The sequence below is a fragment of the Armigeres subalbatus genome, chromosome 3 (genome assembly GCF_024139115.2).
Source record: "Armigeres subalbatus isolate Guangzhou_Male chromosome 3, GZ_Asu_2, whole genome shotgun sequence".
NCBI classification, from domain to species: domain Eukaryota; kingdom Metazoa; phylum Arthropoda; class Insecta; order Diptera; family Culicidae; genus Armigeres; species Armigeres subalbatus.
Genome location: NC_085141.1, coordinates 427,701,232 through 427,845,410, shown reverse-complemented (window position 1 = coordinate 427,845,410; position 144,179 = coordinate 427,701,232). Strand labels below are relative to the sequence as shown.

Sequence of the window (144,179 nt, the reverse complement as noted above, 5' to 3'; positions counted from 1 at the left end):
CACGACTTATCTCACTTGCAATCAAAAATCAAAAGAGGCGACTCTACGTGCATTCGTAAACATTTGCAATCCTTTTCTCTCCGTATTTTTATTTTAGATTTTCACCCTAACCGATCGGATAAGCAACTCTTTATAGGGGACGATTTTATAATGTCTCGGATATTTTAATTTTTTATCTTTTTTTATACGATTACGATCGGTTAATTATAGTGATAAGTTTTACAGCAAGAAAATCCTTTACTTCGAAGAGAGTAAAAATAAAAAAAAAATGCATATATAACAAGAACTATAACAAGTTGACAAACAAAAGCAACTGGTGAGTTGTACCATCCATTGGGTTGAAGCATCGTTATATAAGTGTAAAGTTCTCGATGAAAAAGTAATAAATATTTTTTGTGATAGAAACTTCCTTGAAAGATACACGGCTCTGCGTCCTTGCACGGTTTTATTCCACATTGCACTAATAATCCACTAACTGAACAGCTTAACGGCCGAATATCCGAATGCCCTGGAGTAAGTGCGGACCAGCCCGCCGCCAATCGACGACTGCGGTGAGCTGGCCGCGCAAAGGTGGGTTTAAATGAAACTTAGATGTTACAGGTGACAAATCTAGAACAAAAAGACATCCGATATAATGCCGACCGCCGGATCCCCGCTCATGAACGCACATACCGAAGAGGAATCACTTCAATGCCGAGACACTGTTTTGCGTGTGCACTCGTTGTTGTTGTGTTTCGTTCGCTCAAACCTGTGGCTCACACATAGCTCGACTATGGAGAAATAATGAAAACGGATTGAATTACACCCGACCCAAAGGTGGTTTTGCCCCTCCGACATCACTCGCCGTCATCCTCTTCACCCTGTGTCAATCGAATCAGGAAACCCTTCATGGATTCAAAACTGTGCGAAAAGCGTAAGCAAATGTCATAACGTAGTAGGCCACTGATGCCAGGAAAAACGATAGGGTTTCCAGCAGATTACGTCCCTCGCCATCAACCCAGCTCCGGATCTGCTTCTAGCCCTTCCCGACGCGACGTACTTCCATCGGCCAACACTCTGAAGCAAACGCGCGCACGGTTCGGTGACTTAGTGACTTGATTTGGTGGTCGGATACCCGCTGCAGCACCACCATGACGGTGATACAGATTCACAACTTGTAATGGAATCCGGTTTTGCGATGCCAAACCGATCAAATTTTGCAAGAGACAGCGCCGTGTTGTGGCATCGTAAAACATCTCGTAAGCAAGGTATCCACGACACACGTGATAATGGGAATGGATTACCCATCACCTGCGGGAGGCATCCAATTGTGAATTTTGAACAAAACAGTTTCAATGTCCATTACAACGACTCTCAATAAATTCATGTACCGAACTGGCTAAACAAAAACTAGAAATTCTTTTATCATGATAATCAATCTACTTTCCTTGCTGAAATGTTATGGCTGTTGCAACCTTTGAAATTAAGTTTCTTCGGTATTGAAATAAAACATTAGAATTCGATGAAGTTGAAGGAGCGAGGGTGGCAGGATAAGTAACCATGCGCCTCCATGATCTCTATTATAGCAATTTGTTTACATATTCAAATTATTATGTGCCTTGGATGCTTGCTCGGAAGTTCTTACAGCGTAAAAGGTCATCTCTGATATATTCATTACCCATTTGCATTTTGGGGTATATTGCTCGATAAAACAGAACGTATTTCTTATTGCATAATAACATTACTAGTGTATTTATAAACATCGATAGATTATTGTTAATGGGGCCCTCCTTAGCCCGCGCTGCTACAAAGAAAGACCATGCTGAGGGTGGTTGGGTTCGATTCCCGGCGCCGGTCTAGGAAATTTTCGGTTTGGAAATTGTCTCAACTACCCTGGGCATAAAAGTATCATCGTGTTATGATATGATGATATACGAATGCAAAAATGGCAACTGGCTTAGAAACCTCGCAGTTAATAACTGTGGAAGTGCTTAATGAACACCAAGCTGCGAGGTGGCCCAGTGGGGGATGTAATGCCAATAAGAAGAAGAAGAAATGATTGTTAATAATAAAATAAAATATTTTCAATTGACAACAATGATATCAAATTTAAAATCCTATTAAAGTAGACATTCCACATGCATGCCATCATACTACAAAGCGAGTGAAAACAAATCCCAAAATTCAATCAAGGATAGGTACCAACATTATGATCGAAGCGTGAAAACAAATGGAGATCATTCAGTGTTCGAATCTTGATCCTTAAACAAGCTTTGTGATGTTCGACTTCATACATCAATTTTCTGCGGATTCAGCATCATCGCAGCCAACCAGGTTGGATTCTAAGGCAACAGTTAGCCAACGACATCAGCTAGACTCAAGACGGTCAATCCCTACATTGAGGCAAATTTCCACAAGGAATCGGTAAGAATTTAAAAAATGTTGCCTTATTTAATTTTCATTTAAAAAAAAACAAAGTGCGGCAGACTGTGTTCGAACTATGGACATCATGTACACTTAGACTGGCCCAGGAAACAAAAAGTTGTCGAATTCCACGGGGCACCCCCCAGGATTGTGTCTTTTGGTGAGAAAATCAATCTCTCAAAATTTCAGCTCAATCGCTTGTTGCATAAGCTGGCGCATTTGATTTGAAGTTTGTATGGGGATTTCAGTCAAAATATATAGGAAAATACACTTCCGACACTCATTCGATCTGGAAATTGGTTCTGATTGCTCGATTGAGCCCAGAATTGCAAAAAGGGCAGTTGGTATGTAACAGAACAATTTCACAGAACATTGCACGATGATTAAATGAACTTTTATATAGTTTTCAGCTGAAATTTTGAGAGATTGATTTTCTCACCAAAAGACACAATCCTGGGGGAATTCAACATTTTTTCTCCCCATGCTAAGCTGGGCCAGTCTAGTACACATCCATCGAAGCTTGAGGACTTGGTAAGTTGACTACGTATATGAAGCACTTTTGGTGGGATAATCAGTCGACGATCCTTAAGGCGCCAATTATGAGTTTCGATAGTCCAGTTCGCAGAGTACAATTCACACCATTTTGGTTACTGCAACTCATATATTAGGGGAAAAGGCTCCAAAACGCTCCATAAGCTCACTACTACAGTCGAGCGGAAAAGAGAATATAGTTTGTAGATTGCAAACTAGTGTTTTATTTTTGAAATCCTTACCCAGAATGCTATTACAAATCAAGAAAAGACAAAAACAACAAAAGCATGAATATTACTGCTACTGACCACGCCCATCTTCGCCGTAAGTAGGAAGAGGGTGGAACCAAGAATCCAGTAACTGCGACAGTCTCATAAGTCCCACGGAGTTGGATATTGAGGATGGTTTTCGTTGGATAAGCCAGCAGCTAGCAATGTGATCAATGGTGTTACTTAATATGATACCATGGTCGTGTTGATAATTACAACATTTTGTTGTGTAATATGATCTCGAAGTTTTCTGTATAACAGCAAAATTATAAAATGATCTAATTGAATCCTGGACAATGCACTATTTGGACTTACAAAGCTAATAAATGTTCGGTAGGACCATTTGGCCGGGGTTCTGCCAAATCACACCAAGCATCAGCAAAAAAATACCAATTTTTCTGCCCGAACTTCCGGATAGCCAGATCTAATTGATCACAAATAGTATCGGATATCACTCAGCCTCATAACTGTGGATATTCTTCAACAAATTGTCGTATAAATTGATATAAAGTGATTTCCGTTTTTTTGCAAACAAAATACAAGTCAGTCAAAAAGCCGCTTGGTGTGGTTTGCCTGAACCCCGACCATTTGTTTGAAAAATATAAAATAATATAAATAAATAAAGAAATTTAAAAAAATACGATTTATCTATTATTAAACTATGGTCTCATAACAAGTTTAAATGCAATTTTTGATATTTTGGACTTGACCTGGAATTCTGAGGAAAATTTTTAAAATCCAATAAAATCATGGTCTTTTATTAGAAATCCTGAAATTCTAATAAACTTTAATTTCTAATGGCAGACTTTAATATTAAAGTTAATAAAAATGGGTGACCAAATAATCTAGAGTGAAAAAAATCTTTTAAATCTGATTTGTTTGTTTTTTATTTTAGATTAAAAACCGACTAATTCATTCACCTCCACAATAGTTTTTTGGCTATTCTTAATTGATAAAATAAACAAAATCATGTTTATAAAAATGAGATATTTCTAAAATAATTTCAACCACAAAGTTTTGAAAACACCATGATCCTTTTTCAAGGCGATTTAATTCTCGAGCGTTTTTCATACAAATCTTACCGGAGTCAGGGGCACTAAATTATAGTAAAAATGAACACACTCGCTAGCAAAAATGAGCAGCGTCGTGTCATTTTGTTTTTCTTCTTGAAGAAGCCATAAATCAAGCATTTTTTCTATCACGACTTCCTGCATATGAACCGCAACTCATTTTCGCAAAGCCTGTTTTTACGCACGGTCAAAACGCCATCAACTTGGGCTTGGGCCAGAATTACTTCTGACATAACTTGCTCTACAATTTCTTTTTCGTGGCTTTTCCTGAAGGGTTGCAGGGCGGATTTAGGGTCTGTCTCATTTGGAGAATTAAACTTAAAAGTTGTGCACTATCTTTGTCACCGCTCACCAACAGACGTGGTTCTAGTTTCAATACTCCTCAATTCGGTACTCTATACTCGAGGTCAACCTTTCGCAACAAACTCCATTCGTGAAGTAAAAGATCATAGTCGATATTAATCGGATACAACCTCAAGATTTCACAACTGAGTTCAGTGCGACATTTCTCTTGTTTCGGACAGCAGAACGATGGCGCGATCGGCCGAAATATTGTGTTCTGCATTGCGTGCCCTGTTGGCCGGTAGTTAGTTTGTTCTACTTTTCGCGCCCGATTCATGGCTAGGTAAAATCACTGTGTATAAATTGGCACGGTCGTGTCGCTTATCAGAGTGAATCCAGATCCAACGATGCCTACCAATTAACTGATAATCATTCCTGTGGTTTTTGTGGAGACGCAGAGGTAAACTCGGTCTTCAAATAGCAAAAACCACCTACTAATATTCCTTCCTTCTTCCTAACTGACTACAAGGACGTGGCCGGCGCCGTTATTGATCATTTGAATTTTAGAGTCACTGAAACTTGCACACTGAGAATGCTTGAACAATCCCAGTCAATCATTCAGTTGATTCTTTGTGCAATTTTACTGATTCTGGTCAATCACGAAGTAGCAACCATAGATATGTGTAGTCAGTCAAAGCTAAGCTAAGCTAAGCTAAGCTAACAACCTCAAGATTTCACAACTCACGAACCTCACAACATACTTGGAACTTTTTTGGTGCATATTTGAGGCATTCCACGGGGGCATGTCAGTCGATCCTGAGCGACCATTTCGAAAATATTTGAAACTCTGCACAGTTTTTCAATTTCATCTAAATCGTCATTTTTCGATATCAAATCTTCATATTGAGTCACGACTAACTTTTCAAAAGGGTGTATGTGAAAATGGTTCAAAAATATTTAAAAAGCTGCACAGCAAAAACGGAATGTTCGATTGTTATGATTTTTTCAGCAAAGTTAGACAACTAAATGGTGATTCTTAAGAAAATGTGCACAGTAAAAAAAATTTTTTGCCTTTAAAAATATCATTTTGTCACAAAAACTCAAATATCTCAAAACCCTATCTTTTTCGAACGTAATTTTTTAGGGAAAACGGTCCATTATATTAGCTATCTACCATAAAAATTTGGTGATGGTAAACTAATAAACAAAAAGTTATGACATTTCAAACATTTCACAATTTTCACATTTAGTAAAAAATTTTTTCTGTGTAAGTTATTTCGAGAATTGCAGTTTGATGCAGATTTTATTGTTAAGGCACGTGATTTAAACAAGTTGTTTTCATGATATTTTGATTTAATTATTCATAGCATCTATAAGAAACTTAGACACGATCCAGTGTTGTGATCAAAAGTATTGATAGTGTCATAATTTTCATTGCACGTGACTGGCGAAAAATTCTTTTAATAGTGTTGAAACCTGTTGATAATAACGTTGATAGAAACATATCAGAAATGTTATTTTTAAGACAAAAGCTGCAAAATCAAAGATTTATATACACGTGTACGTCTATAGTTTACCTGCAAAAAATATACCTCTTAGAGAATAGACTTTATGATCGGGAGGAAACGGGTATCTTCAACAACAACAAATGCATGATAGGTACATACCATGACAATGTTTCACGAAAAGCAAAAAAATTACTACTACTAAGGTTGTTAAAGATCTTATAGTAATTTTTTCTTCAGTCAAGCAAATGACACCAAACTAGTCAGTAAAAACTTAAAAGTGATTTTGTTTATTGAAATATTACGAACAACATGAGTAGCCGCTTTCTCAACTGTTGTAGGCCGTTTGATGGAAAAAGTGTTCAAAAGAGTTACGAAATCTCACCGAAAGCACCATAGATAAACTGAAAGCGACTGGTTATGCTCCAATGTCCACATTGAATACAAATTTACGCATTTGCACGTCCTGCCGTCTAAACGTTGACAAAAGAGCAATCTGTATATCATCGGTTGAGCAGAGCGCAGGAAGTTCGAAAACGACAGCAACTGAGGAATTGCCAGATGTATCGACAACAACTGAGGAATTACCAGAAGTATTAAGTGCTGAGAGCCTTGCCACCGTACCATCAGCGAAATCTGTTTCAACAAATTAATCGGAAGATGAGTGTATCCAAAAGGTCAACATCGAACGCTTTAACGAGGGCATAGCTGGGATAAAAGTGACTCCGATTAAATGGAGTAAGATGGACTACGTTTATTACCCGGAGAAAAATACCGTGAAATAAACGAAGCTGTACGAAGAATCCTCTTCAAATTAGGACCTGATGATGTGGAAAATACAGACTACGATGAGGTAATTATAAATATGAAGGAAAGGTTCTCGAATGCAGCCACGACAAGGAAAGAAAAATTATTGATTTTGTCGATGCTGCCAAGTTCGTGGTCTATTCAGGATGCCATTGATGAGTTCAAAACCAATAGAAATACAGTAAAAGAGGCAAAACAATTGAAGAATAACTGTCTTTCAACCAAAAATACTAGGTCTAGTACTGCATTAACAGATGAGACAAAAGAAATAGTAGTTCAATATTTTGAATATGATGAAGTAAGTCGAGCTATGCCTGGTCAAAAGATTATGTATCAGTAAAAAGATGGAAAGCGTCAAGCAATCCAAAAACGATTAATGATGACGACTTTGAAAGAAGCGTACACACGCTTCAAGGAAATTCACGATAATATTAAAATAGGTTTTTCCTCATTTGCAAGCCTTCGGCCAAGGCAATGTAAGCTTCTTTCCAATTCAGGAACACATAATGTGTGTGTGTGCACAACCCATGAGAATATTAATCTTATTTTACATAGTTTGAAAAGAATCAATTTAACAAAGGATATTAAAATGTTAACTGGTAGTCTTTTGTGTGAAAATACAACATCAAATTGCTATCTACGATCTTGTTCGGATTGTCCAGATTCTTCATCATTGGAAAATACTTTATTCGCTGAGTTTGAAGAAAAATATATTGATCAGTTATCATTTGAGCAATGGGTGACCACGGATAGGTGTGACATAGAAACTATTGTAAAACCTGTAGATGAGTTTGTGTCATATTTTTGCTTGAAATTAGAAAGTTTAATCCTCACGATTTCATTAAAACAGAACAATCCAGCTTTTTAAAAATACGAAAAATACATTACAAAATGGTGAATTTTTAGTCATTTGTGATTTTCTGAAAATTACAGCTTTGTATTGCAAGATGAAGTGCAGTCCCATCACTGGAACGTACAACAAGCTACAATTCATCCATTCGTTATTTATTTTAATGGAAGTACGCAAATTGAACACTTAAGTTTTATTATAATTTCCGAAGATTTAAGACACGATTCAGTATCCGTAAACTTGTTCATTGAAAAAATGATTAACTTTTTACGCGTTGATAAGCATAAAGAAGTCAAAAAGATACATTTCATGTCTGATGGAGCAGCGTCGCAGTACAAAAATCGTAAGAATTTTTCGAGCCTATGTCAATTTAAATCAATGTACGGAATTGATGCAGAATGGCATTTTTTTACTACATCACATGGCAAAGGTCCTTGTGATGCTATTGGAGGAACAATAAAGCGCATGGCCACAAGAGCAAGTTTAGCCAAAGAACGTGAGCATCCAATTAAAACTGCGAAAGAACTTTTTGATTGGGCAAATCGTAGAAAAGAAAAAGATTTAACCAAATTATCATTTTGTTTTACTACTACTGAAGAGTACGAAATAAAGGCTTCAGAGCTCAGCAAGCAATTTAATAACGCGAAAACGATCCAAGGAACCCAAAAATTTCACTGTTTCATTCCATTGTCGGAAAATAAAATTAAAGCAAAACTATACTCAAACTGTGCTGATAATAATTCAAAAGTGTTAATATATTTTTAAAAATTTGAATAAAAATAAATAAAAATAAGTATTAATAAACTGTTTTCATGATATCATAACCCATACCAAAATTCAAACCCAAAACTCTTAGAGTTTCTATAACAACATTGTGTAACTGCCACATTTAATTTAATACTTAGGATAATATTAATTCATTTTTATTTATTTATACATATAATATTTATACATATAATATACATAATATCGATGAATACATAAATATGGAATATCATACAAACAACTTGTTTAACTCACGCAAGGCCCTTAACAATAAAATCAGCATCAAACTGCGATTCTTGAAAAAAAATACACGGAATTTTTTTTTGTTTACTATGTGTGAAAATTGTGAAATGTTTGAAATGTCATAACTTTTTTGTTTATTAGTTTACCATCACCAAATTTTTATGGTAGATAGCTAATATAATGGACTGTTTTCCCTAAAAATTACGTTCGAAAAAGATAGGGTTTTGAGATATTTGAGTTTTTGTGACAAAATGATATTTTTAAAGGCAAAAAATTTTTTTTTACTGTGCACATTTTCTTAAGAATCACCATTTTGTTGTCTAACTTTGCTGAAAAAATCATAACAATCGAACATTCCGTTTTTGCTGTGCAGCTTTTTAAATATTTTTGAACCATTTTCACATACACCCTTTTGAAAAGTTAGTCGTGACTCAATATGAAGATTTGATATCGAAAAATGACGATTTAGATGAAATTGAAAAACTGTGCAAAGTTTCAACTCAATAGAAAATCATGAATTAAAAATTTTCTTAAATTTTGATGCTGTTGCTTGGAATCGCTCATTTCCCAAATTTTATATATTGCTACCAGATTCACATTTGAGTTGGTTGATAACAACATAGATACAAATGATTTTTAAAAGGCACTGCTAAAAATAGTGACTTTAGTGACCATTTTCCGAAAAATAGTGACTTTAGTGACTCTTGGATGCAAATAGTGACTTTTTAGTGACTAGACTCAAAATAGTGACCAAGTCACTAAAAAGTGACTCGCTACCAGGCCTGTATATAAGTCATATTATTTTTTTAATAACTTGGTAAAACGTGTTGCTTGGGATGTTACAATCAGGGTTCTTATATCAGGGTTCACTCACTTTGACAGTAGATGGGAGAGACTGGCGCGGGGGGGAAAAATTAATTTTCAGTGCAAAACATAAACAAACTCGGTGGCTGCCCCATATAAAAATCCAAGATGGCTGAATCATGTAATTGGCATACTGCTACACCTGTTTGTATTCACCTTGGTTACAATGTTGAAATCCATATTGTGTGGCCCAATTCGTCGCTACAGAAGGTGAGTATTCAACAGTTAATTCTATGTAGATCCACCATATTTTCAAACAGCAATGAGCATCGGTTGTCATTAGTCGAGTATACCTACTAAACATGGTTGCTGGATGGCTACAGCATCGATACATCCATGCCTGGTGTATTGTCCCTAACAGTACACTTGCCATACACGAGCTATTGTGACCCTTGTACGACCAAATTCAATCATATATGAGTTGCTGCAAGTAAATCGGTCTACATTGTGCAACGTAGAGCTCCAGGACAAAAACTATTACCATTACTGCCCTGCGATAGATTCCAAAGGGCCCAGAAGCGCATGCGACCGTGTGATGATAGTGCCGTTTCTCTGCTCGCCAGATTTCTTAATCGCACCTTCGAAGACAATGTTGAACAATAATATCGAAAGTGTGGTATTGAAGTGTTTTGTTGGGAGCTCCATACACACTCTGACAAGTTGTACAACTTTGGCTCCCCCGCAGGAAACTTGGCTCAGCCTGAGTAAACTCGGACCGCTTATGGGCAAGTTGTACTGTCTAACAGCCGTACAACGATTCGATTTTACTCCGACCAAACCAAATATCAAAGTTGCACAACGTGTCGGAGCGTGTATGAAACCCTCAACAAAACACTTCGATACCACGCTTTCGATATTATTGTTCAACATTGTCCTTGAGAGTGCGATTAGGAGATCTGACCATTCATTGTCTCAAATCGCTATACTACGCGTGATGTTGGTAATGTTGGTAATGAAACCAAACATGCACTACAACATGATGCATAAATTATGGCCAATTGAAGTTTGTTGAAGCATAATTTGGCAAAATAATTTAAAGGACTACAGCAGCGCCACTAGCGTTCTAGTACTTATGCTTCTACTATCGAAAGCAAAAAATTTACATGGAGACCCCCGCTTGAATATTAATATAATACCACAGATTCTTTATGTGTGATATAGCTTAATCTCGCGTGCGTAATAAAAATTCAAAGCGCAAAACCCAGAGTCGTATTATACATTCAGTACAAATCTATATAATCAACGCTGTAAAACTAACAGAACTTCTTACTTTCGGCAGTTGAAATATTTTTTTTCCGGTAACCGTTCTGCATGACTGTCGCATAATATCAGAAAAGACCTTTTCAATATTCGCACTGCGGTAGGTGTGGACGTTCATGATGTGGAAGAAGAGAGAATTATCAGAAATACCTTTTTGAAATTTCTAGATTTCACCAAAAATCTTTCGAAAATAACTCCAAGAATTTCCTCGGATATTTTTCCAGAACTAATCAAAATTCTAGTATTTTTTCTTTCGAACAAGTTTGGCAGATATAATTACTTATAAGTTGTAAATCATAAGACGAGTACTGTCCCATTCAATTCCACCACTTTATTGTACCTTCTACAAATACGTATTTCGACTGAACCTGCGCCGCCGCGCCACGTTGCCGTCAAAAATGAATCGGCGCGCCGCCGTCTGGAAGTTGACCACGTCGCCCAATATTCCCTACCACGTCGATGGCATTTTGATGTTAAGTCTAGATATATCTAGCTCTTGTTGAAAATACATATTTTTAGTCAAGTTCATATGACAATTATCTTTTTAAGAATTATGTAGCATTTATTGTCATCCGAATATATAAAAACAAAATGGTCTATGTCCTTATCCGCAAAACTTGAAAACGGATAGATGGATTTTCTTCATTCCTGCTGCAGATAGGTTCGTTACATTCTCCGACGTGTTTATATGATATTTTTTAGAATTCTTTTGGGAACTCTTCTAGGAATTCCTCCGTGATCGGGTGGTGGCCGATCAACGAGAGAAAGTGCGGGTTGAAGATGAAAGGCCGGTTCTTCAACTGCAGCATAATCGACGTTCATAGCACACACTCCGGAAGCACTGATGATGATAAGGAAGCATTCTACGCGCAGCTGGAACGTGAGTACGACATTTTGTTAAGAAAATTATTTTGACCTTTTTAGTGGAATGTCTTCACTTGTCATAAGACAAGTTTTTACCTTCCCATTTAATTCCACCACTTATTGTACCTTGACAGATACGTATTTTGACCTCAGCAGTAAGGTCGTCTTCAGTATCTCGTACTTGACTCGACAAGTCGACGAGACACTGAGGACGACCTTACTGTTGAGGTCGAAATACGTATCTGTCAAGGTACAATAAGTGGTGGAATTAAATGGGAAGGTACAAACTCGTCTAAGCATCATAAGACATTTGAACGCTCAGATTGGCCAAGAGGAGGAGCTTAGATCGACTATTGGAAAGTTCAGCGCTCATCGGCTGATGAACGAAAACGGCCTACGACTAACTGATTTCGCCACCTCCAAAAACATGGCAATACGCAGCACCTACTTCTAACACAGGCTTCCGTATCGGTCGGTACACGTGGAGAACACCACTGCAGACAAAATCATAAATTGACCATGTTCTGATTGATGGGCGGTACTTCTCCGACATTATCGACGTCAGGACATATCGCGGCGCTAACATCGACTCTGACCACTATCTGTTGATGGTTAAACTGCGCCCAAAACTATCCGTCATCAACAATGTTCGGTACCGACGGCCGCCACTGTACGACCTACATCGACTGAAGCCACCTGATATCGTCACTGCATACGGGCAGCATCTGGATGCAGCTTTGCCGGAAGAGGGTGAGCGCGATAGGTCCTCTCTTGAGCACTGCTGGAATACAGTTAAAGCAGCCATTAACGACACAGCGAAGAACAACGTCGGGTATGTGAAACGAAGTCAACGGAACGATTGGTTCGACGAGGAGTGCAGACAAATTCTGGTGGAGAAGGACGCAGCGCGGGCGGTTTGGTGAACTTGGAACGTTATAGACGGAATCGGATAGCAGACCCGCCTTTTTCAAGGAGAAGGCCGCCTGGAAGAAGGGGAGTGCGAGGAGATGGAACAGCTAAGCCGTTCTCAAGAAATACGCAAGTTCTATCAGAAGCTCAACGCATCCCGAGGAACATTTGAATGGCGCTGAGAGTACAGGCAGTGAAATTCAGGGCAGCGGAGAAGATGACTACGACAGTTCAGCGGACGATGGAAGCCAACCAGCCCCCACCTTGAGGGAAGTTAAAAATGCCATTCAACAGCTAAAGCCCAATAAAGCAGCTAGTAAGTATGGTATCGGAGCTGAGATCATCAAGATGGGCCTGCTAAAGCTGGCCACTCAAAAAATCATGTTGCTGCAGAAAACAAATAGCTTCCATGTTATCATTAGGTGCTCGACAGACCAAAAAGCGATAAATAAACCTGCCTTTGGAGAATTTGATGTCATGCTCACCAAATTATTTTATTTATTACGTGACACAGAGAATACACTGTTTGAACACCCACCCAAGCCAATTGAGCTAAATGTGGCCATGTAACTATTGTTCTAATGCTGGTTTTCCCATTTGAGTTGCATAATGTTCATTAAAGCACCCATGTCATTGGTATGGAAAAGTAGGCCGTTTTATCACTCAAATGCTAACTGTAAACCAGGTATTATGATCAGAAATTGCAAAATATTTTTTTATGAAGTTAAACTGTAAACAAATAATCAATCAAAAGCCTGAATGCGTCCATTTTTAAAAGAACTATTCAAATTACACATATTAAAAAATCTGAAAAAAACACGGTACCTTCGAAATATTGAGAATGTAGCTAAAACTATTTAGGGTATGAAAAGCCTGTGGTAGATAGAAGTGGGTTACGCCGGAAGCTAACTGGAAGACTTGATACTTTGAATTTCCTTGATTAAAGCAGAATTGAACATAAGTTATGAATAGTATTAATCGAATGATTTAAGATAAACGCAATTGAAAAACGCTCATTTCTATGAACATTGAAGTTACTACCCCTTCTCTTTATGGACTATTTCTGTTCCAAAAAAGAGTGACTTGAGACAATTCTTAATCTGTTTTTGTCGATGACATTTGACTTCAATAGCTACGAATTCACATACATTTTTTAATGTTCATGTAAAAAAAACTGACAGCAGAATAGAACTGCTATCGACTACGCGGCTTTTTCTACTCAGATCTCTCTTTGAACGTGCTCGAAAAGTAAGTTAGTTCTTAGGGGTCATTCAAAAATGATGTCACAGCTTTTGGGGGGAGAGGGGGTCTAAGAATTTGTGACAGTACATGTACAGGGTGTCTGCAAATTATCCGTACAGATTTTGATAGTTTGCTTCTACAAATCAAAAACAGAAAATAATGGACTGAATCGGTAGCTATATAGGCATAACAACTCAGCAGGCTGTAACAGATGTATATTCTGAGAACACTGAACGTCATTTCATGTATAAAAAAAATCTTTGTGAATGCTTTTCTCCGGTTTTCCGAACAAAAAGGAATTTTCAGAAAAATATGTAAAGCTCTTTTAGTGGAATGTATTCAACCGTCTAAGGGGCCATCCACAAAGTACGTCACGCTCATAGGGGGGAGGGGGGTTACGAGCAGCGTGACCACTCATACAAAAATTTTAGAGGTTTAATACAAAAAGTGTGACGAAGGGGGGAGGGGGGGTCGAAAACCGCCGATTTTTGCGTGACGTACTTTATGGATCTTCCCTAAGACGAATTAAGTACTCTCCATTTAATTCCACCAGTTAATTTTCGTTATCTTTGCAGATACGTATTTCGACCACAACCGACTCGAAGTCGAGTCAAGTACGAGACACTGAAGACGACCACACAGTTATGGTCGAAATACGTATCTGCAAAGATAACGAAAATTAACTGGTGGAATTAAATGGAGAGTACTTAATTCGTCTTAGACGGTTGAAAAAGGAATTGCCTTCCTACTCACCCAATTTGGATTGAATTTATCATTCAGTATGGTCCATCTTGAAATCAACAGCCATCAAAACACCGAACATATTATCGAGACATTTGAAATCTTGTCACAATCGTCAAAAATGTGTGAAAAGTATCTATATAGAAACTGTACTAGGTATACAAAAAAGCCAAACAGAGGGGGAGGGGGTCTAGAAATCTCGAAAAGTAGTGGAAGTCATATTTGAATCGTCCTTTAGTACCTAATATTCTGGCTAATTTTTTTATGGTCAATTTAATACAAAACAATGGGGAGAAACTTAATGAAAACATGAAACAGGATTCGCCGTCCTATACAACTTGTTGTGAGTAAACAAGTTAAGACCAAGTGTCCCAAAACCAAGTGATTTTTTAAGTGCATTTTACGAATAAAAAATAAGTTCTTGGGCTTCTTTTAAAAAAGTTTTTATTTTGTAAAAATATATATTGGCTAAAACTTTCGAGCCCAGAGTCCGATCAACCCAATTTTCAATGGGAAACAATCGGACAGGATTCCCCGCCGAACACAATTTGTTGCCCACAAATCGGTTGATGAAAACTGATTGAAAAGTTGTCCTGACTTTCCACGCCTTTTGACGTAAACTACGTCTAAGGGGAAGACTCTGATACAGGGTGTAAAACGGAAATTTCCAAATTCGAGACCGTCACGAAATTAGGATAGATTTCAAACGCTAATAGCTCATTTATCTTTCAATGGATTTTCGAGATTTTATTATCAATCGAATCGGTAACTCTCCAGCAATTTTTTAAGCCCATTGGAACTATTGATTATCAACGTAAAAATATTGAAAATTCCAAATCTTTAAAAACCCAGTAAAATTCCACAGTTTCGTTACGACCGCCGTCTGCAGTTGGTTCTTGCGCTCTACTTTTGTGCGGTGATTCGCACAAAAAGTACAACAATAGAACCAGAGCAGTGACCGCGGTCGGAGCAAAAAAGTAGTGTTTATGAAAAAGTGCTACAGATGCTGGACATGTTCATGTAAGCAAGAGGTGAATATTAAAATTGATTATCAACTTTAAACAAGGTTACACTCTAACTTTTTTGACGGATATTGAGTAAAATTTCTGTGGAATTGAAAGAGAAAGCAATGCAATTTTACTCAGTTACTGAGTAGGTGAATGTTAGCGTGTATCCTACTATTTAGGCAGCATCTCTTTAAAATAGCACTTCAAAAACATTTAATCGCCATTTAATAGGAAATTAACTATGAGATGCATTGATCACTCTAAGTCGAATAATAATCGGAGAAAGGCATCATCACCACTGCGGAATAATAAATTTGGGGTTTGTCATATTTGGGGTTTGTCATTTGGGGTAAATTGTCATATCCAACCATTTTCATATAGTTACGCCAATTTTGTTCGAAACATAAATGAATTGGTGTGCGATCGAACATGATTTGCGGAAAAACTACACATTACACGCGGCAAAACGTTTAACAAAACAAACCTCGCTACCTCCCGACTCCATATATCCAACATCCCAATGGTTGAAATTTGACTAAGCACGCACGCGCGGTTCGAAGTTTGTATGAGAATTACTATGAAAACAGTAAATTTTTCGGAAAACCGTTTTGCAACGTTGGTCATTAATATCTAAAAATATATGAGTACGTCGGCAACATAGGAAACTTAGCAAGTGAATAAATCGTCTTTATTGCAAAACAATTCGCTGCTTGCAAGAAAAATTATTAGGGAAATAGTAAATCGTAAAATAGCACGTAAGAAAATAACATATCAATTTTCTTTTCATTGTCTTTATAACTTTGCTTACCAAAATCCGATCGGATTGCAACAACAATCGTCTTACAGATTTAGAAATATTCTACGAAATCTTCAGGTTGATTATATTTAGGGGGCAATCCTCCAGTGCCGGACACATAAGCCATTTAACAAAAAAAACTTTAACTATCCGGATTATGTTTCCTTTTATACCATACTAGCAGAACGTACCCTGCGTTGCTCGGGTTTTTACGTTTAACGTTCGAAATGTCATTTTCTGCATTGATTGCGACGCCGCACTCTAGATCATTTTTCGATCGATCGCATTAGGTTTTCTCCAAAATCGCTATTGTATTTTGACAATTTTCCCAACTTTTCCTTTAAAATTTACTAACCTTTTGCATATAGAAACACAGCTGATCCCAATACGAATCGATTGGTGAGGAAATCTCGCAAATCGGTCATCCTCTTCGTGAGTTATAATGCCTCAAAGGAAGAATAGATAGAAGAAAGAAACACAAAATATGACCATTGACCATTGATGATTCACACAAACTTTGAATTTGATCATTTGAACACGTTTTTCGACGATGAATTTTGATGATTTAGAAAAATGTCTTCTAGTACCGGACGCTATTGCATCATGTTCAAATGTGACTAAGTTCCTGTCACATGAATAAAGACATCATTCAGAATAGTAATATTATTCACGTGCTTTAAGTTGTAAATATTAAAAATTGTTTGTGGAGCTTATTTGACTCTTCAGCTAAATTTTTTAAATCCTAATCCAAACTCCCACATTTTTTAAAGTCCTCTTCAATTTTTGTTTCTGCTAATTTCTGTGGCTTTCTCAGCAAGAAGAACCAATTGAATTGAAGTAAATGTAGCAAAACAGGTGTGAAGAATTTTTATTCAACTTAAAATTTTGTACAAAGTTTATCACATGAAGATCTGATTTTCCTTGCCGGAACCTCGGAGGACCTTGGACGGACCTTTGCAAGTACATACTGCCCATGATCGCATAAATGTAACATTTGCATTTTGGTAGATTTTCTAAATCGTTTGTCAATCCTCCCCACAAACTCAATCATTTTCAATGAATTATTGGCAGTGGCTGATTTTCTACTCGCCGCAGCCACATCCAGGCGCTATAGTATATGCACAAAATAGCCAGCAAGAGTTAACCGCCAGAAATTTGTATGGCGAAAGACATCTAACGCTGGTTTTCTCAAAATTAGGAACTTTTCATGAAAAACTATTTGGTACTGGTTATGAGGTATGGTGTCCGCTACTACGCCTACCAAATATTTTTTCGATTAAAGTGCTTAGTTTTGAGAAATCGAACCTTAGATGCCTTTCGCCATACTGATTTCAGAAAGTTAACTCCTAGTGTGCCGCTGTAAGCACGCTCTTTTACTAAGTGAACAAAAATGCGAGTGTTACAAATATGCGATCATGGGCAGTGTAGTGTCGTTTTAAGAAGTGTCCGGTATTGGGAGGTGTCCGGCGCTGAGAGATTTCTCCCTAAATAGTTAATGATCCGCCTCATGAAACGATCTCTCACATACGGGGCGATTTCTATAGTAATTTCCATACAAACTTCCAACTGCTCGTACTCAGTTAAATTATAACCAATTCAGTTGAAAATTTAGGAGGTTCACCAAAACAGCAAATGTTATCGTTCAAGCATAGGGGTGCGCAAAAATCAAAATTTCAATCACTCTAGGCTCTAACCAAAATAATTATCTTATGATCTGTTTTACGTAGTTTACGTCGGGCGGTCGTATCTTGTATATAACCCTTCTGATTTTTTGCTTAAAAATGTATTTTGACCATAGTTTCTGATCCCGTCTGCCCAGTCATCAATAGAAAACAATGGGACGGGATTCCCTGTCGAACGCTACTTTTGCGAAACAATCGGTAAAGGATAAGTGCCAAAAAAGTGAGCTAGATTTTTTCACTCGTCTCCGTCAAAAGTTAAAGTATTTTGACCTTAACTTCTGAGCCCATAGTCCGATCCGGCCAATTTTCAATAGGAAACAATGGAACAGGATTCTGCGTCGAATGCATTTTCGGTTAAGGGTAAGTGCCTGAAAATGGGCTAGACTTTTCCACTCGTTGTTGTCTAAAAAAAGTATTTTGACCATAACTTCTGAGCACATAGTCCGATCCGGCCAATTTTCAATAGGAAACAATGGAACAGGATTCTGCGTCGAATGCATTTTCGGTTAAGGTTAAGTGCCTGAAAAATGGGCTAGACTTTTCCACTCGTTGTTGTCTGAAAAAAGTATTTTGACCATAACTTTCGAGCCCATAGTCCGTTCCAGCCAATTATCAATAGAAAATAATGGGACAGGATTCTGCGTCAAATGCAACTTGTTGCGAGTAAATCGGTTAAGGGTAAAGTACCTGAAAAGTGGACTAGACTTCTCACTCATATACACACACATACACACACACACACACACACACACATACACAGACATTGGGGGCAGCAGGGACTTTGTCCAAGGGCTTGACGACCCCTCCCCATGGCCACTGCGAGTTAGACTGGGACCATCGTCCCTAACCCCTAATCTCAAGGCGTCAAGCGACGCACGGGTCGGGGAGGGGATGCATGGCCAGAGGGGTGAAATAATAAGCTAGGCCTTTAACGGAGCCTGTGGGGTACCTGGGCACCCTCCACAGTAATTGTCCCTTACCGCGTCATGCTGGGCTCTGGCGTGGTGGACCTCTTTTCCCGAACAACTCGTGGGACCAGAATGGAAAACCAAGTCAATTCTTCAATTAGTGGTAGTAGTGTAGGCGACAACCCCTTCGCAAGAGGTGGGTTGTTCAAGTCTTCGCCTAGGAGGCCAGAGGCAATAGTCGGCAGCTCAGTGCGCAGCGCCAGCGTGGGTCACCCAACCTTCCTCTCGGCTAGAAAAACGCCGGTAGGGGTTATTGACGGCCCATGGCTTGTGGAGGCGATGAACCGCAAACGCGATGGGCTTTCGGCCTTCGAGGTGGCGACGGAACAGCTGGACGCCATCATCGACTTTGCGTCATCGAAGCATAATATCAGCAAGGACCTCAAGAGGAGCTTGCAGAAACTTCGAAAGTCGATGCTGGACGCCAAGCTGGAGAGGGCGGTCGGGACGGCCAAGTGTAAACCCGTGAAATCGGTGGAGTCGAGGTCTACCCAGAATGAGGCCCAAGGATTCGCGGACTCGGGCAAGGTCGAATCGACCGAAGGCGTGCCAGCGAAGACGGTGGTGCCAAAGTCTACCCAGACTGAGGATCAAGTATTTGCGGGTACGTCGGGGGTGACTGCTCCAACGGAGCAGACACAAAAACGGGGGGGGACTGTCTCCAGGGGATGAGCTCCCTGGGGGCCGCTCCAAAACGCGGAGGGTTACTACCCCGAACAAGGGTAGTGGAGCTGGGAAGCTGAACCCTGGACAGGTACCTCCAAAACCGGGGGAGGAAGGACCTGGAAAGGTCCGTCCACTCAGGAAAGACGGTGGTAAGGGGTTACAGCAGGCTGAAAGTTCTCAGCCGCACCAGACCAGGGAAATAGAGGGGGATGACGCCTCCTGGACCTTGGTCAAGAACAAGAGGAAACCGAAGACGTCAAGGGCCGAAAAGAAGGCCCAGGCGAATGAGGGTAGCAAGAAGTCTAGGGTAGGCGCCAATCGCTCCAGGGGCGATGCCCTAGTCATCACGGCGGACGAAGCTAAGTACTCGGATGTTCTGAAGGCGATGAGGAGTGACGTCAAGCTCGGTGAACTCGGCGCCGACGTACGTCGAATAAGACGTACCCGGATGGGCGAGATGATACTCGAGCTGAAGCGGGACGTCTCGCAAAATGGCGCCGCCTACAAGAAGTTGGCGGAGGAGGTCCTAGGCGAGACGGTCAAGGTGAGGACACTCACGACGGAGGTGAATCTAAGGGTTAAAGACCTGGACGAGATCACTGAAGTCGAAGAGCTCGTCACGGCACTGCGGCGACAGTGTGAAGTGGAGACGCCCACCGCAGCCGTTCGGCTACGGAAAGGTCCGGCAGGGACGCAGGTAGCATTGGTTCGGCTATCTGCAGCGGACGCCTCCAAGGTAGTCAAGTTAGGGAGCGTCAAGGTGGGATGGTCGGTATGCCCTGTGCGCATATACGAGCAACCCGAAGTTTGCTTCAAGTGCCTGGAACCGGGGCACAAGCAATGGGACTGCAAAGGCCCTGAAAGAAGCAATCTCTGCCGACGCTGCGGATTGGAGGGACATAAGGCACAATGCTGCACGAACCCTCCCAATTGTTTGATTTGTTCCAGCAATGCTGTGAACAGCAAGCACCCCATGGGGGGTTCGATGTGCCCGGCGTTTAAGCGTGCTGCAAAATCAAAGTGCAGGTAACGCAGCTGGCTTGCTCGGCCTCGCCCGAGTGTTTGGTGTGCGCAGGTTTAGAGGAAACGGCGGAACACGTGTTGTTCGTGTGCTCACGTTTTCGCGCAATGCGTGACCACATGCTTGCCACATGTGGTCTGGAGACTACCCCGGACAACCTAGTTCGGAGGATGTGTAAAGATGAAGTTGGCTGGAACGCTGTTTTATCGGCTATCGCCCAAATCGTCTCGGAGCTACACAGAAGGTGGCGCGTGAACTCAAGGATGGCTAGTTCAGGCGCAATTAAGAGGTGGTCCAAGGGATCGGAGTCGGCTTCATGGGTCATACCGGTGGTCATGCTCTGTGGTCGAACTCGATCCTTTTATCGAACAAGTGGCCGCGCGAAGAACAACATGGTATCGTCGCTTTCGCGGCGTCGGTCAACCGGGCGGGTTCCGAGCCCGAGGACGGAAAAGGGTCCTCGTCAAGGCTGGGGCAGGCGTAGGCCTCACGTCGGCAAGTCCCTCTGTGTGCTGGCAAATAGGCCCTATCACAGAAAGGTCAATTTGGGGTGCACGCGGCATCATCATTCTTGATACCAGTCGTGCAGAGGGAAGCAGGCGCGAAGTCGACCCTTCCCACCTTCCGACGACATAGGGCGTGGTAAGGCCACCTGGAAAGCCGGCAACGCGCTGGCACGATACCATGGTGTTCTTCTAAAAAGCGAGTTACGATGTTCGGTGCTGCAAGGACACGCAGCTAACCTCGAGGGTGCGTTGTGCACTGGCCCCCCTTTGAAGCATTACTTTCTGGTTGTACCGAAGGGACTATGGGCTTGGCGGCAATGGAAACGGTTTAGCGGGTCGGGGATGTAGTCCTGCCTCCCTCGGTGATCCCTAACCCCGCACTTCCTGGTCAACCCAGGATGTCTGTTGAGCAGATTCCCCCTCCATTGTTTAGGAAGAAAAAAAAACATACACAGACATCACCTCAATTCGTCGAGCTGAGTCGATCGGTATATAACACTATGGGTCTCCGAGCCTCCTATAAACAGTTTGTTTTTTGGAGCGAACATATAGCCTTTACGTATACTTTGTATACGAGAAAGGCAAAAAAACACTATAACGGTGCTAAGACTTTAAAGTTTTATTGAACCCTGAACACTGACACCGAAGACGACCTTACTGTTGAGGTCAAAATACGTATCTGTCGAGGTACAATCAAGTGGTGGAATTAAATGGGATGGTACAAACTCGTCTTCATTATTTAAAATGGCATTATTTAAACCAACTACGACTACGATGAATTTATTTGATGTCCAAAAAGGTCGAAATTTTTGAAAAACCCAGTAAATGATTGTAGAATTTCGATAGACTAGTAAATTTCGTGGTTTTTAAGGCTTACTAAAACTTTAATATCTCAGCCCCGTTATATTATTTTTCAATCTGTTCTTTTTAAAACATCCGTTAAGAAATATACTTTTTGAATAATATTTGATGAATCAAGAAAATAAATTCTACGAATACGAGGCGATTTTCTGCGAAAATCATAGAAAAATTGATTTTTTATGATTTTTAAATGGTTTTAGATGTTTTATAATTGCATAATGCCAACCAAATTACCATGTAGAATACTCATTATTATCCACAGATAATTCAAAAAATATTTAATGATTGAAAAAGTGATTGAAATGTGCCAAATATAGCCAAAATGTGGCAATAAGTGCGAAAAACTGCATTTTTTTTTTAACTGCTTTAACGGAACCTCTAAACTATTTTTTTTAGAATTTGCGGTTATTCTACAGAAATGCTCCAGATGCGAAAATCATCCATTTATGGCTTGAGCATCATGACTTTTCAAACATAGTGTTTTATGAGACCCCTACTGCACAAACTGATAGTCAGATCCTGGGAAACTGAACCGGAAGTGGAAAAAAGGGGTGATATGTCCTATTTACAAGAAAGGCGACAAGCTAGAGTGTGAGAACTTTCGTACGATCACCACATTTATTCAAGTCTATCTAAAGAACCTCCCGAAAGGCCTTTATACATTTCTGAAGAAATTCATTTAGTAAAACAATGTAAAAGGGAGCGGGACCATTTGGGCAGCACCCCCTATACCCGTCCGCAACGTTAATAACTCGACCGCGTTCCAACCAAATGGCTTGATTGTTTGTACATCACTAGATATCGACAGATACTAACCATATACTAAAAAATAAGTAATTCGGTTGTAATGCGCTCGAGTAATGAACGTTGCTGACGGGAATAGGAGGTGCTGCCCAAATGGTTCTCTACCCTATTCCTTTCAAAATTCCTGCAGGAATTATTCCGGAAAATTTGTTAAACGAATTCTCCCGGAAAATGATTGAAGAATGGAATAGAAACTTCTAGAGGATTCTCAAAGTAACTCCTAAAAGAATTTGCCAATCATATTTCCCAAAGATTCCTAAAGGAATATCGGAATAGTTTTAAAAGAGATTCCCGAAAGAATGCTCAAATGAAATTCCGAAGGAATTTCTAAATGAATCTTCAAATATCTAAAGAGATTTCTTTAGAAGATATGCTTAAAAAAATTGCCGGAATGATCGAAAGACTTCTTGGAGATCTGGAGAAATTCCTGATAGAAATTTCGAAGGTATTCTAAGAATTTCTTCCAAGAGTTTCCGAGAGAGAAAGTACTAGCAATATTCCTAAATATCCAGCTTTACTCCACCAGTGATTATAAAAATTGGCGCAAAATCAGCTTTTTTTTCAAGACAATTTTGGCGTATATAAGTAAATTTCAGTAAATTGTTCGATTTGGTGGGTCACGTGCCCCATGTCTTCTATATTAAAAATCAGGTCCTGAACTCATTACATCCGAAACACAGTTATTAATTGCTCGTAAGTGATCAGCTTTTTGTTTTGCAATGTTCTTCCCACCTGGGGCATAATTTGGTATTTCATGGTTTCACAGCTTTCAATATCGGTAATAACAGCCATCAGATAACTTGGAAATGTTTAAATCCACTCTTGTTTATTATATTTCGTGTTACTTTGCTATGTGGTGTAAGTACTTGATTGCACATTATTACTATGTAATAGAATTTGATACCGCTATCCTCCGATATGCTTTCCCATCCGTTTATATTTTGCAGATATTATTTAGGCTGACATTTATAAATTCTGTAAATGTCCCGATGTGTATGCCACACCCTTCTTCACACATTTCCTGTAGATCATTTTCAACGAAATCGACGTTGTTGTTCCCTGCTGTTGGCTCTAAAGCTATTAGATGATGAATGTGTCGCACCTTACAGCACTCCACTGTCACGTCACCGGTACCCTTTCATCCAACCGAATCGAACCTTATGAAGCAAACAGGCTCCAGCCCAACACCTCTCATCATCACAGCTTGCAAACTTTTGCAAACGAAGGTCATACTATCCCCTCTGGTGCAGTTGCAAAGCTCCGCACGTGCACGCTCGCCTAACTGGCCTGCATACGTTCTCTATGTGAACATATCTAGCCCTACCTAGCCCAATCATTCGCCGCTGAATAGTACCGCCCTTCCCCGAGGACACTGCCCTAACCGCAGAGCACATCATCGAGATTGACATGCCCAATTTCGGCTCGTACGGTGGAGTTGGATTCGTCCTTCAATTTTTAAAGCCATGTTCAAGAACCAATACCAATCTGTTGCATACATGCAGGATGCACATTGTGTACGCGTGGATTGCATCAGGCGGCCGTTTACTCTTCTCAACGCGTTCCTGAACGGGATCTGCTGACGGAACTATGGGAGAGTAAAGGAATTTTGTTTAATGGTTCCAGGGAGGCGAAACAGGCGCCCGCGATGCGCATGTGCCATACTGGTTGCATATCTTCATTCCAACACAGCCCATAAGCAATCCAGAGCAGCTGGAGCTCTTTGAACGGGGCAGCATCAGAGGCAGAAGAACTCTGTGAGATCCCGGAGAGTGTGATGTTTTGTACAATTTAGCATTGCTAGGCTGCTGGGTGTTGTTATAATTTTCCGGTTTGCTGTTTAGTCCCCGATGCTCGTGCATCGAAAACACAAAGTGTCCTCAACGTTGTGAACAGAAATGTGACGGGTGATATGCTTTTGTAACGTGTAGGTAGCGAAGATTTAGGCTGAAATACGTTTGATGAAAAGTGTGCATTGTGGGTGGAATAGGGATGGGATGCTTTTTCACTGTGATCGACGAGGCCAGGGGATGCTGCGCGTGTTACAGAAGATGCGAACGGAGCCCAAAGAGAACGATGGTCACTCGCTGAGTGTCGAATGATTTACGCAATCACATAATGGTCAGTTTGACCGTTGAAAGTGAGGCGATTTCACCGTTATCTTTTCGTTGCATTTGAATTGACATCGAATTAAAAAATAAACTTATACGCAATAAAATCGATTCTAACATCGATATACAACCCCTGATGTTTTGAAGATGTAATTTCTTAACGCTGTCTATTCCCTCGTCGTTGTCAAAATTCATTCAAGACTTACACAATCACAAGATTCAACACTTATGCAAAGCTCCGTTGCTTCTTTGCTAGTGTTAAGTGCAACACATGTCCAATTTTCAGCACCCCCGTAGTGTTGGTTAGACCAACACATCGACAATCGATTTTAATTCATTATTTCATTCGTTCAGAATATCAAACAGAGGCCTTGCGTTACTTGGTGGAGTCGCTTCGAACGCTACGGTTGTGTGCTGGTCCCGTTCTGATGTCGCTCCTCGGTCGTCGTTTTCTGTACCGTTCGCAGTAGTCAGTGTTTCGTGCCTCCGCTGTATACACGATTGCTCCGCTGGTAATCTGCCCAATATCGCACAATCGTCGTGCACAGTAACAGATAGTGTTTCGATAGGAAAGTCGGTGTGATTTGTTTTAGAAAACAATAACAAATTAATTTGTGCAAAGTGCATCGTCTAGGTGTGTCTAAATAATACAAAAAGTAATCGAAGACGCCGCGATTTAAGTGACCGTAATAAGTGATTTTATAGTTGACATGAAGTGAATCCGTTTGTGACCGTGAAAGCATCTGATTTACAGCATTGCAGTAGGCGGTGTGGTGCGTTGATTACCATAGTGATTGTTGTTTTTTTGGGTGTTGCTCGTGCAAGAAGGCTTAACGATCCAAGATGCCTGATCACGATATCGAGATAATAACAAGCGAGCAGTTGCACAGCGAACTGCGGAAATCGCACAAAAATTTTATCATTCTCGACTGTCGCAGTTCAAATGAGTTTACCGAGAGCCATATCCGTACGGCGGTAAACTTTAGCATTCCGAGCATCATGCTTCGACGGTTTGCCGCTGGCAAAATAGACATCACCTCAACGATCAAGTGCCGCGATTTGAAAGAAAGGATACTGTCCTGCTACAAGGAGAGTACCTTCGTGTTGTACAACAATAGCAACGATGTGGTGATCAACGATCCTGGCTACAATAATCAAACGACGAATGACACTACAATCAACGTGTTGCACAGAAAACTTAAGCAAGATGGCTGCCGTGTGGTGTGTCTTGAAGGTTAATATATACAACTGTTTAACTCTTTACTATCGCCCAGCTTCCGCCCATTTCACCCAACTAACGTTACCCTGTCCCACCAGCTGTATCCATTTAAAGCAATTTCCTTATTGATGCGATCCAGATCTTAGTCATCGCCATTCATCGTTAATTGATTTAAAAGGAAATATCATCGGTGCTGTGCTATGCACTCTCTGTTCTGCTGTTGTGTAGAAAATAATTATTATTCCTAATATGTTATACTTTCGCGTCGGTGGTGTTGGTGCATGGAAGTCGCGGTGCCAGATTTATTCCAGTTAGATCCCGCGGTGGATCGAACTGGAAGGAATGCTGTTATCGCTTTTCTAATTGTATTTGCACATTATTTGCGATTATGTTCTTATTTTTATGTCTCGTAAACTATGTGTAATTAATGACTGCAGACTAATATTAACGACACACCTGTGGTAGGGGGAATGACGTCTTTGGCAGGTTTTGTTCTATTATTGGCAGGGTTTTTTTATGACTGACTATGCTCAATTTTGGCCTAAACATTCTTTGCATATCAAAGAATATTGTGGCCAAATTTCATAAAATTTGGTGGACAAAAACCCCCCTGACAATAATAGAACAAAATCTGCCAAAGCCGTCTTTCCCCCTACTTCTACCAAGGTACAAGAGGACAAGAAAATTATTCCAAGACTATCTTTGATAAAGACAATAATTGGTATGGTACTCATTTCAAAATTCTTGTACCATGGTACTTATACCACCACTCAGTGTGTCATTAGTATAAAGTGTGATACATGTACTATAATCCATTCTGCTCGACGAGTGTTTACACAATTTTGAGTTAGCTTGTATTCGACGGAGCCTTTTTCGTGCTATTTAAAAATTGAAGAACGGTCATTGCAGTTATTGTAGTTATGGCCAAATCACTGTTTTTCTCAAGGGTCCATTTTTTATAAATTCAGTTTATGTATATAAATAGATGAAAACATTTAAAAATTGGAACCTATTTTCCCAAATCATAACCCCAAGACCTAATCTAATAAGGTATTTACCTGCAGGATCACGTAAAACTGAATAAAATTACAATTACAAAAAATATATTAAAAATAAAAAAAGAAAGGCAGCTAAAAGTATTGAAAATTCATCGTAATGTGAAAACGCAGTTATTTCCAACCAACAAAATAACATACAATATTCAATCAAACTGGAATAAAACACAAGGTATTTAAGTTTAAAGTGACAGTTAATTTGATTGCGTTTATCTGTATGCTCCAAATCTGTGCATGAAAATACATTTAAAATTATAAAATATTTTTACATATACGTGATACCTTTGCACTTCTAGGATCTTCACATACTCAGCCTTACAGGTTCTATGAAATTCAAATTCAAAAATTCAAATTCTTCTAGAACTATCGTTCGGGATTAATTTGATTACTTATCAGACCAAATTCAGAACACCAATGTCTCAAAATGTGCGATGGATGACGATTTCTTTATTTTGAATGAAACTTACGCAATTATGCTTTTGATTAGTCTGTCAAAAGTAGCCTAAGCGCATGTTGTCTACAATTGATACAAATTATGCCCATTGCATATAACCCAGGAACAACCGCCCTACCATATAAAAATTTAATGAACATTGCTTATTTAGTTTTGAAAATTCCAACAGTGAAATGAATCCCGCAATGCATTTCATCGTGGTTCCATATGCTTGAAAGAAGAAGTTTATTTTTGTGTGAAAAAAAAAGTTTGACCTTGTTGTCTTGAACCCGATTAGGTTCGATGGCGAATCCGACAGTCGATTGTTTCACTCCGAAGTTATAATTTTTCTGACCTGGCGAGATCCGATAACGATTCCCGTCATCGATTAAGCCTCTTCAAACATGGGATTTTCTTGATCTGATCCTCATGATTTTAGGATGGAGCTTCGGATGTATAAATCAATACATATTAGATTTGAACACTTTTTTTTATCTCGGCCTGAAAAAAATGACTCAAACTCACATACCTTCTTACAATCAAATCCGAAGAAAAAACTTGAATTATTTAAAATCCGAAGTGTTCACAGAACACGAATTAAACAGCCAATCAATAGAAAGCGGTGGTCCCTGTTTAACGTTCGGGTCATTGTCGTGAAGCTGCGTTGGTAAGCGAATCCGTTCATGCGCAATGTTGTATAGCAACTGGCTGAACGCTCCGCCCTCCTATTTTTTGGTTTGTTTTATTCTCCAACCCCTGTACCCTAGTACTGGGTCATGAGTTCTATCCCTACAGAAGAATGATGGTTGCCTTGCAAACATTCCAGACTGGTGCGACTGAACACTTTTTTTATTCCGGCCTGAAAAAAAAATACTCAAACTCACATACCTTTTTCCAATCAATTCCGGGGAAAAAACTCGAATTATTTAAAATCCGAAGTGTTCACGGAACACGAATCAAACAGCCAATCAATAGAATGCGGCGGATCCTGTTTACCGTTCGGGTCATTGTCGTGAAGCTGCGTTGGTAAGCGGATCCGTTCATGCGCAATGTTGTATAGCAACTGGCTGAACGCTCCGCCCTCCTATTTTTTGGTTTGTTTTATTCTCCTACCCCAGTACCCTAGTACTGGGTCATGAGTTCGATCCCTACAGAAGAATAATGGTTGCCTTGCAACCGTTCCTGACTGGTGCTCGAGATATATTTAGAACCAGCGATAATGCCGGTATTCGGACCACCACAGTGGTGCTATTTGATCGACTATTCTCGACTTTTTCTATCAAGAGACAGTCGAACGGTTGCTGGTGTACTATTCCGATTACAATCCTAATCACTTTACTTATAAATTTTAACCTGTGATTGCTATGAATAAATAAACTAATAGAACAACTCATTTTTCAAAAAAGATTCTCGGAATTCAAAATGTAGCTCGCTTAGACCATAACCATGTCGACATACTAAACATTTCTGAGCAAGCTTTTGCTATCGCAAACACGGGTCATGGCGCGGCTTCGTCTAAACTTTTTTTTTTGTTGTTAACGCCCGTGACGGAGTAAACCTTCACCGTCGGCTGCAATCCGGCTCATGGGTACGCAATTGGCGACGTATTTCACGCGCCGTGCTTTCCTTTTTGTACGTTTCACTGACAGAACAGAAATAAATTGAAGTAAGCCTAAAACAAATTGATTTTTTTTAGAAAAGTGCGTGATGTATCTTGATTTCCTTTGGTTTTGATTTATTTCCAAAGAGACTCGATATTAAAGGGACCACCCATGTAAAAACGAGAAGTGAAATATAAAATCCTTGGAAAGTTATTCGAATGGACAATCAGAGTAACCCAGAGAATATGTTTCAACATGGCACAATTTTCTTCCACGAGTCGATATCGAGTCAAATAACATCGACTTATGGAAGGGTCAAGTCCGGATCGCAATAACCGATCAAGTCAATTCTCAATAGACCCATCCCAAATGCAACTTGTTGTGCGTAAATCGGATAATGCTGGATACCCTGGAGGGTACGTCCACCCAGGAACGGCTTGGATAGTTATGTGGTGATCACTGTACCAAGACAGGCAAAATAACAGCGATTTCAAACTGCTAATGTGCTGTTCGGCAAGAGTAAACAGTTCTATTGATTCGTGGCATATTTTCAGAGATTCATACAAGAGCGCGCTAAATCTCTTCACGCATAGCTCTAGCAAGCTCATACTTCGCCCAAATTGAATCTTTTTCGAACTATATTTCACCAATTTTTCGCCAATTGGATTCTATATGGATGCATTTGAAAATAGTTCAGATGATAGAAGAGGTAAAATACTCAGTAATGGTAGCTTATGTTAGGCCAGAACGTCTTCGACATCAACAGTCGAAACCGAAGAAAAACAATGCATTCAATCCGACGCTCTTCCAGCGCGTCTTTGACATCAAAAGTCGAAACTGATAAAAACAATGCAATCAATCCGACGCTCTTGCAGAGCGTCTTTAACATCAACAGTCGAGGCCGATTAAAATGATGCTATCAATCCAAAACTCTTCCAAAGCGCTGTCGAATCCGAAGAAAAAATACATTTTATACGACGCTTTCTCAGATCGTCTTTCAACATGGAAGCCGAAACCGAAAGACATAATTCACAATTAATCCTCACTTACCTTTGAATGTCAAACCAGGCTACTTACATTGAGATAGCAAAATAATTATTTTGAACCAGGAGAAACCTGCCAGGATCACCAAATGTGGAGCGCGCTTTCGCCGAGCATGCTAGTTGGTTCGGTTGCTCGCGTGCTGTGTGTGACGTCCATCCTTTTTGGTTGCTTGATGAAGAAGTGGCTAACTCATGGCCTGTTATTAACCAATGAAAGTCGGCCGCAGATCCGTTAGACATGCAATATATTACACCCTCACAGCTTATAATCGCAAAAAAAAATCACAAAAAGCATTGAGAAAATAAGAAAATTATCTCAAGTCAAGCCAGACCAGATGAAAAATTAGCAACAAATAAGAGAAATTTAGCAGTGCAAGATGTTGGTCTTGCTACGACGTTTCACTAGAAAGCTTTGAATAGTTTTCTAATCTTACTTCGATGTGATGGAGACCACACACAGGGGATCTCTCCTTCTGCCAAAATCCGATTCCTGGCGCCTGGTTTTATCAAACCTTCCCGGATGGAAGGCGAAAAAGTTTGTCCATTCCATTACCAAAAAACAATATCTCCACTCGGGACGTCACTAAATACCAGCCCATCTCGCTGACCTCTTGCATGTCCAATGTCATCGAGTGGGTGATGAACCGCCGGCTACGTGACAAACTAAAAGCAGTAGCCCGATTCGAAATCTGGCAGCACGCATTCCGCCCAGGATCCTTTCGCAAATCTAAGAGATGTTTCCCAGGGCGCGCAAAACGAGAACAAACTTGCAGAACTGTTATTCCTTTTTTATCTTCAAGGCCTTCAAAAGAATATGGACCCCTTCATCCTTACCTTTGTCCGGAATTTCCACTCTTTCCAAGGGGACTTTTCCGTAGGTGTAGTCCAGGGTTCCGTTCTGACAGTGACGCTATTCCTCGTTGCCATGAACGGTGTATTCCGTTCGGTACCCCGAAACATCCATATTTCCGTCAAAGCTGACGATATCCTGCTGGTTATCGTTGGAAATACTTCAGCTCGTACGCTGATAAAAACACAATCCACAAAACACAAATATTTCACACGTTCGAGCCGTTTCTGTGTCGCTGCTCTCCACACTAACCGAATCTGCCTGTGCCGAGGTAGGCATCTTGCCATTTATCCATCGTGTACTGGCGGAAATCTGCCGCAAAGCCGGCAATACTTATAGAAGATGATCCTGATTCTGCACACGATGGTCGGTATCGGACTGAGACCAAAATGACCGTTTCGGAGTCTCCCGGTCAACTGTTTCATATTCTCGGCAAAAGGAGCTGCGTCTCATCGTCGTCAACTACCCGTCAAGGAAACCCTTCATCTTCCTATCCGATTGAGCCAGCGTTATTTCCGCACTAAAGATTAAAATGCCCAAACGCCTTTGGATCCAAACCATCCTTGCCAACATGCTCCCGAACACGACACTTGCTTGGATCCCGTGACACTGGGAAGTATCTGGCAACGTCACGGCGGACCTTATTGACGGAGTCGGTTACCAGGGCTTGCATTCGCGTCATCCTTCCCTTTGGTGGACGTGAAGCCTTCAACTCGGCTCCGAAATGGACACACGCGGTTCTCGCACAATTTTGGCGGGAGCCCCTTTTGAACACTGTGTGACGATTGCGGGGTCCACAATACTGTGGAATAGGCACACGTAGTCGATGCCCGAAATTCCAGGTTCCCAGGGATACAGTGCGTCAGGGATGCACTTACCGACTATGCAACCGGCATTATCGCCTTCATCTGTTTTCGCGAAAATGGGAGTCTGTACCGTAAAATGAGAACGACATAAAACTAAACGTAATTTCACAAACAAGACCGATACAAAACCTTGGGGCGACGCTTTACAAAAAACATGGATAGGAGAATGTAGTATTGGATTGACGAAAGCTATGATAAAACCATAGATGTACACGTACAGTCAATCGTAAAATTGGACATACATTTTGGATTAATTAAATGTTATAACATTTTCTAAGGCAATAAAAATTTCGCAAGGTTTTTTTAACGTATTTCAATAATTTTCATTCTGTAATCATAGAGGGGACAAAAGATAAGAAAAAAATTTCCGATGTATACCGTGGAGGTATTCTGCGCATTTAAGAAAATTTCGAAATAAAATCGTTGTTATCGAGAAACCATAATGATTTATGAATACATTTATGTAGTAGTTGTGTAACTATAATCTACAGAAGACTATGAGTCATGAAAATTTTGATTAAATTGGTTAAGAACATATATTATTAACCGATTTGTAAATTGCCATATGGTTCCTAAATCTGCGCACATATTTTGAAATGTTCCATATTCTGCGCACAATGTTCCTAATTCTGCGCACAATAATAACAACTCAGTTTGGGTAATTTTTTGTCTCATGAAATGGTTTTCAACATTTATACAAATATTTCATTACTTTTGCACTTTTTTAGTATAATGTATGTTTCCTAAAGTCTATCTGACTACAACGTTTTACGGTTCTTGTACGCTAAGTATACGAAAAAACGTCCACGTAAATACGGGCGAATTAGACCCAAACCTAATCGACTCAGCTGCAATGAATTGAGATGATGCCTGTGTGTGTATATGTGTGTATGATGTATGTATCTTATTCATTTTTCAAGTCCATTATCCGATTGCTCGCCATCGCCATAAGTTGCTTTTGACGATCCATTTTCCGTTAGACAACTTTCCAGATCGGTTATTGTGTCCATGTCAATGGTCAAGTCACTGTTTTGCCTTGTTTACTAAAGTTCGACATTGATGAAATGGCAATTTTTTATTTCGTCAAATCGGATATTTATATGGAATGGAAATAAATGTAATCCGACTTATAAGGCCAGTCCATAAGTACATAAATGCTAATATTGCCCAAAGTACTATTTTCTCAAATGTCAGAATACCAGTTAGCAAATCTCCGAGTGGGGAATTATGTCGATTTTTCAGGGAAAATTATTCGTGCTAGTCGTGTGATACACATTTTTAGATTAGATACCTCGAAGTTTAAAAAAGGCTCAGTGGAGCTGTGGTAAGGCCAAGTAGCAGATATCCCTTGTTTCTTTCCGGATAATCTATTTTCGCATTTTTTTGTTCTTCTGGTTTTATTCCAGCATTTTTAAATATGTTTCCTTGCCAAAACAGTTGCTACGTCCAATTTGGGTTGACAAGCCAGGCTTATTGTTCCTATCCATTCCGCGCGCACAATTAGGAACAGAAAGAAAATTTTGTGCCATATTCTGCGCAACATAAATTGCTTTCTATAAGATAGAGACAAACTGATAGTCAGAATCTGGGAAACCGAACAGCTACCGGAGGAGTGGAAGGAAGGGGTTATATGCCCCATCTACAAGAAAGGCGACAAACTGGAGTGTGAGAACTTTCGAGCGATCACCATCCTTAATGCCGCCTACAAAGTGATATCCCAGATCATCTTCCGTCGTCTGTCACCATTAGTGAACGAGTTCGTGGGAAGTTATCAAGCCGGCTTCGTTGACGGCCGCTCGACAACGGACCAGATCTTTACTGTACGGCAAATCCTTCAAAAATGCCGTGAATACCAGGTCCCAACGCACCATCTGTTCGTTGATTTCAAGGCGGCATACGACAGTATAGACCGCGTAGAGCTATGGAAAATTATGGACGAGAACAGCTTCCCTGGGAAGCTTACCAGACTGATCAAAGCAACGGTGGATGGTGTGCAAAACTGTGTGAAGATTTCGGGCGAACACTCCAGTTCGTTCGAATCGCGCCGGGGACTAAGACAAGGTGATGGACTTTCGTGCCTGTTGTTCAACATTGCGCTAGAAGGTGTCATGCGGAGAGCCGGGTGTAACAGCCGGGGTACGATTTTCAACAGATCCAGTCAATTTATTTGCTTCGCGGATGACATGGACATTGTCGGCCGAACATTTGCAAAGGTGGCAGAACTGTACACCCGCCTGAAACGTGAAGCAACAAAAGTTGGACTGGTGGTGAATGCGTCAAAGACAAAGTACATGCTTGTGGGCGGAACCGAGCGCGACAGGGCCCGCCTGGGAAGCAGTGTTACGATAGACGGGGATACCTTCGAGGTGGTCGAGGAATTCGTCTACCTCGGATCCTTGCTAACGGCTGACAACAACGTTAGTCGTGAAATACGAAGGCGCATCATCTGTGGAAGTCGGGCCTACTACGGGCTCCAGAAGAAACTGCGGTCGAAAAGATTCGCCACCGCACCAAATGTGTCATGTACAAGACGTTAATAAGACCGGTAGTCCTCTACGGACATGAAACATGGACAATGCTCGAGGAGGACTTGCAAGCACTCGGAGTATTCGAGAGACGGGTGCTTAGGACCATCTTTGGCGGTGTGCAAGAAGACGGTGTGTGGCGGCGAAGAATGAACCATGAGCTCGCCCAACTCTACGGCGAACCCAGTATCCAGAAGGTGGCTAAAGCCGGAAGGGTACGATGGGCAGGACATGTTGCAAGAATGCCGGACAGCAACCCTGCAAAGATGGTGTTCGCTTCCGATCCGGCAGGTACGAGACGGCGTGGAGCGCAGCGAGCGAGATGGGCAGACCAGGTGCAGAACGACTTGGCGAGCGTGGGGCGTATCCGAGGATGGAGAGATGCGGCCTCGAACCGTGCATTGTGGCGTCAAATTGTTGATTCAGTGTTATCTGTTTAGATGTTAACTAAATAAATGAAAATGAAATGAAGATAGAGATTACACTCTGAAAGCCGATTTTCATCCTATTGAAGCAACAAATAATTTGCTTTTGCACTTCGCTTTAAAATAAAAATGAGTCCAATTTTTTTTGCTCAAATTTGAGAAAAAAATGTTTACGTGCGTTTTAGCGTTGCTGCTAATGGAGGTCATTTTTCGACATTTTTCGATTTTACCGATTTTGTTTTTCTTCATATTCCCGTTATCAATGGTAATTTATTGCTTTATTATCTGCCCATGACAACAATAAATTCCCAACTTTTTGATGACATGTAAGTAAATATAATAATAACAGTAAAGAAAATTTAAAAAAATGTTTTAGTGTCAAAATGCGCAGAATTAGGAGCCGCGCAGAATAAGGCACGCTCACGGTATTTTTAAAAAAAATATCTAATACTGTTCGAGTTTTCATCAAAAGGACCCACAAATGAAAGGTAAGAACATTGCTTTGTGAAAAAAATAATGCATGTTATGAAAACTCGACCGGTAGCTAAGACAAATTGAAATAAATATGGAGGGAAAACGGTTAATGCTGAGGATGATGTAAATAATTTTAATGAAGTTTATTTACATTTATTATTAAACCTCATTAATAAAGATAATAATAATAATAATAATAATAAATGTAAATAAACATCATTAAAATGAAGTAAAATTTTATATAGAATTGGTCTTTCGGGTCGAATTAAAAAAAACTAAAATTCAATTAGTAGAGCACAACCAAAATTTTGAAAAGTAAGGTAGTAAAGTTGTTTGGAAACCAATTACTACGGGGAAGAATATGGATTAATAATCAACATTTTCAACAAAAGCGATTGATATGCTCCCGATGTGTTAAAGCACATTTATGTTTACCAACTAGACGAAAACCATGCAGTTGTACTCTTTATTGTAACAGGTGATGTAAATTTTATGCAACTTCTAAGGAAAAGTTTCTATTTTGAGCTAGTTTTGATGTAGGTCATTGTGTTCTACGTGATTCCATATATGTTAGTTAGTTTGGTATTTTGTATCCACTCAGACTTTTAGAATGTGTCTGCAAGTGAGTGGATTAAATACCATCATTATCTACTATACTTCTGAAGTTATAATCAATCTTCAGAACTAATTTTCGATTAAGCTCAACTACATTTTATTTAGAGCATTCTCAATATCTCACATTTTCTCAGCATATTTACAATTATTTTTATTAGCTACCGGCAGGATTTTCACAATTTCTTCATATGTCCAACTCGTTTCTGATTATTTAACATATGTAAGACAGTATTGCGAAGATAGTTACATTATATGCCCTTTTTTAGCAATAATATTCAAATACATAAAAATCGGAGAAACTTTTGAAACTACCCTTATTGATTGTAGAATGGAAAACACGATTGAAATACTTTTTAAAAAAACCTCGAAAAAAGTTGGTTGCCTTTGAGTCTGCCTGTGCTCAAATTTATGATTGACTGTAGATAATCTAATGTATTATTAAACTTATATAAAACTTTAACTTAATTTGAATTGTTACTTGGGATGAGCTGTTAAAAAAAACAAAAAAAAACTATTGCAACGGAAATATTTGAAAAAGATAAAAAAAAAACCAGCCCAACTCCCCAAGTAGTGTTACTCCCCTTGTCGTGTGTATCCAAGACAACAAACTTATATGGTATTGAATGGTTTGATGTACCATTGGCTTCATAATTTTTAAGCGCAGCGGCTGATTGTTACCAAATTCAATAGTGATCCAGACATTTGCTCAGTTCGTCAAGCTTAATCGATTGGTATATAACACCATGAGTTTCTCGATACAATTTTGTTGTACGAGAAAAGCAAAAAAAAACATTTTTGGAGTGAAATGATAGCTTATTGGTATAGCTATGTTGTACGAGAAAGACAAAAATTAAATGATTTCTGAAAGCTCCCTAAGGGGAACGATAGAGTCTTTGTTCGAACTTAATAAAACAAACATCTCTTTTTAATAGTCGACATTTAGTTATAAATTTACAAAAACAATTAAAGGGAATTTGTTATTTAGCCGTTTTAAGTTTTATTTATTATCTCAAAAAGACATCATCTAATTCAAACACATTTTTATATCTTGGCAAGAACGTGTACACTGTACTTTAACTTCAACTGTAAGGGGTCTTCAATATCTCGTACTTGGCTCGACATTTTCCGTCAAACAACAACTAAAATTATATTTTCAGTTACAGGTCTGCTTATCAAATATTAATATAGTAATTACTTTATGCTACATGTCCATTGTTTTCTCTAAACTTTGAGGTCCATTTCTAAGTCAATTTTCGCCACCAACTGGCATCACTACCGAATCTTGTACTACCACTCACACGCAGAGTTATATCAATGAGATTTCCATTCCCATACACATCGCCTCCTATGATCGCTCAACTGTCAGATTCATTATAAAACTTGTCCAGCTCTGGGCATGAGAAGATTCCACCAGCGAGTGTTGGTACACATGGCGCATACACCTACACGCATTCGCCCATTTGTCGCACAGGTTGTTCACAGTATCGTTCTGCTGTCCATACCGATCTGCCTACATACGTCTCTCGAATGCCGATTCCGAACCCGATCCAGCAGCGGCTATAAAAGCGCGCCTGCGCATTGTTTATATACCTACATCCGATTATTATGTCCTCAATGCACGTCGCCCTCCCCCCTACGACACACCTTCCTTGGTCCTTGCTTGCGCGCGCGTGTATTCCCAATTCAACTATCGTCTCCCATCCTGCTCCAACCGAAGCCAAACATCCTCCACCCAAGCCCCCCGTGCTTCGCCCACAGGCGTGATTTCATTCAGTTTTATCAACCCAACCTACGCGAAACCCCAAATGAGATGTATTTATATTGTAGACGAGCGTAGTTTTTTTTTCCTTCGCTCATGTTCACTAACGCTTGAGTGTTCTGGATATTTACCCTTTCCCAAGTAACCTGTCAAGCGAAAGGGAGACATAAGAGGGAAAACTCCCGTCATCTAAATTGTTTATCAGAGCTTTCCAAACAATTACGTGGGAGTGCTGCAGTCCTGCCAGATCCCGCACCCATAACAGCCAGGTGCCAATATAGTAAAACTGCCCTACCTACATAAATATATTGGTACATGGGTGCTGTATAACGAACGGCATACTCCCCCTCAAACATCCAGGCACACTACGATGACGGTGGGGGATTCATTCAGCTTTTTCCCGATGCGATCGATGCCGATGCGAGACACAGCAGGCGACGCGACGACAACGGCACGGAGTCCCAGTTGGCCTTGACAACGCCACACGGGAAGACAGGTTTCTTGAATTGCTCGTGCAGAAAACCGCAAAATTATTTCGCGAAGAATGGAGCTACTTTTCGGATAATTTTTCCCAGTAGGCACAAACAGTATATGTATCGAGGATGGAAAATTGACGGTTGCCCACCGTACACAAGCCTTTTGTGGCAAGCCCACGCACCCGGCAGAAGCTGTAGTGTGGGCGTCCTCATATTGAATGACACATGACGGACGTACCTTTCAGTTTACTGGAATGGCACGTTGAAAATGATGTATTGTTAGATTCCACGAAGATAAAAAATGGATACTTGCACCAAACTTCGCACGGTCTGTCGTTAAAAAAATGAAGAATCACGCTTAGGGAGAAGCCGCAATATTATTAACTATGAGAATAAGATAAACGCACGACGCGTCGCCGTCGCGTGGAATTTCGAACAAAATTGACTACGATTGAATTTAATATTTCTATCAATGGTAGCAATTTGTAGTTTTGACTCCTAAATTTTTATTTCGTTATTTTCTGATAAATAGGAAGGATCACACCTAAAATCAAAATCAAATTAATTCATCATTTATTAACACGAAATTATGGGTATTTCAAGTCTTGTCAAGAAGAACTTGAGATAAATTTAACAGAACTCTCGTTCTGATGATGTGTTCAAATTATGTTCACTACACTTTCAATGAAATCCAATTGAATTATTGTCGACGGCAATGACGACCGGAATGATGATGCCGTCATGCTGTAGCGTGTATCCATCTTTCATTTCTGTTCATGGGCGGTGGCCCCACTTATACGGTGTCAGTGGGACCATTTCCTTCTCGTGTTGACTCGCGCTTCCTACACTACTCAAGACTCGAAGGAGCCAGTGGCGGCGGATACACACTTCCCATATCCACCAGTACCTACACGTCTTCTTCCGTCCGTCCGTTGAATTTTGAATAATCTGTTTTCGTCTGACACGTTATTTTGTGTCCATCGTCGCCATCAACGGTGACGCCACGTTGGAACAGTCAATCTCTCTGGAATCGATTTTTCTGTGCAGCTATATTCGCGTATTACAAGCCAGTAAATTGAACAAATATGTAACACAGACATAAAATTGTGAAACGATTGAAAATCTATCTATCGAGTAATACATAATTTTATTGTTGATGCTGTTATGAATGATTCCCAACTTGTTCATGTTTTTATAGAATTGTTTGTCATAGTTTGTCACTCAATTATGAATTATTCGGTAGAAACTAACTGTAGGTTTTGTAACATAATTGATTCGTAAATATAGACCTCTGTAGATTTGTCTGTATTTCGTTTTGAGTATACTCCGCCAAATTGGAATGTTTATGAATGAGCTTGACTCGTTGGATTGACCGGCGGCGGCAGATAGCTGATTGAGTCAAAGTGGTGGTTAAAACAAGTAACGACAACATGCAACTGTAATATTAGCGGGCAAAGCAAGTGTGGAGACAAACAAGTTGGGTCAAGTCCTGATGAATAATTCAACTAGGTGTCACGGTTCTCTTCCTCTCTAACAAATAAGAAAAGAATGTGTGTGAAACAACCATAAATATTTTTTCTCGAAGTGTTCGTAAAATCTACAATTTGTTGCTTTGTTGTAAAGGTTCATAAACAAACCCTCTAACAAGAAGTATTTCTAGAAGTTTTGAAACAAAGGTAATACTAAAATGCAAACTGTCTTCTTCCTTGCTTTCCAATCACATTAGCTTTCTTTAGTGAACATCTAGCCTTTCGGAACTGCTTTGTTTACGAGTCAGACAAAAATCTCACCATCCTAAATGAATGAGTGGCGTGGAGTGACGAATGAATGAGCGGATATCGTTCTCCGTACCATTCTTGCTCCCCTTTTACCCCCATTTTACAACCACCCCGTTAGCTACTGCTGCGACTGTAGCTTATTTAGCACTTGAGTTAGTTGAGTTTGTAGTTTGAATCTGCATTCCCCCATCCGTGCTTCCTCCGCCCACGCCACACCACTAACGCTATATCGATGTGGCACTTCATTGCATTTGTTCAGCGGTGGCGATGCACGGATGCACCTACACACCAACTTTTATATTACTCAGGTGAGCTGCAGCAGAGTGCCGCTTACTACGATTGCCACTTTTGCATCACACCATCGTTGACGAGAACCGCAGCATGCCTTGCTTGTTGTTGGAAACGCTACTTGTGTGGTGTTTTGATTGCGAGTGTTTGATATACCGTGGGACTGGTCGTAACTTCACTTCACAATTCAAACACTTACAATATGGGGTGACAGCATCGGGCGCTTTTATGAATGAACGGAGGTGAATGGTAAACATAATCAATGAATTGTTGGGCGACCGTCAAAGTAGTAGGCAGCCATCATCGCCGTACAAAACAATCAACGGCATGCCGATACAGTATTATCGGCGACGTGCAAAAAGTGTCGGCGATGGCTGATTGTAAAGCTGGTGAGATCGGTGCTGGGAATATTGTTGTTGCTAAAATAGATAGTCCCTGTACTGCCCATAAAGGAATAATTGTCCCATATAAACATACTAGCAGTTGAGAAAAAGACGAGTTAAACTTTTCATGTTATTTGGCGATTCATGCATTTTCAATGTGTTATCAGAGTCAGACGATATTCAGATCCCCTTTCACTTGGTAACACTTGCTACTAATGAGCGCAATGTATTTCAAGAGAGAACTATGACAGAATGTGGTTATAAGTTCAAGCAACTAATGAAAGGCCTGTTATGCTTTTATTTTTCGGTCAGATGGCTCACCGTTTCCAACTGCGCACTAGGGTAAATCACTACTTGGGCCTATGGACCCGATTCCCGGCTCACTGCACAGAAAACTAAGGATTTACACTTTTTGGAAGCCGTAGGTTTATGGTTGATAATTTTAAAAAAGTCTCCCATTTATATCGTACAATACTCAATATTTTTCAACCATTTATTTCACTCCTAATTGGTCCAATTATAGAAAATAAAAATGTGCATTCCGAACAATCACTCTCCGTTGCTACACCACTGAGCCGGAGTGAATCTTTCCACTTTTACAAAACGATATTTTCATGTAAACACCTACCTGAAAATCGTCACAGTTCTCGATACAATCATTGCTGGAAGCAGTTTATCACCACACAATAATTCTAAGCTCACGCACTTTAATCTTTTCTATTTGTTTGTTTCACTAGAACTAATATAAACATATTAGAATACATTTAAAAATGTATCCTCAAACCCAACAAAAATTCACCTCGGCCTAAGAACTTCTAGCCGCACCGTGCTGCCAGAAGGCCAGGAGTCTTTTTTTAATATGAACAAAATCCTTCAACGTTCATAGGAAAACTATCTAATTAGTTGACCGTATCATGTTATTTGTAATTCTCTCGATTTCAAAAAGTGACAAAAATATAGTTTTTAAGCGTTTGGAAGTAATTTGGATGAGTGAATATATCTTTTCAACCAAATAAAAATTATTATAAATAATACCATCTGGCATCATGTCGGCGTTGAACGTGCTTATTTTTGTTTACGTCGCATTTTCTACCGTCCCGAGAGAGAATGAGAGTAAGGTGTTGAAAGATTGAGCGAAATTTTGCTTGGGCCGGGAACCGGTTTGGAGGTGGGCCGGAAATGAAATCGCTATGACTGAAATTAGTGCTGGACATCGTTCGTTAATTTAAATCAAATAAAAGCTTTTTCAAACGATGTTCACCAAGAAAAGCTATTTTTAAGCAGAAGTGAACCCCATTGCAGTATTGTACGGCACACGAAATTTAGGAAAAGTTGCTTCCTGTCATAAATATCAATTAAATAATGCAGTCGCATGCATGTTAGGCCGGGAATGGGGTAAGAAACCCTACTTGAAACTTGGATAATTAGAATTATTCTCAATCTCTAATCATAATCCTCATTGTTGCACACAGAAAAAAATAATGAAAACTAATCAGCGCGTAAAAAATACAGACGCGGAAAATTAAACTATTCTGAGCATACATAAATCTTTTCCTTTACTTTTCCCCTAAATGTATGCAATTTGTATAGCATTATGCCACTTAATCGAATAATTATCATTATTTAATCAGACTAAGGCCGAAGTGGCCTGTGCGGTATATAAGAGTCTTCTCCATTCGGCTCGGTCCATGGCTACACTTCGCCAACCACGCAGTCTACGGAGGGTCCGCAAGTCATCTTCCACCTGATCGATCCACCTTGCCCGCTGCGCACCTCGCCTTCTTGTGCCCGTCGGATCGTTGTCGAGAACCATTTTCACCGGGTTATTGTCCGACATTCTGGCTACGTGCCCGGCCCATCGCAGTCGTCCGATTTTTGCGGTGTGAACGATGGATGGTTCTCCCAACAGCTGATGCAATTCGTGGTTCATTCGCCTCCTCCACGTACCGTCCACCATCTGCACCCCACCATAGATGGTACGCAGCACTTTCCTTTCGAAAACTCCAAGTGCGCGTTGGTCCTCCACGAGCATCGTCCAGGTCTCGTGTCCGTAGAGAACTACCGGTCTAATTAGCGTTTTGTAGATTGTCAGTTTGGTACGGCGGCGAACTCTTTTCGATCTGAGCGTCTTGCGGAGTCCAAAGTACGTACGATTTCCAGCCACTATGCGTCTCCGAATTTCTCTGCTGGTGTCATTTTCGGCAGTCACCAGTGAGCCCAAGTACACAAATTCTTCTACCACCTCGATTTCGTCACCACCGATGCAAACTCGCGGTGGGTGGCTCACATTGTCTTCTCTTGAACCTCTTCCTATCATGTACTTCGTCTTCGACGTGTTGATGACTAGTCCGATCCGCTTAGCTTCCCTCTTCAGTCTGATGTAGGCTTCCTCCATCTTCTCAAAGTTACGTGCCATAATATCTATGTCGTCGGCGAAACCAAATAGCTGGACGGACTTATTGAAAATTGTACCACTCGTGTTAATCCCTGCTCTTCGTATTACCCTTCCAAAGCGATGTTGAATAGCAAACACGAAAGACCATCACCTTGCCGTAACCCTCTGCGGGTTTCGAAGGGACTCGAGAATGCCCCTGAAACTCGAACTACGCACATCACCCGATCCATCGTCGCTTTGATCAACCGTGTCAGTTTATCTGGAAAACCGTGTTCGTGCATTAGCTGCCATAGCTGGTCCCGATCGATTGTATCATATGCGGCTTTGAAGTCGATGAATAGATGATGTGTGGGCACGTTGTATTCGCGGCATTTCTGCAGTACTTGGCGAATGGCACCTGGTCCGTGGTGGAGCGTTCGCCCATAAAACCCGCCTGGTACTGCCCCACGAACTCCCTTGCAGTTGGTGCTAGTCGACGGCATAAAATTTGGGAGAGTACCTTGTAGGCGGCGTTCAGCAATGTGATTGCGCGGTAGTTGCTACAATCCAGCTTATCGCCCTTTTTGTAGATGGGACACACGACACCTTCCATCCACTCCTGCGGCAAAACTTCCTCCTCCCAAATCTTGGTAATGACCCAGTGCAGCGCTCTAGCCAGTGCCTCACCACCGTGTTTAAATAGCTCTCCTGGTAGTTGGTCAACCCCAGGGGCTTTGTTGTTCTTCAGCCGGCCAATCTCCTCCTGGATTTCCTGGAGATCCGGAGCCGGTAGAATTATGTCCTGCGCGCGTTCTCCCAGGTCCATCACCATACCGCCATCTTCGTCTGCCACATCGCCATTCAGGTGTTCTTCGTAGTGCTGCCGCCACCTTTGTATCACCTCACGCTCGTTCGTAAGAAGGTTCCCGTTTATGTCCTTACACATATCAGGCTGTGGCACGTGGCCCTTACGTGAACGGTTTAACTTCTCATAGAACTTTCGTGTGTTATTAGCGCGGTACAGTTGCTCCGTTTCTTCACGGTCTCGATCTTCCTGCTGGCGCTTTTTCCTCCGGAAAATCGAGTTTTGTCTGTTCCGCGCCTGTTTATATCGTGCCTCGTTCGCCCTCGTGCGGTGTTGCAGCAATCTCGCCCATGCTGCATTCTTCTCTTCCACTAACTGCTCACATTCGCCGTCATACCAGTCGTTTCTCTGATCCGGGGGCACCGTGACAAGTGCAGCGGTTGCGGTGCTACCAATGGCGGATCCAATATCTCTCCAGCCATCTTCAAGAGACGCTGCGCCTAGCTGCTCTTCCGTTGGAAGTGCCACTTCCAGCTGCTGCGCGTATTCTTGGGCTAGTCTACCATCTTGTAGCCGCCCAATGTTAAGCCGCGGCGTCCGACTTCGACGTGTGTTGTACACCGTCGAGAGTTTTGAGCGCAGGCATACTGCAACGAGGTAGTGGTCGGATTCAATATTCGCACTGCGGTAAGTGCGGACGTTCGTGATGTCGGAGAAGAATTTACCGTCGATTAGAACGTGGTCGATTTGGTTTTCCGTTTCTTGGTTAGGTGATCTCCATGTGGCCTTGTGGATATTTTTGCGAGGAAAGAAGGTGCTTCGGACTACCATTCCGCGGAAGGCTGCGAAGTTTATGCATCGTTGGCCGTTGTCATTCGATACGGTGTGCAGACTATCCGGTCCGATGACCGGTCTATACATTTCCTCCCTTCCTACCTGTGCGTTCATGTCACCGATGACGATTTTGACGTCCCGCAGTGGGCATCCATCGTATGTCTGCTCCAGCTGTGCGTAGAACGCTTCTTTCTCGTCGTCGGGTCTCCCTTCGTGTGGGCAGTGCACGTTGATGATGCTATAGTTGAAGAAACGGCCTTTAATCCTCAGCTTGCACATCCTTGCGTTGATTGGCTGCCACCCAATCACGCGTTGGCGCATCTTACCCAGCACTATGAAGCCGGTTCCCAGCTCGTTGGTGGTGCCACAGCTTTGGTAGAAGGTAGCCGCTCGATGCCCGCTTTTCCACACTTTCTGTCCTGTCCAGCAAATCTCCTGCAGCGCCACGACGTCGAAGTTGCGGGGATGTAATTCATCGTAGATCATCCTGTCGCAACCTGCGAAACCTAGCGACTTGCAATTCCATGTTCCAAGCTTCCAATCGTGATCCTGTATTCGTCGCCTAGGTCTTTGCCGATTATATCGAGTCGCATTATCTCTTATATTGTTCGTAATGATTGGTTTTCTAGGCGGCTTATTGGGCCAGCGCAAACCTCCTGTCTCGTCGGAGGGCCGTCGTGTCAGGGCTGTTTAGCGTCCCACCTAACACCAGGACTTGGGCTTGTGCGCTTTGAGCGGCACACGGTCGCTTTGGTGGGGCCTACTTGCGGATACATGCAGCTTTTTATAGAGGTTTAACAGGGCCCACTGTCAAACCCCACCACATCCTAGGCAAGCCCCACAACTCGCAGATGGCCTGGGGAGGGATCGTCAAGCCCTTGGACATAGTCCCTGCTGCCCGCAATCGAATAAATAGTGGCAAAATGCAATACAAATTGCATACATTCAAGCGAAAATATCGTTTAAAAATACGCTCTTTTTGGCATTCCCTTTATGTGCATTACTTTCGTGTAAATTTAAACAACTTTTTCTATCTGTGCAGCCACCGATCCCATTCATACTAAGAAGGATTTCATGAGTTGGTTATACACACCAAAAAATCCTCAATTTTATAAGGGACGCAATCCTTTAAGCTGACGTAATCAACCGAGATGCATATCCAATCATAACACATAATATTGTGTCATGTTTGCTTCAGACACCCAAAACAATATATTTGCAGTATCATTCTGTCATCAAATACCGAATGCTATCCATTAAACGCTTCTCATTACCAAATGGCTTAAATTTACAGTAAGAATGACTGAAATCCAAAGCGCCCCGAAATAAACAAAGTGACCCATGAATACAAGATTCTTTACGCACCAGCTGAACACTGTTTTCGTTTCTCCTTTTTCACCTTCAGCGCAGTTGCCAGGAATAAGCAGCGTATGAGCTGATGCTTCCCCATATTCGTGAAATTGTAGAACATCACAGAAAAAAATAATGAAAACTAATCAGCGCGTAAAAAATACAGACGCGGAAAATTAAACTATTCTGAGCATACATGAATCTTTTCCTTTACTTTTCCCCTAAATGTATGCAATTTGTATAGCATTATGCCACTTAATCGAATAAATAGTGGCATAATGCAATACAAATTGCATACATTCAAGCGAAAATATCGTTTAAAAATACGCTCTTTTTGGCATTCCCTTTATGTGCATTACTTTCGTGTAAATTTAAACAACTTTTTCTATCTGTGATGTTAAGCTTCGATCTCCCTTCTGCCAAGCAGCAGGAATGGTAGAGTGGTATCGAACGGGACTCCCACTTATAAGATCTGTTGTTAGATTGGCATGCTGGGCCTTACCATTTTTGCTACATACACTAGTTTTTTTGGCCGTGTAAAATTTAGGATACACATTTTCAGAGCCTTGTAAAAATTAATTTGATCGCAATAATGTGTCTTTTGGTTCGCTTGCATATGTCGGTCTTGAATGACATAATGTTACAGGACTTTTTAGTGTGCATATAATCTTTGGGACATTCATTTTTGAATTCATTTTGTAAATGGCCATGGTTCCGGAGATATTAATGTGAGCTATGCGATAACCTCCGAAATGGCTATTTCCTGATTGAGCCAGAAACACGACTTCTAACGTGTCAAACTTTTATGATTTTGCAGAAAAAGGTTATTTCAAGGTGTTTTAAGGGTATTTGGCCCATCTTATCACATTCCGGGACATCTTGAAGTGCTCCCAAAATAGGCTTCAGCTAAAAAACTAGCTAAAACAAGTTCAAAGGATTGTATTCTGATCAAACTGGTTGCATTCCAGAATACCCTAGAATGATAGTTTTTAGGCAGAAGTAGTATGAAGTATATGATTGAAGCGGGCTTGGTAGTCATATGGCTACTGCTTCTGCCTCATACGCAGGAGGTCGTGGGTTAAATCCCAGGTCCGTTCCATTCTCCTACTTTGTATCTTTCTCTTTATTTCTCATGTTCTAACAATCGCTAGAACTGGAAATGGACTTCCATACCGTTTCCATTACTATTCCTATACCTGCTAACAGTAATCTGCTAGAATCGGAAATGAACTTATATAGCTCGTTTCCTACATCCAATTAAAAATTCCATCAGTTACCTTCTCCTATCTATCACATTGGCAGCTCGTTAACCAAGACGGACCTCTGCCTCTCCAACCTAACCCATAAATTCCAACAAATTCCGCATGAACTCGTGGCAAGTGCAGAGGTATATTCGGCTTGCAGTGGGCGAGTGATTGCATCATCATTTCCTCCCCCTTCCCTACATTGACTTGCATTCTGACGTGGCAGGCGCCAGTATGACCTAACAAATGAGATCACCAGTACTTGTACATTGAAGATGTGTGCTAGTCCCAAGCAAACATCTGTTGGTTCCCTGTGCAAGAACAGCTGATCTGGTCATAATGGAGTAGCAACTGCGAGCAGTCAATCAAGCTCAAGCTCAAGCTCAAGAAGTAGTATGAAGTATATGATCACATTAGGAGACATTCCGGAATGATTCCTGCAGTAAACCAGCACTCTGTAGCGACCTTGAACTTGTTTGATAGACTCCTGAAGCTCAAGACGTCGTAAGCCTGATTTCCCGGGGTGTTCCGATCATATGGCCTCAGATCAGAACACATTTCTATAAACTTGCTTTGCAAAATCACAAAGTTTGATATATCCCAAGCCAGTTTTCAAATAAAATCAGAATGCAGCAACTTCTCCCAGAATGTGACTACATGGTCCAAATATCCTTAGAAGACATTTGTCACGGAACATCAAGCGTGAAGGTTAAGTTGAGTTTGACACGTTGGAAATCGTTTTGCCTGCTAGATCAGGAAGTGGTCATATTCCGGGGCCGGAATTTATCCCACCCTCTCATCAATATTTCCGGAACAATGACCAGATTTCAAACGATGTCCCAAAAACTATATGATCGATTGTTCCGTCGACAATTCCGATTGAGTTGTCGATTGGCGGCTTGCATGCCGCGAAAATCGAACACCGAAACTGAATCGCTAATGTTTAGACGCTTCAGTTTAGGCCAGGGCTACCCAACGTACGATTCACTGGCTTCACTTTTTGTGGCCCACGGCGTTTAAGAAAAAATACTTTATAACCGGCCCGAAAGCTTTTCTATCTGACTCGAGAAGCTCCTTCTTATTATTTATTGATAAATACTGTAGGTTATATTACTGATTAAAAAATCAAATCTGAGCAAGCACGGAATCAAATAATGCAGCATGCAGCACGGGCCAGTTTTGATGTTAATGAGATTTTGACAATGAAACCTTTCCAGGACGGAAAACTTGTTAGGAGATGCATATCGGCTGTTGGTGATATCGTGTGCTGTAAAGAAAAAGCCTCCTTCCGTAGTTTTAGTTTCTTGTAAAGCACGGCAAAGAGTTAAGGTTTGAATTCACGAAAAGGAGAAACGGAGATGTTATTGAAAACTGAATAATCTGATTGCCGATGAGTTATGAATTTTCTTCCAATTTCAAGCCTTCACGCTGGGCCTGGCCGTTTCAATATTTGTGTCATATCTATAATATGCTACAAATATTGATATTGAGAAGAAAATTTTCGAAAACACAACCGACATTTCCAGGATGCTTTTCAATACCGGCTGTGTATGTGCTAAGAAAAGACGAACGCGGCGAAGAGTTAAAGTTCTCACAGAAGATTTGAAAACTACGTAACGTGAAAAAGTCACCTGCTTCTGATTCTACCTGGTCGCAATCAATGAAAATACTTAATGTAAAAAAGGTACATGTAGCACATGTCTTCATAAAAGGAATTTAAGATCATCTTCAAATAACCCCAATCGACCTGGGAAAACTATTAAGACCTGTATGAAGGAGCTTGAACTCTTTGTTGAGAACTTGAGGCCTAACAACTGATGGGGCTCCGGCAATGACGGGAAAGAACACTTGCGTTGTGACACTTGAAAATTACAGCAATTTGTTTATTTGTTAATCAATTGTTAATCAGCCACAAAAGTTTATTAGTGGTACTTGTCCGCACGTTGCATTTTTCACCAAAAAAGATCAATATTCGTGCTGTAGCGTCGCACGTTATTAAGAAAATCAACTTTACCCACGCAAGGAAACTCAACCATCACTAATTCCAAATTATGTTGACGGAAATGGAAGCAGAATACGGAGATTTGTTGTGATAGTTCGTTGGCTAAATCATGGTACCTTGCTACTTTTTACTAGATAAAACAAAACCATTGCCCAAGCTGCATGATCCTGAATGGATGAGTAGCCTGGCCTTTATAGTACATATCACCAAACATCTCAATGACTTGAACATTAAGCTATTGAAACAAAATTGAAACAATTTGGCACAATGAATTGTCGAAAACTGATACATTTTTCTCATCCGGTAGGAAACAGTTCCTGCATGTATGCTGGTAAACTCGAAGCCTTTCGACAGTAGTTTCAAGCCTAGTCGCACAGTTCCTCAACACCGTTTACTGATGTAAATAATGTACCGTCAACTGGGGGGAAGATGATCATTTTTAAGACAAAACATGCAATAACAATGTGTGTTTACATTTTAAATCGAAACAAATATTTTCAAAACATGTACTGCTATACGTTGCAATAATCAACAACTTTAGTTTTCTGAAATACGTTCGCAATTATTAAAATAAATTAAATTATCACACATTTTTTGAATAATCTGGTTTGGGGTGAAGTTGATCAAGACAGCTCTACTAAAACCATTATGACCTAGTAATCAAAATACACTAGGTTATTTGTATGAATGTTGAATTTACTACGTAAAGAAGTCTAAGAAGTCAATATTTGAAACGAAAATAGCGTCATTTATGACTATTTCTCTCTTTTTTCCACAAAATACATTTTCATGATTATAATCGAAAAACTCGGATTTCTACCTAGCGGTAACATTACTTGAACGGAGAATATTGTTGACTACCGTTTCATAAAAAAAATTTGCACTTTTGACTGACACATCAAATGATCATCTTCACCTCAATGATCATCTTCCCCCCAGTTGACGGTACCTGAAATGTTTTAAATGGAGATAATTGACTTCAAATGCAACAACGAGCTCAAATCTAAATTTCAAAAAGACAAGTGTCTCTCTTGTAAGATATTTTATCTTTTCAGAAGTACATATCTGTGTGAACAACTCTAATTAAGAATGAAAGCAGTAAAAAGTAATTGGTGATCTTCATTACCTGCTTGAGAAATTCGATCACCGATAGTGAAATCAATATGCGTCGAGTATTGGAAAGAAGTAAACAATTCCATGTCCTGTTGCGGAGAAAAAGAAAATAAGCACGCACAATAAAATGTTCAAACGTAATAATATCGTAAAATAGTTTTTCTTTGAAAAAAAATTAAAACTAAAATACCATTATGAAAAAAAAGTATTTTACTTTGGTTATTTTGAAAATGTATAAAAAACCCAGATTAATCCACCTAGCGGCGATGATGCCTTTCTCGTGCATCGTAAAATGTACTGAAAAAATCACATAGGAAAGGTCAAAAAAGCACTTTAGGGGGATAGATCGCATATTTTCTACCATTTTTCATGTTTTTGCATTAATTACTATGCATTCCCACCATTCCTGAAAAAAAAAAATTTTTTCGATTTTGAATTTTTTTTTCCAAGGGGGGACCCTTGGGAAAAAACAATGATTTTTCAATAATTCCGAAATGCAATGTCCGATCAGGCCAATTTTCAATAGCAAACAATGGGACCGCATTCCCCGTCGAATGCGACTTGTTGCGAGTAAATCGGGTAATGCTAAGTTCCAAAAAGTATGTCTACAAAATTTGTACACATACACACATACACACACACACATACATACATACACACAAACAGACATCACCTCAATTCGTCGAGCTGAGTCGATTGGTATACAACACTATGGGTCTCCGAGCCTTCTATCAAAAGTTTGGTTTTGGAGTGAAATTATAGCCTTTACGTATACTTAGTATACGAGAAAGGCAAAAATATGTACCGAATATTTCCTGGCCCGCTAGCAAGTGGTCTATCTGAAAATTGACCCGTGGCTTGAAAAGGTTGGGCAGGCTTGGTTTAGGCGTTTGATTTTCGCGGCCCTTAAGCATCATTTTGAAAATTTAGTTTTCCAGGGGGGTCAGGCACGTAAGTGTGAAAGTTAAATATTTGCTAAATACCCGCTAAAATTTAGTAAAGATTCTTCTGAACTTTGACTCTGCTCCACAAAGAAATTGTAAGCATTGTTTATTTTCCCATATATTCCTTTTAAATTTGTTGCAAACAACGCTCATGCTAATGGAAATCTTGTGAAATGAAACCATTTTTTGGATTGCATTAAATAAAGTATTTCTAAAGAATAATGTAACTCACATTTTCCTCAAATCCGCCAATTTTAATGTTTATTTATATTGGACAGCACAAGTACGATATTTTTCCACGATTTTCCACTATTAAAAAAAATCTCCGTGAATACTTTCAGCAATTCATTCGAAAGTTTCTCTTCTAGCTATTTTTAACAGAATAGTTTCGAATTTTATTTTATTAACCCCATCCGATATTCTATCGGCAGGAATTTAGTGGGAGATTACTTCAGGGATTCTTTCGGATATCCCTCTTGAATTCCATCAGAAATTGCTTCAGCAATTAATTCCCAAATTTCTCTTTAAATCCCTTCAAATATTCATATCCGAGGAAATTCCTGAAAAAGATCCAAAGGAATAGGTAATTGGAGGAAATTTGGAAGAAATTACTGGAGGAATTTCCGAAAGAATGTAATTTCCGAAGAAAATGGAATCTTCGAAGGAAAACACTTTGCGAAGGGAATGCTGTAGGAATTTCCGAAGGAATTCCAGAAATAAAAGAAGACTCCTTAATAAAATTTCAAAAAGAATTTCGGAAGCAATTTCTAAAAGAAATTTTGAAAGAATTTCCAAAGAAATTGTTGAGGTTTTTATCGAAGGAATTTCTAAAGAAATTTCCGGAAGATTTCGTTGGAACTATCTACAGTTTCCCTAAAAAAAATGAAAACAAAATCTGAATCATCTCTGAATCAATTTCCGAAGGAATTTAAGAATAGATTCCTGGCGGAGTTTTAGAATTTATTTATTTATTTATTTATTATTTTTATACATCAACAGGCTTGTTGCTGCCCCAATGATGTTATGGATAGACATCTTGAAGGAATATAAAAATATTCTAGAATTTCTGAATGAAATTCCGTAAGAAATCTTGGATGTATTTTCTGAAAAAAAAATCCTTACAGTTTGCACGGAAAAATGTCTGGGTGATTTTCCGTTGGAATTTCTCGATGAATTTCTGACATAACACCTTGATGAATTTTGCAAGAAATTTCAGGAGGATTTTCTAACGGATTTTCTAATTTAATTTTAACTAAATTTCTAAGACATTCCTGGAATATTAAAAAGGATATCTGAAGTAGATCTGTGCGCCGATTAAAATTTTATAGGCGGCGGCGTGATAGATCATTTTCAACCAGCGGCGGTGGCGTGGGTCGGCGTGGGCTAATTTTATGCATAAAAATCTGCGGATTTCTTTGGAAGCTTCCAGGAGTTCCCTCGTAAGTTCCTCCAGGAACTCCTCCGGAAGTTCCTCCAGCAATTCCTCCGGAAGTTCTTCCAAAAATTTCTTCGGAAGTTCCTTCAGGAATTCCTAAGGAAGTTCTTTCATAAATACCATCAGCAACATCTCCGGAAGTTTCTTCAGCAATTCCTCCGGTAGTTTCTCCAGGAATTCGTCCGGGTATTCCTCCAGAATTTCTCCAGGAATTCCTCCGGAAGTTCCTACAGCAATTCCAACGGAATTTCCTCCAAGAATTCTCCGCAAATACTCAGAAAATTTCTCAAGTAGCTCCTCCAAGATTTGCTCTGATAGTTGCTTCAAGAATTTCTCCAAAAGTTTGAGGGCTGTTCATATACCACGTGGACAGGTTTTGGTCAGTTTCAGATATCCCCTCCCACAGCGATGTTCCTCCAGGAAATCTTCCGGAGGTTCCTCCAGGGATTCTTCCGGAGGTTCCTCCAGGAATTCTTCCGGAGGTTCCTCCAGAATTTTTTCCGGAGGTTCCAGGAATTCTTCCGGGAGTACCTCCAGAAATTCCTCCGAAAGTTCCTCCAGGAATATTCTTTTTTCCTTAAATTCATTTTCTATTTGGCATAAGCTTTAATTAAATTTAAGCTTTAATCATATTCGAACATAGGTTACACAGGGCTTACAGAAATCGTAGAGAAAATATTTATTTTTTAGATCATACATCGTTCTTCAGAACATGTATTCTGGAGTAAAATATTAATTTAATGCATATAAAAAAATGTTCATTTTCAACCCCCAGTTTATTGTTTCAAACATCCGAAAATTTTATTGTATTTGGCTCGTTTCTCTAACTTTTTTCTTACACATTTAGCAAATAATAAAGAACAAATCAGAAATTCTTATAGGGATTTTTTGCAATCCTCCTAGACCTGCAGGTGTAATATGTTCCTGTACAGCTATTTAAAGCATATTTAAACTAATAAGTCTTTACCTAAAATTCAAATTGTTCTCTGAATTTCAAATATTGCAATTTTTCCTTGGCAAGAAAGGCACCTCATGAAGCTTTCGCCAAGGGCGCTGGGAGTACACGCTACGGCTCTGATCCTGAATAAATTGCTAAGAATGATCTGGAAAAATTTCATTATTGATTCGTGAGACAATTTACGAAGGATTTCCTACATGAATTGCGTTGAAAACTCTTTCTATATTAATAAAAAAAATCTGAAAAAAATGAAATTCTTGAAGATGTTTCTTAAGTCAAAAAAATAAAATTCTTGAAGATGTTTCTTAAGCCATTCCTGGAAGAGCTTCTGACAGCATTTGTGGACAAATTTTAAAACGGACACCCCAGAAGAATTTCTGATGAAATCACTGGAGGAATTCTGGAAAAAAATTCTGTACGAATATAACTTTTTAAGAGTAAATCGAATAATATGAAAAACCATGAAATGTATTTAACTTTTTTGCACACACAGATGAAAACTCGGAACTTGTTTCTGGGTGCTAAAAAGGCGTTCCCTTAGAGAGATGATCATGCCCTGATTCTAGTTCACTAATTCCCTATCAGTCCAAGTGGAATCTACCTGCGATAGGGGGGAACAATCCAATATACACCCCTCAGGCTTTTTCGACGTTTTCACCAACATAAACAAAAGTACCGAACCATTTCAACGTGCAGATGTAAAATTGACAAAACAAGCTACATTCACAATGATCTCCTATGCAAAACAAGAAGATGTTTGTATTTAAAATATGTTTTAAAAATGGGCCTGGTAAAAATTCCGAATGGTGGTGTAAAATGACTTCATTTCATGTGAAATAATGGTGAACGCATGGTTGTTTGTTTTGTCTTAACGGATTGAACGAAAATCTTACGAGTGCGGTGAAAGAATCGCAAATCGTTAAATTTAAGGGAAAATGAAGGGATTATGCTAATTTTTTTTCACTGGTTGATGTCGCTCCCTTTCCGTCTCGGTCTCACGGCTAACCACTCCTAATACAGCCACCCGATTGGGTCAACTAGGAAGTTCGTATTTTCAGACACGGAAGGAAACTTCATTGCAAAAAAGGGTTTGATGAGGTCTTTAGCAAATGGAATGAGAGTTAGGGAGGAGAGTGCGACTATGTTAGCTAAGATCTTCAACTGGATCTGCTGAAGCTTCGTAAATTCGTACTTACTACAAAGTGGAAGCAACAAGAGCTAATGAACGAGCTGGAGGATAGTGAAAGTCAGAGAAGATCTCCCAAACAGAGGGTCTCTCATTTCACAGTTACGACAATGACTTTTGTATGACGTTAGAATACGCACTCAGCGCAGGAGCTGAGCCGATCAGAGCCCAAAACGCGCGATAACAGGATGCAGAGACAAGCAGCGTGACAAAAGGGCAGCCCCAACCTCCGGAGACAGTTCAAGCGTGACCAAGACGGTAATCAGTCAGAAGGTCCTTGACAAGCAAACAATTGCCCTGAGAAGCAATACACAGCACTCCCTCGGCCAGAGAGAAAAATCCATGATAAAGGAGAAGCCCTGTTGGTTAAAACGGTTAAATTCGACCTCCAGCGAGAAGTTAGCTGCTGTTCATAAGGACATCCACGATGGAATCCACAATAGCTGTCCCAATAGCTCGTTTAGCCATCAATTTGAGCAAAAACGAACAAATGATTTCTTCTAGGATCTTGGTTTCCTTTGTTAAAATGTGTGTACTACTGTAAAATAAAATTGATAAAATGATTACCCTATCAATTGCCATTTGTTTTTTTACATCAGTATTTTCACAAACTTTTATCTCAATCCCGAATCCTATTCTTCGTATGGCGTAGTGCTTCGAAGGCGTTGATTAGTAGCAGTAAGATGCAAGGATTGCAACGCGTCATTTTCCACTCAAAATATAAAATTGTTGATCTAAAAAGCTATTTAGATATTTCTTTGAGCTTATGTCATTTGACTTATCAAAAAGCAAAATCCATTGTTGCGAAATTAAATCCTAACTAAATCTCCGGTCAATTTACAACTTGAACCAATCCAAAATTTAAAAGCTTACTATCGCTTCCCACAACTTCCTTCGCTGAAAACAGCATAGATCCATTTATTGTCAGTGCTGCTATTGATCCAACAAGGCAACCATGTGACCGAACATGTTCGTCCGGTCATTCCAAACGATCACCTACGCGGCGGCGTCAACTCTTCTGGCAGGTCAGGTTGCTGGTATAGTGTTCTGCTGTCTGGGCTGACCGATCGCTCGCGCGTGGGCCCACTAACTTGAGCAGTTGCTTGTAGCCCACGATCCGGCCCCTGCCTGCCTGCGAAAGCAACGACACGAGGCGAATTAGCACAAACCCAAGTTGGTTGCACCATTTCCTCTCCGGTTGTTTTACTATCATAAAATGACAACGCCATCGCGCACCGTCATCGCTGTAATAGGTTTGCCCATCCGGTCCAATCGAGTGCGATCGCACGGGCAGCCAACGGTGCAAAGAAGAGTGTTGCCGCAGAAACGGGGACTGATAAGGTTCCCTATCAACCATCCATCAACCCCTGCGCTGCTTGCGTGTATAGTCAAAGATTAGATAGAAAGCTACTTCCGGTCAACGGGCACACGATTCAAATTGTGCTTTCGATGATGATCGCTTATTAACGGATTCCTTTTTTACGATACCGTTAAACTGCCAGTTGCATTTGATAAGAAATTGTTTGTTTTGTAATCTTCTCGTAGATAACAACACACGAAGTGGCACGTATATACATCGTTGAGCTTTTAGTAGACCAAATGTTTTGCACAGTTTCAAACATGTAGTTTTCTTGAATTCGATTAAGTAAACCTCAGAACGTATAACAGTTCAACCGAAGAAAAGTTCTTAAAACGATACAAAAAGTATACATCTTTTCGTTTGAATCATGATTTCACTATATGACGCTATCGATTTCTACAGAATCTTGTATAACGTTGTATCATTCGCGTCTGGTCAGTTTGTATACGTCTGTTTCGACGGAGTAAACATTAGCAAATAACACTTTTTCAAGTTTACAATCGCCGACGGCAACTGTGAAATACAAAAACAACAAATAAACAGAACCTTACTGGGAACGGCCCTCCTCAATACCCTGGCTTTGAAATTATTCGCCAGTCGGCTTCCATCGCATGACCTAATACTAAGCAATCAATCGATGATTCCCACATTGCTTCCTGGCCAAATTTTCACAAGTTCACATCATGCCCCTCGGGCACATTCATAATGCTCCTCAGCACCGAAGGGCATTCCACGAATCCAGGCTCAGAAAGAGAACGATCAAAGCAAGCCGAGACCTATCTGTGGAATCGAGCTGACGACGCCCTGGCGAACTTTTTCGCAGCAGAACGAAAGTCGAAATCAGCGCAAATGAAATCGCTCGTTTAACGAGGAGCAAGAGCAAGGCCGAAAACAGAATGAACGCCCACCGCCGCGCCAACGGAATAAAGCCTGGTCAAAATTTGTGTTCGCTTGCCGTTCGAGCTGGAAAACACCAAAATCCATGAATGAAACCCGACACATTTGTGTATAAATATACATACGTATGGTCGTATGGCTTTTGGTTTATAGCTCGTTGTCTGTATGATTCCCACATAAAATTCCATACATATACGGATGAAACATTGCGAAGGAAGTTTGTGATGGAGCAGAGCACCGTCATCGTCACCAGCCATGCCCGTAATCGCCGTCGTCGCGTCGGCAGCAGTCACTGCACTGCTGCTTTGGCGGTAGCCCAACAGTAAAGTGCTTGGTTAGTGTGGGAAAGCGATAAAAGTGGTTACCTCAGCAGCAGCAGCAGCAGCACACTACTGAATGGGCTGCCTGGGTGAACGGGTTTTTAGGTGCGTCGATTCTAGATGCCATTCATTCATCGGCACGGAGTAGGCTATGTTTTGTTCATTGAGGCATTGTAGTATGGAAAGGGGGTTTATCTGCACTTTCTATTCAGGGGCTTGTGCCATAATGAAATTTCTAAGGACTTGTAGCTTGTAACTAAATGAATCTTAAATTGGAGTTCAGGGCAGGCGCTCCGGCATTGAAAGCATGTCCATTCGATTTTACTTGTCATTTACACTTTATAGGAATTTCTTTTTAACTATATTAGATTAACGGAATCGCTGGATAAAAAAAGCTGTTTAAATAACAATTCCTCGAACAGTAATTATGTAGATTGGCCCAAGACCAGACGCCAGCCTAATATTTTTTTTAATTGTTCTGATTTGCTCGGAATTTAACTGATAAGGTTTTCCAAATGTGTCGTTCAATTTCGTTGTTTATTTTGATTTTTACTATCGAGCTGATAACAGAAAACAGATAACGAATCAAAAAGCATATTAGCGAGCTGGATTCGCTATTAGTTTGCCTGCGATTTCCATATCACTATCCAAGCAATTGCTGGGTGGACGATAAACAAGTTGTGCAAAATCCTCCAAACCAAGGAAGAAGTTTTCAATCGTACCGGTTGTGTTCTTCCTGTGGTGTTCGTGAGTATGTCAGATCCAAGGCCGAATACATTATGTGTTGTTTGAGTTTTAAAACACCGAAAGGAATAGCGCTGACTGTACTCGTAGCAGTACAAAAGTACAATCCTCCAGTAGGCTGGGTTTGTCTTTGGGTTCCGAAGTCTGCAAGAGTAGATTGGCCAAACGTGTACACCCAAAAACATTTCTTACAATTATTGTATAAAACCTTAGCATATACAATTCTGCAAGGTTTTAAAGTTAAGAAATTTGATCATTTTATACTGATACTGTATTAAAATAATACAAAGTTAAAAGATTTCATTACAATAGTTGTATTAAAATCTTCCGAAATATCATATGCCAATGTTATATACAGTTTAAGTAAGGTTCTTATGCAGAACTTTATTAAAATCTGCCATCCACTGATTGAGTGTATGATTTGGAGATGCTATTTAGCCGACTAATCCGGTTGTCGATATTCCAAATGTTGTTTTTTTGTTGGTTGCAATTGCAAGCCCTCCTAAACTGCTTATATTGGTTTGTCCGAATAGTTGTTCTGACCGTAAACCGTAGCTCTAAACGGTTCACCAAACACTTGGTTGAGATATCGCATTCTATCCGAATGTGGTTAAAGTGCAGATAAACCTAACCTTTTAACATATGGTGGCACTCCGATAAATCCTTCGGCTACATCAGCCTGATTGACCTGATAGTCCTCAATTTGCAGTTTTTAAACGGACTTATTCTTATACTCCTGCGGTGGTCATTTGGAGATTTGCCATCACCTTGTCATTCCAGCACGATCGGCCTAGTATAGACATGATTTTTAGTGGTTCCACTCTACTTCGAAGTACAATTCAGGAATCTTCTCATCCAGTCAACGAACAATCTTAAGATCCCTTGTAGAGGGATTTAAAGGAACTTCAGAAAATAACTTATAAAACCTTCACGTACTAACGTACTAACAACCAGTTTTACTCATCGTTTACTTAACATTTAGGGACCAACACAAAATGTCGGCCCCTGGGCCTCCTTCTGGCTTCATCCGACCGTGTGTCCAACAAGCAATAGTGTCGGGAACGTTCCACAGTTACTCGGAAATCTTATTGCCACTTCTTGATGTTATCTGAAACCCATCTAGGACGTTTGAAACATTATGATTCCGAAAAATATTTGCGGTACATGTACCCCTGGGGGTACCTCGAACAAAAATGCGTAATGGCGGATTTGTAATAGGGGAAACGTTCCGATCTCCATCTCACTGTACATATATCCATCTCATCGCTAAACAAAGAAATACGGCACCAAATTCGTCGCTTCTTTTTGTCAACATGCGTGCTCACTGCTGAAAAAAATCACAAAAATAATAAATAAACCAAATTCCTTTCCATTGCTTTGTTTTTTTATGGGATGGAAATAGGAGCTATGAGATGAAGTGGCGAACCGTTCCCCTACATTCCAATGAAAACTTATTAAAAAAAAAAATCTTATTCCAAATTTTGTATTATGCATAATATGCATGGCGGTCAGTAGTTCAAAGACTTTTGAATCCTGTCTACCCCAAGCAGAGCAGTGTATGAAGGGCTGTGGGACAAAAGATCATAAGGACAAAACGTCGAATGAACAAATTTTAAAAATTTTCAATGCAATCTATCTGATCGAGATAAAATATTGAATAATATGGTTTCGAACTAAAATAAAAAATCTAAAGGTTCTGAAGCGTCCAGTTGAGGGACATGAATCCTTTTTTTTTTCGAAAAACTCAGTAGCTTCGTGGCAAGAAGCTTGGAAGCCTCCTTCCGAAGCAAGCCGTAGCCTCCTTTCAAGAAGCTCGAAAGGCTTCTGCCGATAAGCTCAGAAACCTCCTGCTCCAAGTGGCTTGGAAGCCTCCTTCCAAGAGGCTCGGAAGCCTCCTTCCAAGAGGCTCGGAAGCCTCCTTCCAAGAGGCTCGGAAGCCTCCTTCCAAGAGGCTCGGAAGCCTCCTTCCAAGAGGCTCGGAAGCCTCCTTCCAAGCGGCTCGGAAGCCTCCTTCCAAGAGGCTCGGAAGTCTTCTTCCAAGAGGCTCGGAAGCCTCCTTCCAAGAGGCTCGGAAGCCTCCTTCCAAGAGGCTCAGAGCCTCCTTCCAAGAGGCTCAGGCCTCCTTCCAAGAGGCTCAGAAGCCTCCTTCCAAGAGGCTCAGAAGCCTCCTTCCAAGAGGCTCAGCCTCCTTCCAAGAGGCTGGAAGCCTCCTTCCAAGAGGCTCAAGCCTCCTTCCAAGAGGCTCAAGCCTCCTTCCAAGAGGTTCAGAAGCCTCCTTCCAAGAGGCCTGGAAGCCTCCTTCCAAGAGGCTCAGAAGCCTCCTTCCAAGAGGCTCGAAGCCTCCTTCCAAGAGGCTCAGCCTCCTTCCAAGAGGCTCAGAAGCCTCCTTCCAAGAGGCTCAGGCCTCCTTCCAAGAGGCTCAAGCCTCCTTCCAAGAGGCCTGGAAGCCTCCTTCCAAGAGGCTCAAGCCTCCTTCCAAGAGGCTCAGAAGCCTCCTTCCAAGAGGCTCAGGCCTCCTTCCCAGAGGCTCAAGCCTCCTCCCAAGAGGCTCAGCCTCCTTCCAAGAGGCCTCAAGTCTCCTTCCAAGAGGCTCAGAGTCTTCTTCAAGAGGCCTCAAGCCTCCTTCCAAGAGGCTCAGCCTCCTCCCAAGAGGCTCGGAAGCCTCCTTCCAAGAGGCTCAGTCTCCTTCCAAGAGGCTCAGAGTCTCCTTCCAAGAGGCTCAGAGTCTTCTTCCAAGAGGCTCAGAAGCCTCCTTCCAAGAGGCTCAGGAAGCCTCTTTCCAAGAGGCTCAGAAGCCTCCTTCCAAGAGGCTCAGAAGCCTCCTTCCAAGAGGCCTCAGAGCCTCCTTCCAAGAGGCTCAGAAGCCTCCTTCCAAGAGGCTCAGAAGTCTCCTTCCAAGAGGCTCAGAGTCTCCTTCCAAGAGGCCTGGAAGTCTCCTTCCAAGAGGCTCGGAAGTCTCCTTCCAAGAGGCTCAGAAGTCTCCTTCCAAGAGGCTCGGAAGTCTCCTTCCAAGAGGCTCAGAAGCCTCCTTCCAAGAGGCTCAGGCCTCCTTCCAAGAGGCTCAGAAGCCTCCTTCCAAGAGGCTCAGAACCCTCCTTCCAAGAGCCTCGGAACCCTCCTTCCAAGAGCCCCGGAAGCCCCCTTTCAAGAGGCTCAGAGCCTCCTTCCAAGAGGCTCGAAGCCTCCTTCCAAGAGGCTCCGGAAGCCTCCTTCCAAGAGGCCTCGGAAGCCTCCTTCCAAGAGGCTCAGAAGCCTCCTTCCAAGAGGCTCAGCCTCCTTCCAAGAGGCTCAGGCCTCCTTCCAAGAGGCTCGGAAGCCTCCTTCCAAGAGGCTCGGAAGCCTCCTTCCAAGAGGCTCGGAGCTCTCCTTCCAAGAGGCTCGGAGCTCTCCTTCCAAGAGGCTCGGAGCTCTCCTTCCAAGAGGCTCGGAGCTCTCCTTCCAAGAGGCTCAGCTCTCCTTCCAAGAGGCTCAGAAGCCTCCTTCCAAGAGACTCAGAGTCCTCCTTCCAAGAGGCTCAGAGTCCTCCTTCCAAGAGGCTCGGAGTCCTCCTTCCAAGAGGCTCGGAAGCCTCCTTCCAAGAGGCTTGGAAGCCTCCTTCCAAGAGGCTCGGAAGCCTCCTTTTAAGAGGCTTGGAAGCCTCCTTTCAAGAGGCTCAGAACCCTCGTTTCAAGAGGCTCGGAAGCCTCCCTTCAGGAGGCTCGGAAGTTTCCTTTCAAATGGCTCGGAAGCCTTCTTTCGAGATGCTCGGAAGCCACAATGATCCATCGGAGATTAGGAAACTCCCTATCAAGGGGCTTGTAAGTCCTAATCCTAGTTTCAGGAGGCTTGGAAGCTTCTTTTCTAGAGGTTCGGAAACCTACAAAAGTCTCGTGGAAAGCTTGATGTATAAAACCAATATGAATTAGAAAGTTTCATGGAATAATGAAAACTTCAGGCAATTTTTAGTTTTGTGTTTTGTTTTTAATATATCTTATTTTCATTTACAGCGAAAATAAAATAGGGGGTACCTCAATGAAAGCATAAGTTTGAAGGGGTTCCTCTCAAGAAAAAGGTTGAGAACCGCTGGTCTAAGGTAACCTTTGGTGCATCTGGGGAAAAAATCTTTTAAATGTGACCAGTGATTTCTTTCGGGACTCATCTCGGAAATTCCATCAGGAATAATTTAGAAAATTACGTTAATAATTCCTAAGGATGCGTCTTGAGTGATTCCTTTGGAAAACCATCCGAAAACCCCTTTGAAAGTTGATCCAGAAATTTCTTTAAAGTTCTTCCAGGAACTACCTTGAAATCTCTAATTATTTTGTATTTTTTTTAATACATTCCTGAAGAATTTTCCGAGGGAGCTCTCAAAAGAGTTTACAAAGCAATTCCTAATTGATTTCCCGAATTAATTCGGAGATTGGAAATTCCGGAAAATTCTTCGTAAAAGTTCCGAAATATTTTCCATGGCAATTTACATGAATTTCTTTGGAAACAATTTCCATTGAAATCGAAAAAAAATCCTCATTCATTCAAAATTTCCCGCAAAAAAAATCTGATGAAATTTCCAGCGACTTTCCCGTTACAACTACTCAGAATCTCCAGCGGATATTCCGAAAAATTTTCAGTGTAAATTTCACAAAGCACTCAACAAAAACTCAACAGGAACTTTTCGAGAATTTTCCACACAACAATTTAGAACAATTTCTCATAAAAATTCTGAAAAGTTTCTCATGTAAATTCCGAATAATTTTCCGCTGAAATTTTGAATAATTTTCCTTGGGCATTACAAAATGCTTCAAAGAAGTTCCTGTGGAAAATTCAAAAATAATTTCCAATAATGAATATTTTGGAAAAAAAAAACTTCCTGGAAAGAATTTCCTGGAAAAGATGTCTTGAAAATATCCCGAAAAAGTGAAAAAAAACTCTTCGAGAACGTTAAACGCGTTTAAACATTAAACGAAAACATCGCCGACCAAAATTCTGACAAACGCCGCCGCCGCCAAATTTCGAAGACAATTTTCCAATTTACAACATGCAAGGTAATGTCTTCACGAAAGTTGTAGCAAAAGTTCTCATGAAAAACTTCCTAGTTCGTTTCATTACTTTTGAAGATTTATTGCTTTTTGACGTAGAATTACGTCCTTCGGTAAGATAGGGGGGTCATTCCAAAGTTTCGAATTTAAGACCGTCACGGAAAGAGGTCAGGAAGTAAAAGCCAATAACTCAGCCGTTTTTCAACGGATTCCGGAGATCTTAGTATGAATCGATCAGTAAACTCTCTAAGATTCTATTAAACTATTGTAAACAATTGATTAAACGCATTTAATTATTGAAAAATTCAATTTCGCCAGCCAATTTTGAAATTCCACTTTAACAGTAAATTGCCTACATTTCGGCTAATAGCCATCCGGCATAAAATGTTGATGATCAAATTTCGCATCCAGTATCGCACTATACGTAATTCTACGTTCAAATTACAGTCGTATCTTTTATGTCAACATGCTTTGAACATGTTCAACGTAAAAGCATTAAGCATATGTACAAGCATATGGAGACGCATGGTGCGCTGATTCATTAACTCTTTGTGATGGGAGATTGATTTTGCTTTGCATAGTAGGAAATGTTTTTTGATGAAACATATCTTACATTCGCTTACAACTCTATAGTTCAGGAATTAATTTAAAGTTCATTACTTTTACTTTGTTATGCGTATGCGATTAACTGCAACAATTTGCCCGTTGTCAAGTTGCAGTTAAATCAAATATGATTAAAAAATCCAATAAAACTATTATTACTTTTTTATTTTTCAAGTTTTTAAGTCGCAATAGCCATCAAACGGCGTATTTTAATATTATCTGAAACCAATTTTTAAGGGGATATCAACATAAACGTGCATCGCAGTGGTTCATCAGAACAAAAAAAAACATTCATCATAAATGTGGGGTTTGAGTAAAATGCCTTCAGCGTGTTATAATAGATTCACACATCAGCGTGTCAATCGGCGAGCAGCAAGCCATGATTTTGCCTCTTCCAGTCAGACCTCCGCGGCGTGCACACGCATCCACGGAGAGTCGCCGTCATAACTTCGTTTCGGCCATTTAGGGCCACACATTTTGGCGATCCTGCCAGTCTATTTTTTGGATCCTGTCGCTGATTTCATGAGGTGAGTTAAATTAAAGTGGTTAAGTTGTAATAAGTGATATATTTCAGTTTGCAAAATCCCGGAGACGAGCCAGCCTCGGGCTGAAAGTCTCCTTAATAAAGACACAAAAAAAAAAGTTTGCAAAAGCACAAGACGCGTCTCGAAGACCGTCGGAAAATGTTTTGTGGTTTGCTAAATCACAAGACGCGTCTCGAAGACCGTCGGAAAATGTATTGTGGTTTGCTAAATCACAAGACGCGTCTGAAAGACCGCTGGAAAACTGGTTTGTGGTTTGCTAAATCACAAGACGCGTCTCGAAGACCGTCGGAAAATGGTTTGTGGTTTGCTAAATCCGTCAGAAATTGGTGGTGGCGCGTCTGAAAGACCGCTGGAAAAATGGTTTGTTATTAGGGCCACACAATAAATAACTCCATTGAGTCGGAGCATAAACGCCACATAATTTAGGGCCACACAATAAATAACTCCATTGTAAACGTAATTTGGAATTCGATACATTGTTGGCATCTTCGCGTGCACTGAAAACAACCCTCAGCTTATCGAGGGAAACTTTTTTAATTTCTTTAACGGATTTGTATAATTTATAGACTTCAGCTGAAATCAATAAAACAGTATTAGATTTTTCCTTTTTACTGAGATATACCACAAATGGAGCAGAAAAGGTTGAAGAATATGTTTAAACTCTGAAAGATTTGGTCAAATTTCAGATGGATGATGTACTTCCATCCCCAGAAACAGTTTCTCCCCCATCAGTCTCTATCACTGAGAATTGAGAAACAAAATAAACTACTTTAACGTAGAATAAAAATAAAGTAGAGAAATAAAATTAAAATGAATAATTAAAATGGTACACCCAACCGGCGGTTGTTAGATTTTCTAACAATTCTGTATAAGAATCTACCTAAACCTGTATAAGTGCTGGGCGTGGGCATATGCGAAATTGTTATATTCTTATATAAAAATTGTAAGAAAAGCATACAAAATTAAACCGTCTAAGACGAATTGTCGAAGTCGAGTCGAGTCAAGTACAAGACACTGAAGACGACCACACAGTTGTGGTCGAAATACGTATCTGCAAAGATAACGAAAATTAACTGGTGGAATTAAATGGACAGTACTTAATTCGTCTTAGACGGTTTAATACATTCCACTAAACGAGCTTAATATATTTTTCATACAAAATTGTTAGATTCTTATACAATATTTGTATAAGAATCTAACAATTTCGCATATGCCCGGCACTTATACAGGTTTTGGTAGATTCTTATACAGAATTGTTAGAAAATCTAACAATCGCCGGTTGGGTGTATAACCTGGAACGTAAACTTCCTACAAGTTGTTGCTTTAACAAATACGCTGCAACGCCAGAACAGCTGCTATCGCATCCACATAATGAACTTTAATTCGCAATTCGAGTACAAAATCTGCGAAAGGAAAGAGATTGTTTTCGCAATAGAACCGTCTAACCTGGTCAAGGCCTACTTACCAAGCATAAAAAAAAGTCACCTTTGTTGAGGGAAACAACGTTCTTCATGGAAATTAATGTAATTTGAGGAATATAATCAAACTTTTAAATCTTCATCTTACAAGCATATTTACATGTTAAGCTTCTTTTTCTATTGCTTACGATGTGATGAATTTGATGGCTTAGACATGAAAAAAACCTAAAAATAACTCTATGTTGCCTAAAATATTATATTTTTTGTGATTTACAACCCTTCGCTCTGCACTTCAAGGTTTGAAACATTATGCTAGTAAAATATTATCAAATTTATAATTACCCAGATAAATTTGTTGATTCACATCAGAAACCTTATGCCAAATTTTACTTAAAATGCTTCAATAACTTTGTCGTTTATGTTATACAATCTAAACATGGCACTTCGCATTTTAAAAGACGCCAAACTCAATCAATCTTCAGATCTCAAGTCATCGAAGCTCATATTCCTATCTCTTGCTTGCTGCGATACAGTAAAGCTATAATTATAGAGTTGGCCATTGCTTGCAATTGGCTTTGGATGCTGGACATTTGCACCTTAGGCTACTTGCATGTACAAAAAGACTAAAACTCAAGAGTTCCATCGAAAGAACACCATACGTAGGGTGACCAAATTATATCCTTATTAAAGTGAAAAATAAAAAAGCTGATGTCGTCCTTTTCACCAAATCATGTTCCTTCTTGTAGCCTTGTAAGAAAAAATGTATAATATTCATAGTTTTCTATTGCTCTCTATTGTCAAAACAATAGTAAACCAATTTGACATAAATCAAAAAGAAAGGTCAAGTTGCCATTTCGACAGTTTATCACTCCGTCGGACTCTGGTTATAGTGTTGCTAGTTTCCACGACATTTCTGAATGATATTGATCTGCAATGGGCTTTGAGAATTAAGATAAAAAGTTAAATCCGCTGTTTGTCTGAAGTAATAGGTTAAATATTATTTGAAGCAGAATACTTTGTTGCCGATGCAGGAATACGTTTCACAAGTTTGAAAAATGATCACGAAAAAATGATATAGATAGACTTTTATAGTAGCATTCATTTTTGAACCGATTTTTATTTTTTTTCCTACCAATCAATTAAAGTTTTTCGTAAGAATCATTTTTTATCTATCATTGATTTGGAAGGCTCATTTGCCGTGAAGCGTTACGAAGCCGAAGGCATGTTTTTTAATACAATTTTTCATGATTCTTATACAATAATGCTAGTTTTGGGGAACCGAAAGACCCGCGGTTTGGTCGAGGTTGTAACAATTAAATGCGTCCAATCATTTGAAGGTGCGAAGGCGTCGAATGTTCTAATAGATTTGGCCACAAATTTAATAGTAGCTTTGTATTCTTCTACATTTCGTACAGCCAATCAAAGGGCTGTCCCTTGAAAAAAAAATCATAAAAATATATTATTTAATATATGTATTAACTAAATTTCATTGAAGAAATTATTTCTCCCTTTTGTGACAAGATTTCATCCATATCATACAATAGCCGAGAAACTGTCCCCTCATATGGTCACCCTAGTTATACCTACCTACCATGCAAGATGTTGTTCCACCTTTCCATCTCATTAGTTATTCCACTTCTTGCAATGATTCGGTACTGTTGGCTTTCCAATGAAATGCTGAAAATAAACAACCTGAAATGGCGCTATAGTGATAGCCGATAGAACCTAGCGACCAGATTCGGAGAAGATCCGAAAGCTTCATTTATGGAGCCATAGCAGCTCAACGTTTCTGCTTGCAAAAAAAAAACATTATATCGCTTGGAGTACTTTGATTGGAAGTATGGAAAACCTACATCATGCTAAATCTATATAAATTTACCTCAACTGATTGGCTGAAATCATTAACCTTCCATACGAAGTTGTTTAATTGCAGCGAAAACTATTAAATGTATTAATTTGTGAAATTTTTCATTTCGAATTTGAATCACATACTAAAATTATTAATATTTAAATATCACAAAGTCGCAGTTTGCCCTCGGAATGAGCCAACCTAGAACTTGAAACATAGTAGGCCGTTATGCGGCGTAGCCGCGTGGGCGTTGTTAACCTTGCCAACAACTTCGATTATCGACCCACTCTAAAAGTTCGATGATGATGTGCTATACTGTGCTATATTTTGCACGTGCCCGTGGTTGCTAAACCACGTGGATAAATGGTCGATTCGGTGAAAATGTCCGGATTAAAATGCACAATGCATTGAAAAATATATTTTGCCTACATTTACAGCATTGAGTTCGGTGCCTGTAAATAAAAAGCGCGCAGTGATGTGTGTTGGATTATTTAACGGAAATTCCATTCAACGCTCACACGTCTCCGATTCCTGGCTACAGTTACAATGGCACCCGCTAAATGATTAAGTGGAAATCGAGAACTCACCTACATGATGCGCGCACCATGACGAGCGGGGTGCGTGATTCAAGCCGAAATTTCAATCAACTTCCGTCGTTCCAGGGAACGAAGAAAGCCGGTTTTGCGGAGCAGTTTTGTTTACTCGCCGGAAAAAGCATGACGCAATCATTGAGCTGAACATGCGGGGGGAAAAGCGGGCGTAACCAGTCAACCTGTCAAGTTTGTGTAATTGACCGAATTATAATCTTTTCTTTATTAAGTTTTCAAACGTTTTATTTATGTAAATGTAATGTAAATAAATTAATGTAAGACGAATATTGGCAAATAAAAATCAAAATCTTGACCAAATTTTATTAATTAAGATTTATGGTTCAGGCTAAGGTAGGCAGTACATGTAGGCGCATGATGCTGATAGTCCGAGGGATGGATTTCCTAGGATTTGTGAAAATAGCGATAAAACCATGGAACAATGTTTCTGAGTAAATTGGATGCGACACATGCGCATTCTTCTATAACAGCGCTTGACAATAACTGTTACTACCTGTTGGGTCTTCATTTATTTATAGCATTAATTATTGTGTTTTGGCAGACACTGGCCGTTGGCAATCAAATCTTTTTATTTTCTTGAACAAAGTTGTTCCTATGCTGCACTTTGGGAACGTGCTTCTTGGAATGGCTTTTATTTGAATAATATCTAGCTCTAGAGCTGCTATGTTTGAAAGCGCATTATAAACAAGGTTTCAACTCTTCGACGAAATCAGGCGAATCTTTTTCGTCAGGTTTTGGTGGGAAATGTACTATTTCACTCATTTAACTCTTCTCTTCAGATGAAATGGATGGAACAAAAATCCAAGCCTACTAGATGGATTTTTTAGATTTTCTTTTGTTTTTGTTTTTTATGAGCAATTACAAAAAATGTATAGCAACCACGGGATTCGAAATAACTCTTGTTTTCACAATCTTATATATAAAAATGAAATGGTCTGTGTTCGTATCCGCATAACTCGAAAAGGGCTCGATGGATTTTTTTCATTTCTTCAGCAGAAACATTCGTTATCGTTTCCGACGGGTTTATAAGATATTTCCTTATGCGAAAATCACGGGTAAGATGGAGTAAATCGTGAAAAACTAAAATTAAGAATCGTATGGAAATTTCGCATGGCCAGTTCACAACGCGCATTTTCGCCTACTATGCAGGACAACGTCTGCCGGGTTGACTAGTTCTGTATAAAAACCTACAAAAGTCGAGTCAAGTACGAGACACTGAAGACGACCACACAGTGGTGGTCGAAATACGTATCTGCAAAGATAACGAAAATTAATTTGGTGGAATTAAATAAAGAGTACTTAATTCGTCTTAGACGGTTGAATACATTCCACTAAAAGAGCTTTATATATTTTTCTACAAAAGTCTGTATAAAAGCTTGGCAAATACAACACTGCCAGATTCTCATACAAATAGTCCAAGTTTCTAAACTAAATTGTAAGAAAATCCGACATACTTTGTACATATAATTATCCCATGTACATAGCAATCCCAGCGAACAGTACAGTACAATTGCAGCAGTACAATTGTTTAAAAAAAAAAGTTCTGATAGAACAAATGTCCATCAAAATTACAACAAATAAACCCTAAACATAATTCTTCCTCAAACAACCACTCAAAGCTCAGCGAACCCTATCGAAACGAATGACGGCAAACAACTTCCCACACACAGTTGCTGAAGCTCATCCGTCTGCCCGCCTGCCAAACCGTTTTCGCCGAAACCCATGACGCAAAAGTATAAAACAACCAACGCCACCGCTGCTACTGCAGCGATTCGGATCGGACAGAACCGAATTCCGGTGAAAAGATTCTGCAATGACGTCACATTCTATGTCGCTCCAGTTACCCGCCGCCTGACGTTCGTATTGATGCGAAGGTGCTGCTTCGTCAGAATAATGATCGCTGTAATCGATATCAAGACAAACCTATCCAACCGAGTCAAATGCGAACTCAGCAGAGACAATAGTCCCTGACGGGGGCAGTCTTCCGGTGGGTTGCTTCATTTCGAATGGATGCGTCCCGAACAGACTATTCATATACTACGCGGAAATTGAAAGCATACGATAAATGAAGCATAATTGTATGAATAATTTTCGTAGGAAATACTGCAATGTTTGTTTCATGTGTATTAAACCCTTCAAAACAATTGGTTACGTTTACGTACCGACGATTTCCAGTAGGTATTAAAATTTCCACGAAGCAGCCCATCCCCAATTTTTATTTTACTATCATTTTTCTCCTTCGTCGATTTAATTATGCTTGTATGACTGGGAAAACTCACTGTGTGCAAAACTTCTCTATATAAAAATGAGTTTAAATTTCCTTTGAGTCAATATAATTCACGAACGGATGGATCGATTTGCAAGTTTTCGTCGCTAATCGATTCGTCTTGGTGTCAACTGTGTTTATATGCATGGAAAGGTAGAACATTTTGCTGAAAAAGCTGAACAAATGTAAAAAATATTACGTTTTCTTTCATGAGTTCTGATAAAAACCATCAAGCTTGAACTAAAATCGATCTAGAGGGCGACAGGTCGAACATCCAAACTACCCGAGCAAGATCGAAAAGGATCGTCTAGTTGATAATAACTAAACTGCCTATGATCGCATAGCAGTCCCATCTTTGCTGGATTTCCTATTCATATGGGACAAATATGCGATTGTGGACAGTAAACTTGATTTAATTATAGGGCGAGTGGTATACTGATTGAATCGTCTGATTTAGTAACTTTATATATTCTGAAACCTCGTCTAAAATTCATGTTCTGATAACAAAAAAAAAACACCGGAACATAGTTAGTTGTGTGTTAATTATTTTTCGTTTATTTAAGACTGAACCAATAAAATTGTCCACAGCTGAATTTCACAGCCTTTTTAGAACTTGTTGAAAAAAAATTGTGATAAAATTTTGATGATGTTGAATTGTTATTGAATCTCTGAAAATTTGCTTTTTTAATAGGCATTGGTACTCACTTTTTCAATAAAAAAAGTGATTTTATTTATGACACTTATGAGAAATAAAACTTTCGTAATGGTTCTCATGTGAAGATGTCTATCTGGTATGGTATCGAGCACAATAGTATAATACTACTATAAAATGACAAGTCGAGTCAAGTACGAGACGCTGAAGACGACCTCACAGTTGAGGTCGACATACGTATCTGCAAAGATAACAAAACGTAGTGGAATTAAATAGAAAGTACTAAACTCGTCTCAGACGGTTGAACAAATGACAGTTACTAAAATTAGAGTACCTGCTTTCTGTCAAAAGATACGTGGGAGTGCCCATAACCGCAACCAATTTCCCTGAATATGGACCGAAAAGTTTTCCATGACGAGATGGGGTACTTGATTCTTCCGAGCCTCTTTGAAGACGACTTTCGAGCTACCACGCCTTTTAGCCTGATGAAAGTAGGCTCGCAAGCCTCTTGAAAGTGGGCTCGCAAGACTTTTGAAAGTAGGATTCCAAGCCTCTTGAAAAAATAATTCCGAGCCCCTTGAAAGGAGGCTTCAGTTCAGGGCCTCTTGGAAGGAGGCTTCCGAGCCGCTTGGAAGGAGGCTTCCGAGCCTCTTGAAAGGAGGCTTCCGAGCCTCTTGAAAGGAGGCTTCCGAGCCTCTTGAAAGGAGGCTTCCGAGCCTCTTGAAAGGAGGCTTCCGAGCCTCTTGAAAGGAGGCTTCCGAGCCTCTTGAAAGGAGGCTTCCGAGCCTCTAGAAAGAAGGCTTGAGCCTCTGAAAGGAGGCTTCCTGAGCCTCTTGAAAGGAGGCTTCTGAGCCTCTTGAAGGAGGCTTCCAGAGCCTCTTGAAAGGAGGCTTCCTGAGCCTCTTGAAAGGAGGCTTCCGAGCCTCTTGAAAGGAGGCTTCCGAGCCTCTTGAAAGGAGGCTTCCTGAGCCTCTTGAAAGGAGGCTTCTGAGCCTCTTGAAAGGAGGCTCTGAGCCTCTTGAAAGGAGGCTTCCAGCCTCTTGAAGGAGGCTTCCTGAGCCTCTTGAAAGGAGGCCTGAGCCTCTTGAAAGGAGGCTTCTGAGCCTCTTGAAAGGAGGCTTCTGAGCCTCTTGAAAGGAGGCTTCTGAGCCTCTTGAAAGGAGGCTTCTGAGCCTCTTGAAAGGAGGCTTCTGAGCCTCTTGAAGGAGGCTTGAGCCTCTTGAAAGGAGGCTTCTGAGCCTCTTGAAAGGAGGCCTGAGCCTCTTGAAAGGAGGCTTCCTGAGCCTCTTGAAAGGAGGCTTCTGAGCCTCTTGAAAGGAGGCTTGAGCCTCTTGAAAGGAGGCTTCTGAGCCTCTTGAAAGGAGGCTTCTGAGCCTCTTGAAAGGAGGCTTCCTGAGCCTCTTGAAAGGAGGCTTCTGAGCCTCTTGAAAGGAGGCTCTGAGCCTCTGAAAGGAGGCTTCTGAGCCTCTTGAAAGAAGGCTTCTGAGCCTCTTGAAAGGAGGCTTCTGAGCCTCTTGAAAGGAGGCCTGAGCCTCTTTAAAGGAGGCTCTGAGCCTCTTGAAAGGAGGCTTCCGAGCCTCTTGAAAGGAGGCTTCTGAGCCTCTTGAAAGGAGGCTCTGAGCCTCTTGAAAGGAGGCTTCCTGAGCCTCTTGAAAGGAGGCTTCCTGAGCCTCTTGAAAGGAGGCTTCTGAGCCTCTTGAAAGGAGGCTTCTGAGCCTCTTGAAAGGAGGCTTCCTGAGCCTCTGAAAGGAGGCCTGAGCCTCTTGAAAGGAGGCTTCCGAGCCTCTTGAAAGGAGGCTTCCTGAGCCTCTTGAAAGGAGGCTTCTGAGCCTCTTGAAGGAGGCTTCCGAGCCTCTTGAAAGGAGGCTTGAGCCTCTTGAAAGGAGGCTGGAGCCTCTTGAAAGGAGGCTTCTGAGCCTCTTGAAAGGAGGCTTCCCAGCCTCTTGAAAGGAGGCTTCTGAGCCTCTTGAAAGGAGGCTCTGAGCCTCTTGAAAGGAGGCTTCCTGAGCCTCTTGAAAGGAGGCTTCTGAGCTCTTGAAAGGAGGCTTCCGAGCCTCTTGAAAGGAGGCTCTGAGCCTCTTGAAAGGAGGCTTGAGCCTCTTGAAAGGAGGCTTCTGAGCCTCTTGAAAGGAGGCTTCCGAGCCTCTTGAAAGGAGGCTGAGCCTCTTGAAAGGAGGCTTCCAGGCCTCTTGAAAGGAGGCTTCTGAGCCTCTTGAAAGGAGGCTTCTGAGCCTCTTGAAAGGAGGCTTCTGAGCCTCTTGAAAGGAGGCCTGAGCCTCTTGAAAGGAGGCTTCTGAGCCTCTTGAAAGGAGGCTTCTGAGCCTCTTGAAAGGAGGCTTCTGAGCCTCTTGAAAGGAGGCTTGAGCCTCTTGAAAGGAGGCTTCCGAGCCTCTTGAAAGGAGGCTTCTGAGCCTCTTGAAAGGAGGCTTCTGAGCCTCTTGAAAGGAGGCTCTGAGCCTCTTGAAAGGAGGCTTCCTGAGCCTCTTGAAAGGAGGCTTGAGGCCTCTTGAAAGGAGGCTTCTGAGCCTCTTGAAAGGAGGCTTCTGAGCCTCTTGAAAGGAGGCTTCTGAGCCTCTTGAAAGGAGGCTTCTGAGCCTCTTGAAAGGAGGCTTCTGAGATCTTGAAAGGAGGCTTGAGCCTCTTGAAAGGAGGCTTCTGAGCCTCTTGAAAGGAGGCTCTGAGCCTCTTGAAAGGAGGCTGGAGCCTCTTGAAAGGAGGCTTCTGAGCTCTTGAAAGGAGGCTTGAGCCTCTTGAAAGGAGGCTCTGAGCCTCTTGAAAGGAGGCTTCTGAGCCTCTTGAAAGGAGGCTCTGAGCCTCTTGAAAGGAGGCTTCCTGAGCCTCTTGAAGGAGGCTCTGAGCCTCTTGAAAGGAGGCTTCCTGAGCCTCTTGAAAGGAGGCTTGAGCCTCTTGAAAGGAGGCTTCCGAGCCTCTTGAAAGGAGGCTTCTGAGCCTCTTGAAAGGAGGCTTCCAGAGCCTCTTGAAAGGAGGCTTCTGAGCCTCTTGAAAGGAGGCTCTGAGCCTCTTGAAAGGAGGCCTGAGCCTCTTGAAAGGAGGCTTCTGAGCCTCTTGAAAGGAGGCTTGAGCCTCTTGAAAGGAGGCTTCTGAGCCTCTTGAAAGGAGGCTTCCAGGCCTCTTGAAAGGAGGCTTCCGAGCCTCTTGAAAGGAGGCTTGAGCCTCTTGAAAGGAGGCTTCTGAGCCTCTTGAAAGGAGGCTTCCAGGCCTCTTGAAAGGAGGCTTCTGAGCCTCTTGAAGGAGGCTTGAGCCTCTTGAAAGGAGGCTTCTGAGCCTCTTGAAAGGAGGCTTGAGCCTCTTGAAAGGAGGCTTCTGAGCCTCTTGAAAGGAGGCTTCTGAGCCTCTTGAAAGGAGGCTTCTGAGCCTCTTGAAAGGAGGCTTGAGCCTCTTGAAAGGAGGCCTGAGCCTCTTGAAAGGAGGCTTCCGAGCCTCTTGAAAGGAGGCTTCTGAGCCTCTTGAAAGGAGGCTTCTGAGCCTCTTGAAAGGAGGCTTCCTGAGCCTCTTGAAAGGAGGCTTCTGAGCCTCTTGAAAGGAGGCCTGAGCCTCTTGAAAGGAGGCTTCTGAGCCTCTTGAAAGGAGGCTTGAGCCTCTTGAAGGAGGCTTCTGAGCCTCTTGAAAGGAGGCTTCCTGAGCCTCTTGAAAGGAGGCCTGAGCCTCTTGAAAGGAGGCTTCCTGAGCCTCTTGAAAGGAGGCTTCTGAGCCTCTTGAAAGGAGGCTTCTGAGCCTCTTGAAAGGAGGCTTCCTGAGCCTCTTGAAAGGAGGCTTCTGAGCCTCTTGAAAGGAGGCTTCTGAGCCTCTTGAAAGGAGGCTTCCGAGCCTCTTGAAAGGAGGCTTCTGAGCCTCTTGAAAGGAGGCTTCTGAGCCTCTTGAAAGGAGGCTTGAGCCTCTTGAAAGGAGGCTTCCGAGCCTCTTGAAAGGAGGCTTCTGAGCCTCTTGAAAGGAGGCTTCCGAGCCTCTTGAAAGGAGGCTTCCAGAGCCTCTTGAAAGGAGGCTTCTGAGCCTCTTGAAAGGAGGCTTCCTGAGCCTCTTGAAAGGAGGCTCTGAGCCTCTTGAAAGGAGGCTTCGAGCCTCTTGAAAGGAGGCTCTGAGCCTCTTGAAAGGAGGCTTCTGAGCCTCTTGAAAGGAGGCTTCTGAGCCTCTTGAAAGGAGGCTCTGAGCCTCTTGAAAGGAGGCTTCTGAGCCTCTTGAAGGAGGCTTCCGAGCCTCTTGAAAGGAGGCTTCTGAGCCTCTTGAAAGGAGGCTTCCTGAGCCTCTTGAAAGGAGGCTTCCAGGCCTCTTGAAAGGAAGCTCTGAGCCTCTTGAAAGGAAGCTTCCTGAGCCTCTTGAAAGGAGGCCTGAGCTTCTTGAAAGGAGGCTTCTGAGCCTCTTGAAAGGAGGCTTCGAGCCTCTTGAAAGGAGGCTTCTGAGCCTCTTAAAAGGAGGCTTCTGAGCCTCTTGAAAGGAGGCTTCCTGAGCCTCTTGAAAGGAGGCTCTGAGCCTCTTGAAAGGAGGCTTCTGAGCCTCTTGAAAGGAGGCTTCTGAGCCTCTTGAAAGGAGGCTTCCTGAGCCTCTTGAAAGGAGGCTTCGAGCCTCTTGAAAGAGGTTTCTGAGCCTTTGAAAGGAGGCTTCCGAGCCTCTTGAAAGGAGGCTTCCGAGCCTCTTGAAAGGAGGCTTCTGAGCCTCTTGAACGGAGGCTTCTGAGCCTCTTGAAAGGAGGCTTCCGAGCCTCTTGAAAGGAGGCTTCCGAGCCTCTTGAAAGGAGGCTTCCGAGCCTCTTGAAAGGAGGCTTCCGAGCCTCTTGAAAGGAGGCTTCCGAGCCTCTTGAAAGGAAGCTTCTGAGCCTCTTGAAAGGAAGCTTCTGAGCCTCTTGAAAGGAGGCTTCCGAGCCTCTTGAAAGGAGGCTTCCGAGCCTCTTGAAAGGAGGCTTCCGAGCCTCTTGAAAGGAGGCTCTGAGCCTCTTAAAGGAGGCTTCTGAGCCTCTTGAAAGGAGGCTTCTGAGCCTCTTGAAAGGAGGCTTCTGAGCCTCTTGAAAGGAGGCTTCTGAGCCTCTTGAAAGGAGGCTTCTGAGCCTCTTGAAAGGAGGCTTCTGAGCCTCTTGAAAGGAGGCTCTGAGCCTCTTGAAAAGAGGTTTGAGCCTTTGAAAGGAGGCTTCTGAGCCTCTTGAAAGGAGGCTTCTGAGCCTCTTGAAAGGAGGCTTCTGAGCCTCTTGAACGGAGGCTTCTGAGCCTCGTGAAAGGAGGCTTCTGAGCCTCTTGAAAGAAGGCTTCTGAGCCTCTTGAAAGGAGGCTTCTGAGCCTCTTGAAAGGAGGCTTCTGAGCCTCTTGAAAGGAGGCTTCTGAGCCTCTTGAAAGGAGGCTTCTGAGCCTCTTGAAAGGAGGCTTCTGAGCCTCTTGAAAGGAGGCTTCTGAGCCTCTTGAAAGGAGGCTTCTGAGCCTCTTGAAAGGAGGCTTCTGAGCCTCTTGAAAGGAGGCTTCTGAGCCTCTTGAAAGAAGGCTTCTGAGCCTCTTGAAAGGAGGCTTCCGAGCCTCTTGAAAGGAGGCTTCCGAGCCTCTTGAAAGGAGGCTTCCGAGCCTCTTGAAAGGAGGCTTCCGAGCCTCTTGAAAGCTGGCTTCCAAGCCTCTTGAAAGCTGGCTTCCAAGCCTCTTGAAAGCTGGCTTCCAAGCCTCTTGAAAGCTGGCTTCCAAGCCTCTTGAAAGCTGGCTTCCAAGCCTCTCGAAAGCTGGCTTCCAAGCCTCTTGAAAGCTGGCTTCCAAGCCTCTTGAAAGCTGGCTTCCAAGCCTCTTGAAAGCTGGCTTCCGAGCCTATTGAAAGCTGGCTTCCAAGCCTCTTGAAAGCTGGCTTCCAAGCCTCTTGAAAGCTGGCTTCCAAGCCTCTTGAAAGCTGGCTTCCAAGCCTCTTGAAAGCTGGCTTCCAAGCCTCTTGAAAGCTGGCTTCCAAGCCTCTTGAAAGCTGGCTTCCAAGCCTCTTGAAAGGAAGCTTCCCAGAGGCTTGGAAGGAGACTTCCGAGCCTCTTGAAAGGCCTTCTTTGTTCATTCCAGCATACGTAATTTATTTGTCATCCAAGAAACATGGGAGCCATCGTGGATAATTTTCTTCAGGACAAGCATATTTATAAACATAAACCAAGACGTGCAAGAAAGTTTATGCAGCGAGATTGGCATTTCCAAATTAGATAACACAGCTTTTATACTACGATGGTCTGCCTTCCGAAAATCATATGAAACTGCCGTTGATGCGATGGAGAGAGAATTCAAGAGAGCCATTGCTTCCAGCAATCTTGTACACCAGATGTACGTCCACCGGAACCAAATGGCTAAATCTTTACACCCGGCTTCGAATATATCTGCCTGGTGTGAAATCTGGAAATAACAATCAAATCTGTCTTTCGGAGCACATTTTGGAAATTGTCTTCAAAACATGTGAAGAATACAGCTATCCAAGAGGTAATAGAAACACTTGCTGATATACAATTCTGCTTTCTGTGTGCTCCTGGACGACGTAGCCAAATGAATCACCGTACCGAACAACCTGTTTTATCCGCAAAAAAACTGGCATCGGAAGCCAATATTTGAAAAGCGTCCGTGAGCTTCCCGAAATGAACACTGAAGCATATTTTGTCGTCATGACCATGGCATACGAGAAACAAATCAGGCTCAGCACGCATGTAAACAATGAACATTCAGTTTGACCCTTGTCATAAGACGAGTTTGTACAATCCCATTGAATTCCACCACTTAATTGTATCTTGACAGATACGTATTCCGACCTCAACAGTAAGGCCGTCTTCAGTGTCTCGTACACACTTAGCTCATTTTACAGTATTCGGTAAATTTTACCGAAATCTCAACCGCTGAACTGTTCGGTAAATTAATTTACAGATTTTTTGTAGTTTTTTCCATTGCTCAACTGTCAAAATCACCGAAAATCAGTAAAATAATTTACCGAACAATTCAGCGGTTGAGATTTCGGTAAAATTTTACCGAAGTCGGCGATTTATTTTAAGTGTGTACTTGACTCGACTTCTCGAAGACGAGACGCTGAAGGCGGCCTTACTGTTGAGGTTGAAATACGTATCTGTCAAGATACAATTAAGTGGTGGAATTCAATGAGATTGTACAAACTCGTCTACTGTGGACTTGACGTACAATGCAGGCATCTCATCTCAGCCCACTGCGATTGAATTTCAAATGTGTGCACATTTGCTTTGTTAAGATTGCTCACACTTTACATGCCTACTGCGATTGAGTTTCAAATATTCATTTTTTTAATTGAAACTATGTCATTTAAGTTATTTTGTTGATTCATGAATACATTGCTTCAACTCTGTTAAATTACAAATATATAACAATGTTACACAGGAAAACAAATAACAATGTTTCAGGATTACTTTATTCTCCACACGGGATATCTGTATGACTACACTAGTCAATGCATTTTTATACAAAGAAAACTATAAACCGTTTTTCTTCAGGTTACTTCTGAATGTGTGTAATTTGTGTGTATTCGGTCATTGAGAATATGACCGCTCAGTTGCGTGAATTGACCAAGAAAATTTATAACAATCGACAAATTTATGGATTTATTTGAAATTTTTAAAAAATATAGTCAAATTTTAAAATTAGCATAACTTTTGATATATTTCGGGTTATAACATGAGTCTTTATCAGGTGAAACTTGGTACCATTCTCCTTGTTGTGCCATCAAAATGTCCAAAACGACAAACTTTGAGATGTGCCAGTATTGCATGGAACGACTCTGATAGTTTTTGTTTTCTATTTGGGCTGACAAAATATAAGAAAAATCATTTTTTGGGTGAAAAGTGAGGTTACTCGACGCCACTGGCTATTTGCAAGGCTGGGGTGAAATGCATCTTCAAAACGTTAAGCACTAATTCACAGATTTCAATCAATTTGTCCCGGAAGTCGAAAACTATTAATAAATTGAACACCTCATTCAAATTCTTCCATTCGAAGATAATCCCTTTTTGATCAAAATAATCCTCTCCATAAAATGTTGTTTTTAATTCATAAAATCACATGCATTTGTATATTACCGTTCATCAAAAAGAAAATGATATGAAAGAGTATATGGAGCTTGGAGAATAGCCATTTGATATACAACTGCTCCAGAAACACCATTTCACATTACAGTATCTTCGATATAATATATATATTATGTTTCTTGATTGGCAAAATTTGAATATTCAGCAAGAATATCCTGTTAAAATTCCAGTGAATTTGTCGTGGAAGTTCCGAAGCATTTCCCTCCGAAGTTCTGAAGTTCTGGAGGCTTTCCGACGGTAATTCCGATAGATTCATTCCAACGAATGTTTTGTTAGAGTACTTTCATTACGGATTATTTTATCTAAGATCTGTTGAGATCTCTAAGAAGACAAGAGCAAATTTTGGGAATACGGGTTCTAATTTTATAGACCAACTTACCTCGCGATGAATGAAAGAAGCAGTATTTGTGTGTTTGCAGTTTGGCAAAGACTATGATCGAAATCAAATTTTCAATAGGAGCAGAAATCCACACCAATAATGTTAAAAAGAGACAAGCATAATCAAGTGGGTTATGAGCGCCCCCGGAACCGATTGTACAATTCAACCTATGACGCCATCCCGCGTGGTGTCTCTCTGCTTTACGGGAAAAAGAAGTCGCGTGTGCTTGTGAAAGTTCTACAACTCCCCTGATGAATGGGCGCAGCTGTCAGCCATTGTACCCGGTCTGCCTGTCAGTAGCGCAGCCATGTGGGCGGTGGGTGGCAAAAAGGTTGGCTCCCAAAGAAAAAAAAACAGAACTGCTCTACACGGGTGGTTGCTGATTTGCGTTTGCCCGCGCCAGTGCCAAAAAGCGCCGGCAACGGCAATCGAAGATGGGGCACAACCGATAAAGGGTCAGGGAGCGGCTCTCCAGCACACCTTGGACTCCCCATGCGGAGGCCTTCGGACGGCTCCCGGAGGTGAGCAAAGTAGAATCAACATACATCACGTGTAGGCGAACACATAATCGGCGTGGGCGACAGAACGTCTATGTAGACGAAGGTAGACCAGCGGGAGAGACACGTTCCCGGTCATATACTAAGTTTATGTTTCACGCAGTCTCACTTCTGAGTCCTTTGGCGTAAAAAAATGCCCTTGTATACCTTTTTTCACCCTCAGAAAGTTAGAAAGGCGTCTGTGTTGTCAAATAGCCATGTTTTTGGCAGGACTTTCGAGTGTATGTATGCGGCAGACTGACAGGGAGTTTTTCGGAAAAAGTGTTCGTGGAAATCCATTTGTTATTGTACACACCCACGCGAGTCCGACGCAGGCAGGCGAACCAAACAGTCCTTGGTGGCTCACGACTGGTAACTTTATTCGAGCCAGCCAATTCGCCCGCCCGTTTCAGGTCTATTCTTGCATTCAGTGTAACCGATAAGTACACAAACCGAGAGCACGTTCTAAATGTAGTTGGGTGCGTGGGTGGGTACGGTCGCTGTTGGTATGCAAGGCTCAACAAAGATAGGCAGTGCGCCCACGTTCATTTTCTGCGGCAAAGCTAAAAACAGCAATTCAAACCCCCAAACCGAATCCATTTTCGAGAATAATGATTAGCGTCCTCAGAAAGTCTATGGGGATAAAACTTTTTGAATTTTCGCTTTTTTTAGATATTCCGATCTACAGAAATCGGATGAAATTTATTAATAGATCAAGGGCACTTGTAATTAAAGGGAGTTAGTTAATAAATTATTCTGATGAATAAATCGCTTGCGACAGTTTGCGTGTATGGTGCGATTTTTTCCCTTCGAAAGACAACGGTGGCAATAATAAGTGTTTTGAGGATCGTGTGTTAGTGTTACACGTCGTTTCGGTTGCCCAAAGCGCGATCCTCCACAGTTTGCATATATCACCGGGTATACTTGGTTTGCAGTAGTCTTCGGGCAAGTAAGTAGCGTGTGAGTTTGAGTAGTCGCCGCGAAATAGAAAAGATATCTATTTGTTATTCGGTGTAATACTTTGGGTTTCTGTTTTTGTATTAGCATGAATATGACGTCGTTCAGAAGAAATAATTTGTCGCTTATCAAGGCGAGTTCCAATATATTTCCTTCCCAACTAATATACTATTTCTCTTCAGTACGCTCATGGAGATGCAGAAGATTCTCGGTCTCTGTAACAGTGAGTTTCAAAGCATTTTTTTCAAATTTGTTTAGTGGAAGTAGCTTTCTAGTCCCAGAACCAGACACTCAAATTCTCAAATCTCATCCATGATTCAAATCAAGAGCGAGTCTAACCCCAACTGACTCATGGCCTAGAGAATCGTTCATGATTCGAGTCGCGATTTGCATCCTTGAGGGATTTCTACGTTTTCTTCTTTGAGGGTTTCGTCGAATTTACTTTCTTAGCTTAAAATAATGGATAATAAATCCATACGTAAACATAAAATACGCTTCAATTGGAAAATAAATTGGTTCTTTTCAGGACCACCAGTGTTGGTAAAATCACTCATAAATCGCAATCAACGAGCGCTCCCGTGCGATCGAAATCGTTAGTGTTTTTTTTCCAAAGTGAAACCGCTTGTCACTATGGCAAATTCTTAGCGTTTACTGAAATTTCCCCACAAGATTCTTGCTTTGGATTTGTTGCTATGAGAGATTCACTCGATGAATTGCTAAATACCAGGGTTTGCATAAATCGCTCTCAATAGACAAAACCCAAAACCTCTTCAAATCATAACAAGCAATGAAAACAATTTAATAACACTCACCAAAACAAGGAATGATAACACTCACCATAGAAGTGGGGCTACAGGCTTCATTTTCTCTATGCATAAAAAGACCCGTGTTTCGGGCGAGCGCGTCATTTTGCTTTCGAGCATTTACGGAGAGCGGAAACGACGCTCCGTCGGTAGCGGTGAGCGTGCTTCGGAGGCGATCGTCGGGTGAAGAGCCTCTTTAAGAGAATCTTTCGAGCCTCTTGAAATAAAGCATACGAGCCTTTTCAAAAAGTCCTCCGAGCCTCTTGAAAGGCGGCTTTTGAGCTTAAGTTTGAGCTAAAGTAGGTTTCTGAGCATCTTGAAAGGACATCTCTGAGCCGCTTGAAAGAAGACTTCCGATCCTCTTAAAAAAGGCTTCCGAACCTCTTGAAAGGAATCCTCCTAGCCTCTTGCAGTGAAGCAACTAAACTTTTCGAAAAAAAAGCCTTCGTGCCACTCAAATTGAGGCTTCCATACTTTCAGACTCTACATTTTATTTCAGGAGCATATTCCTAACACATTATTCAACATTGTGTTTCGAATAGGTAGATTACATTGAAGATTTTTAAAATTTGTTCATTAGAGTTTTATCCTTTTGCGTTTTTCATACACTGGAACCTCTGGATTCCTGGAACTTATGGTTTCCGGCAACCTCTATTTTTAGGAGCTGTCTGAAAGGAAAAAGAAGGAAAAACCATCTATGCCAACAGGAGAAAATCCGGCTGAAATATAACGAAATGCTTTTGGTGAGAGCTTGATCCTAAAGCTGAACAAAAGTGAGGAGTTGTTCCGCGATGGTCCGCACGCGTTTCGCAAGGGGAACGCCCGAGTCGATCCGCACAAGACGCAGGCAGGGTCTTGTATACGGGGACATACATGAAGAGTTTTTCCATCTTTTAAGACAACAATTTGTTTCAAAACGTACTGCAATAATGTACATTATGCAATAATGTTTTTCAAAATTAAATAAAAAGAACCATCTGGGCGCCCGGTTGAAACGATTATGATAGGAAGAGTGGGATTTCCAACTTACTGTTAATATTTCGTGGATGGAGGGCAGGTTCTTCTCCCCATCTATTGGTTCAATCCGGGAAACAAGGGCTTGCTTGTATTATTGTTTGTACGAATTATCTTCTGGAAGGAGATTCTCCACTCATCCCGTAGATTTCGTATAAGCGTCTTTGCTCATTGAGCCACACCAACCATTTTGGCCTGTCATACAAGAGTTTGATCAAATACAAAAAATAATATAAGTATGATCAAATCGTTTGTCAGATATGACCAGTGCTACTGGCAGGGGCATTGCTACAATAGATGGTGCTATTATCATCATCATCATCATCATCACAGTCCTTTTTACACTGTGCTGGTGGTTGTGGCTTTGATTTACTGATTGTTATGCATATTATGTAGAAGGCAAAGCTTTGAAATAAAAAAAATCAAAATTATCCGCCATTATGCTTTGTTGTCCGAGGTACCCCTTTGGACCAGAGAAGGTACCCCCAGGGGTACATGTACCCCAGGTTGAGAACCGCTGATTTAGAGAGAAAAAAAAACAATTTAGAGAAGATTTTATTGCGTTCATTTTTTTTCGTTTGCTATTTATGTAACATGTATTTAGGTTAAAAATTCAATGAAAAACATGGAGTTGTTGACTACTCTCCAAAACTCGACGAAAGATTCGCAAGAATTCGCAAGTAGGGTGCCAAGTTTTTTGACTACTTTCATTCTTTAAAAAGCTGTAGGGGCCGTCCAGAAACCACGTGGTCATAAATGGGGGGAGGGGGGGGGGGTTTGGAAAATGACCACGATAAGCCACATGGGGGGAGGGGGGGTGTTGCTCTCGAACCACGTGGTTTTTTTTACACTAAAATTTTTGGGTGAATAACAATAGCGTGTAAAAAATACAAATCATTAAAATTTAATGATTTAATCAATAAACGCAAAGCGCATCTTTGGTCCGATGTCCACGTAGCGTCTTTTCAACTCAGCGTTGAAAAGGCGTAGGTGTGCATCGAGAAAAACCGGTAACGCAGCGTCAGTCGTAGCGCCGATGCATATCTGCGTTATTTTACCATCTTAGCCTCAGATCCTTTTTCCATAAAAAAATAAACGAAAAAACATGTTGCGATTCAATCTCAATTCCCACAAAAAAATTGGAAAGGAAAAATGGAAAAAATATTTTTTAAAAAAATTCCGCCGCGCTGGTTTTTGGCATCACGCCGCCGACACTTTTGCATCAGCGTACGCAGCTACAATTTTGAAAAATATTCATGTTTTTACAATAATCCAAAGAAAAAACTTCAAAAGAATTTCTTGTGGATATTCAGGAAAAATCAAGTAAAGAAATTTCATGTAAAAACTTTGATATTACTTTATACAATCCTGATAAAGTGCTGGCATTCAGAATGATTTTTGAACAATTCTCTCTGAAAAATTTTGCTTGAAAATTTTGCTACAAATTGTTAATGAAAAAAAAAACATCTCCAGTGTAAATTTCGAAAAAAATTCTCTAAAACTCCGAAAAAAAATTCCATGTGAATTCTGTCTGAAAATTCAAAACAGTCCCGTGAGAAATACGTATAATTTTCGGTGGAAAAAAATGTTCATATTTTCATTTTTTTTACATTCTAATGAATTTCTTCGACAAGTTCTTTCGAATCTTCACCAGAAATTCTTCTTCATTTCCAAAAGAAGTTTTTCGAACATTTTAAGGAGTACACTTCGACATGTTCAGTCTCAAGTTAGCCTTGCGAGCAAAGGCGTAGGATTGCCCATCTGGAGATGGCGAGTTCGATTCTCGTTCCTGTCTAGGATGTTTTCGGGTGGGAAACATTCTCGACACCCTAGGTATAGTGTATCCATCGTACATGCTACACAAGATATATAATCGTGCTATGGCTGGCATATAAAAGCTTTCAATATATAACTGAGGAGAATAATAGAAATAATAGAATATACTAAGTTGAAAAGCAGACCAACTTCCATTGGAATATGGAGCCATAGAAGAAGAAGAAGAAGACTTCTAAATTTTTCAAGAAAAAATCTCCTGAATTTCCGAAAGATATTAAACAGCCAATGCCACATGAAACACTTTGATATTTCCGTGGTTTTTTTGTTTTTGGATTTTTTTCAGATTTGGAAGTTTGAAATGAAAATTCTTCGGAATATTTTTTTATGCTCTTTGTGAATTCTATCACATTTTTTTTTAATTTTCCAAGTATTTTTTTATTCGAGGCATTATTTAGAATTTCCACGGAAGAGTCTATGGATTATCTGCAAAACATTTTTTGGATTTTCAAAGAATTCTCAAGGTTCATGTTTTTTTTCAATTTGCACCATAAATTCTTCCAAAATTTTATCGGGAATTCATTCTTATTCGGGAAGTCATTTTGATTTCTTTGTAGGTTCAGCTAAACATTGATTTAAATCTTTACCATACACAGGATGCACAGGAAATGGTTTAATAATTTTAAGGAATTTTCACATCAGAAAATCTTTCAAATCTTGATTTAATTTTTTAAGGAATTCCTGCTGGAAATGCTTCAAAAGTACAACTTTTACAAGTACTACAAAAGTACATTTTTTTCGTTATATCCACTTGTTAAAACATCGGAATTTCCTCGGGAAATTCATTATTGGTGTTTCAGATGAATTTGTTTTCGATTTTCTACTGGAAAATCTTAGGAATTCCCATGGGAAATATTTTGGCATATTTCGAATAATTTCTTTTGGAAATTAAAAAAAAACTGGTGTAAATGTCTAAGAATTTCTTCTGGGAAACGAAAAAACTTCCATTGGAAATTTTGAAGAATTTCCTTTGAAGATTCATTAAAGTTGCCAGGATTTTGAAAAAAAAAAATCCTTAGAGATTCTGTAAAAAAGTAAGCTGGATTTTTTTTTTCTATACTGGAAATTCTTCGGAATTTGATGTTTATTGGAATTTTCATCGTAAATATGCATTTCAGATCCTTCTACGGATTCTTATAGTTCTTCAAAATTTCTACCGAACGTTTTCGGAACTCTTCCACAGAATTTCAGAAAAGAATGTCGTTGAAGTTCTAAAAAATTTTCCGTGGAGACTCCGGAGAATTTCTTGTCAATATTACGAAGGGTTTCCCTTGCAACTCCAGAATAATTATTCTTGAAAATTGAGAAGATCTTGGAATTTAAAATTAATCCAAGCAATAAATATAGGCAATAATTTAGGCTTAAGAAGCCTAGTTATGATATTGAATAATTAGGATAATTGATCGAAAATTTTAATAATGCACCTAAATGTTCTAAATGCACAAAATTCTAGTAGTGCGTATGAAAAAGGTTATGACATAGATAAGCTTGCATTTAAAAAATCAACATGAAATTCTATATGAAAAACTTTTTAAATTCATAAAAGGGTCTTTTAATTAAGGAGATTCCTGCGATATGAAAAAAAGTGACAGTGTTCCAGAAAAAAAACACTCCAATTCCTAAAACAATCTAAGTTAAAAAATTGTGTTATAATAACGATTAAAATTGAATTTCAAAACAAATCTCAACCCTTTCAGGACGGATGGGTCATATATGCCCAGCGTTTTAGATTGTTTATAAAATCACAAAAGAGAGCTTGGCCACCATTTTCTTAAGTAAAATTGAGCGATTCCAAGCAACAGCATCAAAATTTAAGAAAATTTTTAATTCATGATTTTCTATTGAGTTGAAACTTTGCACAGTTTTTCAATTTCATCTAAATCGTCATTTTTCGATATCAAATCTTCATATTGAGTCACGACTAACTTTTCAAAAGGGTGTATGTGAAAATGGTTCAAAAATATTTAAAAAGCTGCACAGCAAAACGGAATGTTCGATTGTTATGATTTTTTCAGCAAAGTTAGACAACTAAATGGTGATTCTTAAGAAAATGTGCACAGTAAAAAAAATTTTTTGCCTTTAAAAATATCATTTTTGTCACAAAAACTCAAATATCTCAAAACCCTATCTTTTTCGAACGTAATTTTTTAGGAAAACGGTCCATTATATTAGCTATCTACCATAAAAATTTGGTGATGGTAAACTAATAAACAAAAAAGTTATGACATTTCAAACATTTCACAATTTTCACATATAGTAAACAAAAAATTTCCGTGTATTTTTTTTCAAGAATCGCAGTTTGATGCTGATTTTATTGTTAAGGGCCTTGCGTGAGTTAAACAAGTTGTTTGTATGATATTCCATATTTATGTATTCATCGATATTATGTATATTATATGTATAAATATTATATGTATAAATAAATAAAATGAATTAATATTATCCTAAGTATTAAATTAAATGTGGCAGTTACACAATGTTGTTATAGAAACTCTAAGAGTTTTGGGTTTGAATTTTGGTATGGGTTATGATATCATGAAAACAGTTTATTAATACTTATTTTTTATTTATTTTATTCAAATTTTTAAAATATCGAACACTTTTGAATTATTATCAGCACAGTTTGAGTATAGTTTTGCTTTAATTTTATTTTCCGACAATGGAATGAAACAGTGAAATTTTTGGGTTCCTTGGATCGTTTTCGCGTTATTAAATTGCTCGCTGAGCTCTGAAGCCTTTATTTCGTACTCTTCAGTAGTATGATACAAAATGATAATTTGGTTAAATCTTTTCCTTTTCTACGATTTGCCCAATCAAAAGTTCTTTCGCAGTTTTAATTGGATGCTCACGTTCTTTGGCTAAACTTGCTGTTGTGGCCATGCGCTTTATTGTTCCTCCAATAGCATCACAAGGACCTTTGCCATGTGATGTAGCAAAAAATGCCATTCTGCATCAATTCCGTACATTGATTTAAATTGACATAGGCTCGAAAAATTCTTACGATTTTTGTACTGCGACGCTGCTCCATCAGACATGAAATATATCTTTTGACTTCTTTATGCTTATCAACGCGTAAAAAGTTAATCATTTTTCAATGAACAAGTTTACGGATACTGAATCGTGTCTTAAATCTTCGGAAATTATAATAAAACTTAAGTGTTCAATTTGCGTACTTCCATTAAAATAAATAACGAATGGATGAATTGTAGCTTGTTGTACGTTCCAGTGATGGGACTGCACTTCATCTTGCAATACAAAGCTGTAATTTTCAGAAAAATCACAAATAACTAAAAATTCACCATTTTGTAATGTATTTTTCGTATTTTTTAAAAAGCTGGATTGTTCTGTTTTAATGAAATCGTGAGGATTAAACTTTCTAATTTCAAGCAAAAATATGACACAAACTCATCTACAGGTTTTACAATAGTTTCTATGTCACACCTATCCGTGGTCACCCATTGCTCAAATGATAACTGATCAATATATTTTTCTTCAAACTCAGCGAATAAAGTATTTTCCAATGATGAAGAATCTGGACAATCCGAACAAGATCGTAGATAGCAATTTGATGTTGTATTTTCACACAAAAGACTACAGTCAAACCTCCATGAGTCGATATTGAAGGGACCATCGACTCATGGAAATATCGAGATGTGGAATAGGAAATCCTTGGGAAGCTGTTTGGAGGGACCATCACAGTAGCCCAGAAAATATTTTTTAATATGGCATAATTTGCTTCCATGAGTCGATATCGAGTCATGGAACATCGACTCATGGAGGTTTGACTGTACCAGTTAACATTTTAATATCCTTTGTTAAATTGATTCTTTTCAAACTATGTAAAATAAGATTAATATTCTCATGGGTTGTGCACACACACACATTATGTGTTCCTGAATTGGAAAGAAGCTTACATTGCCTTGGCCGAAGGCTTGCAAATGAGGAAAAACCTATTTTAATATTATCGTGAATTTCCTTGAAGCGTGTGTACTAGGGTGTCCCAAAATTGGACCAAGTCTGGGATTTTGGGGGCTCAACCTTCAAATGAAAGCTTAGGGTATAACAAAAGAAAAATTGTTCTACGACAACTCTGGGAAATGACGTTTAGGGGTGGCCCCGACGCGTTTTATGAAAAAAGTGCATTTTTTATAGGTAACATCGAAAATACCGGTATATCGGAAAGAAATTCGATGAAACCCATCCATTTTATATTTTTTACATTTAACTTAGGGTCTATACTTTATGGTAAAACTTTGATACCGCATGTTTTAGGTCTATATATTTTTCACTGATGCTTTAAATGCCCAAAAATGATGAATTTTTCTAAATATTTTTTTATTAATGCATCCAAAACGGGTATCCATCATAATGCTTTCGAAACTAGATATACATAGAAAAATGGGGAATTTTATAACGAATATTTTGCTAAGAATAGCAACCTTCTATCTCTATCCGTTTAACAGTTATTCACGATTTACTGCAGCTTGGAAAAAGACTTTTTGAAATTTCGGATCATATTACCTGGATCATGTTTAAGTAAAAAAACGCCTACTTTTCCATACCAACCAAATGAGCGCTTTAATAACCAATATAGTATTCATATGAGTTGCATAAAATTGATTTTAATACTTATTTGAGTGTTATAATGGAAACCCAACGATGGATCAGCAGTAGCATGACTGACTACAAATTGTTCAGTTAGTCTGGGTGAGTGCTCAAATAGATTGATGAATATGGTTTCAAAACTACCCATAGGTAGGTTCAGCTATCGTTTCATGGTTTGGTGAGCTGTGCAATGTTTCACGATAACATGGAAATTAATTGTTTTCTGACCAACTTGATTTTTTAACCAGCACGATCATGTGAAGTTAATCCGGCTGGATCATGTTGGTCCCGATTTATCGATGCAATCAATCTATCATTGTATTCAGTATTGGTAGGCAAAATAGTTCGTAATTAGTGTAGATTGTTCTTATTTCCAGAGATTCCGTAGATGGTAGATGCCAAATATTTCAATATGCATTATAAAATAATAATGATAATAGTAATTTGTGTAACTAGTTGCAAAAAGATGATTTAATCAGCATGGTTGTACGTTCATCCAACGAGGCTTGCCGAATGAGATAAATACTACGAGTGCTGATAAAATCGAGTTTTGCAATTAGTTGCACACACTATTTTTTGCAATGGCGTAAAATGTGCTTCAATATGGCGTAAAATATGACAAATCGATATCAAAATGATCTAGTTGGATTTGCTTCACATGATCGTTCTTGCAAAAAATCAAGATGGTCACAAAACAACTAATTTCCATGTTATTGAGAAACATTGCACAGCTCGACAAACCATGACACGAACTGAACCTACCTACGGGTAGTTTTGAAACCATATTCATCAATCTATTTGAGCACTCACCCAGACTAACTGAACAATTTGTAGTCAGTCATGCTACTGCTGATCCATCGTTGGGTTTCCATTATAACACTCAAATAAGTATTAAAATCAATTTTATGCAACTCATATGAATACTATATTGGTTATTAAAGCGCTCATTTGGTTGGTATGGAAAAGTAGGCGTTTTTTTACTTAAACATGATCCAGGTAATATGATCCGAAATTTCAAAAAGTCTTTTTCCAAGCTGCAGTAAATCGTGAATAACTTTTAAACGGATAGAGATAGAAGGTTGCTATTTTTAGCAAAATATTCGTTATAAAATTCCCCATTTTTCTATGTATATCTAGTTTCGAAAGCATTATGATGGATACCCGTTTTGGATGCATTAATAAAAAAATATTAAGAAAAATTCATCATTTTTGGGCATTTAAAGCATCAGTGAAAAATATATAGACCTAAAACATGCGGTATCAAAGTTTTACCATAAAGTATAGACCCTAAGTTAAATGTAAAAAATATAAAATGGATGGGTTTCATCGAATTTCTTTCCGGTATACCGGTATTTTCGATGTTACCTATAAAAATGCACTTTTTCATAAAACGCGTCGGGGCCACCCCTAAACGTCATTTCCCAGAGTTGTCGTAGAACAATTTTCTTTTGTTTTACCTAAGCTTTCATTTGAAGGTTGAGCCCCCAAAATCCCAGACTTTGTCCAATTTTGGGACACCCTAGTGTGTACGCTTCTTTCAAAGTCGTCATCATTAATCGTTTTTGGATTGCTTGACGCTTTCCATCTTTTTTTACTGATACATAATCTTTTTGACCAGGCATAGCTCGACTTACTTCATCATCTTCAAAATATTGAACTACTATTTCTTTTGTCTCATCTGTTAATGCAGTACTAGACCTAGTATTTTTGGTTGAAAGACAGTTATTCTTCAATTGTTTTGCCTCTTTTACTGTATTTCTATTGGTTTTGAACTCATCAATGGCATCCTGAATAGACCACGAACTTGGCAGCATCGACAAAATCAATAATTTTTCTTTCCTTGTCGTGGCTGCATTCGAGAACCTTTCCTTCATATTTATAATTACCTCATCGTAGTCTGTATTTTCCACATCATCAGGTCCTAATTTGAAGAGGTTTCTTCGTACAGCTTCGTTTATTTCACGGTATTTTTCTCCGGGTAATAAACGTAGTCCATCTTACTCCATTTAATCGGAGTCACTTTTATCCCAGCTATGCCCTCGTTAAAGCGTTCGATGTTGACCTTTTGGATACACTCATCTTCCGATTGATTTGTTGAAACAGATTTCGCTGATGGTACGGTGGCAAGGCTCTCAGCACTTAATACTTCTGGTAATTCCTCAGTTGTTGTCGATACATCTGGCAATTCCTCAGTTGCTGTCGTTTTCGAACTTCCTGCGCTCTGCTCAACCGATGATATACAGATTGCTCTTTTGTCAACGTTTAGACGGCAGGACGTGCAAATGCGTAAATTTGTATTCAATGTGGACATTGGAGCATAACCAGTCGCTTTCAGTTTATCTATGGTGCTTTCGGTGAGATTTCGTAACTCTTTTGAACACTTTTTTTCCATCAAACGGCCTACAACAGTTGAGAAAGCGGCTACTCATGTTGTTCGTAATATTTCAATAAACAAAATCACTTTTAAGTTTTTACTGACTAGTTTGGTGTCATTTGCTTGACTGAAGAAAAAATTACTATAAGATCTTTAACAACCTTAGTAGTAGTAATTTTTTTGCTTTTCGTGAGCATTGTCATGGTATGTACCTATCATGCATTTGTTGTTGTTGAAGATACCCGTTTCCTCCCGATCATAAAGTCTATTCTCTAAGAGGTATATTTTTTGCAGGTAAACTATAGACGTACACGTGTATATAAATCTTTGATTTTGCAGCTTTTGTCTTAAAAATAACATTTCTGATATGTTTCTATCAACGTTATTATCAACAGGTTTCAACACTATTAAAAGAATTTTTCGCCAGTCACGTGCAATGAAAATTATGACACTATCAATACTTTTGATCACAACAATGGATCGTGTCTAAGTTTCTTATAGATGCTATGAATAATTAAATCAAAATATCATTAAATTAATGATTTCGTGTGTGTTACTTCTACGTGAAGTTAAACGATTTACAATGATATGGAAATGCTAATATCATCTTCCAAATTTGGACGTACATATGACGTGGACGTGGAATATGAGCAAGTCAAACCACCTTCCTTTTGCCAGTGGAGATATATCAGCTTCCACACTGATATTCTTCCCTCCCCCTTCATACGGGAGCTTGGCAGAAGGAAGGTCGTGCGATATATGCCATCACAAATATTGCCCTCCGCTCGCTTTCAAATCGACTTCTATAAAAACATTCTTCATGCCTGCCGTATCCTAACGGAACTATCAATTCTATACTTTCGCCTCTAATGCTATCATGAACATGTACGTCCAAATTTGGAAGATGATATTAGCATTTCCATATCATTCAAAATATCATGAAAACAACTTGTTTAAATCACGTCCCTTAACAATAAAATCTGCATCAAACTGCAATTCTCGAAATAACTTACACAGAAAAAATTTTTTTTTACTAAATGTGAAAATTGTGAAATGTTTGAAATGTCATAACTTTTTTGTTTATTAGTTTACCATCACCAAATTTTTATGGTAGATAGCTAATATAACCGTTTTCCTAAAAAATTACGTTCGAAAAAGATAGGGTTTTGAGATATTTGAGTTTTTGTGACAAAATGATATTTTTAAAGGCAAAAAAATTTTTTTTTTACTGTGCACATTTTCTTAAGAATCACCATTTAGTTGTCTAACTTTGCTGAAAAAATCATAACAATCGAACATTCCGTTTTTGCTGTGCAGCTTTTTAAATATTTTTGAACCATTTTCACATACACCCTTTTGAAAAGTTAGTCGTGACTCAATATGAAGATTTGATATCGAAAAATGACGATTTAGATGAAATTGAAAAACTGTGCAGAGTTTCAAATATTTTCGAAATGGTCGCTCAGGATCGACTGACATGCCCCCGTGGAATGCCTCAATTGTTCATCTAGATATTGGCTTGGCTGCTAGAAAAAATATGGGAGCTTAAATTTGACTGACCCTGAAAACTCAGATATCCGAAACCTTGGGAAGATTTCGATTCTAAGAGCATACAAATGAAGTTGAAATGTTTGAATCATTCTGAACACTCAGATAAGATGGGTCACCCTGATCGTTAAGCCAGTAATTAATATTCAGGAATACGAGATGCTCAATTTACTCCAAAATGCTCTCAAGTTCAGCCCACGATACTGGTAGATATTTTGCAATGTTCTCATCGTCGGTATATACCCAATCCGATGAAATAATCATATGATCCTAATTTCCATTAACATGAGATCCAAGAGACAAGGTGCCCAACATTATCTTGAGTCAACATCAAGTTGCAAACATTACAACTTCCATGAAGTTTTGTATAACCTAAAAAGTCTGTAGTAGCTTGTATAAATAATAATTGAAGTCATATCAACCCAATTGACCTACTGGGATATTATATCATACATTATTCATAAGTTGGTTAATTGGATAAATCAAATGATCCAAACTCCAAAATAATAATTGGTCTATAATACAATCATTTCTCTGAATCTATGACAAAAGGTCGAAAGACAAAAGGTCGAAAGGACAAAAGGTCGAAAGACAAAAGGTCGAAGAGATAAAAGGTCAAAAGGACAAAAGGTCGAAAAGACAAAACGTCGAAAGGGACAGGGACAAAAGGTCGAAAGGAACAAAAGGTCGAAAAGGACAAAAGGTCGAAAAGGATAAAAGGTCGAAAAGGACAAAAGTTGAAAAGGACAAAAGGTCGAAATGGACAAAAGGTCTATCCAGAACAAGTTGATAACAAAATAGGTGTATTCCAAAAGAATTTTTGAAATGCATCAAACTTCAAGCAGAAATAATGAACTCATGTAATCAATCAATGTTGGAGAATGAGCAATTTTCAAAGAAGGAATAATTACTATAAAACAATATAATACAGATCTAGATAGTTCTGATAGAGATAAAAAATATTGTTGATAAGAAATGAATAAAACATGTGGTCGGGGTTCAGCCAAAGCTCATCAAGCGCCAACGAAAAATTACCGATTTTTCTGCTCAAACTTTCGTTTATCAGATTTAATTGATCGCAAATCGTATTGGATATCTCTCAACCCTTTAGCTGAGGATATCCTACTGCAAATGTATGCCTAAATTGATATGAAACAACTTCCGTTTTTCTTGAACGAACAAAATATATACGCCACAGCCACGCAGACGCACGCATTGAAAATACTTTTCTTCTTCTTCTTATTGGCATTACATCCCCACACTCAGACAGAGCCGCCTCGCAACTTAGTGTTCATTAAGCACTTCCACAGTTATTAACTGCGAGGTTTCTAAGCCAAGTTACCATTTCTGCATTCGTATATCATGAGGCTGACACGATAATACTGTGATAATACTATGCCCAGGGAAGTAGAGACAATTTCCAATCCGAAAACTGCCTAGACCGGCACCAGGAATCGAACCCAGCCACCCTCAGCGTGGTCTTGCTTTGTAGCCGCGCGTCTTACCGCACGGCTAAGGAGGGAGGACACCGGCGTATAATACACGAATACTGCCGCTAACCGCAAGTCGAGCACATCTGTATATGGAGTCCATATATAGATGTGCTCGACTTGCGGTTAGCGGCAGTATAATCGATGTGACATTTAGAAAACTCAAACATCCATCTATCAGTGGTACTCATTGAATGAATTTTATTTAATTGTTAAAAATTGTGCAAAAATCAAAGAGTAGAGTATTTGCTGTGTAGGGAAACTCTGGAGCAAGATTGATTATCTCCGTTTCAGTTTCTTGTCTTTTTCCCTTTTGCTTTTGTATCTTTCGACCTTTAGTTCTATTCGACGTTTTGTCCTTTCGACCTTTTGTTCCGTTCGACGTTTTGTCCTTTCGACATTTTGTCCCTTTCGACCTTCTGTCCTTTTCGACCATTTGTCCCTTCGACCTTTTGTCTTTCGACGTTTTGTCTTTCGACCTTTTGTCCTTTCGGCCTTTTGTCTTTCGACCTTTTGTCCCTAACCCCATTTCTCTATGAGTCGCTTATAAAAGGACCACTGACTGAAGCATATTCGAGATGTGGAATAGAAGTTCCTTGGAAAATTATTCGAAAGAATCATCTGAGGGACCGAGATAAATAGATATTTTCCATAATAAAATAGGAAATTGCCAATAAAGAAATCAGGGTATGAGTATTAAATAAATATAGAATTACTACAAATAATGCAAAATTTCCATAAACAGTTGAAAATTTTCCACAAAACAATAATAAATTAGCACTTGTAAAAACAAAAATTGTATTTTTTTCCATAAAGAAATTAAAATGTTCCAAGAAAAAAAAACAAAATTTTCATGAATAAATCAATATTAGCAATAATTATTTATTTCTAATATTGATTTATTTATGGAATGTTTGTATTTTTTCCGTGGAAGATTTTGATTTCTTTATGAAAAATTCTTCTTTTATATTTGCAATTTTTGGTTTTAAAAGTGTTAATTTATTTTTGTTTTGTGGAAAATTCTTAATTGTTTATGGAAAGTTTGCATTATTTGTAGAAAATTTAATATTTTTTTATTGCTCATACCATAATTTTTTTATTGGAAATTTCCTAATTGTTATGGAAAATTTTTAAAATTTTTTAGGCTGAGTTTTTATTTCAGTCGTATTTATTGTATCTTAGAACATCGACTCATGGAAGGTCTGTTGTAGCTTGTGAAAGTAATAAATGAAATCGCATCGGCTCAATGGACCTGCCTGGATGCTTAGCGATATACGGATACATCAAAATGTTTGTCCATCTTAAAAATTGATCGGATTAACCATATGTTTTAGTTACATAAGGTTTTTTTTTTAATTTTTGTACTTGTAAAAAACCACGTGGTCATGGGGGAGGGAAGGGGGGGTCTGCCAAATGACCACGATAAGCCACATGGGGGGAGGGGGGGTGAAAATCTTCAAAAATATGACCACGTGGTTTCTGGATGGCCCCGTACTTGTGAGAGATTTTCTTTCTGGAATTTAAATATGAGCTCGTCGTGGCATTGGAGGTCGATAATCAATATTTGATACAATGTAAATTCTGTTACTGTGTTCTCAGCGACGAACGAACCTTGCAACAATAATTTTTGTGTCTGCTTGGTGGATGAGTTCAGTCGCGTTGATGAAGTTGATTGTCTTAATGACGAGCGCCCATATTTCAGGAGTATTAATCGTTTTCCCACATAGATTTTATTGGAACATAAATAATGTAATTTTCAGGTATGTTGTTTGCTTTTCCTTTATTAGAAATGCCACAACGTCAGTATTCTTTCCCGTCATTTCTGGAGCAGGCTCCATAGTAAGGCTTTTAAATGAGAGACTAAGCTCCTTCATACAGGTCTTAACAGCTTCCATCAAGTCTTCCCCGGTAGTCGGTCCACTCATAAGGATAAAAGCTGGCAAATCTTCTGTGATTTGAAGACGATCATCAATTCTTCTTATGAAGTCAGCTACCCGTGCCATGTTTTCACATCAGTATTTTAATCGAATGCGAGAGAGTAGAATCTGAAGCAGGCGGCTTTTTCACGTAAAGTAGTTTTCAAATCTTTATAACTACTATAGGCAGGCTTATGATTGTCCGAAAATCATTTAGGGTTTTTGGGACTCTTTTAGAAATCTTCATGGATTATATAACTTATCTTCATTAATCATTTTGAACATATTTTATGTGGACTTAGGCTTCAATAACACATAAAAACTATTCAATATCTGTCAAAAGTAATCTCGCTCTGCGAGCAGGCATATTTGATGATTTCCGAACTGTCACTTTTAAGCTTAATTTGGGTTTTAGACAGGAAATGAGACACTTAGGGGCATTTATGACTCCTATACACAGATACTGGCCACCTTCATACACATATTTTTGCCAGCCAGCCGTTATAGAACGTGCAACACTTTCGAAAATAGCACGAAAGTTGAACCGTTCACAACAGAGGCACGACTGGGTGAATGGTTCTGGAGGATAAAAATGCTAAACATTTGAATAATAATACTTGGTGAAACTTGAAACTGAAATCATTGCACATGGTGCTACCAAAAATGCATGGTTAAGAATGATATCTGTTGTTTCTGTAAAATGAGACAACCATATCTGATCATCTGTTTTGCAGTTACGGTGCATTGTACAAGTGACAATCTTAATTGCTGGACAGTGGCTTCTGGCTTCTTCTTGCAAACGTGTGCAGTACACGCCACGGAGATCTGACAAGTCATGGCTTGCTGCTCATTGATTGACACGCTGAGGTGTGCATCTTTATTCTTTATACACTTAACTTTCTTCAAATCTAGTAGATTGATCATAATTCGATGATTGAAAACTCGATTGGTATATAGGCAGAGCACGTAGAAGCCCTAATGACAAGCCTTCCGGAATCCAAATTTAAAACTACTCGCGTTTTCAAGGGCACACCACTTAATATGAAAGTAATACATAGCTGCCATCTTTTGAGCATGCTTGAAATATTAAAAATGGCATTTACGCGTTGCTTCCGTATTGAGCGCGCCCTCGAAAACGCGAGTGAATTCAATGTTGAATTTCAGGAGGCTTGTTTTTAATTGGATCCAAACACTACCCTTAAATGGGAATCGAACGTTCGACCCCCAATCAGTAGCTAGATTTGTGCTTGGCGGTTATGCTCGGAAGAGCCTCTGTCGGTCTTTGCATCCCAGCGGCTACATATCCTACATCCGAGATTCCAACCAAACACATGTTCCAGCAACAAAATCCCTTTTATCGGCTCCGAAACCTTTTAATACAATACTCGATGCTACTATGTCAAAAATCTAAACAAACATTTGTTAATTCAATAATTGCTCTATTATATTAGTAAACAGTGATTAGTGACGCCCATCTTTTCCTTCCGGATTGTACTATTCTGTAGCATTTAAATCAAATGATTTTTTTTTTATTACTTGGAATCCACAGAGCCTAACCATTGCATATGGCGGAGTGATGAATATTTGGGTGGAAACAATGTTGCTACCCAATTGGATCTTTTCGCTATCTACAATGCTCCCCCATAAACATCATTATCGTGACTATTTTATTTCTTAGATTTGGCAGGACACTTTGCGTGTAGGAAGCGACATCATTATCCATTCGCCTACACAACATTTAAATCATTGTACCAGTGCACCGGAGGCAGTTGTTGTCTGCCAAGTATCGAGAAAGTCCTAAACTAATTGGTTGTTTCTAATTGTAAACGAATTGATTTTAAGGCACCCAAAAAACAAATCTCACAATTCTGAAGAAAACAAGAGCGGGTTTTCCTTCAGATACAGATTAAAACTAATACAGAATTGTAAGACCTTAATACAATGATTTTATTAAAATCTTGCAAATTGGTTAATGCCGAAATTTCATACAGTTTTTGCATCTGTATATTACACTTTGTCATTCGCGATTTGGGTGTACAGAACGTGAAATCTATCGATACTAAGTAATTTAGGGAAAATAAAAAAAAGTATCTTTCCCAATAAGCAATAACACCTGTAAATAAAACATCGTTATCATGGCAAATATCTTATTTTCCGATTTGCAGGACAGTTCGTGTGTTTTGCCTTGAGGCGGACACAAGTCACTTGCTCATGATTGATTCCTCGTAACTCGCCTACACAACGTTCAAATCATGATCCGTTGTGCGTTGTTGTCGAACATAAAATTGCTGTACATTCACCGGAATTGAAAAAATAAAATAAACTAATTGCTTGTTTCCGTTAGGAAATGTTTTAAATGCGATAAACAGCACTAATTGCACACGAGCCAATCGTATCGTGTAGAAAATGGGACTTCAGATCCCCTGGAGATGATGGTTAAAAATGTGATCAGCTTTTCATAACACTGCCCAAATGTCATATTTGTTACGCCTGAACGCTGACATCTTGTCGCAATTTTGAAACTGTTATTAGGCGGAACGACTATTTCATGGAGCTTACTAGTGCGACAATCCGTTTTCCGCAAATAACCATAACTAACACTGATTAAACGCTGCTCGTTCAAAATAAGCGTTGATTTGAGGAAAACCATACAAAACATGCAAAAAAAAAATCGGTGAATTTTTAAGATTTCTCTGGTATTATACAAAAAGTTTATATTCTATGACCACCAATCCATGGCGTTAAATGTTTTTTGCTTTTTCATCTATTTTATAAATTTGCTTCAGCACATTTGTGGGAAGGTTTACTTAAGCGGCAGCCCTGTCCAGTCCACGGATCTTCATACTCAATCGTATTTCAATCAAATTAATTGTTTTTCATACATCACTTGAAGCCAATATTTCCCACGTGCCAAAAATCAAGAAATTCTGCTGAAGTGCGGCGTTGCGACGATAATAAGGTTGCTATCCAAATGAAACTTCTCCCTGTTTGCAACGGAAACCTCTAGACAAAACATCATTATCGTGACTATTTTTTTCGGATTCGCTGCACAATTTGGGTGTTTTGGTGCCTGGAGCCAACATCATTATCCATTCGTCTACCCAGCATTTAAATCATGATACACGTGCGGCGGAGGTATTGATATACATAGTTGTCCGACATTGATACAATCACAAGAATTGAGAAAACAGCAAATGTTTGATTGTCGATAACGCAGCACTAATTACACACGTGCCATCCAAAATGAGCATTTAATTTAGGGTATACCATCAGAGGATGGGATTGAAGCTCAAACTCAGAGGTATTAAAGTAAAGTGCTCATAAGAAGTCTGGCTCTAAGATTTTGAGATGTTTTATGCGACCATGAAACATTTGTTTATACTTTCGTGATAAGAATAAAATTCTATGTAGATTTCTTCATGGAATTGTTATTAAAGCATATTTTTATATATTGGCACACTGCCTATGATTGCATGTTTGTAACAATCGACAAAGGTAGGCATGGAAGAAATGGAACGATAAAGTTTGTTTGTGATATTCATTAGTATGGAAATCCAAATAATTTTCAAATAAAAAACCAGGAATTGCAAAAACACTTTTTGCAGTTGAAATCCTTGACTGCAAAATTTACTATTTCTGCTGTCAAAGAGAGCAAATTGAAAACTGATTTTGATATTTGTTTTTTGATAACGAAATAAGCAGTCAGATTTTTCAGTTCATCTGTTAGAAATAAACAGCAAGCTAATGCTGAAATAAGTAATCAATCATGGGGACCAAAATTTGAAATCAAATTATGATTTAAAGTTGATGTCGATTTCAACAGTAGTTTGTGCAACTAGTTGCAAAAAGATGATTTTTGCAGCACGAGTTGTACGTTTATCAGCACTAGTATGTACGTTTCTCGTTATATCAGCACGAGTTGTACGAGGCTTGCCGAATTGGATAAATACTACGAGTGCTGAAAAATCGAGTTTAGTAACGTGTTGCACATGCTATTCTTTGCAATTACGGAAAATGGGATTTATTCTGTTCATCTGTACATTATCTGTACCAAATTTTACAGTCCAATTTATTCATCATGATAATTCTTGAGAATAAATCAAAAGACTATCAGATCCATGTTATCGTGTCACATTTCATAGCTCTACAAACCATAAAGCGATAGATGAACTTGCATTTGAAAAAAAATTATGTCATATCCATCAAACTATTTCATTTATTACGCGACGCAGAGCATGCATCATTTGAACACTTACTCAAGCTAAATCAGCAAAATGTTGTCATGGTAACAACTGTGATGAGGTTGTTTTTTATTATAGCACCCAAATGAGTGCTATAATGGATGTTATGCAAGCCATTACAATTGAATAATGATCATTAAAGCACCCATTTCGTTGATATGGAAAAGTAGGCCGTTTTGTCACTCAAGGACGAACTGTAAACCAGGTATTATGTTCAGGAATACCAAAAAAAAATGTTCTCTATTCGCCCACAATGTTGTCAGACTTTGCTCGGGTACCGGTACTGCAAGTGTCAAACCGATGTTGGTGATGAAACCAAACATGTACTACAACATGATGCATAAATTATGGCCAATTTAAGCTTGTTGAAGTATAAATTGGCAAAATAATTCAAATGACTACAGCGCCACTAGCGTTCTAGTGCTCATGCTTCTACTGTTCGTCATAGTCTCGAAAACCAATAAAAGAGACGATTTTTTGTAAAACTCATGCGTACCAAATCGTAAGCTCAGGAGAAACGTTCTCTATAGTGGAGTTCTAGCAAATGTACGTTGCTTTCGTTGGTTTTAGCTCCTATGACGATGGACGGAAATACCTGCCGTGTCCCTGCATAATGGCGGATATTGTATCGAAACTCAAAAAAAAAAGTTGAAAAAATCATTAATTTTCAAACGTAACACAGTTGTGATACAATTGCACATAATGAATAATTCACAGTGTCTACTTTTAAAAGGAATTACTGTCCGACGGGCTTGTTTTTGATACTTTGAGAGATCCTTCAAAATTAATAACAAAGTGGAGCACAACGCGGGTTTTCATAGAAATTAAGGCTTTGTCGTCTACAACATATTTTGGCACATAGACCATCCAGTGGGTTTTTTTTTTGTTAGAAAACCGTGTAGCCCAACTGTCTATAATTGTGGCCTCAAAGATACCAAAATATTTGCATATAATTTTTTCCGGCTAGACAAATGGGTTGAATCGAATAGTTTTTTGTCAGATACACAATTTGGTTTCCGCAGGGGCAAGGGAACGAACGACTGTCTTGCGTTGCTTTCTTCAGAAATTCAGCTTACTTTCGCTAAAAAAGAGCAAATGGGCTCAGTGTTTTTGGATATTAAGGGGGCTTTTGATTCAGTTTGCGTTGATGTCTTATCCGACAAACTCCACGAGTGTGAACTTTCACCTATTTTGAACAATTATTTGTACAATTTGTTGTCAGAGAAGCGTATGAGTTTTTCTCATGGTGACTCGGCAACTTCACGAATTAGCTACATGGGTCTCCCCCAGGGCTCATGTTTGAGCCCCCTACTTTACAATTTTTACGTTAGAGACATTGATGAATGTCTCATGCCGAATTGCTCGTTAAGACAGCTTGCAGATGACTGCGTTGTATCCGTTTCGGGGCCAACCGCTGTTGATCTGCAAGGACCGTTGCAAGATACTCTGGACAATTTGTCCACATGGGCTACCAAGCTGGGTATCGAATTCTCTCCGGAGAAAACTGAGATGGTTGTCTTTTCAAAAAAACATAAGCCGGCAAAGTTCCCGCTCCAACTGATGGGTAAGACAATCACTCATAGCATGTCTTCTAAATACCTCGGGGTCTGGTTCGACTCGAAATGCACCTTCGGGAAGCAAATTGTGTATCTGACACAAAAATGCCAGAAACGGATCAACTTCATGCGATCAATAACCGGAACATTGTGGGGAGCGCATCCCGAAGATCTGATGACGTTGTATCGAACCACCATTTTGTCGGTCCTCGAATACGGTAGTTTCTGCTTCCAGTCCGCGGCTAAAACACACATGTTGAAGCTTCAGCGGATTCAATACCGCTGTCTCCGTATCGCGTACGATGAGCTTGGAAGTACTTGCGGGAGTACTGCCACTTACAGATCGTTTCGCGGAATTATCGCTCCGGTTCCTCATCCGCTGTGAGGTTCTCAATCCATTGGTCATTGACAACTTCGAGAAGCTGCTCGAACAAAACCCTCAATCCCGATTCATGAGTATTTACCACTGGTATATGACGCTGGAGGTAAGCCCATCTTCGGTTGACACCAATCGTGCTAACTTCTTAGACTCTTACAGTTCCTCTGTTACTTTTGATCTGTCCATGAAGCAGGAGGTTCATGGAATACCAGACTTTCTTCGAGCGGAGGTCATACCTCCATTATTTGCAAGCAAATACGGGCACGCTAGCGAGGAGAGAAGCTTTTTCACTGACGGGTCAAAAATGGATGACTCCACTGGTTTCGGTGTTTTCAACGTTTTCGCGCCTACTTTAAGCTCAAAGAGCCTAGTTCCGTGTATACTGCTGAGCTAGCAGCTATACACTATTCACTCGAACAAATCGCATCCCTGCCTCCTGACCACTTTTTCATCTTCACCGACAGTCTAAGTTCATTGGAGGCTGTTCGGTCAATGAAACCGGTGAAGCACTCAGCGTATCTCCTAAAGGGATAAAGAAAGCTTTGAGTGCTCTATCGAAACGGTCATTCACAATCACCATGGCTTGGGTCCCTTCTCATTGCTCGATCCCGGGAAATGAGAAAGCGGACTCTTTGGCTAAGGTGGGCGCTATGGAAGGTGATATTTACGATCGGAAAATCACCTTCGATGAATTTTTCACATTAGTTCGTCAGGAAACCTTGAACAGCTGGCAACAGAAATGGACAAATGGGGAGTTGGGTAGATGGCTGTATTCAATTCGCCCGCAGGTGTCGAAGCGTCCATGGTTCAAAAAATTGAATATGGGACGAGACTTCATTCGAACCATGTGTCGTCTAATGTCCAATCACTACACTTTAAATGCACATCTTTTCAGAGTGGGGTTCTCGGAAGGAAATCTCTGTGTTTGCGGCGAGGATTATCAGGACATCGATCATGTCGTGTGGGCGTGCGAGGAGCATCGTGGCCCCAGATCTGCGCTAACTGAACATCTCCGGGTCCGAGGAAAACAACCAAAGCCTATTAGGGAAGTGTTGTCGGGCCTTGATCTCGAGTACATGTCCCTGGTCCACCAATTTTTGAAAGTTGCCGATGTAAAACTGTAATCATTGTCTGCCCATTCCCTTGTCTGTCATACCCCATTACGAATGTCCTCCTCTTGTTGTACATTTGAATGTCTGTCGTTAATCCCTTCCGTATGTCTTCCTCTCGTTGTTATCTCCCAAAAAAAAGTTTGTTTGTCCCGTTACAGATGTGAAACATCGCGAGGAATGTCAACTTTGTGAGCATCAGCATCGTAATTACTTAAGTACCCTAAAATCCTTTCCTTTCCTACTGTATTATTGTATTCCCTAACCTCGACCAAACCGCGAGTCTTTCGGTTCCCCAAAACTAACACTATGTATAAGAATCAAGAAATGTATTGTTAAACTTGATTTCGGCTCCGTAACGCTTCACGGCAAATGAGCCTTCCAAATAAACGAAAGATTAAAAAAAAAAAAAAATTGCATATAATTTAGAATTCTTGAATCATCAATGCCTCAAATCTAGAGTTAAAAACCCAGATTAATCCACCTAGCGGTGATGGTGCCTTTCTCGACCTTCGTAAAATGGGTTTTGCTTGAAAGTAGATGAGCTAGTAGCTAAGAGTAAACAAAAAAAACTTCTTGGCCGGAAAAACTTGAAAATCGGAGCAAAGATATTGTAGATCCAGTTGAAAACGCGAGATCTCGGTTCGGTTTTCAACTTGATCTACAATATGCTAATCAGAATTTCGACATTTTTTTCCTTTTCCAATCTTTTTGATGTACATACCCCTGTTGTATTTTACCCAGTTATATATTTTAAGGATATCACATTTGGATGTTTGTTAAACTGAAGCTCTGACTACACAAAAGAAAATGAAAATATCATTCCCATCAAGCGAGCGGAGGGCAATATTTGTTATGATATAAATCTCGTGGCCGTTCTTCTGCCAAACTCCCGTATGAAGAGGGAGGGAAGTGTATCAGTGTGGAAGCATCCGATAGTTCGTTTTCGGAGAGAAATTATAGCCTTTCGGTACAACTTTGTAGCACAAGAAAGGCAAAAAGTAATTTGGCCATATTTTCTAAGGTAATAGTCCAAGCTGGCCAATTTTCAATAGAAAATAATAGAATAGGATTCCGCGTCCAATGCAATTTGTTATGAGTAAATCGATTGAGGGTAAGTGCATTAAAAATGAGCTAGACTTTTTTACGCGCTTTTTTGTAACATAAAGCATTTTGGCCATAATTTTTGTGCCCATAGTCCGATCTTCCAAATTTTCAATAGAAAACAAAACGACAGAATCCTGCGTCGAATGGAATTTGTTGCAAGTAAATAGGTTGAGGATAAGTACCAAAAAAGTGAGCTAAACTTTTTGCACTTTTGGTGCGCGCACACACATACATACACACACAGACACATCATCTCAGTTCATCGAGCTGAGTCGATTGGTATATAACACTATGGGTCTCCAGGTCTTCTGTAAAAGTTTGGTTTTGGAGCGAACATATAGCCTTTTTGTATACTTTGTAAACAAAAGGCAAAAATGGTGTTTCGGCCATAACTTCTGATCCCATATTTCGATCTGGCCAAATTTCAATAGGAAACAATCGGATAGGAATCTGCGTCGAATGCAACTTGTTGCGTGTAAATCGATCAAGGTTAGGTGTCCGAAAAATAGGTGACATTTTTTTTGTGATTTTTCTATTAAAAAGGTGGTTTGGCCATAACTTCCGATCCCATAGTCCGACCTGGTCAATTTTCAATAGGAAACAATGGGAAAGGATTCTGCGTCGAATGCAATTTGTTGCGAGCAAATCGGTTGAGGATAAGTGCCCGAAAAATGAGTGACATTTTTTACGCGATTTTCACGTATAAATTTGTATTTTGGCCATTACTTCCAATCCCATAGTCCGACGTGGCCAATTTTCAATAGGAAACAATGGGAAAGGATTCTGCGTCGAATGCAATTTGTTGCGAGCAAATCGGTTGAGGATAAGTGCCCGAAAAATGAGTGACATTTTTTACGCGATATTTACGTATAAATTTGTATTTTGGCCATAACTTTCAATCCCATAGTCCGACATGGCCAATTTTCAATAGGAAACAATGGGAAAGGATTCTGCGTCAAATGCAATTTGTTGCGAGCAAATCGGTTGAGGATAAGTGCCCGAAAAATGAGTGACATTTTTTACGCGATTTTCACGTATAAATTTGTATTTTGGCCATTACTTCCAATCCCATAGTCCGACGTGGCCAATTTTCAATAGGAAACAATGGGAAAGGATTCTGCGTCGAATGCAATTTGTTGCGAGCAAATCGGTTGAGGATAAGTACCCGAAAAATGAGTGACATTTTTTACGCGATATTTACGTATACATTTTTATTTTGGCCATAACTTCCAATCCCATAGTCCGACGTGGCCAATTTTCAATAGGAAACAATGGGAAAGGATTCTGCGTCAAATGCAATTTGTTGCGAGCAAATCGGTTGAGGATAAGTGCCTAAAAAATGAGTGACATTTTTTGCTTCGTTTTGTGCGCACACACACACACACACATACACACACACACACACACACACACACAGACATCACCTCAATTCGTCGAACTGAGTCGATTGGTATATAACACTATGGGTCTCCGGGCCTTCTATAAAAAGTTTGTTTTTGGAGCGATCATATAGCCTTTACCGTATACTTAGTATACGAGAAAGGCAAAAAATATCAAACTATGACTACTATCGGATCATAACTGGATACCATGGGAAAAATTTTAAAACGTATGTGCGGGGCCCTTCAGAAACAATGTGAAGTGGAAAGTACCATGAGGTAACGAAATCCGTACAAGAATTAAATACATCCACCTTATGAGATATCCATACATGTATAATAAAGGGTGTTGGAAGTAATTAATTGATAAATCATTCATCTTATCCTATTCAAATACTTGACACTTTGACTGTAAACTTTTCGGTCATTGAAGTAAAAAGTAGGCTTTGAAATTAAAGCACAAATGAACTACAAAATGACACTCAGTAAACGCAAAGTTTCTGGTGTCATATGTTTGCGTATTGACTAGGGTAAAAGACCCAATAGGAAAGGAACAAAGCACGTTCGACCACTACTCAATTGCTTGCACAAAAACTATACATTATTTCGCTCTAAATTTGTATTTTGATTAAAAAGTATTCCAATAGCAGCAGTTCCTGTCATTATCACCTAAAATGAATCCTCCAATTATTGGTTCAATGTTCCAAAAGTTGCGATATTTTCTAATTCGTGTTCCTATAGTTGCGAATCCCATTATTTTCATACGGGACTCGTAACTATAGAAACACTATTGGAACTATAGGTACAAAGCAGAGAAGAAATTATAGTATTTCAGTGATATTTTACCGATTATTTAAGAAATCCCAAACTGCTTTCGTCCCTTTCACGTAATGACAGGTCAGCAAATAGATATACAAAGTGGGTTGCTGCGTTTATTGCGTATATTCTACAAAAAATACACTACCGCAACTATGAGGACACCCACGACTATCGGATCAATTACCTCATAATTGTATTAATTGTATCATAATGACTGTCCTTAAACCGCAAATCACAATAAAGTAAGATCAGCGCATTATAAATCCAAAGGATCCCTTCTCAAGGTGCGCATTGAACTGTTTATGGTGGTGGCCAGTGAATCGGCCCGCTTTCAAATATTCCAGAAGTTAAAAGCAATCTTCCTAACTTTTATCAATTTGTTTCACATGTTTTTGACTACGCATAGTTTATTATCTTGTCTACTTTCATCTAGTGTCGAGTTTCGCAAATTGTATGGAATTTAAGTCATGTTTTAGACTTTTTTCTTTCACACGGTTTTAAGGTTTTTGCACAACGCAGTTTCAAGTAGTTTCTTCAAATTTCTCATCAATATCCACACTGAATCCATTGTATATGGTCATTATACTTATTTATCAAGCATTACAGTTGTCCAAACTTAAAATATTGTAACCAAAGAAGAATTAGAGGCATTTGAAATTTAAAAGGTGGTGTTCCGAAAAACTTTGGAAGCAAATGATTCATTCGTCGTTAGTACAGTTGCAAAGAGGCCCGATTCTTTAGGTGTTTCACTCTCACATATTAAAATCAGGAAACATCTGTCAGAAAATTGATATAGTTCAACACCTCCTGATTCCAAATAACGCCACATTAATGTTTGTTGTTTTAATTTAAAAACCTACGAGAACGATAAGATAAATTATTCATAAATTTTAAACATCAAATTCTGATTAATTATTTTAGAGCGTCTTAGGGGAAATGCTACAAGGTTAAATGGAAGAATAATAGTCTTTTAATCAAATTCTGGTAATGAGGTAGACAGATTTTTCCCTACATAATATTATAGTTTGAGAGTAAAACCGTTTCTTTTTTCAGAAACGAAAACCATTGCTCAATTAATTCTGGAAATTTTAATTTGTGTCCCAAACGATTTCTGAGGATTCCAAAAGATCAATCATATTTTAAAAAAATATTTATCTGCAAGTTTTTGTCTTTTCAATATTTTTTTCTTGTCAAAATCGCCAAAAAATTATCCAAATTTTAGCAACTTTGTCGAAATAAAAACTCTTGAAAGTTTAATGGAAGCCTGAGAATAAAATTTAAAATTAAAAGAGGAATTTCTCTGAATATATAGCAGTTTAAATATATTTTTTAATTAAAATTAAGTAAAAAATTGCGAATAATCAAACCATTTTAAATCGTAAATTTCCTGATACATTTGCACGTAACTTAAGAATAATGCCACAATTCCAGCTGAAGCTTGAATTTCCAGATAACAATTCTTAAGGAGTACCTCAAGCAATGACAAAGCCTCAAGGGGTACCACTCATCAAAAAGATTGAGAACCGCTGTCCGAAGTGATCATTTGCCTAAACTGAAGATAGATCTGCATGCATTTGAGAGAACTGAACTACCAGTAGGAAGGAGCCAGATGTTTTGCCTTTCTCGTATACTAAGTATACGGTAAAGGCTATATGATCGCTCCAAAAACAAACTTTTTATAGAAGGCCCGGAGACCCATAGTGTTATATACCAATCGACTCAGTTCGACAAATCGAGGTGATGTCTGTGTGTGTGTGTGTGTGTGTGTGTATGTGTGTGTGTATGTGTGTGTGTGTGTGTGCGCAAAACTACTAAAAAAATGTCACTCATTTTTCGGGCACTTATCCTCAACTGATTTGCTCGCAACAAGTTGCATTCGACGCAGAATCCTGTCCCATTGTTTCCTATTTGAAATTGGCCAGATCGGACTATGGGATCAGAAGTTATGGTCAAAATACAAATTCATACGAAAAAAACGCGTAAAAAATGTCACTCATTTTTCGGGCACTTATCCTCAACCGATTTACTCGCAACAAGTTGCATTCGACGCAGAATCCTGTTCCATTGTTTCCTATTTGAAATTGGTCAGATCGAACTATGGGATCAGAAGTTATGGCCAAAATACAAATTCATACGAAAAAATCGCGTAAAAAATGTCACTCATTTTTCGGGAACTTATTCTCAACCGATTTGCTAGCAACAAGTTGCATTCAATGCAGAATCCTGTCCCATTGTTTCCTATTTGAAATTGGCCAGATCGAACTATGGGATCAGAAGTTATGGCCAAAATACAAATTCATGCGAAAAAATCGCGTAAAAAATGTCACTCATTTTTCGGGAACTTATTCTCAACCGATTTGCTCGCAACAAATTGCATTCAATGCAGAATCCTGTCCCATTGTTTCCTATTTGAAATTGGCCAGATCGGACTATTGGATCAGAAGTTATGGCAAAAATACAAATTCATACGAAAAAATCGCGTAAAAAATGTCACTCATTTTCCGGGCACTTAGCCTCGACCGATTTGCTCGCAACAAATTGCATTCGACGCAGAATCCTGTCCCATTATTTCCTATTTGAAATTGGCCAGATCGAACTATGGGATCGAAAGTTATGGCCAAAATACAAATTCATACGAAAAAATCGCGTAAAAAATGTCACTCATTTTTCGGGAACTTATTCTCAACCGATTTGCTCGCAACAAGTTGCATTCAATGCAGAATCCTGTCCCATTGTTTCCTATTTGAAATTGGCCAGATCGAACTATGGGATCAGAAGTTATGGCCAAAATACAAATTCATACGAAAAAATCGCGTAAAAAATGTCACTCATTTTTCGGGAACTTATTCTAAACCGATTTGCTCGCAACAAGTTGCATTCAATGCAGAATCCTGTTCCATTGTTTCCTATTTGAAATTGGCCAGATCGAACTATGGGATCAGAAGTTATGGCCAAAATACAAATTCATACGAAAAAATCGCGTAAAAAATTTCACTCATTTTCCGGGCACTTATCCTCAACCGATTTGCTCACAACAAGTTGCATTCGATGTAGAATCCTGTCCCGTTGTTTCCTATTTGAAATTGGTCAGATCGCACTATGAGATCAGAAGTTATGGCCAAAATACAAATTCATACGAAAAAATCGCGTAAAAAATTTCACTCATTTTTCGGGCACTTATCCTCAACCGATTTGCTCGCAACAAGTTGCATTCGACGCAGAACCCTGTTCCATTGCTTCCTATTTGAAATTGGCCAGATCGGACTATGGGATCAGAAGTTATGGCCAAAATACAAATTCAAACGAAAAAATCGCGTAAAAATGTCACTCATTTTTCGGGAACTTATCCTCAACCGATTTGCTCACAACAAGTTGCATTCGACGTAGAATCCTGTCCCGTTGTTTCCTATTGAAAATTTGCCATATCGGACTATGGGATCGAAAATTATACCATTTTTGCCTTTCTGGTATACTAAGTATACGGTAAAGGCTATATGATCGCTCCAAAAACAAACTTTTTATAGAAGGCCCGGAGACCCATAGTGTTATACACCAATCGACTCAGTTCGACGAATCGAGGTGATGTCTGTGTGTGTGTGTGTGTGTGTGTGTGTGTGTGTGTGTGTGTGTGTGTGTGTGTGTGTGTGTGTGTGTGTGTGTGTGTGTGTGTGTGTGTGTGTGTGTGTGTGTGTGTGTGTGTGTGTGCGCAAAACTACTCAACAAAATGTCACTCATTTTTCGGGCACTTATCCTCAACCGATTTGCTCGCAACAAGTTGCATTCGACGCAGAATCCTGTCCCATTGTTTCCTATTTGAAATTGGCCAGATCGAACTATGGGATCGAGAGTTATGGCCAAAATACAAAATCATACGAAAAAATCGCGTAAAAATGTCACTCATTTTCGGGCACTTATCCTCAACCGATTTGCTCGCAACAAGTTGCATTCGACGCAGAATCTTGTCCCATTGTTTCCTATTTGAAATTGGCTAGATCGGATTATGGGATCGAAAGTTATGGCCAAAATACAAAATCCTACGAAAAAATCGCGTAAAAAATGTCACTCATTTTTCGGGCACTTATCCTCAACCGATTTGCTCGCAACAAGTTGCATTCGACGCAGAATCCTGTCCCATTGATTCCTATTTGAAATTGGCCAGATCGAACTATGGGATCGAGAGTTATGGCCAAAACACAAAATCATACGAAAAAATAGTGTAAAAAATGTCACTCATTTTTCGGGCACTTATCCTCAACCGATTTGCTCGCAACAAGTTGCATTCGACGCAGAATTCTGTCCCATTGTTTTTTATTTGAAATTGGCCAGATCGGACTATGGGATCGAAAGTTATGGTCAAAATACAAATTCATACAAAAAAATCGCGTAAAAAACGTCACTCATTTTCGGACACTTATCCTCAACCGATTTGCTCGCAACAAGTTGCATTCGACGCAGAATCCTGTCGCATTATTTCCTGTTTGAAATTGGCCAGATCGGACTATGGGATCGAGAGTTATGGCCAAAATACAAATTCATACGAAAATATTGCGTAAGAAATGTCACTCATTTTTCAAGCACTTATTCTCAACCGATTTGCTCGCAACAAATTGCATTCGACGCAAAATCCTTTCCCATTATTTCCTATTGAAAATTGGACAGGTCGGACTATGGGATCGGAAGTTATGACCAAAATACCTTTTTTCATAAAATCGCAAAAATGTCACCTATTTTTCGGACACCTAACCTTAATCGATTCACACGCAACAAGTTGCATTCGACGCAGAATCCTGTCCCCTTGTTTCCTACTGAAAATTGGCTGGATTGGACTATGGGATCAGAGGTTATGGATGAAACCCCATTTTAGCCTTTTTCTACGACACCGCTGTATGTTCGCTCCAAAACCCAAACTTTTACAGAAGGCCTGGAGACCCATAGTGTTATATACCAATCGATTCAGCTCGACGAACTGAGATTATGTCTCTGTCTCTCCACTTCATACGGGAGTTTGGCGGAAAGACGGTCATGAGATTTATATCATAACAAATATTGCCCTCCGCTCGCGTGATGGGAATGACATTTTCGTTTTCTTTTTGTGTAGTCGGAGCTTCAGTTCAACTAACATCCAAAAGTGATATCCTTAAAATATATGACTGGGTGAAATAAAACAGGGTTATGTACGTCAAAAGATTGGAAAAGGAAACAAAAATGTCGAAATTCTTATTAGCATATTGTAGATCAAGCTGAAAACCGAACCGAGGTCCCGCGAAATCGCATTTCCGGATGTTGCAACTGCATCGCGAGTAGTGCGCAACTGTGCCATAGTCGGGCACCACTCGCGATGCAGTTGCGACATCCGGAAATGGGACAAAATATGATTTTCGGTTTTCAACTGGATCTACAATATCTTTGCCATAAATAATCTGATTTTCATAGAACGGACAAAGAAATTTGTCTTTTTTACTCCTAGCCACTAGCTCATCTTTTTTCAAGCACACACATTTTACGAAGGTCGAGAAAGGCACCATCACCGCTAGGTGGATTAATCTGGGTTTTTATCTGTACTGTCTCACTCTTATACCCCCTTGCGAAGCAATCCAAATTAGGCATTGCGTTGGGCTCGGTCCAACACTATCCTTGCTTATTTCGTAGTGACTAATTGTCATCGGAACATTTCCGTCTTTAAAATAAGGAAAATTTTCTCAGGATATTCAATATTCGGGTCTATATTCAAGAATGCTCAAACCTATTAGCACTAAACAGCCAAATATTCAGCTTAATAATTTAAAATGTTCTGAAAAATAAGAAGTCCATAATATTAAACTGATTCTATGTTGAATCAACAAAAGTTCATTAAATAAAATGCGAAAATGTTAGTCTCGGCGTTGGAAACAGTTACTGTCAAAAATATGTACAGTCAAACCTCCATGAGTCGATGTTCTATGAATCGATATCGACTCATGGAAGCAAATTATTCGATATTAAAAAATATTTTCTAGGTTACTATGATGGTCCCTCCAAACAGTTCTCCACGGATTTTATATTCCACATATCGATTTCCATGAGTCTATGGTCCCTTCAATATCGACTCATAGAGGTTTGGCTGTATAGTAAAAACTGTATGCATTGTGCCTATGAATCTCTTTCTTTTAGGATGTTTATTAAAGTTGGGATATAACAAGACCAGTAACTTGTTGTTATCTATAAATTTCTATGCATTGAGAAAAGTTAGAGATCTGTCGTGTAATGTCCTGTAATGTATCATGATTGTGGACGAGTGCCGAAATAGGGACAGCCAAAACTTTTGAGTAAATCTACGGAATTGATGTTGAAACAATCTGGCATCGCTGCTCGGCCTCTTCTTGTCGGATCTCGGTGGCGTCGTGCACACGCATCCACGGGAAGCTACTGTCATCCTATCTCGCTCCGGCCTGGCTCCGGCTATTCCGGGCCGCAAAGATATAAATTAATTTTTGAGTTCCTTTAACAAAAAAAAGTATTATAAAACAGTCTAAAAACACCTAAATAAAAAGAAAAAATATACAGAATAGTTAAAACTGCCTATGGTGACGATCAATAAAGTCCCGGCCATTTAGAAATTTATGAATACAGTAGCCGTTCGATAACTGCAACATGTTTACTTTTCAGTTAACGAATGCCGTTCGATAACTGCAACGCATTCTAGACGTCAAACGGTTGTCAATCGACGTCAGATGCAATAAAAGTGCATCTAAATGTGCAGCGCAATGCAGCTGTCATTGAGTTTGACAACGGTTTGAAGCTTAGCGGTCCGATAACTGCAAAACTGTTGCAACTATCGAATTGCAGTTAAAAAGCACTGCAGTTAAATGACTTGCAGTTATCGAACGTCTACTGTACCTAATAATAAATAAAATTAATTTCTAAATAATATCAAAGTAACACTGCACAAGAATTGAAAATCATGTCCAGGGTTTGCTCTTGCTAAACGAGAAGAAGCTATTATGAATGAACCAATCTTTCACCCCTACATGCTCTTAATGGAATATGACTCCTAGCCAAAGTCTTGAATGAAATGGAAAAATCGATATTTGATGCCACAGTGTTTATTCGTCTGGCTGAATGAATGGCCGCCATGCAGTCACAACTATAGAATTCATTCACGATTTTTTCTCGAATCAAACAAACAGGTTGGAATGTTTGCCACACTCATAGCAACATCCATTTGCGAATAGCACGCGGCTCTAGCCAGCGTTCACAGTGGTTGAGCCCAATCCGGAAAAACGAAAAACAATGAACGGATGGGCCCCCACTTCCTTCGAAGCGTGGTGCCAGGCACCCGGTTTTCGAGGAAAAGGGGCAAACGCGCGTGAAGTTATGCATAAACATGTGGCCATTTCCCAGGCCAACTTTGCAGTCAGTGAGAGCACGAGTGCCTACTTGGTTATTAGCTGCCATCAGCCGTTTCCTGTTTGCTACGATATGCGCGGACAGACAGCTCCACACAAAACAAGCTCCATCGAACAAACAAAGCAAGCTCTGCGACTGGCTGACCCATGTCGAGTCAAATTCCGAAAATCGAGAAAGAATAATTCTCTCTTTCTCCGGTATTCTTTCTTTGTTGCATGCTTTCTTTCAACATAAATTCCACTGAATAGTGCGCCTAACAGGGCTGAAAATATGAGATCTTTGACCCTGAAGGTCGTGTCGCCGTCGTTGCCTGATTATGAAGTCCACAAGTCCAGCACTGACTAGTGCTGGCAGAATATGCGCCCGGTTTCCATCCAATGTGCATTAACTATGCGAATGAGAAAATTGTAACAAAAATACCTCTTTAGAGATCCGCAAACAGGGGACATAAAACGTTTGATTTCAAATGAATCACATAGGTGCTAAGGCATAGTGCGAATTTGACAAGGATTATTGTCATAAGACGAGTTTGTACAATCCCATTGAATTCCACCACTTAATTGTATCTTGACAGATACGTATTTCGACCTCAACAGTAAGGCCGTCTTCAGTGTCTCGTACTGAAGTCAAGTCGAGTCAAGTACGAGACACTGAAGACGGCCTTACTGTTGAGGTCGAAATACGTATCTGTCAAGATACAATTAAGTGGTGGAATTCAATGGGATTGTACAAACTCGTCTTATGACAAGTGAAGATAAAATGGTCAGATAAGTCACATTTCTCAACTGTAGTATATTGATTCGGATCTTTCCAAAATCCTGAAATCAAAATTAATTAGGCCGCGATTCATGATGTTTGTTTAGGAATGTTATTTGAATGGATTTACGAACGATTGGCACTCCTCCCACCTTTTTTAAGGTGAATCGCGTTGGAGTCCAATTTCAAATCTACCTAGCACTTTTGAGGGCACATAACTTGAAAAGTAAACGACAGACAAAAGCAAAAACTAGTTTTTCACCTTTGCTCACTTGCAGCATACACGAAAAAATGGTTTCCAGATTTGCTAACCGCCTAAATATTCACATTTGTGCGTGCAATAACGCGAGGTGAGGGATAGCACGGCCATTGTGGCTGCCATTTTTGGACGCCGCCGTAACTCACCTTAACCCATTTTCCCTATCGGGCAATCTAGTTGGCCCTGCATTGATGCTACCGCAGAGCGACGACGACGGCTGGCAGTGGTTGCATGGAAGCGGAAGGAAAATGAATGAAAACGGTCATCATCGCAGCGCGCACACACAGTAAATATGTACCAGGCCGAATTACCTATGCGTGATAGGAAGAAATAAAAGAAGACAAGCTCATTCATAAAACTTTTATTCCGGTGCAATTTAGTTGTCTCATCTATTTGCTTGCTCGCGACTTGGTACGGGATGCCGATTTGAACGACGCGAGGCCTAATACTACGGGGTATTTAGGTCTAGGTGCGAGCGATTCACAGATTTGGGCGTGAAGATAACATTGTTTGAGAAATATGAAGGGATCGTTAGAACTATTTTGAATAGGTTCATGAATATAAAGTTTAATTTGAATGAACGAAAGCTCAGGTTTCTTAGATGCCTTTTATTATGCGTATTTTATTTGTTGACTATTATTAATCAAAACTAGGTTCAGAGTTCAACACAAAAGTATGACCTACTGTTGAAATATAAAAGGTTTTATCAATAATTATGGATTTTTGTTTCAATAAATCGAAGGTGAAGAAGAACCAACAATATTTATGTTCTGTTATTTCGTTTGTCCAGAAAAAAGGCAGCGATGAGAGTTTTCGTCCACCTAAGATAAACTTGAGTAATAATACTTATGAAAAAACACTCTTGTCATTCTACGACCACTCCACTTCTCAACCCACACAATGCTATTATGTCTTGTAACTTTATGTTCTATTCTGCTTTTATACGTGACGCAACTTTCTACCCCCGCAACCACAGCGCATACATCATTTCCCTTCCATTTTCCATGAACGCTGGGTAATGCCACCACTTTCATTCTTGAAAAATGAATGAAAGCTTTGAAGGGTTTTCCTTCAAGCCCACGCATTGCCAACCGTCGGAGAGTAGGCGAAAAACTCCACTGGCACTGAATACCATCTATCCCTGATGTCGTATTCCTTTATCCATATTCCCTCAATCACACTCCTCTTCCCCATTTCGCCCACCTCGTGGGCGGCAGCCGCCTTCAATTACTAATACAATGTTTTTTTTCCTCTACCGTCTACTTTCTCTTTCATATGCTACGGGAATATGCGTGGAACTCCCAACAACAATACCAACGACCCGACGCTGCCGACGAATCCTTGGATGACTGCGCTGCCTACTGTGATTCTACTATTCTACTACTTCCCTTACCACTACGAACGCAAAACGCCGGCCATCCTTGGGTTCCCGATTTGCGTAGGTGGCTATGCGAACTTTCGGCAATCGTTTCCGGAGTGGTGCGAGGATGAAGTCATCAACGCTAACCTGCAGTCGGGATGTGCCGCTACCGAGCAACTGATGGGATTGAGGTGAGCGCTTCCGTAGTAGTAGCACGGTGTGGTGTTCTTTGATTTCATTCAGACTGTTTGTTACTTGTAAGCTTTTTCGCGGCCGTTGTGCGATTAATATCTAGAAGAATAGTTCGGTGAATCGGGATAATTTTCGTTGAAATTGCGGGTAATTTATAAACCAAGCCGAGCCGCGAGTGCAAAGAAAAAGCGTGAGAAAGTGTTTTCCTGGCTTGTAATGGAGCGCTCTATTGTCGGTCGACTCGGATGATCGATTACGCGAATGAATGCAACCTTTGGAGGGCAAATCATCCGCGAGTGCACCGCCATCAGCTGCCTACGACCGATGTCATAGTAAACGACCGAAAAGGTTATGCACTATTTCATACATACATAACTTTTAAAACATAACGCAGATGGTGCGTATAGTCAAGTGTTAGATCATTGAGTACTATTATACATCATCGGTGAAAATATTGAAGAAGACTGTCGGATACAATGAATCAGCAGTTATAATGATGGTGTAAGGTGACAAGGGCCTGTTCACCAATTACGCAACACTAAGGGTCAACCATATCGTTACGGTTCATACAAAAATACTGAATCAGTCATTCAAAAAGTGTTAGGAGGGGGCGAAATGAAGTCTCGCCAAGCCAAATTTGGCGTTGCGTAATTTGCGAATAAATTTTCAAATTGAAAGCTCTCGTGTCATCGTGCGTGAATGCTTTCTTTATAGTATGTAGTCAACGGTAAACGAAGGACTTGATATAATGGAACTTCCATTAAATATGTAACACTCTGAGGTGGAACGGGTGTTGCGAGATATGTGACGATCTTTACGAAATTTGCAGATGCTTGATACCAAAAGTGTGACAGGAAGGAAGAAGACTAAAACTGGTCATTTTTGCGATACACAAATGAAGGATCTCTCCTCCGAACAAAAAAGAAAGGGGAAAACATGTTTGGAAAGCAACGGAAGCTATATTTGAAAAGAGTATTAGAATGCTTTCATTCTTCACATTATCAAATATTTAATACATTTGTGGGTTTTGTCCGAAACATCAACTATAGGACAAAATGTTTTTCTTTCGAGAGTCTAAATAATAAGTATTCGACTTGTTTCGATAATTCCTTCTCTCGATTTAGAAGTACAAAACTATTCAATTTAGAAGTTCAAGGGCATTGGATTCAAAGGGCAAAACATACTTTTGCATATGAACATTAATGAATAATCCATAAAAAAAAAATAAAAAACGATCCGTAAATGACGAATCTATGACAAAAGGTCGAAAAGACAAAACGTCGAATGGAGAAAATGTCGAAAGGCACAAAAGGTCAAAAGGGACAAATGTAACAAATAACTAAGCTGAAATTTAGCAATTGATAGAAAAATATGTTCATGACTATGAAAAACAACATTCCTGTTTCATAGTGTCGTGACCCGGACGAGATTTCTAGTCTCGACCGTTCGTCGCAACAATACTCAGCAAACTGGTCCGCTCTTCGCTTTTGACACGACCATTCGACATGCTTCAAAATAAGGTAGTCTGCTACCCATTCGAAAGAAGTACATACCAAAAGAGCGTATTCAAATTACAAAAATCAATATCACTATATCAATATCAAATCACTTTTTTTCGATACTTTATAGACCTGCAGCCGAATTCCAGTAAATAAATCTCTTGTAAGAAAAGAAATTCTCGAAGAGATTTTCGAAATTTTCTTATTTTGGTATTCCGACGAAAGCGTGAAAGAAATTTTTTGACAGATGAAAAAGAAAACGATAATTTAAATTTCTTCGAGATTTTCGATGGAGAAATTCGATAAGAGATTTTTCTTGGATGTAATTTGAAGGTATAATTGTGTCTTCACTTCCCATAGGAGTGTAAAATAATATGGGAAATATTCTCGGTTCCCTGGGCATGCATCCATTGTACTTATTTGCCACTCAAGATACATACTCATGCAATGGCAAGAAAAGAAAAACTTTCATTTAATAACTGTGGGAATGCTAACAGAACGCTAAGTTAAAAATAAGGCCAAGTTTCATTTGGAATGTAAAGCCATTGAAGAAGAAGAAGAATCGCGTTTGATTGATTATTTGATAAAAAAAAGTTTCAAGGCAAACATTCTGAAACATCCAAATCATTTCAATATCATGGTATGTGCACAACCAACTATCATAAAAAAGCTAAGTTGAAGCTAAGCTAAAGCTAAGCTAAAGCTAAGCTAAAGCTAAGCTAAAGCTAAGCTAAAGCTAAGCTAAAGCTAAGCTAAAGCTAAGCTAAAGCTAAGCTAAAGCTAAGCTAAGCTAAAGCTAAGCTAAAGCTAAGCTAAAGCTTAAGCTAAACCAAATGCTAATGGTTCGGTGTTTTCGAGGTAATAAAGTTAGAGCATTCGTAAAGCTAAGCTAAAGCTAAGCAAAAGCTAAGCTAAAGCTTAAGCTAAACCAAATGCTAATGGTTCGGTGTTTTCGAGGTAATAAAGTTAGAGCATTCGTTTTTTTAGACAGTTAGAAATCACAACAATGTTGCTGTTACTGCATATTTTCATCAATAGATTGAATATTTATCTTTTTTCCCTCATTATTTCGATAACAATAAGCAAAAGCAAGTTTTATTTTCGATATGAGGATGTTTTGAACAACCGGTATGCAAATAGTTGTCAAAAGACATCTAGGGGAAAATATGTGAACTAATATTTTTCTTCGCAAGAAATTTTAGTTTTTTTCTTTCTCTTCAGTCTATCGGAATACGGTATGAAGAGAAGAAATTTTTGGAAAGAGAAAGAGAATCTATAAATCTTTTTTTATAAAGAAATTTTTCAATTTTTTCTTAAACCTTCGGAATTCGGCTGCTGATCTTATCTACTACACATAGATCTTTGGAAAATGATCCATAAAAAGTTTTAGTGGTCTTCTTTCCAAGCGTTATGGATCGGTAATGTGATTCATAACAATTACAATTTTACAAGAAAACATATCATTTTTTGAAAGCTCACTGGGCAAGTTCTTTTTCGTCCTAGATTTCAACCACTCGTCACAGACGAACGATGAACGCACCCATCGTACGAGGCCCGCATGGGCTCTTGTGGTATTTTACCAGATGCCATCAGGATTTGCACAAAAAATTATGTTTTAGAGCAAACGCGGCCTTCAACATACTCTAGACAGTGAAATTCATAGGGTTCAGGTCCAGCGGACTTGCTGGCCGCTCTTAGCTCGTAATAAACCCCTTAAAAATCTTATTTGGGCTTTCTTCACTTTTTGAGCCGGCGTCTAATCCTGTCGCTGGACCTGGCGTTTTACCCAACTTGGCTTATAGCCTGAAATAAGTCAATAAACTGATGATTTCCCTTGATAATCACCTGGGTGTCGACAACCGAAATAAGTAACCCTTTTGAAAAATGAAAAAATTGTGACCGCTACGGTGGCAATCAATATTGAATCACAAAATAGAGTAAACTAGCTTTATGTACCCGGCCTTGCTCGGAATTGCCAGTTTGGTTTGCAGTTTTCTTTTAAAATCGGAAAATGATAAAACCAATTGGTCAACAGGGTAATTGTGTTTACTTATTCATATTTTATCATTTGATTAAAAGAAGGCTTTTGGAAACAGTGACTGATTTTGAAGAAGGGATCGTGGGTTTGAAAAGCCTTATTCCAGGCAAACGTCTTTTTCAAAAAAAGGAAAAACATCCATCGATGTCATATTCCGGGCAAACGCATATTTTTAAAGAAGGGATCACACCCACTATTGCCTTATTCCGGGCAAATGCCTACTTTTAAAGAAGCAACACATCCACCATTCAGAAAGAAACACATTAATCATTGCCTTTCACTGGGCATACCATTATTCCGACGAAGGGTAACAATTATGATTGTTTTATACCCAGCAAAAGCTTGCTTCCTATGCAAGATTTTTCTGATGCTGTTCTTAATTATCCCAAATGTCCTTCATGTCGAATGACCTTAGGCCAAATAGCGTTATGTTAATGGCCTGCTACATTCAGGGACATGTCATTTTCAGGGAAATGTCATATTCTGGGATATGTGTATCGGGAAGTTATTACCGGGAAAATGTTATTGTCGAGGATTTGCTATTTTTAAAGAATTCGGGCAATTTGTTTTCGAAGCATTGTACAATGTCAAAGAACCTTGGATGTACTAAATAAGAGGGATTTGAAATTAAGTCATTTTCTAAACAATACCCAACCCCAATAACCCCCCCCCCAACCCTTACATTCCAAAAGTTCCTTCCAGTCTCTATATAATAGTTTCTTTTGGGTAGAGATTACGTGTTTACGTGTTCGGTTTTAATTGACCCATGCGATAAAAAAGTATGCTAAACTGTTCGTTCAATAAATATACAATCCCTCTCATCAGCTATGACACTTCTACCCAGTCTGATATAGTCTTCCTTAGACAGATAATATGAGTTCCAAATTTGGTGGACATCGATAAATGGGCTCAAAAGTCCTGCTGAATTCATCGATAACTAAACAATACCCCTCTCCCACACCCTCCCCTTTTTAAAATGACTTACTCATATCAACTAAAATCGCTTCCTTAGGACAGACAATATTTGATACAAATTTGGTTCAAATCGGTCATGAGGCTCAAGATTTACATTGAGTTGACCGATTGCTAAACAATACCCCTCCCCTCATACCCTCCCTCTTTTGTAAAGAGCAAACCTAACCTCCTATCGTCGTCTCCTAAAAATAAAGATTTTGTGTTCCAAATTCGGTTGAAATCGGCCAAGGGGATCAGAATTTACACTGAGTTGATCGACAACTAAGCAATACACCTCCCCCCACACCCTCCCATTTTTCCAAAGAGCATGCTTAACCCCATATCGTCCCCTCCTTAAGATAAAGAATTTGTGTTCCAAATTTGGTTGAAATCGGCCTAGGGGTTCAGAAGTTACACTGAGTTGACCAATAACTAAGCAATACCCCTCCCTCCACACCCTCCCCCTTTTCCAAACAGCATCCCTAACTCCCCTATCGTCGTCTTTTCAAGAAAAAGAATGAGTGTTCCAAATTTGGTTGAAATCGGCCAATGGGGTTCAAAAGGTACACTGAGTTGATCCACAACTAAGCAATACCCCTCCCCCCACACCCTCCCCCTTTTCCAAAGAGCATCTCTCATCCCCTATCGTCGTCTCATTAAGATAAAGAATGAGTGTTCCAAATTTGGTTGAAATCGGTCAATGGGTTCAGAAGTTATGCTGGAACATACATACAAACATACATACAAACATACAAACATTGAGTTTTATATATATAGATAGATAGATAGATAGATAGATAGATAGATAGATAGATAGATAGATAGATAGATAGATAGATTGGCTTTGTAAATACGTAATGCGCTCACCATTTCGATCGTTTTACTACGGTTTATAGCACTAAGCAAACGACAAAAAAAAAATTTGGAGTGGGTTTTCACTTTTAGCATTAGCAACTTTGGAGTGGGTTTTCACTTTACAAAAAAAGGTTTTCTCTGTAAAACGAAACAAAAGCTTCTAGGTATATGCTTCGGAAATGGGCACAACAAGATCGTGCTTACATAGCACACGTATGGCAAATGTCAAAATAAACACATCTGTTTTCTGTCAAAAGTTACGACGGAGTGCCGGCAACCGACTAGAGGTGATGATTCATTCGTTCTGAAATGTTGCATTTTCAGTAAAAGGGGTTGGAAATCAGCCTAAAATATTTGTTTAAGCACTATCGTTTAAAATCATAAACTAGGTGAGACTTTAGGACCCAATTAAGTCGGCTAGTTTGGCATAGTCAACGTAAAAATAGAAAATTATTCGAAATATCTGCTGGAGACTCCATGGAATTTTCACGAGAAATTCTCCGGAATTTCCACGAAAATTTTTTCAAAGTTTTCGCGGAGGATTGTTCAAAATGAAGATTTCAACTAAAAATCCTTGGTATTCAATGGGAAATTGCTCGAAATTTTTAATGAATTTCTTTGGATTCCTACAGGAATTTCTTTGTATATATAAGAACTTCTTGGCCATTTGGTCATTTGGCCAAAATGTCACTTGGCATACTGACAAATGTCAATTACTGAACGGATAATATGGTTAAAAATTGCCCCTCTTTTGGCGTAATGGTCTTTTTATCAAATGACCATTAAACAAAATTCCGTAATCTCTCTATTTTCAAGTCGATACTGGCATTTACGCCAAAATTCATCTAGCCAAATTCCATTTAGCCGACCCAAAATGAACGTTTAATCTGAAACTATCATTAGGTCGAAAATGGATTGACCGAAAATGTAGTTTGGCCGAAAGGAACATTCGGCCAAATTGGTAATTTTACTGAAATAGTTATTTGTCCTTACTTAATGACTGAAAATGAAGTTCGGCCGAAAAAGCCGTTTGACCGAACAGATCATTTGACCAAAAATGCCAAATGGTCATTTGGCAGAAAGACCAATATTTTTTCCATTCTTCAAATCAACCATTTTGACAAATGGCATGTTCTGCGAAAAGTGTTGTTCGGCTGAATTGATTTTTCTTGCCAAAAAGTCGTTTAGCCGAATAGGCTGCTAAATGACCGTTCCTACCAAATGGCATTTTTGGTCAAATGATCATTAGTAGGTCTAATGATTTTTTCTGCTAAATTACTGCTAATTGACCATATTATCTGTTCAGTAATTCTGTCAAACGACCATTTCGGCAAATGGCATTTTTGGGTTGATGACCTATTCGGCCAAACGACCATTTCGGTCAAACGTCCTGTTAGGGAAAACAACTTTTTCGACCAAATTACCAGTTCGGCCGTATTTTGATTCCAGCCAATGGAGTTCTTATGGACAGAATTTCTTATGGACAATGCATTAATTGTTACATAACAACAACATGTTTACGTTTCAGTTAGCGAATGTCATTCGATAACTGCAATGCTTTCTAGATATCAAACGGTTGTCAGTGGACTGCAGTAGAAGTGCACCTGATTGTGCAGACTCTTTTCAATGGAACGACTAGCTTCTAATGAATATGCAAACATCATGTTATAACAAAAGCTCCAAGTTTTTTACGCTCTTCAATAAAACTTCTTAGTTTTGATCAGTTCTAGCTAGTTTTATACAAGCCAAATTAAGCTTCGTTTAAATAACGATAAATTTAGTTCAACTTATCACGCTAACAAGCATAACTAACAGGCAGTGGTTGTCTAGACCTGTGCGCCGCCGGGGGGTTACCACGCTAATGACTAATCGCAATACAAAAATCAATTAACTTGAGTCGAGTTTTTTTTTTAATCTTTATTAAGGTGTTTTTTTAATCTACCGCAACCGGGGACAGGGAGCCGCCGCAACCGGGGACATTCGTCTCCTCTACGATATCTCACGACGCTTAAGCGGGGCGAAGATGAATGCAACGATGCCTGTGAAAGACGCGAATGATCAGTTATTGACCGACCCAACTGACCAGCTGAAACGCTGGTTCGAGCACTTCGAACAACTTTTTCAAGTGCCAACCAGGCCATCACCACCTCGGCATGATCTGCCTAGGATCCGACGTATAACACGTGTCAATACCGAAGCTCCATCACTGCTAGAGATTCAAACAGCCATCCAAAGCATGAAATCGAATAAAGCCCCAGGGGTCGACCGCATATCAGCCGAGATGCTCAAAGCTGACCCCATGACATCCGCTCAACTACTGCATCGTTTATTTCGTAATATCTGGGACACCGCAACTTTCCCGGTCGACTGGATGCAAGGTATCTTAGTGAAGGTGCCCAAAACGGGTGACCTGACTGTATGCGATAACTGGCGAGGCATTATGTTGCTGTGTACCGTTCTCAAAGTTCTGTGCAAAATTATCCTAGCCCGGATTCAGGAGAAGATCGATGCGACTCTCCGGCGGCAGCAAGCCGGATTCCGTGCCGGAAGATCCTGTGTGGACCATATTGTCACGCTCCGCATCATTTTGGAGCAGGTCAACGAATTCCAAGAGTCCCTTTACTTGGTATTCATTGACTACGAAACAGCTTTCGACCGTCTCAATCACGAGAATATGTGGGGCGCCCTGAGACGCAAGGGGTTCCTGAGAAAATCATCGGCCTCATCGAAGCACAGTACGAGGCCTTTTCGTGTAGAGTGCTGCACAATGGGGTCCTGTCCGACCCTATCCGGGTCGTAGCTGGTGTGAGGCAAGGATGTATTCTATCACCGTTACTGTTCCTCATCGTAATCGATGAGATTCTGGTAGATGCGATTGACCGTGAGCCAAACCGCGGGCTGTTATGGCAGCCTATAACCATGGAGCACCTAAACGACTTCGAATTGGCGGATGACGTTGCACTACTCGCGCAACGGCGCTCTGATATGCAGAGTAAGCTCAACGACCTTGCCGATCGCTCCTCCTCGGCAGGTTTAGTCATCAACGTCAACAAAACCAAATCGTTGGATGTAAACACGGTGACTCCTTCCAGTTTCACAGTAGCCGGGCAACCAGTGGAGAATGTTGAAAGCTTCCAATATCTTGGTAGCCAAATGGCGTCAGACGGCGGTACCAAGATCGACATAGGCGCACGGATCAAGAAAGCAAGGGCTGCCTTTGCGAGTTTAAGAAATATCTGGAAAAACAGGCAGATAAGTGAACGCACCAAAATACGAATTTTCAACTCTAACGTGAAATCTGTGCTGTTATACGCTAGCGAAACATGGTGTGTATCAGTGGAGAACACTCAACGGCTGCAGGTGTTCATTAACAGATGCCTGCGGTATATAATTCGGGCCTGGTGGCCTCACAATTGGATCTCAAACAACGAGCTCCATCGTCGTTGTCACCAGAGGCCGATAACAACAGAAATTCAGGATCGGAAGTGGGGCTGGGTCGGCCACACTCTACGTAGGGGCGGAAACGAAATCTGTAAGCAAGCATTAGACTGGAACCCAGCGGGACATCGCAGCAGAGGCAGACCCAGAGGCTCATGGCGGAGAAGCCTCAATAAAGAAATAAAAGAAGTCGACCGAAATCTAACCTGGCAACAGGTTAAAGCGATAGCCGGGCATCGCTCAGGATGGAGATCTTTCAAGTCGGCCCTTTGCACCACCGGAGGTGTACAGGATTCATAATGAAAAATAATTTTTTAATCTACAGATTTAAGTTCAATACCAACTTGAGTCGAGTCAAGTAAAGTACAATACACTAAAGATGGCCTGGTTGAGGACGGAATACTTATCTGTAAAGCAATTATACGTGGTGGAAATAATTAGAATAGCAATAAACTCGTCTTATGATAGTTCATAAATGTTGTTAAGATGGAACTCGCCAGAATTCAATTTCAAATCTACTTCAAGTGATGGTGTCTCTAAGACAATGTGTTAGTTGATTAGCTTGTGAATTTTAATGAGGCTTTATCTAGTAGATTTAATCTACTAAGTAGAATAATACATAAAATATTTAACTGATCTTTGGAATTCGTCAAAGGCAAAGTCCCATTCAGTCGGACACCTAAACCTGTAGGTGACTCGCAAATTATGTATGGTGTGGTACATAAGCTTTTGTGAAGGTTTGAATACATGCCCATACATGGTGTAGGCAAATTATTCCAGTTATGGGATTAGTTAAGTAGCACATAAACTATCTTAACAATATTTATTTTTTTATTTATTAAAATCAACCAGGCCACTTATTTAATCAGTTTTCTTGTTTTTTTTTTTATTTGTGCTATTAGGACAGTTGACTTATTTGGCAAACCAATTTAGCAAAATAATTAAATTCCTACTGTGAATGCTGTTGTAGGGATGTTTTATTAATATAATTCATGGACGTTCCATTCAGGAAAGCAGAATTTAGGTTGGTTGTGACCACGGCGACGCTTTCCAGTCACCACAGTAAATCTTCCAATTTTTCTTTAAATTTTTAAAACTCAGTATTTTTTTCCTAATTGGCTTGGAAAAATGTTCTAAATTTCCAAGAGAATCCTCTAAATTTCCAGGAAAAAATCCTCTCATTTCCTATTCCGAAGTTCGTCTGAATTTCTTGTATTTTTCTTTATGTATTTCCACCGGAAATTTTTCTGCATTTTTAGGGAATTTTTTCTTTTGAGTTTCCACCGTAAAAATTTTTGAAGCTACATGGAAGTTCTTATGAATTTCCACGGGAAAATTTTCAACAACAAACGGAAACACGACTATCACCAAGTATACATTGCAACGATCTATAATTGGTTATTTTATGTGCGCAAGCCGAAAGTGTTTTCCTATTGAAAATTGGAGGGATCGGGACTCAAAAGTTTCGTTGCTTTCTGTTTCTGTTCAGAAATAATGGCCAAAATACTATTTTTTGTACAAAAAGCGCGTAAAAAGTCAAGTTATTTTTTGGCACCTATTCTCAACCGACAAGTTGCAAGTAGTTATTAACTGCGAGGTTTCTAAGCCAGTTACCATTACCTAAACCATTTTTGCGTGGAAGGGAAGTCGAGACAATTTCCAAACCTAAAATTACCTAAGCCAGCACCGCGAATCGAACCCAGCCTCAGTATGGTCTTGCTTTATAGCCGCGCATCTTACCACTAGGCTGAAATTCCTCCAGATATTCCTCCGAAAAGTTTGCTTAAAAAATTCATATGAAATTACTTTAAGAATTCTTCCGGAAATTTCTAACGAAATTTCTCCGAAAATTCCTCCAGAATTTCCATTACGGATTTCTTCAGAAAATCCTTAACGAAATTCTTTCGGAAATTCCTTATGGAATGCGAAAAAACGAAAAAAAAAATGTTTCAGGAATTCCTACGAAAATTTCGTTTTGAATTTCTTCGGAGACTCCTTAAGGAATTCCTTCGGAAGTTCCTTTAACAATTCATCCGGAAATTTCTTAAGGAATTCCTTAAGAAATTCGATTAGGAGTTTCTTCGAGCTTCTTAATTTTCGAAGGATTTCCTGCGAGAAATTCCGAATGAATTTCTGAATAAATCTACGAAGGAATCGCGGAGGCTTTTCGGAGAAACTTTTAAAGAAATTCCTAGAGATTTTTTTAGATTGTTTGAGGAAAAAAAGCCTGAGGAATTCTCAAATGAATTTTTGGAGGAGTTTTTGAAGAAATTCCTGGAAGGTTTTTGAGGGGGAGGCAGAAATTTCCAAATGAATTTTCGAAGGGAGTTTCGAAAATAATTCCTGTTGGAACTGCTTAAAGAGTTTTTGAAAGTATTTCTAAAAGACTTCCCAAAAGAATTCCTAAAGGTATTTCCAGAGGAATCCATGCAGCAATTTCCGAAGCAATTTTTGAAGGAATGCTCAAAGGAATTTATGAAGAAATTCCTAATAGAATTTCATAGGAAATGCCTACTGGTATTTCTGAAGTAATTTCTAGATTTCCCCAGGAGTTCCGGGAGAAATCTAGATTTACAATTGCCTCCATAAGTTTATTTGGAGATTTATCCAGAAATTCTCGCGGGCATTGCCTCAAAGAGTTCTACAAAAACTGCTCCGGAAACGAATTCCAGAAAGTCTTTCGGAAATACTTTCAGGTATTCCTTGGAATATCCCTCAGGATTAAGATCGAACTTTCCTCCACGCATTCCTTCAGATATTTGTTTAGGAAAATCTTGGGAAAATCGTTAAGGTATTCTTCCGACAATTCCTTCAGAAATTATTCTAGAAACTTTTCTGAAATTCCGTGCAAAGCTCTAGGACGAAATTTCCTTAAGAATTCCTAAACAAGTTCCTGAAGGAATATCCGAAGAAATTCCTAAAGGATTTTTCAAAGTAACTACTGAATAAACTACCGACAGTCTTAGATTTATCCGAAAACTCCTTTGGACATTCCGTCGAGACTTCGTTCAGTAATTCGGATATACCTTCTGAAAATCCTTCGTAAATTCCTTTTGAAATATCTACGGAAAATGTTTTGGGCGTTTCTTTGGAAATTGTTTCTGAATTCTTCCAAAAATTCTCTAAAATCTCCTTCAGAAATTCATTTACGGATTATTTCGGAAATTTCTCTCAGCTTTGGAAATTTGCTTAAGAATTCATTCGAAAATTAATTTATGAATTCCTTCGGAAGATACTTTTAGGAATTCCAACGGGGGTTCCTTTGCAAGTTCCTGCAGGAATATTATATGGTTTTACTAAAGGAATTTCCCAAAAAGAAAAAAATACCTATATGAATTTCTGCAGAAATTCTCATAGGATTTTACGAAGAAATTATTAATGAAATTTCCTAAGAAAAGTCTGTAGGAATTTCCAAAAAAATCCTAGTTTCCTCCAGAGATTCCTTCAGGAACTCCACCAAGAACTTTTTTGGCATATTTAAACAAATTTCAGGAAAAATATTCAATTTGGATGGACATCGTGCGGAAATTGCAGGATATTGCAATTTTTATCCACTGAAGTCGATGTTTAAACGGGCGATTCGTACCGTGTGGATCGAAACCGCGTGAATCCAAAAATCTGGAATAAAATTGATTTTTTCAGCCATTGATTTTTTTATCAACGCCGATTCACGACGCCGCCGCCGATAAAAGTCAACGGCGCGCCCCCGTCAAGCCGCTGCCGCCGCCGGGGCAAAAGTCTGTGTGTCTCACTTCTGACTCCCATTTCTCATTTATCACTTCTAACTTCTAACATCTCTCTTTTCGCACTTCTCACTTATCATTTCTCACTTCGCACTTCACACTTCGAATTTGTCACATTTCCTTTTTCAATCCACGAAAAGTTCTTCTAAATTTTAGGAATAATTATTCTGGCAGTCCAAGGGAAACTTTTCGGAATATTAACCAGAAATTCTTCAGAGACTCTATAGGAAAAATCTTTAGGATTTCCCCGACAAATTATACGGAAATTTCATGGATAAATTCTGAAAAATTTTCGGCGGAAATTTCAAAGAACTAGCGCACTATGGGGGAACCAACCCCCTCTACAAGCGAGCCAATTTGGGAAGAAAACGCCTCCCCCACCCAGAAATCTTCTGGTGGTTAATGGACGACCACAAAGAAGAGGCATTCAAAATAAGTTAGAGGTTTTGGGATAGTTCAATGTTCTATGACAGTTACGTGCAGTGACGGGAAATGTCATGGGACTTATTCGCTAATAAGTTATTTAAAATTGTGTTTTTTTCATATAAACAAACATGTACCGTCATAAATATTTGTCCCATGTTTGCTTGGATTTCCTATGTACATTGAACAGTTATGCGTATAACGGCAGCGTAGCCCTTAAAACACACTATTTATAACTTTTCTTGATAGGACACTGCTCTAAATCTGAAATTGGCGGCGAGAGAACCGAATTTTATTTCAAATGTAAAGTGACCAGATTTTTCTTGGGCCAATCCAGGACACCATATGCATTATATATTTTGAAAGCGTACCAAATCGTCAATGAGATTTTCGTCAGCCTATCAACCTACAACATGTAGTATGATACTGATCGCTCGATTCCATAGAAACAAATTCCACAAAATCTTTGTTTTTTCCCAAACATATATGAAATAAGAAATGATTTACAATTTAGACCCCGTGGCTGTACGGCGAAAACGAAACATTCTTCGATAAACGAAACATTCTTCATAGGTCTACTGAATGTTGTCCGTTGTCCATTGTCTTATATAAGGCTCCAACTAAACGACCGCCGTTGATTGACGGTGAAATTTCGCATGTTTCAAGCATTTCTTTATTATGAAATTTTTTAGATTTTTGCAGATTCAAGAATACTCCAGATTTTACTCATTTTCTGATGTCCCATTTTTTCTAGATTCTGGAGCTGGCCTAAACTTTTCAGAATATCACTAGACATTTTTAATTTTATAGGTACTTAGATAATAAAAATCCTTAATATTTTCACATTCCAGTTCATTAAAACGACTAAGATTTCGGAGATTTCTGCGTTATCCAAAGGCTGAAAAATCAACTCAACTTTTGTTGATTTTTAAAAAGGCTGGGGATCTTTGATAGTCCACGGATTTTGCTCCAGTCTATTTAATAGTGGCGGGAGTGAAGAGATTTCGACACGAAAAGTATCAATTATTCCCGATGGCCCCATTTAAAATTACTGAAATAATTCAAATCCTCAAAACATACAAAACTTTTATCTCTTCAAGCACAGTAACCCTCTAGATTACTAAATTAATGATTTCGTGTGCGTTACTTCTACGTGAAGTTAAACGATTTACAATGATATGGAAATGCTAATATCATCTTCCAAACTTGGACGTACATGTTCATGATAGCATTAGAACTGTGCAGAACTACGGAACTATCAATTCTATACTTTCGCCTCTAATGCTATCATGAACATGTACGTCCAAGTTTGGAAGATGATATTAGCATTTCCTCTAGATTAGTTAATTTCATCGTTTACAGATTTTCTAAACATCCCATTACCTAATTATTCCATAGATTTCCCAAACATTATGTATTTATCATGAAATGCGGGACGTTTTCCGGGACACCTGGCAATGCGGGACAGGTAGGCTGAATGCGGGACTGTCCCGCACAATCCGGGACGTCTGGTCACTTTATTCAAATGACATTAATGTCATGACATTCCGTGATATTTTTTTAATTTCGCTCTCATGCCTCACAATTTGTATTTAGAACAATCTGTTTGACAAAGAATTTGGATCTAAAGGATCCTAAAGCATTAAATGTTAATAAAAAAAATCCGAATAGGAAATAACTTTTGAAAAAAGGTATTAGCAAATTAGTAATCGCAATCCCATGACAATTTTTAAGTGTATCAGATTATTTCACCTAGCGGTGATGGCGCTTTTTCGTGCATTTAAAAAATAGTTTTTTTTTTATTATAACTAACATCCCATAGTCCAATCTAGCCAATTTTTAATAGAAAAAAAAATGGGACAGAATTCTGTGTTGAATGCAAGGATAAGTGCCTAAAAAATGAGTGAGAATTTTTCATGTAAAAAATGTATTTTGGCCATAACTTCGAAGCCCATCGTCCGATCCGGCCAATTTTCAATTGGAAACAGTGAGATAAAAGTTTGCGTTGAATGCAATTTGTTGCGAGCAGGATAAATGCCCGAAACATGAGTGACACTTTTTTACGCGATTATTCCGTAAAAAAAGTATTTTGGCCATAACTTCCGAGCCCATAGTCCGATTCCATAGCCAGTTTTCAATAGGAAACAATGGAACGCGTCGAATGCAATCTGTTGCGAGTAAATCGATTGAGGATAAGTACCAAAAAAGTGAGCTAGACTATCTGCACTTTTGGAGCGCACACACACACACACAGAAAGAAAGGCAAAAACTAATGAAAAAAAAAACAGATTCTTCGGAACAACAACAAAGCAAATTCCTTCGGATCATTTTAGTCGAAGCATCGTTCTTGATGCGTATCATAAAAGAACCCGGGGAATATTGAGGAAAAAAAAGTTCTTCACTATCAAAGTTGAAATTGTTGTTTTTGAGAAATTTTATTGCATTCGTATTTTTTGAATTTTTTCCGCAGTGTACCTATTAGATGTATTAACAGAAGAGAAAAAAACATTTAAAAAATTATTTTTAAAAAATGTTGAAAAAAATATTTTTTTGTAAAATTTGATGAATTTTTTACCAATTTCTGACTTTGACACCTTATATCTCTGGAGCTAGTGCACCTAGAGACTTCAAATTTTGGATTTCTCTTAATTAGAGTATTGACAATGGAGAGAAAATATTTAAAAATGATTTGGAAGACATGACATTTTCGATTAATGACCGCCCGAAATCCTATAGTGATAGCGGTGGATGAATTTTCCATAAGGGACCTTTCACAAATTACGTAACGCTGAAGGGGGAGGGAGTAACACACATTTACGATAAAATTCCAATAAACTTCTAATTTCGAAGAATTTCTAATATAAATTTAAAAGAATGTACACTTGATTTTTTTTTCATAGATTTTTTTAAATATCCTATACACGGAGATTTGTAAATACACATTTTATGGTTTAAAATCACCCACCTTCAGGAGCTATATGAAGCTGTCAAAAAAGTGGGGGATTTTGAAATTTGCTAAATGGGTGGAAAATGCCCACCTTGAGACAGCTCTGTTTTGTGCAGAGTATGGGTGTTTTTCACTCGTTAATGGTTGAAAAAATACTTAGCACTTTTTTATGCTTGTGCAGCCTGAGTGAAGAAAAATTCCGTCATTATTTGAGCCAATTTATTTTAAATAAAGCGTTTAAGCTACTGCTTCTTTTCAACTAAATATTAGCCTGGTATGCCGTTGTCAGCAAGCCTGAAGGTAAGTGTTTCTGAGTCTAATCCAGATATGTATGCTAATACCAAATATTCCAAGAGAGATAAAATGTTGTGCTTTCCGTAGATTACACCATTCCGGACCAGTTTTTCAACGACGGCATAACCCATCAGAAAACATAAATTATGTCGGAATATATCCGAAGACGATATCCGATAGACGATTCGATATCCGAAGACAACTGAATTACCGGAATTACCAGCATCCGGAAGGATTTGAAGGGCCAGTGGTTTTAGTTGAAAAATGTTTTAAAATAGCTAATGTAAAGCTTTCATGTATATATCTTACTATAATGAAGTAATAAATAAATTACGTTTTGTTTTATGAAATTTTAATATTTCGATTCAATAATTTCTAATAAACCCTAGGGTTTTTTGAAAATTTCTAATAAACCCGAGCTCGGGACTGCAAAATCATTTTGCCAAATGGGTATTTTTCACCCATCTGTATAGATTTTGCTTTCTAGAAGGTGGGTGAAAAGTAAACATCACTTTTGACGTACAAGCCTCCTACCCACTTAGGCACCTTACCCACCTTATGGGTTAGTCCACTTATCTCCAAGGTGGGTGAAAAAACACCCATTTCTGGGTTTTCCCATTTCTCCGTGTAGGGGAACTTTTGCGAATTTTTAAAGGAAATTCTTCTGTTTTTCCAAAGTAAATTCTTAAAAAAAAATCAGCAAAACAAAAATTTCTTTCAGATTTCCGAAAGAAATTATTCAGAATATGCCATTAAAATACCCAAGAATTTCCAATAGAAATTTGAAAAAAATCCATCTGAATAACCAAAACCGACGTGGAAATTACGAAAGAATTTTTCCTGTGGAAATTCCTTAAAATTTCTTAATCATTTCATGTGCAACTTTTCCATGGAAATTCCATGGAGAAAAAAAAATCAGTATAGATTTCAAGCAACTATGAAAAAAAATGGCTTTACGAAAATGAATGATCTCCCGATTATTTTTTGGAAGAACTTGTGGTGAAAATTCAAAACAAAATCGTGAAAATTCTAAAAATTCATTCTTTGAAATTCCAAAGATTTTACTGATGATAATTCAAAAACTCTTCGGTGGAGTTTCTGAATAATGCCCCAAAGAAAAAAAATCCTTGGGAAACGCGAAGAATTTGTGATAGAATTCCCAAAGAACGAAAAATGGGAATTCCGAATAATTTGTAAGTATTGACAAATTCTAATGCATTTCTGGTCAAAATTCAAAAAAAAATATGCGGAAATTCCATGAAGTATCCATTGGAAATTCATAGGAAATTTCTTAAAAGTTTTGAAGTGTTCTCCCTGAAAGAACTTCTCATGGAAATGAAAAAGAATTTCTCGTGATGATTCGGAAAAAAAAGTTCAAAAGAATCTTCGGTAAAAATCGGAAAAATCTTAGCTTTTTATTTGTATTTCTTACGGAATTTGTTTGAATTTACAAACAGAACTCTCTCGGGAATTTCTTCGGAGTTTTAAGGAAATTTTTTTGGATTGTACACTGGAGATTGATAAGAAAATTATTTTGAGCTTTTTAGTGGAATGTCTTCACTTGTCATAAGACGAGTTATACAATCCCATTGAATTCCACCACTTAATTGTATCTTGACAGATACGTATTTCGACCTCAACAGTAAGGCCGTCTTCAGTGTCTCGTACGAGTCAAGTACGAGACACTGAAGACGGCCTTACTGTTGAGGTCGAAATACGTATCTGTCAAGATACAATTAAGTGGTGGAATTCACTGGAAATTGTTTTGTTCGTAGTAATTTCCAAGCCATTTTTTTCAGAGATTCAACGAGAATTGTTTAAAAATCATTCGGAATTCTTCATCAGGATTGTATGAAGTAATTTCAAAGTTCTTACAGGAAATTTCGATACGGGATTTTTCCTGAAAATCCACAAGAAATTCTTTTGAAGTTTCTTCTTAAGATTTTTCCTGATTTTTTATAAAAACCGAACTTTTACGAAATTGTAGCAGCAGTGCACAATGGGGAAATTCGATTCCAAAGGTGGAAAAAATTGATAACTTTCTTCACGAACAACTTACAGAAGAGATCAAGAGCTTATTCGAAAGGGAATTTTGCAAAGAATTCAGTGAGTGCTGTTTCATGGACGTGGAACGCTTCTGTATGTAGTTATCGAGCTCGTTTTGCCCTAATGCCCCATATATCGCGAGTTTCCAAACTATTTGTCATTTTATCTTTAAGACATTGTTCTAAAATTGTGTTTATCTCTTCACTGTGGATCCACAGAAGCGCACTGAATATATTTTGTTGGTAAAAGTTGGAAATTTAAGGGATTTTGGGGTCAAATAAGCATCAAAGTGCATTTTATGTGCAATTTTCATGTATTCTGTAAAAATAGAAATATTTACAGATAAGTGTTGATATTATTGTCTCAAAGTGTTGAACAGATATTGACAAACGTTTGCCGAACAAAAATTAATGAAATAAATCGTTGCACAAATGTTTTATTTGGTTATTTATTGAGTAAAAAACGATTTTTAAAAACTTTTGAATAGCACCGATGCCAAACATTTCCAAACCATACCCGATCGCACAACTAGACAAGAATAGTCATATGTTATGAGTCTTGATGGGATCATAGATAGGAGGTGATGGGAGATACACTTTTTTACCTTTTTGCCCAAATTCCCCTATGAAGCAATATAACTCAATGATTCTGAGCAAGGAAATGATGTAGTATTGTTAATTTAATTGATATTTTTCAATGATATAATTAAAATAACAAATAATCATATAATTCATTAAAAATATTGAATTATAGGGGATTTAGGGGTCATACAGCTCATTTAATGTAATTTTTTATTCAAAATAGCATAACATTTTTCACAGACGACGCACATATAAGATAAAGGGCTTATTCAAGAGGGAGTTTTCCAAGAAATTCAGTGAGACATCTTTTATAGACGTGAGACACTTCTGTATGTAGTTATTATGCTAGTTTTGCCCCAATGTCCCATATATCACAGTTTATCAAATTTTTCGTGCTTTTATCTTCCAAGTATTGTACTAAAGATGTGTTCTCCTCTTCATTATAGATCAATAGAAAAGCACTATACATATTTTGTTGGAAAAGTTGAAAATTTAAGGGATTTTGGGGTCAAATAATCATCAAACTGCATCTATGTGAATTTTTCATGTACTCTGTAAAAAATAATAATACCCAAAAAGTCATTTGCACTATATTACGTCGAATGATCATTTAGGGTTAATTTACGGTGATTTAAAAACTTGTAAGCATTGCTGTAGCTCTACATATGGTCAATTTTGGCGAAATCTACAACCTATTGATTATTCAGATATTTACAGATAATAGTTTATATTATTGTCATGATTTTTTTTAACAGAAATTGATACCATAAAAAAAACAAATATCCATATATTACATTAAAAATGGATTTTTAAGACATTTTGGGACAAATAAGTGAAAAAAATCATTAATTATGTATTTAAAAATCTAGTTGTTATCTAGTTGTGCAAACGGGTATGGTTTGGTATGGCATTTAAAAAATCGGGGTTTACCCAATAAATCACAAAACAAAACACTTGCGAAATGATTTACTTCATTACTAATTGAAAAATGAAAAATTCACGTAAAGTGCAATTTAATGCTTATTTGACTCCAAAATCCTTTAAATTTTCAACTTTTACCAACAAAGCATGTATAGTGCTTTTCTATTGATCTATAATGAAGAGGAGAACACATCTTTAGTACAATACTTGGAAGATAAAAGCACGAAAAATTTGATAAACTGTGATGTATGGGACATTGGGGCAAAACTAGCTTAATAACTACATACAGAAGTGTCTCACGTCTATAAAAGATGTCTCACTGAATTTCTTGGAAAACTCCCTCTTGAATAAGCCCTTTATCTTATATGTGCATCGTCTGTGAAAAATGTTATGCTATTTAGAATAAAAAAATACATTAAATGAGCTGTATGACCCCTAAATCCCCTATAATTCAATATTTTAATGAATTATATGATTATTTGTTATTTTAATTATATCATTGGAAAATATCAATTAAATTAACAATACTACATCATTTCCTTGCTCAAAATCATTGAGTTATATTGCTTCATAGGGGAATTTGGGCAAAAAGGTAAAAAAAAGTGTATCTCCCATCACCTCCTATCTATGATCACATCAAGACTCATAACATATGACTATTCTTGTCTAGTTGTGCGATCGGGTATGGTTTGGAAATGTTTGGCATCGGTGCTATTCAAAAGTTTTTAAAAATCGTTTTTTACTCAATAAATAACCAAATAAAACATTTGTGAAACGATTTATTTCATTAATTTTTGTTCGGCAAACGTTTGTCAATATCTGTTCAACACTTTGAGACAATAATATCAACACTTATCTGTAAATATTACTATTTTTTACAGAATACATGAAAATTGCACATAAAATGCACTTTGATGCTTATTTGACCCCAAAATCCCTAAAATTTCCAACTTTTACCAACAAAATATATTCAGTGCCCTTCTGTGGATCCACAGTGAAGAGATAAACACAATTTTAGAACAATGTCGTTAAGATAAAATGACAAATAGTTTGGAAACTCGCAATATATGGGGCATTAGGGCAAAACGAGCTCGATAACTACATACAGAAGCGTTCCACGTCCATGAAACAGCACTCACTGAATTCTTTGCAAAATTCCCTTTCGAATAAGCTCTTGATCTCTTCTGTAAGTTGTTCGTGAAGAAAGTTATCAATTTTTTCCACCTTTGAAATCGGATTTCCCCATTGTGCAGTGTCCTGATGCAAAAGTGGCGACCGCGTGAGGCCAAAAACCATCGGCGACGGTGGCGTGGTGCGGCGGAAATTTGTTTTTATATCGTGTGTTACGTTCCAAAACTCTTTGTGGAAATTATGAATGGGGTCGTAATCGTTTAATTTTGTTTGAATGGAAATAGGATCTAAAGATGCGCTTTTCGTTCATTGTTTTATTGATGTGTACTTTTCACACCGCTATTGTAATTCACCAAGAGCTTTTTGAGTAAAAAAATAAATTTAAAAAACCACCGCCCCCCTTCCCCTGGGTAATTTTCTAGAACCAAGTTACTGCAATGGGCTTATTGTATCCAAAACCATTCAATACCCAAGAAGCCTTAATTTAATTGCAAAAAAGATATTTTGTCGCAAATGGCCGAGTGTTACAAAAATCCAATATGTATGTTAAAATATTAACGTTCTTCTATCTTTTCTCCGCAGATCGCTCCGCATATCGATTCCGTTCTCGGACTCAGCCTGCAGCAGCAGCACCGAGTCGTCCGACTGCGAAAGTACAACGAACTATCTCGCCGAGCCGGTCAACGTCGAGCCGGTCGAGATCATGACCGGGCTATTTCTTGGCAATGCTTCCCACAGCGAAGATCTTAAATCGTTGAAAAAGTACAATATTAAGGTAAGGATCTGGAGCGTGAGCCCTCTGCCGATCAAGTTGCACAATCTTACAAACGAATCTTTCCTTGCAGTATATTTTGAATGTTACACCAGACTTGCCAAACGTATTCGAACGTGATGGGCATATAAAATATCTCCAGATACCAATCACTGATCATTGGTCACAGGACCTGGCTGGGCACTTCCCCAATGCAATAAAATTTATAGGTAAGTATAATAATAGAGCATAATAGAGCAGATGTCGATAAACTCAAAATTTAATCAATCAGGCAGAAACCTTGGGAATATTTTTGATGCTTCGAAAGACGCTCGAATATTATTCACCATTAAATCTTCTGTAAAGAACAAAAAACACTTTCGATATCATTGGTACAACTTGTAATGACATAGACGTGTCTTACAATATAATGTAATGTATGTCTCATTCATGTTTTCAGACGAGGCCCGTTCAAAGGGTGTTGGAGTTCTTGTTCACTGCCTAGCGGGAGTCTCCCGGTCGGTGACGGTTACTTTAGCCTACATCATGTTTGCCCGCGCACTCAGCCTGAATGACGCATTCTCGTTGGTACGGGCCCGCAAGCCGGATGTTTCTCCCAACTTCCATTTCATGGAGCAGCTGCACACCTTTGAGCGCCAGCTGAACCTTGACGCCAGCCATCGAGCCAAACTGCTTCCAGGTGTTTCCTCATCAGCCTCGGCGCCTTCCTCTTCGTCCATCGGTGGTGCTTTCCCTTCTTCCAGCGGATTGAGCCTGCAACGCAACTTATCCAGCGAACAACCACCAGGATCACAGGAAAGAAGCGGCTCCGGCTCAGGACCACGAACCCACATGGGGAAGTACAGCTGCACCTGCTTCGAAGTTGAGTGCAAATGCACCCAGGCAGCTATTGAACTGCTTGGACCCTTCAGTAGCGGCATCTCCCCGGACTCCGGCATTGAGTTCGACCGGTGGACGCCCAGCAGTAATACGCCTAAATGAGGTTCAGCCGTAGGGAAAACATTCACTCTTCCAGACCCAATCCAGATACTGCCAACCGAATCATCGTCTTCGCAGCCTTCTTCGACGGGATCGCAACTGTCTCCAACTTCCGAGCAGTAAATCGCAGCAACCGAGATCTGAGAGAGATAATGTTTTTTCTACAAAGCCATATTGAGAAAAAAATCAGGTTTGACCTTATACCTACCTACAATTTTTGCAACAAAACAAAGATTTTAATGTAATCAATTGATGTTCGATCCCTCAAAGGAATCCATAAAAAAACACTAAATTCCATTGTATTTGAATGTGCACAAGGATGGAATAAATAACATTCCTTCCCTAAGTCACCATTTGGATCCACTTTAGAAATCGATCCGCGTAGCAACTCATGACGAAGCGTTCAAATATGATCGACCAGCTGAAAGCTGCGGCACTCAATCGCCAGTAATTGTTTTTGGGAGCGCTCGTTTTGGTCTACACGTGGATTATTTGTTGTTTTCATTGATGAATCAATGAGAGAGAGACTTACAGTCGCAGTTTTTTGGATCGTAATTTTTCTTGACGTATTAAAGTCAGGGCAACCTAAATAAAGTTTAATCGTGATTGAACAAAATTTGTAATAAGATGCAACCTTTTTTTCTAAAACCACAAATACAAGTTACATACAAATGTTTTAACAATAAAACACTACAACATACCTACATTTAAAAAGCGAGTAAAACTAGAAAAAGCGGAAGTTTATCGCTGTATTTGTATGATAAGTAAACTCAAACTACTAAGTACGTGAATTATATCGCTTTTCAACTGTAACTAGCAAAATTCATAAGAATTAATTGCCACATATTTGCGGAAATGTACAATTTACTAAAATAATTAGACTTTTAGGTTGAAATAATTAAAACTTATTGAATAAAAATCTTATTGTAAAGATTATTTTAGGTTTAGAATAGGTTAGCTATGATGGAAAACTGAAAATTAATATTATCTATATATTAACATAAAAGAAATAAATTTAGTAGGTACTCATGCGAAATATTTTATTTATGTTGATCTTTTTTATTCTTGATTTAATAAGTTAATGAGTTTTATTTTTGCTGCTATCCTTAGAGAACAAGTGCAGCTATCGCCAAATTATGAAAAGGAAAAACTACAAACAAATCCAGTTGATTAGATGTTTATTGACTAACTTGTATAATTAACTCAAACAACAAAAAACACTGTAACTGTTGGTTTTACACAAGTTGATGGGAGAACAAAAGTCTAATGAATTCAATTAAAGTCATGTTAAAACCAAACAAAGCTAAGTAGAACCGATCTACGCTTCACAAAACTACAGAAACAAATCGCATAAAATATTTGAAATCACACAACAAAATACTTTTACTCAAAGTCTAAATGAAATTGTTCCCGCGTACCATATGGAATGGGTAAAACTCACACAAATTCATCCGAGCAGGCCGAAGTTGTTTTTTTTTATTTCTAATAAAACTTTACATGATGCTATATGAACAACTATGAAAGAGGAAACATTATAGAAATATATTCACGATATTTATGTCAATAGTAAAATGGTTGCAGCTTATTGAACCTATCTTCAAAATATCCGAAAAGTTCACCATGTAAAGGCTATAATAATATAAATATTATAAATATTATTCATATAATTAAAAGGCAGCTATCCAGTTGGAGTTATTTGCAATTATTCTTTTTTGTTTTTGTTGCAATTCTGAACTTAATCGGGCATACCGAACCAATGGCTAGAAGGAAAGATTGTCGGATGTGTAATTTTCGTATGTATTTGGGCTGAAACCCTCTGACAAATTTCAAATCAAATGTGCCAGCTTATGCAACAAGCGATGGAGCTGAAAATTTCAGAGATTGATTTTCTCGCCCAAAGGCACAATCCTTGAGGTGTGCTCCGAAGAATTCGACAACTTTTTTCACCCGATACAAGGCGGATGTGAAATAATTTTCGATCGAATCAACCATAACTACTCAACATTATCAATAAACGTCAATATGTTCTTAATTTCCTGCATTATATGTACCTATGTCAACTATTTCACATACTGTCAAGCGAAAATTTTGCACGCGAAAAAGGCCGATTTTTTATGGTGACATAACTTAACAACCTATTCAACATTGTCCACCGATTGCTAAGATAGGAAAATTCTGCCGGTAATTCGGATGGTTCGGCGATTTAAAACGGCTCACAAAAACACTTCCATTTTGCTCAAAGTTTGTTTTATTACTCAATTTGAATTGGTATACAGTATTGCTGGTGATGATGATAGTTTTCTCAGCCCTTATAATTTCGTCGACAGTAATATCGTAATATCACCAGACACCTAGCCCTTGTACACCTTACAATCGATATATACGCTCATACTCTCTGGATCCTTCTATAACTGCTGAGTCTGTTGAGCACGTGATTTGCTGGCCACCAGGTTGACATAGACCTTCCCACTCGAAGTGATGCTACGTACCTAAACGACAGCGCCATAGGCCCGCTTCGAGGCATCCGAGAAACCATGAAGCTCTACAGTAATAACCTCTTTTTGAGTTACACAACGAGATTTGCGCATTTTCACAACTGGGTGTTGTTGTCGAGATCGATACCATGTTCGCAACAGTTCCTCTGGAAGATTCTGATCTCAGTCAAGACCCAATCGCCAAACCCAAAAATCCAAGCGGGTCAAAAAGTTGTCCAATTTTCGACAACACCTTGCGATTAGTTGGCACCCCATTGCAATCAATAGCTGTAGTAGCACGGAACGTGAAATAATCATCCTGGGGGTTCCATATCAATCCCAAAGACTTGATGCTGTTGCTGAGGCCGGCTTCGTCAAAGTTAACCTACTACTCTTGTAGCTGCTTGGGAATTGAATTCAACACATCTATACATATTACATAGATTGTTTGAACAAAATTTGTGTACTTCGAAGCCACCACGACGCAACAATTCCGACAGCTCCGAAAAGATTCGAATAACTTCTTCGACAGACGAACCATAAGTCAAGAAATCGTCGATATAACTGTCATTTTGGACAGACCGCATCGTGCTTTCGTGCTGTGCGGTTCTTTCTCTCTTTACGGAAGGAAGTTTTTAATACTACCCGAAGCTATTTTAATTTCAACGGTGCTTCTTAGCGCTATTTGTACCCACTGATCCCGTTACGATCTTTGCAAGGACCCGTGCCTTCGTTTTACGTTGGACCCGTTTGCGGAAGTAAAATTCCGACAAGCGGTGGTAATCCTGCAGGGACACCGTCCTGGAAAAAACCTCTTCGAAGGTCACGTCTCCACGCCCAGCAATGAGTATTAACCAAAACAAGAGGAATCGTGAGTCTCTGAATTCTCCACTTCCTTCAAAGAAACAAGCTTTCAAGCCCGTCCTGCCCAAGCGCGGAAAAAATAGAAGGAAGCTGGAGAATTCAGATATTCCTTCTAACTCTAATACCGGAAATAATTCTTCTCCAATCGAACTGAGCAATCAGTTCGATTTGATTAATGATGAAATTGAGCAAATCGAATCTACCTCTAGCCCAGGTGATTCGATTCATGCGAAAAAGCAAAGGGTTCCGCCAATTGTGGTATCTGTTGCCGAGTTTTCTGGCTTCCCGAATGAGATTTTGAGTAACCTTCAGGGGATCAAGGTTACATTTCAGATTGCTAGGAAGGGTGACTGCCGCGTTTTGCCGGGATCCTTTGACGATCGCAAACGTTTTCTTCACTATTTAACTGAGAAGCGCCATAAATTCTTCACATACGACGACAAAACTGAGCGATTGTTCAAAGTCGTCTTGAAAGGTCTCCCCAGTGATGACAAATCACTGGATGAGATTAAAATTGAAATTTCTCAATTACTTGGATTTTCACCAGTCCAAGTAATTAAGATGAAAAAGAAATCCCATTCTGGTACTTCCCAGAGGGGCATTTCTCAAGAATTTTATTTAGTTAATTTTAACAAAAGTGAACTAAATAATATGAAAAGTTTGGAAAAGGCCTGTATTATGTCTCATGTCCGTGTTACATGGGAACATTTCCGCAGGCCTGGGAGAAATTTCTAAAACCCTACCCAGTGCCGTAAGTGCCAAAAGTGGGGTCATGGAACCAAACATTGTCACATGGATGCTAAATGCATGATTTGTGGTGGAACCTCTCACGCC

At 39.3% G+C, this 144,179-nt stretch overlaps 1 protein-coding gene across 1 annotated transcript; it reads left to right on the top strand.

Moving 5' to 3' along the window:
* Positions 1–25,388: 25,388 nt before the first annotated feature.
* Positions 25,389–141,579, top strand: LOC134227471 (dual specificity protein phosphatase Mpk3). Its single transcript, XM_062708987.1, has 5 exons — positions 25,389–26,258; positions 117,278–117,386; positions 138,840–139,032; positions 139,103–139,238; positions 139,469–141,579. Exons 1-5 carry the CDS (start codon positions 25,868–25,870, stop codon positions 140,008–140,010), a joined length of 1,371 nt encoding a protein of 456 aa, XP_062564971.1. The 5' UTR covers positions 25,389–25,867; the 3' UTR covers positions 140,011–141,579.
* Positions 141,580–144,179: the final 2,600 nt, after the last annotated feature.

Coding starts and splice junctions, on each gene's coding strand:
- LOC134227471 (XM_062708987.1), top strand. CDS start 25,868: ATGCCTGATCACGATATCGAGATAATAACAAGCGAGCAGTTGCACAGC. Junction 139,033..139,102: donor TGAAAAAGTACAATATTAAG/GTAAGGATCTGG, acceptor CTTTCCTTGCAG/TATATTTTGAATGTTACACC. Junction 139,239..139,468: donor CAATGCAATAAAATTTATAG/GTAAGTATAATA, acceptor TCATGTTTTCAG/ACGAGGCCCGTTCAAAGGGT.